Raw genomic sequence first — 142,606 nt, 5'->3', positions numbered from 1 at the left:
TTTCTGTGGATCATCTCTTGTAATGTGTAAATGTGTTGCCCTCTGCCCATCTTGGTAAATAAACTTCTGCAGAAATGGGCAACCCTTGAGAGCTGTTAACTTCCATGCTACAGAAAGCTGCTTGCCATCCTCTTCCGTTTGTGACAAGAATTGTTATCTGTCATTTTGCATTGTAAATTGCTGGCAAATGCTTTACAGTCAGTAGTGTTGCTTTAAATTGTGCCCCTCCCAACATGCTTGATGTTTGGCCTGATCTCCAGGCAAAAGGAGTGAGATGAATCAAAACCAGTGAACTTTTTTTTTTTTAATGTTTTTAATTCCCTTTTAACCCAGGTGTACTAGGTTAATCAGGAGGCATCTTGGGGAGAAAAAAAAAAAGCAAAAAACAAATTTTAAAAAAAATTGATTTCCATCTTCCATTGTTTTTCAAAACCCTAAAATATTAGATAAATCCTGCATATGCTTTCATGCTCAGTGAATTTCTGGGTAAAGAATCAATTATTTGAAGTTGCTTTTTTGACTCTTGCCTAATTCTAAGCAAAACTATTTGTGACTCACCCCAAATTGTTTGGGGAATCAAATCCTGCAGATGCCTCCTGATCAGACATAGCCCTAATTCCTTAACAGCTGTAGCAAGAGCTGCACAGTACAAACCCAAAATGAGCAAGCTCCTTTATTTGGCATCCAAGTCACATAATGTCCAGTCACATTGGTTATTAAATACAAACAGTATACTAAGAAAGTAACTTTTTTCCAAGGAGGGGTGGGGGAGGGAACTTTAAAGGTGTCATCTTTTGACCAACATATCTTGGCCTTGTACTGATGCAGCTCTCTTATACCCCTCACCCCTGCTCCCACCGCCTCTGGTGAGATAAGAGGGATCATTCATGTAGAACAGAAAGGAGTATAAATGCAATTTTGCATCTTGCCAGAGAGCCTGTGGGTAACTAAAACAAAAAGCAGTCTCCTTTGTCAATCTTAGACTGCTGCCTGGTGCCACATGCCTGTGGGTCCCTCTTAAAGCACAGACTTAAATTGAAAGTATTACTGAAGTACGGCCTCTGATGAGGAAGTGGCACTTAAACTATCTGGGACACCACAATTGGACACTGTCTTTTAGAGAGGCAGCTGTCCAGTTTTGGTGCTTGACTTGAATAGGAATTGTTAAATGGAAAGATGCTCTAAAGACTAGGTCAAAGCCTAGTCCTTTTTTTTTTTTTTTTTTAATCCCTTATAAGGAGCATTGTTACTATTGGAAATTGTCTTCAGATTCTTTCCAGTTTTTTGTTTTGTATTTTTATTTTTTTTTTAGTAATGGTTATTTTCCTTCCTAGTGGTTCATTTGGATGAGAACTAGACCCCGTTTTAATATTGAAACTACATCCAATTTGTGGTTTAGCTTTCTGGTCATGTAGTCGTGTAATGGGTTACGGATCACTTATTTACACACCTTGCTGCCTCCTGAGCCTGTTTTGTTTTTCTCTCTTGTGTTCTAAAGTGAAACTCTCTTGCCTTTCCCTTTGGTGTGGGATAAATTTATCCTAAAGTGATCTTTGATGAAAAGAAGTGGGAGAGGAAAAACCAAAATATTTTTCTAAATTATTTTCAAATTGGTCCCAAAGGGTTGGGGTGGGTGGATAGTTAATCATTATTTGTTTTCAGAATGAGATGGGAGCATCTTTCCTCTGCTTTGTGTTTGATACCATCGTGCTTGGTTAAAACAAGACACTTCAGCACAAAGCCTTGAGTATAAATTGTTGGAATCAAAACATCTCATTCTGATAACTTTTTTGTTTTGTTTTGTTTTGTTTTGTTTCGTTTTTGTTTAAATGTGGGTGGGAGGGGAGGGTACTGTGTCCCAAAGGGGAGGGTGTCTGCACTAAGGATTTAGAAACACTTTGGAAGCTCATAACCTCATCAGAAACTGCCTTTAGCCGCACTCCTGACCTTCTAGATGAGTAACAAAAAGATGAAATAAGTTCTTGGGAATTAAGCCATGTTATTTTAATTTGCTGCATCTTCCAGTGTTCTGTGTATCTTTACAGTTGTTATGGTGGAATCATTTTCTTGCCAAATATCTGTCAGGCAAAATTATTGGCCTTGTGGACGCTGAAGTTAAGTCAGCTTTTTGCTGAACTTAATGTGGACTTTGGTGAGCTTGTGTAGTTCTGCTTTATATTCATAAAGATAGGGTTTTTTTGTTTTTGTTTTTGTTTTTCTTAACTCCCAAAGAAAAGCTATTCTCTCTGATCTAAAAACTCATCTTTGGGGTAAAGAAGTGTCCAAAGGTTTTAACTGTTCATGAGGTCAGAGGGAGCTAGCCTGGCACCTGGACTCTGCCCCTCCACAGCTGACAGATTCCAACAGAAGTGTATTTAAATTCTCCAGTAGACAATGCTGGGCAGGGCAAGGGAGGGGGTAGGGCTGGGTTATTAAGATACAGGCTACTGTATTTTAACCAGTGATTGTTGGGGAGGGGTGCCTGGACAAAACAAAGTCACTTCCCCTTTTTTTTTGGAAACAAAACAAACTTGAAAAAATAATTTTTGTTTGGTAAAAACAGGAGAAAATTTCAATGTCCCTAGCCACAAGGGACCAGTTCCACTGAGAAGTAAACAGTGGAAACTCAAATTTGAAAACATTTGGGGAAAGGGAAAATTGGCTTTCTGTTAATTGGCAAGTGTGTTCCAGTGGGACTCTGTTTTTGATGGGATGTGTTATGTTGTATGTACACGTATATAGACCAGAGTCTTAATTGAGTTTATAAGGTTCAGAAAAGATGGTTGGTAAAATCTTGATTTTTGTTAATTTATCTCAATAAAAGCCCACTGGAACTCCAAATGTGTGTGTACTGTACATCCTTGGCAGCAGGCTGCATGTTTAGGAGTCTGAGAGCATTTACTAAATAATTCATACAGTGAAGCAGTCACATTTCCAACAGTATTTCTGTAAGCCCAGATAACTAAAATCTGAGTGTTCATCTAGCCTAAGTACTGTCACAGTGCATTCACAGTTTTCATAGCCTAAATAGAGAACCCAGTAATCAGTTGGGAAGGAGGGAGATGTCTACAAGTCAAGGATTTATACCATCACCTCCCAAAAACTGTTTTCAGATGAAAAGCTGAGCACACCCACAAAACTACAGAACACTGATTAAAAGAAATCAGGAGACCTAAATAAAGAATGCAGACACAAAGCTTCTCACACAGACCTTACCATCCCTCCCCTCAATAGATTCCTAGATATATAGGTATCTAAAACCATAAAATATGCCGATGAAAGAAACTAGAGTGGAGAGAGAGGTAATGTTCATGGATTGGGAAAATGCTAAGGTGAGGTTAAATATGATCTATTTAAACTGCATTTTCAATCAATTTCAGCAGGCTTTTTGTACATTTCCACAAGATGATTCTAAGCTTATATGGGGAGGCAAGCTGTGCCTTAACTTGTAAAAGCAGAAAATTGAAGAACTACCTGATTTGAAGTCTTGTCAAGAGTTTTAATGGTATTAGCAAAAGGATAGAGCTGTATGAGAATGGAACAAAATAGATGCAAACAATTGAAAAATATTTTCCCTGCTGTACTGGGGATTTTTTTTTTTTTTTTTTTTTTTGAGACAGGGTCCCTGCTGAATTGCTGGGACTGACCTTGAACATGGAATCCTGCCTTAATCTGAGTTGCTGGAATTACAAGTGTGTGCAACTACTACTGGCTAATGATTGATGATTAAACAATTACAATGGCAATTCAATGAAATCCTTCCACAAGTGGTGTTGGAAACAACTGGCTGTCCGTATTTTTAAAACCATCTTTCAGCTATTCTTTGCACCTTACACAAAGCTCTAAAGTGATCATAGCCAACCAAGCACAATGGCACATGCCTACAGGCCCAGCTACTCTAAAGGCTGAAGCAGGATGATCCCTTGGACCCAGAAGTTTGGGGATAACCTGGGTAACAGACCCCCATCTGTTAAAAAAAAAAAAAAAAAAAAAAAAAAATTACCTAAAGATAAAATAACTGACACTTAGAAAAACAATCTCTGTGACCTTGTTTGGGTTCTGCAGAAAGCTGAGCGTGCTCTTATATGGACAGATATGGAAAATATAGAAGAAACAGTGTCTTAGGATAACGAATTAAGAGTTCCAGTAAATTCAGTATTTAAGGAGATTGTCCAAGATGCACACTTGGACATGAGAAAGTCAAATTGGGTAACCTGCCATCAAATTGAGTTTAGACTTCATTTAGATTATGAAGTCATGTAGGGGGGACATGCCACCAACCTTTCTAAGGCATAAGGAGAATGGATGTGAAAATCACTTAGGATTATTGTACAACTGGTGTAGGGTCAGATTTCCTTGGAGACAGTTCTACATCTGTTTCTGATTTCCATTCTCTTATTACACTAATTACAAGATATATCTGTTTGCCTTCTCAGGTCAGTTTTCAGCTCAGTCTCTAGAATTAACCTGTATGAATTATGTTAACATTTCATCTGCTCCCTGGCTTCCATTTTTTGCTGGCTGGGGTTTCTCTGTAGAAATCAAAGGGAAGAGTAAGATCCTCTGATTCCCTAATGAGAGTTAGTTTCCTACCTGTAAAATTGCCTTTGCTTTGCCTCTCAAGAGCTCTGAAGGAAGCTCAATCAACATGACCCTTTACCTCATTTTCTGTTTACTATCTCCTCTTGCTAGGTTCTACTACACCTGATACATCCTAAATAGATCGTGTGTAATAATAAGCTTTGTTGCAAGTGTGTAATCTTTTTCTAATTGGAACCCAGATTGACAGAGTAATTGGTACCAGAAGTGGTACCAGAAGTGGCACCAGGAAACATTCCTTTAAAATGAGATTCTGGGGTGGACTTAGTAAAATCTGGTGAGCTCAATGATGTCCTCCTTATGAGGGTTGGTGGAAGAACGGGATGGAACATGACTAATTCATGGCAAACGATATCAGTTCAGATTTTGCTTGGGGGTATCACAGAAGGAAGTGCAGGTAGATGGAAGTTATGGGAAAATGGGGCTGTGGCGATTATTACAGCAACAGTAGGTCCTCAGGCATTTGCAGAATAAGAGAAACATGCAGGCATCGACAGTTTGAAGAAGACTTCCTTGGGAGGTTGAAGGGCCCTCATCTTGGGCTAATGTCCCTAGGACTGAAATAAAGAGCAGCCTAGGAAAGCTTTACTTGATCTATATAAACAGATCCAGACAGCATTAGGAAGAATCAAGAGCCTCAGCAACTGGCAGAATCCACAAATAAGTTCCCTGGCCAACAGAACAAGGAACATTGTGACAGAAAAGGCTAAATGGAAGCACCTCTATCAAAATAGCCAAAATATCACATTCTCTGAAAAGATTGAAGAGATGAGTGCTATCAACAAGGACCCAAAAGATGCAGGGTTGGTGATTCCCACCAGTCTCCACTCAATGCACACAATTGTTTTTGTGCAGAAGATAAGAGGCTAAGAGAATGACAGATTATCATAAATCAGGAGGTGACTCCCAACTGCTGTTCCAGATGTTCATTTTGCTGGAGCAAATCGTCATGTCCCCTACCACCTATATGCAGCTATTGCTGTAGTGAAGACCTTTATTCTTCAGATGTGACAGTAACTGTGAAAACAATTTTCTTTCAGCTGGCAGAACCCACTGTAACTTTATTGTCCTTTATGGGGGCTCTGTTCCCTTCTAATTTAATCACTTTAATCACCTCTGAATGCTACAAATTATCATGCTGGTAAACTTATTATGGAAATGCAGAGCAGGATGTACCATTTGCCCTGGCTACTTTTCTAAAACCCAAGCATATCATAGGATAGGAAATAAATTCCACAGAGAATCCTGGTCTAGCATCCTCGGTGAAATTTCCAGGGTTTCAATGGACTTGGGCATATTGCAAATATCCCATTGTATGTGAAAGACAAATTGCTGCATCTGGTGCCTCTTACTGTTAAGAACCCAGTGGGCTTCTTTAACTTTTGGTAGCAATAGATGGTAAGTGTGCTACTTGAACCCATTCGCTGGGAAATCTGACTTGTGCAAATTTTTGAGGTGGGTCCAGAACAAGAGAAGGCTTTACAACATATCTAGGCCATCATCACAGGTAGTTGTCACTTGGGGTCTTCTGATCTTAAAGCCCCTATGGCAGATAGGGATGCTTTGTGGAGGTTTTGCTATACCTCTTTAGGTGAATGACTGCATAGACCTTGAGGATTTTAAAGAAAAGTTATGCCATCCTCTGCAATACTGGTCCTCTTGAAAAACAGCTCTGGTTTGCCACCCAGACCTGGGTAGACAGAGCCTGACTGTGAAACCACCGAGCGTCACCAAGTTCATGTGTGACCCGAGTTGCCCATCATGAACCATGTGTTGCCTGACCCACCACACCATCAGGCAACTTTGGGCTCTTCTGGCCCAGAGGTGTTAGTTCCCAAGAGAGGAATGCCTCCACCAAGGAGCTCAGCAGTGGTTCCACTAACAGGAAATTGAGACTGTCACTTGCCTACTTCGAGCTTCTCCAGCTAATGAACCAATAGATAAAGAACCACTTCGCGGTGATTAATCCTGATTTGAATAGTGGACTCGGGTTGTGACTACATGAAGAGGATAAGGAAGATAATGTCTGTAATGCATATCTCTCGGGGCAACTGTATAATGTGATAAAAGTTATTGGAGCATAGCCGGGCCCGTTGGTGCACACCTGTGATCCCAGCAATCAGGAGGCTGAGGCGGGAGAGAGAAGGAAGTTGTAAATAACCATTTTAACTACATGATCAGCAGAGGTGAGAACCATTATAGTTTGGAGTATTTCTTCCTTATTTATTAACCATTTCTTCTCTTTCTCCCTTCTTGCATTGTCCTACCATCTAAGAACTATTAATAGAGATTAACCTTACTTCTTACACAAAGGGGGTTTTGAGCCAGTTAGAAAAGCCTTGAACATCACCTGAAGATAAAGTGACATACAGAAATTGGTATCCTCTTCTAGGGAGAGGTTTAGCATGTGTTTGATTTTTTTGATCGACATTGGAGAATATTATTCAGAAACATTTTGCTGTTGTCTTGTTTGGAAATTAAAAATGGCTTTGAAAGAGATGTGATTGGCCATATGGTGGTGCATACCGGCGATCCCAGGGACTAGGGAGGCTCAAGTGGGAAGATCACAAGTTTGAGGTCTGCCTGGGCAACTTAGTAAAGACCCAGTCTCAAAATTTAAAATGGGGGTGGGGCTGGGAATGTAGCTCAGTGCATTTGGTCCTGGGTTCAATCCCTAGTACTGCTAGAGAGAGAAGGGGAGAGAGGGAGAGAGATGTGGTTAAATGCCAGGTTAGCAAGTGGTAGAATATGACGGTTTTGTAACTTGCCCACGTAGCTCATATGGAACTGCATTTCCTAAAAATCTGCTGTCCTCTAAAGTTCTACTCTGATGGATTGGTAGTTTGCTAACTTTACTAAGCTAAAACTGCTTTCCCCAGAATCCCCTTCCCTGTTTGTTTCTGCATCAGAATTGACAACAAAATAAAATTTGCAAAAGCTTTGGGAGGTGGAACTTGTAGGAAATCAAATAAAAAGATGTCACCCCCAAAATATGTCACTTTGGCACAGCAACTCTTTTGGGCTATATAGGAATCAAGAGATGCAGAAAGCAGAATCTTCCCAGAGATTCCTTATCAAACTAAAAACAGAAATGTCTGCCTAGAGGACACACCCCTAGGAGAACTGACTCAAAAGGAGCCTTGAGGCATTCAGTGAGATTCCACACGGCTCCCCACACCCCAAGCCCAAAATATCAGCACTGTTTCAAAGACCTGATGGTGGCTAGGGTTGTAGCTCAGAGGTAGAGTGCTCACCTAAGCATGCGTGAGGCCCTGGGTTTGATCCTCAGCACCACATAAAGATAAATAAACAAAATAAAGGTATTGTGTCCATCTATTACTAAAAAAACCAACCAAACAAACAAACAAACAAAAAAACGGATGGGGGCTGGCGACATCCTGATGAGGAAGATGAAGACAATGGGTAGAACAGGTCTGTGCCAGTCACAAGAGGGCTCTCGATCTTCAGGAGTTACCACCAGCATGCTCCCCTGTGGCAGGTACCTATAAACGCCATATTCTCCTGTCTGTCTCTCAAGTCTTGGGAGTTTGTCCTGTGTGCTAATGCCAGGACACTTCCCTTATGGATCCAAATAACCATGAACTTAAATAGATAACCAAATTGTGGTATACCATATAATGGAACACCATTCAGCAATAAAAATGGATGAACTATTGACACATAATGAATGTGTCACATAATGATTTTGAATGAATCTCAAAATAATTGTGACGAGTGAAAGAAGAAGAAAAGAATACATCTGTGGGGGTCCTTTCTGCCATGTCCCACATGGATGAGAAAAGACTTAACCGCCAGAGGATGATGTTGGTTGTATATCACCCAATTACCCAAAAAAACTTTTCTACTCAATAAAGACACAAGAGCCAGTACTCTTTTTTAAAGGAGAGGGGGTATCATGGGTCTGGCCATGCCAGCTCTGGCCTCTTACAACGACAGCAACTCGCCCAACTCTCTTTTATTTATAACATACAGGTAAAGGGGGCCAGGACCAGGAGGAGCTTCTGTGATGGACAGGATAGGGTGGAGTTAGAGGAACCATTGTCTTAAGGGGGAATATTCCAGAAGGAGACAGGGAACCACTCCCATGCAGTACCACATGCTTCCCGACAGTTCCTAGAAGCCAGGCCTCTGCATCCCATGTCTCAACCTAGTCTGATTCTGCTAAATAAGGATGGCTGAACACATCTCCCCCTTTTTAATCTTTTAATGCAAATGATGGGCAGTTATGTTGCAGTTCTAGATCTTGGTTCTGAGAGCTGCTCCAAGGTCCCGGCTCTTGGTTCCGAGGGTATGGTGACCTATTATCAGGATACAAAAAGAATTAGTAGCAAACATATCATTTCAATACCATTCAATTTAGGAAATATCTGATTAACCAAAAATGCAGAGTCCATGAGATCAATTCTATCTTTTGAATGTCCTGGATGTGGTGATATGATTTTACAAAATCCAGGCTATTATTACTGCTATGTCAAATATTCATTAGATGATAATTATCTCTTAGTCCCATTGGGAAGTATGATATTTACTTGTAACAACATACATGCTTACAATCATTATGGCCTTTAGGCCTTTGTTTAATGGGAGAGCAAAAGTCTCATTACCAATATTTGAAATAGTAGTTGTTAAAGGATTTAATTTAATCTCAATCATTCTATTAATACTTAACTTTCAGGGGCCAAACCATCTTAACAGAAAAAATCATGACCTTAGATGTAATGAATATGGGAACAGATAGAAACCTAGAAGAATACATTAAAACATATAGGAACCAAATTATCATCAAAGAAATAACTATTAGAATATAAATGTGAATTATTCATCTTTCTAATGTAATATCAGTTTGTTAGATTCAAATTTGGTCTTAATTACATGGTTACCAGTAGTGCAGAGTAATATCCAAATAACAAGGAATAGTCCAAATTACATGGAGTTTTCAAAAATCAGAATGATTGTGTATCTGACTTTATTTTGTATTCTGAAAATAGTTTTAAACAACTCAATTATTTGCCTAGTTCCTTAAATCTTTCATAGCATTAAAGATTTAGATTACACATGGTTGCTTGTAAATTCTTTTCAAGAATTAAAAGCAAAATATATTTAGTGGCAATGTTGCCACATTAAGGCCTTTCTGATTTTGAATCTTCTAGTGGAAAATATCTTGATATAATGGTCTTTCATCAATTTTTTTAAGGTCAATCCAAAAGCATATCCTTCACCTTTAGAGAAAATACATAGCATTGGCAAGACATTTGTATATTTTATCCATTTAGGAAAAGGATCAGATTCTATTGCAGAACAATTAAGGCAGTAAGATATTGGTGGATAATTCATAGAAATGATTGGCTTTATATGAGAAAGTCCCATTCTAATAACTGTTTGAAGACTGGCCTAGGTATTCCTTATGCTGTGTTTTTCTCAAAGGTTATATTTAGACAGCCAGAGAGTCTATCATGGAACCAGCATATAGATAAATCTCCATTGCAGCCAGTAGAGTCAAATCCAGTCACATGAATGGGTGTAATGTGAGTATCTGCAAAACCTCCCATCATATGAATATCAGCAGTAAATACTGGGATTGAGTCTCCAGTCCACATCATTGGATGTATAAAAGGTGGATCTGGGAAATGGGTCTAATAGATTTCCCATATATTTCACTTACCTGAGAGCTCAATAGAGCTAACATATAAGTATTGTGGCTGGAGATTTAAGATCTTCTTATTGTAAAATCTGGGGCATTCTATTATGTCACTCAGCAGCAGTGAAACTCCTAATACAATTTTTAGACAATATTTTCTGAAATTAAGTAGGTTTTACATAGGGATCTATTTCTCCCCTTTTATTTTTATTTTTTTAAATTGTAGAAAAGATTGCTATAAACTGGAGCATTATTTTTTTTTGTTTTGTTTTTAAAATAGCATTTATTTTTTAAATGTTAATGTGTGAATTACAGGAAAAACAAAAACACAAGCAAAGAACAAAGTCATCCATAAACTGGAGCATTATTAACCTTAAATTGTAGACAATGGCCTAGCATTTTACAAATATTTAAATCATAAGAAGTGACTTAATAAATATTTCTATTTGGCCAGGAAGATTAATAAACGTTACCTATGGTTAAAGTCAATGTTGAGTTGAAAAGGGCATTACAATAAAAGAAGGCCCAGTTTCCACCAATTATAGGATCTGATTTTGTCTCTAGTAGTGGGCTAAGTTACAAAGCTATAAAATGCAGTAACTACAGACATTGAAAATTAGTCTCATGACCTATTTGTTTTATAGGTAATGACCTTGTTATTCTAAATTAACTTAAGCTATTATATTAGAATTGGTAGTATCTGTCAGGATAGCAATTTAATACATTATATAAAAATCTTAGAATTTATGTTATTGATCTAGCAATTGTATTTTAAGGGGTCTATGGAAAGACAATGTCTATGTATAAAGATATAGTTGTATGAATATCTTCAATAACCTTGTTTTTAAAGTAGTAAAAATAATCCAAATGTCCAACATAACATAGGATTTTGGATAAATGAACTATATGACAAAATTATGGTAATAAAAGAAATGTAAAAGAATACTAATTATGTGCAATCTAAAACAATGTTATAACTTTAAAATGAATAATATAATTGTGTATGTACAAAATATGTTTATCTCTGAGCTTATGTATGGAAAGCAGTTTAGAAGATTTAGTAAATGTTAGTAATAGGTGTTAGAACCTCAAAAAAAAGTTTGTTTGTTTTTTTTTTTTTATGTGTACTTAATTTTTCCTAAGTGGGTCTCTTGACAAAAATCTAGGGAAAGTACCTTAATCTTGAAACCATCTTTAGCCTCTTTATCCAAATATGTTATAAAGCTTCCATATGTAATTCTTTGGATTAATATAAATTAAGTAGCATAATCTAATCTCACATCTGAAACATGAAAATTTACAAGCCAAGAGCTTCCATCCCTCTTGGGAGAAGGTGTCAAAATACTTCTATATCCCATATTGATAGCCTTTAAATAAGCCAGTATCTCCTGAATGTCCTCTAAAAATATAGCTAAGTTTACTTCTTAGTGTAGAGAGTAACAAAAAGTGAATAACATATTTATTTAATTTTAAAATATTAAATGACAATTAATTTATTAACTAATTTGTTGTTATTATGTAAGTTTGTAACAGACCATTACTGAAAATGCTTTAATTTGGGGAGCATTAGCTTAATAAAATGTTTCTGTAAATCTAGTATTTTAAAGACTTCTTGGGAGATCCAAGATGGCGGACTAGAGGGAGGCTACGTTCCTTGTTGCTCTGTATGTAACTCAGGTTTCAAGCAGAGGATATCTGTTTCTCAATGAGGCAGTCTTTGCTGCTTATTGATCCCCTGCTGTTTACCCCATTTGTCCACTGTAATCACCTGCAGTCTGCCAGCATATCGACTACTTTTTGAGTGCAGATTGCTCACTGGTGCCTATCATCTGCATTTGCCTCCCTCTTGCCTGCCCATCACTTGCCTTTCACCTACTCATCACTCACCCCCCAAGGTCCACCTGCCAATCGTCCGCCAGTAGCCTGCAGACCAATCACAGATCACCAGTAGATCACCAGCTGCCTGCTGTTGTCTGGAAGTTCACTGTCACAGAACCTGCAGGTTGGGTTACATGTGGTTGCTGCCATTTTGAGACAACAGCCAGGACCTGTAGGAGCCCTGATCGAACTGACTGAGCCCCAACTTCCAGGACCCCTCAGCCCAACACACCACACCCCGCCTCCAGGAACCCCGGTGGACCACACCCTGACCCCAAGCTGCAGCTCCCCATTAGCCAACACATTTGGAAGCCAGAGAGGTCATCTTGGATTATCCTAGAAGTGGTAGCTCCCATCATTAGATGGGGCAAATCCCATCCTGAGACGCCTGCTGGAGACTTGAAGCTCATTGTCAGGTACCTCTCATGCATCAGGCTACTAAAGACTGGGAGGTTTGCATACTATATGATTGTTATAGTATAGATTTTTTTTCTCCTTTTTGAAAATTTTTAAGTTATTTCTTCTCTTGCTCTATTTTCCTTTTGTTTACCTATTCCCTCAGAGTCTCTTTCTCCCTTTTCTCATGCTAACAACCAACTTCTCTTGATTACACTCTCACTCTTTCTACGATCTAGCACTTCTATGTACTCTTTTCCTATCCCACTAACAGTTACATCCTACACCCCTCCACAGCCTTTTTGTCCTCCATTAGAAACTGCAGACCTTATTGCAAATCTATTTATTATAGTATAGATAATAATTGAATTCATTCTGTTTATTATGATAATATTGTTAACGTCCTCATAGGGGCTATTTGGTTTGGTGCTGCATATTTGTCTGGACTGGGTGGTGCTCATATTGATCTCCCCCTTAAAGAAGAGGTTTTGGAAACCTATAGGGTCACTATAAGTGCAGGCCATATAGCCCATCTGGCAGAGTGCCTGACTTGCATGCTCGTGGCCCGGGTTCGAGTCCCCAGCACTGTGGGATTGCGGAAATAGGGTCACTATAAGCCTATAGGGGAAACTGCAATACCCCAGATCTGCACTGCTAGAGGGGAAGATACATGAACAACATGAAAAAACAAGGGAAGAAAATGATCCAAACAAACCTAGATTCTATTAATAGAATTCAGTGACAGCATGGTAGTAGAAATGTCAGAAAAGGAGTTCAGAATATACATAATTAAAATTATTTGGAAGCAAAGAATGAGATAAGAGAGCAAATGCAGGCAATAAATAATCATACCAGTAAGCAGGTGAAAGAACAACTGCAGGAAGCAAAAGATCATTCCAACAAAGAGATAGAGATTCTAAAGAAGAAAAAAAAAAGGAAATCCTTGAAATGAAGGAAACAATAAACCAAATAAAAAACTCAATGGAAAGCAACAGAGAAGACCACTTGGAAGACAAACCTCAGACAATGAAGACAAAATATTTAATCTTGAAAACAATGTTTCCCAAACAGAAGATGGTAAGAAATCATGAACAGAATCTCCAAGAACTATGGGACATCATGAAAAGACCAAATTTAAGAATTATTGGCAGTCTGCCAGCATATTGACGCCTTTTTGAGTGCAGATTGCTCACTGTCAGGCGTCTTTCATCTGCCATTTGCCTGCCTCTCGCCTGTCCATCACCTGCATTACACCTATCCATCACCCAACCCACAAGGTTCCCCTCCCGATCATCCAACAACAGTCAGCAAACTGATCTCCGACCACCAGTGGAGCACTAGCTGTCTGCTGTTGCCTGGAAGTTCACTGTTACAGTACCTGCAGGTTTGATTACACGTGGCTGCCACCATTTTGAGACAACAGCCAGGTCCTATAGGACCCCTGGCCAGACTGACTGAGCCCCGTCTCCAGGATCCCTCAGCCCAACCGATCACTCCCTGCCTCTGGGGCCCTCACATCAACTGACTGCTCCCTGCCGTCAGGACCCCCAGACCAACTGACTGTGCCCTATCACCAGGACCCCAGACCGACTGATTGCACCCGGCCTCCAGGATCTCACAACCACACCAACCACACCGTAACTCCAGGACCCCTGCCTGACCAACCACATCCTGCCTCCAGGACCTCCAGTTGACCACGTCCACCCTTGAGCTGCAGCTCCCCATTTGCCAACACATTTCAAAGCCAGAGTGGCCATCTTGGATAATCCTGGAAGCCTTAGCTCTGATCTTTGGGTGGGGCAAATCCCATCCTGAGACGCCTGCTGGAGGCTTGAAGCTCATTGTCAGGTACTTCTCATGCATCAGGCTACTGAACACTGGGAGGTTTCATTACTATAAGACTGTTATACTGTAGATTTTCTTTTTTCTCTTTTTTAAAGAATTTAAGTTTTTATTTCTTTATTTTTCTTGCTCTCTTTTCCTTTTGTTTACCTGTTCCCTCAGAGTCTCTTTCTCCCTTTTTTGCATGCTAACATCCAATTTCTTTTGATTACACTCTCACCCTTTCTATTATCTAGAACTTCTGTGTATTCTTTTCTTATCCCATTAATAGCCACATTCAACATCCCTCTGCATCCTCTTTGTCCTCCATTAGAAACTGCAGACCTTATTGCAAACCTGTTTGTTTTACCGAAAATAATATCTGAACTCATTCTGTTTACTATGACAATTTTGTTATTGTCCCCATAGGGGCTATTTGGTCTAGGTTTGCATAGTGTCGGATTTGGGCACTGCTAATATTGATCTCCCCTTAAAGAAAGGGTTTTGGAAACCTATAGGGCCACTATAAGCCTATAGGAGGAAATCTGCAATACCCCAGATCTGCACTGCTAGAGGGAAAGATACATGAACAACATGAAAAAACAAGGGAAGAAAATGATCCAAACAAATCTAGATTCTATAGTAATAGAATCCAATGACAGTATGTTAGAAAAAATGTCAGAAAAGGACTTCAGATTATACATGATTAAGATGATTCACGAAGCAAAGGATGAGATAAGAGAGCAAACGCAGGCAATGAATGATAATACCAATAAGCTGAAAGAGTACCTGCAGGAAGCCAAAGATAATTTCAACAAAGAGATGGAGATTCTCAAAAAATAAAACAGAACAAAACAAAAAAAAAAAAACCGGAAATCCTTGAAATGAAGTAAACAAGATCTACAAGCAATCAACAAACATATTAAAAAATGTTACCATCTTTAGTAATAAGAGAAATGCAAATCAAAACTACACTAAGATTCCATCTCACCCCAATTAGAATGGGGATTATCAAGAATACAAGCAACAATAGGTGTTGGAGAGGATGTGGGGAAAAAGGTACACTCATACATTGCTGGTGGGGCTGCAAATTAGTGCAGCCACTCTGGAAAGCAGTGTGGAGATTCCTTAGAAAACTTGGAATGGACCTACCATTTGACCCAGCTATCCCACTCCTCGGCCTATACCCAAAGGACTTAAAATCAGCATACTACAGAGATACAGCCACATCAATGTTCATAACTGCTCAATTCAAAATAGCCAGACTGTGCAACCAACCTAGATGTCCTTCAATTGATGAATGGATAAAGAAACTGTGGTGTATGTGTATATATATATATATATATATATACATACACACAATGGAATATTACTCAGCTATAAAGAATAATAAAATTATGGCATTTGCAGGCAAATGGATGAAATTGGAGACTATCATGCTAAGTGAGATAAGCCAATCTCAAAAATCCAAAAGGCGAATGATCTCACTAATAAGCGGATGATGACACATAATAGGGGGTGGGAGGGGTACAAGAATGGAGGAAGGAGGGACTGTATAGAGGAAAAAGAGAGGTGGGAGGGGTTGGGGGAGAGGAAAAAATAACGGAATGAATCAAACATCATTACCCTATGTAAATGTATGATTTGCAAATGGTATGCTGTTACTCCATGAAACAGGAACAACATGTATCCCATTTGTTTACAATAAAAATAAATTTAAAAAAAAGAATTATTGGGATTGAGGAAGGCACTGAGATAGAAACCAAAGAATGAACAACCTATTCAATAAAATAATAGCAGAAAATTTCCCAAACCTGAAGAATGAAATGGAAACTCAAATACAAGAGGCTTACAGAACACCAAATGCACAAAATCACAACAGATCCACACCAAGGCACATTATAATGAAAATGCCTAACATTCAAAATAAAGATAGAATTTTGAAGTCTGTGAGAGAAAACATCAGATTACATGTAGGGGGAAACCAGAATATCAGCAGATTTCTCAGCCCAGACTCTAAAAGCTAGAAGGGCCTGGAACAATGTAGTTCAAGCTCTGAAAGAGCATGGTTGCCAAACAAGAATCCTATACCCAGCAAAACTAACCTTCAGATTTGAAGATGAAATAAAATCCTTCCATGATAAACAAAAGTTAAAGGAATTTACAAATAGAAATCCTGCACTACAGAATGTTCTCAACAAAATATTTCATGAGGAGGAAATGAAAAACAAGAATGGAGTTCAGCAAAGGGAGGAACTACCTTAGAGAAAAACCACTCAAAGGAGAAACCAAGTCAAGTTTAAAACCAAAAATAAGCCCAAATGACTGGGGATACAAATAAAATCTTAATAATATCCCTGAACATTAATGGCCTAAACTCCTCAATCAAAAGACATAGACTGGCAGAATGGGATTAAAAAGAAAGACCCAACAATATGCTGCCTGCAAGAGACTTACCTCATAGAAAAAGACATCCACAGACTAAAGGTGAAAGGATGGCAAAAAACCTACCATGCACACGGACTCAGTAAAAAAGCAGGAGTTTCCATCCTTATATCAGATAAAGTGGACTTCAAGCCAAAGTTGGTCACAAGAGATAAAGAAGGACATTTCATACTGCTTAAGGGAAACATAAATCAGGAAGACATAACGATAGTAAATATTTAGCCCCGAACAATGGTGCATCCCTGTACATCAAACAAATCCTTCTCAATTTCAGGACTCAAATAGACCATGACACAATAATTCTGGGTGACTTTAACACACTGCTGTCACCACTAAACAGATCTTCCAAAGAAAAACTAAACGAAGAAACCATAGAACTCAATAACACAATCAATAACCTAGACTTAACAGACATATATAGAACATTCCACCCATCACGAGCATATTCACTTTCATCTCAGCAGCACATGGAACCTTCTCGAAAATAGACCATCAGTTATGCCACAAAGCAGCCCTTAGGAAATGCAAAAAAATAGAGATACTGCCTTGTATTCTATCAGATCATAATGGAATGAAATTAGAAATTAATGACAAAATAAAAAACAGAAATTACTCCAACACATGGAGACTAAATAATATGCTATTGAATGAAACATGGATAACAGAAAACATCAGGGAGGAGATAAAAAATTTCTTAGAGGTCAATGAGAATGATGATACAACATATCAAAATCTCTGGGACACTATGAAAGCAGCACTAAGAGGAAAATTCACTGCATGGAGTGCATTCCAGAAAAGAATAAAAGTCAACAACTAAATGACCTAACATTACAGCTCAAAGCCCTAGAAAAACAAGAACAGTATAATAGCAAAAGTAGAAGACAGGAAATAATTAAAATCAGAGCTGAAATCAATGAAATTGAAACAAAAGAAACAATTCAAAGAATTGATAAAACAAAGAATTGGTTCTTTGAAAAAGTAAACAAAATAGACAAACCCTTAGCCACACTAACAAAGAGAAAAAACTCAAATTATGAGAATTTGTGATGAAAAACGAAATATCACGAAAGACACCAATGAAATACATAACATAATGAGAAGCTACTTTGAAAATCTATATTCCAACAAAATAGAAAATACCGAAGACATCGACAAATTTCTAGAGACATATGATCTTCCCAAACCGAACCAGGAGGACATACACAATTTAAACAGATCAATATCAAGCAATGAAATAGAAGTCATCAAAAGCCTACCATCCAAGAAAAGCCCAGGACCAGACGAATTCTCAGGTGAATTCTACAAAACCTTCAAAGAACTCATTCCAATACTTCTCAAAGTATTCCAGGAAATAGAAAAGGAGGGAACCCTACCGAACTCATTCTATGAAGCTAATATCACCCTCATATCCAAACCGGACAAAGACACATCAAGGATAGAAAATTTTAGACCAATATCCTTGATGAATATAGATGCTAAAATCCTTAACAAAATATTGGCAAACCGTATCCAAAAACATATTAAGAAAATTGTGCACCACGATCAAGTGGGGTTCATTCCTGGAATGCAAGGATGGTTCAACATTCGTAAATCAATAAACGTAATCCATCATGTCAATAGACTTAAGGATAAGAATCATGTGGTTATTTCAATTGATGCAGAAAAAGCGTTTGACAAAATACAACACCCCTTCATGCTCAAAACACTAGAACAAATAGGGATAGTAGGAACATACCTGAACATTGTAAAGGCTGTTTATGCTAAACCCCTGGCCAACATCATTCTTAATGGAGAAAAACTGAAACCATTCCCTTTAAAAATGGGAACAAGACAGGGATGCCCTCTTTCACCTTCTATTCAACACTGTCCTCCAAACTCCAGCCAGAGCAATTAGACAGACTAAAGAAATTAAAGGGATATGAATAGGAAAAGAGGAACTTAAGCTGTCACTATTTGCTGATGACATGATTCTATATTTAGAGGATCCAAAAAACTCCTCCAGAAAACTTCTAGACCTCATCAATGAATTCAGCAAAATAGCAGGCTATAAAATCAACACACATAAATCTAAAGCATTTTTATATGCAAGCAACGAAACAGCTGAAAGGGAGATGAGGAAAACAACTCCATTTGTGATAGCCTCAAAAAAATAAAATAAAATAAAATACTTGTGAATCAATCTAACCAAAGAGGTGAAAGATCTCTACAATGAAAACTACAAAACATTGAAGAAAGAAATTAAGGAAGACCTTAGAAGATGGAAAGATCTCCCTTGTTCTTGGATAGGCAGAATTAATATTGTCAAAATGGCCATACTACCAAAAGTGCTATACAGATTCAATGCAATTCCAATTAAAATCCCAATGACGTACCTTACAGAAATAGAGCAAGCAGTCATGAAATTCATCTGGAAGAATAAGAAACCCAGAATAGCTAAAGCAATCCTTAGCAGGAAGAATGAAACAGGGGGTATCGCAATACCAGAAATTCAACTATACTACAAAGCAATAATAATAAAAAAAAAAAAAACGGCATGGTATTGGTACCAAAATAGACAGGAAGAATAGAGGACATGGACACAAACCCAAATAAATACAATTTTCTCATACTAGACAAAGGTGCCACAAATATGCAATGGAGAAAAGATAGCCTCTTCAACAATGGTGCTGGGAAAACTGGAAATCCATATGCAAGAGAATGAAACTAAACCCCTGTCTCTTACCCTGCACAAAACTCAACTCAATATGGATCAAGGACCTTAGAATCAGATCAGAGACCCTGCATCTTATAAAAGAAAAAGTCGGTCCAAATCTTCAACTTGTTGGCTTAGGATGAGACTTCCTTAACAGGACTCCCATAGCACAAGAATAAAAGCAAGAATCAATAACTGGGATAGATTCAAACTAAAAAGCTTTCTCTCAGCAAAGGAAACTATCAGCAATGCGAAGAGAGAGCCTACAGAGTGGGAGAATATCTTTGCCACTCATACATCAGATAAAGCACTAATTTCTAGAATATACAAAGAACTCAAAAAACTCTACACCAAGAATACAAAATAACCCAATCAACAAATGGGCTAAGGAAATGAACAGACACTTCACAGAAGAAGATCTACAAGCAATCAACAGATATATGAAAACATATTCAACATCTCTAGCAATAAGAGAAATTCAAATCAAAACTACCCTAAGGAGTCAGTACTTGGATTCACTCTCACTTTCTGTAGTCCCAGGTTGCTCTACTGTGGGGGCGCTGAAGATCCCCAGGGAGCAGGCCTGGTTTTTGAGCACCAGGAAATGAAATTGAAATCACCATTTTTTATCCTGGATAAAGTTCCACAACAACAGCCCAATATCAGATGAAACAACTTGAATGGAAAAAAAAAAAAATAAAACTAACAGATACGTGGACTGCTGTGGATGAAATGGAAGAAGACATCATCAATTCTGTAACATCCTTTTTCTTGGACTGGCCCAAAGTGAACTACCTGGTCACTTTAAGAAAGAACTCAGATACAGCAGTGAAGTTGTCAACATGTCATTACCAGTGCTAAGGATAAATGCTTTACCAGCACTGGGAGATATCGTGCTTGCCATCAACCCTTCCAGGATCAACTACAGAATGTTCTTGCAGATGTTTTGATTCTTGTTACATCAATGAGAGACTTCGAGTTGGAAGAAATTCCCCATGGTATGCTGAGAAGTCTGTGGCTACACAGCTTTCCAGAAGGATCTATATGTCTGTCCAGCATATCAACTCTAACTACATTGAAGTTCATAGGGTTTGGATATTTCTGCATTTCAGCTATTATAACTGTTTCCTATGGGTGGTTGAAGACATGCTCCAAGGTCCAGAGCTTCCTGGTGCAGATAGCCCAATCCCTGTACCAGCTATGCTGGGGGACAGTGAGTGGCCCAGGCACTGTCCCACCCCACCTGCTCCCAGTGGGCCATATAGTGTTCAGGAGCCATCAGGTCCCAAGAGAGAGTATCCCAAAGTTAGATCCCTTAAATGTTTGTATTTTCCTAGTTAAAGGATTCCTAATATGTTGTCTTCATTTAAACATTTAGTACTTTATTAACTATAGTTTTATATTTCTGGATATAAACATTTTTAACATTGATCAGTACTGTACATGCTTGTAATAAAACTTGCAACAAAGTTTATTATAAAAGGAAAAGTACCAAATTATTCATTATTTATATCTAGAGAGTTTTAAGACTGAGTTCAGTAAGTTGTCTTTACAGAATAATTACAGAAGATACTCAACTTGTTTACCACTGAAAGACCTACCAACAAACTATGTATTAGGTAGGTTTATAGATCTATTATTTCTATTCTTACCATTCTTGCTGTAATGCACTACATTTAAAGCATTGGGGAACTCTGATGTTTCATTTACAGTTTTTCCCTCCATCCCTCCCCCTGCCCTGCAATATATTGTTATCTGGTTTTAATGCTGCACAAATGTGCATTTTCTCATGCCTGTTTGCTTTGGATGTTGTATGCTGAGCTGTAGCAAGTTGTTACTTTTGTTATCTGTATACAGTTGCTTGCTTTAAATTAGCAGATCCTGAAATAGCTTTATTGCATATCTAAAATAAAAGTATTTTATATAAAAAAAAAAACTACCCTAAGATTCCATCCCCCACCCAATTAGAATGGGGCAATTATGAAGAATACAAGCAACAGTATGTGTTGGAGAGGATGTGGGAAAAAGGTACACTCATACATTGCTGGTGGGGCTGCAAATTAGTGCAGCCACTCTGGAGAGCAGTGTGGAGATTCCTCGGAAAGCTTGGAATGGAACCACCATTTGACTCAGCTATCCCACTCCTCCGCCTATACCCAAAGGACTTAAAATCAGCATACTACAGAGATACAGCCACATCAATGTTTGTAGTTGCTCAATTCACAATAGCCAGGCTGTGGAACCAACCTAGATGCCCTTCAATTGATGAATGGATAAAGAAACTGTGGTATATATATATATATATATATATATATATATATATATACACACATACACACACAATGGAATATTACTCAGCTATAAAGAATAATAAAATTATGGCATTTGCAGGCAAATGGATGAAATTGGAGAATATCATGCTAAATGAGATAAGCCAATCTCATAAAACCAAAGGACGAATGATCTCACTGGTAAGCGGATGATGACACATAATGGGGGGTGGGAATGTGGCAAGAATGGAGAAAGGAGGGACTGTATAGAGGGAAAAGAGAGGTGGGAGGGGTGTGGGGAAGGAAAAAATAACAGAATGAATCAAACATCATTACCCTACGTAAATGTATGGTTACACAAATGGTATACCTTTACTCCATGCACAAACAGAAACAACATGTATCCCATTTGTTTACAATAAAAATAAATTAAAAAAAAAAGAACACAAGCAATAATAAGTGTTGGCGTGGATGTGGGGGAAAAGTCTCACTCATGCATTGCTGGTGGAGTTGCTAATTGGTGCAGACACTCTGGAAAGCAGTGTGTAGATTCCCCAGAAAGCTTGGAATGGACCCACCATTTGACCCAGCTATCCCAGACCTTGGTTTATACTCAAAGGACTTAAAATCAGCATACTACAGTGATGCAGCCACATCAATGTTCATAGCAGCTCGGTTTACAATAGCTAGATTATGGAACCAACCTAGATGCCCTTCAATTGATGAATGGATAAAGAAACTGTGGTATATGTACAGAATGGAATATTACTCAGCCATAAAGAAGAATAAAATTATGGCATTTACTAGTAAATGGATGAAGTTGGAAAATATTATACTAAGTGAAATAGGCCAAGCCCAAAAAACCAAAGGCGGAATGTTTTCTCTGATAAGTTCATGACAATATATAACAGGGGGGGGGGCTGTGATAGGGGAAGAAAAGAATGAAGGAACTTTGGATGGTGTAGAGGAAAATGGGGTGGGACTGGGTGGGGGACAGAAAGATAAGTAAAATGAAACAGACAGTATTACTATATGTATATGGATGATTACATGAATGGTGTGAATCTACATTGTGTACAATCAGAAATGAAAAGTCGTACCCCATTTGTGTACAATGAATCAAAATGCAGTCTGTAAAAATAAAAGATTTTAATAATTAAAAATATAGTCATTGTGTGCACACATTTATAGATCAGTCAAAAAAAGGAAATTTTTATAATCTATTATAAGTGAAGCTACATAGCAATGAACAAATATGCATTAAATATTGATTTAATTCATCTAAGAATTTAAGATATTAAAAGAAAAACTTCAGAACAATTCGGGTTGCTGGCTTTTATCCTGATGATTGTTATTCACCTCTAAAATCATCCCTAAAAAGCAAAAGATTAATCCACCGAAAAGCAAAATTTGAACATCTTTTATCAACTTCAGAAAATGTTTTCTTTCCCTTTTTTTATCCCCCCTCCACCTTGGGTTTGAATGGTAGTGAGCCTGCAGATTCCCCATTTACATTTCCATGTAAGCCTTCACTGAGACCTGTAAGGAGATAAAAGAAAAATTATTGGTTCCAGCAAAAACTTGATGCAGAGGGCATTGTAACCATTTCTTATTTTTAGGACAGGTTTGAATGTCAAAGAAAATTATGAGACCTTATTTTTCATTACTTTTTTTTTTTTTGAACAATAATTGGGGGTAGTTTTTATTTAACAGCAAAAACTTCAACTGTTTCTAATTGTCAAGTACTGTTTTCATTAAAGGTGTTTAATGAATTCCAAAATGCTCTTTTATTTGCTGTGTCTATATCTGTGGTATTATTTTTGACAATTTAAAATACTTATGACTCAAGTAAGTTTAAATTAAACTATGACTTATCCAATAAAGGAATTCCCTAAGTGGTCTTCATAGAATATTAACGTAGCTTTTTGTCACTTGTGTTATATCAGAAATTTTCTTTTTATTTCATTTTAATTGTATTGCTGCCAGTGTTATTGTTCCTTTAAAGTAATTTCATTCCCAGTATAGTCTAACAGAATGTATAAATATTCAAATAAAATATTTTGTTTAAAAAATAATGTAGAGGTTATTTTGCTTTTATAGTTTGCGATAAATAACAACCAGGTCAAGTGACTGATTCTTAATGTGTATCTACTGTATTCTTATATATTTTTATCCACATATTTATTTAATTATTTTGACAGGAGTAGATAACCCTACAAATATAATTTTTTGTCTATAAACTGTTTTTTCTATAAAATTTTGTATCTTATAATTTAAATCTCTGGTTTTTTTTTTTTTTTTTTTTTTTTTGGTGTTAAGTTTTTTAAGTTCTTTATATATCCTGGAGATTAATACTCTATCTGAGGGGCAGGTGGTAAAGATTTTCTCCCATTCTGTAGGCTCTCTCTTCACATTCTTGTTCCCTTTGCTGTGAAGAAGCATTTTAGTTTGATATCACCCCATTTATTGATTCTTTATTTCACTTGCTGTGCTTTAGGAGTCTTATTGAGGAAAGTGGTTCCTATGCCAACATGATGGAAAGTTGGGCCTGTATTTTTTTCTAGTAGGTGTTCATTACTTTTGAGAATGAAGCTACTATGCTAAGCTCCTTACTGACCTGATTTGTCCATGGCTGTCTGTTCAGCAGTTTGGGGTGAATACTTTTAGGGTTATTTTTCTCTCAGTGACAAACAGGTTAAATCTTGTTCCTCGGGTAAGTTGAGAACAGGGGTTTGAAGTAATGCCCCTTTTTGATATTTTAAAAACCTTTAGTATGTTTTGGTTCTCACATCAGCGCAGTTGTTCCTTGGTGTAGAGTTTTTTAAGGAGGTTGTAAAAAGGCTTAATTAATTCCCTATACCAGGAATCCAGGGCCTGCAGTATCCAGTTATCCCTAGAAAGCCTCTGAATTGCCTTGATATTTCTCCTGTGAGTAGCACATAAAGGATGTCATCTACATATTGGAGCACAATTCTAAATGTTTTATCTCTGAATTTTGTTAAGTCCTTAGCTAGGGTTTGTTCAAATAGTTGAGGGTTATCTCCAAATCGTTGAGGCAACACTGTCCAGGTTGTCTGAAAATTTTTCCTCTGGTCCCTGCCGAATTGGGCTGGGGTTTAAGGTTTTCTCTCCCTGGCAGGTAATTCTCTCCATGTTCTTTGTACATATGCACTTATTCCAGCACAAGTTTGCAAATCTTAAGTCAATTGTTGTTCCAAATCAGCAAATTGTCCTGTGCTGGTAAGCATATCCAAGGTAATCTGCACTCCATTCAATTTATCTTCCCTAAGAGAAAGAAGCAGCACTGGAGCAGGACCTTTCAAATGTAAGTTACAGAAGTCCCCCGCTAACTCATCTTCCGCTACATCTGAATGCCTTTCAGTCCTCTGCATAGAAATCCCACCCCCGCTATCAGGTGTCCCTCTTTCCATAGAGACATGCTTGGGGTTAGTTTTTGAATCCTTTTCTTTTTTAATTGAGGAACAATTTCCCAGAAGACCAAGAGGTCCTGGAAAAGCATTTCTGACTCTTAGATCTACAATTTTTTTTTTTTTTTTAATGCGGTGCTGCGAAATTGAACCCAGGGCCTTTTGCTTGCAAGGCAAGCCCTCTACCAACTGAGCTCTCTCCCCAGCCCCCAGATCTACAATTCTTCATAGCATTTCTAAGTCTGGTGATTGAATCTCCCAAAGTCCATAAAACATCTTGGTCCAAATAACAGCAAGTTTCTATTACAGTGCAAACTAAATTCCCATAGCCTGCCATTGTGCTTCCAATCCCCGTGCTAGCTCTCGTCTCAAGAGGCTTGGTCCTGAGGGGCTCTGCCTGAGCAGGAGCAGCCATGTTCTGTAGGCTTCCATCCTTTCACCAGGGAGCAGAAACCATGCTGTTTCTGGAGGACTGGAAGCTGTGGCGGCAACTAGGAAACCTGCGGAGTGAATTCCCTTCTTAAGTTAGAGATTTTCTCTGAATTCCTGATTAGGATGTTTTCTTCTCAGGATCCTAAACGTTTGTACCTTTCTAAGCCAGGTTAGTTCTCAGTCTCATACAGTCAGAGACCAGGCAGACCTGCCTGCGTGAGTCTGCGGTATTTAAAGCGACCAGGACTCCATTTACATTTCAAGGACTGTAGGAGTTACATTCATCCCACGGAATTTTCACTCTGGTTAAATACTGAATATAACTGAATAGATTTATTCTTATTTCTCTCTCTGTAGAGAGCGAGTTCCCTTTCCTTTCTTGCTACTAAACTTATCCACATTTACACACTTCCCACCAGAAAAGAGCCAACATTCTTATCTTTATTCTTCCTTCTAAAATCCTTCTGAACAGCCCCTGTTCAGGTACCAAATGTGGGGCTCCTTTCTGCCACATCCCACGTGGATGAGAAAAGGGTTAACTGCCAGAGGATGATGTTGGTTGTATATCACCCAATTACCCAAAAAAACTTATCTACTCAATAAACACACAAGAGCCAATACTCTTTTTAAATGAGAGGGGGTATCACGGGTCTGGCCATGCCAGCTCTGGCCTCTTACAACAACAGCAACTCGCCCAGCTCTCTTTTATTTATAACATACAGGTAAAGGGGGCCAGGACAGGAGGAGCTTCTTCTGTGATGGACAGGATAGGGTGGAGTTAGAGGAACCATTGTCTTAAGGGGGAATATTCCAGAAGGAGAGAGGGAACCACTCCCATGCAGTACCACATGCTTCCTGGCAGTTCCTAGAAGCCAGGTCTCTGCGTCCCATGGTTCAACCTAGTCTGACTTTTGCAAGGAATCTGGCTTCCCCCACCACCTGTCAATCTGTGTCCGCCCGCCTCTCCGGTTACAGGAATTTCCAGCCTCCCCATCACCTGTCAGTCTGCGTTCTTCCCGCCTCTCACGTTACAGGAATTTCCGGCTTACGCTGCCATAATTTTCCTGCCTCCCACGTTCCATTCTAATATGTCATTGGTCCATCCGTCAGTCTGTAAGAATTCTCCTCCGCGATTGGTTCCTCTCAGCCTGCAAAATTCCTATGTCTAAGAGGAACCTTGCGCCATGTTCTCTCTCTCTTCCCTTTCCCCCATGCAGATGTGAATTGTCTGCATAAAACAAAAGTTCCTTGTGTGAGACCTGTATCTGTGGAGCATTTCTGGGAGCTAGCGATGAACCATAACCACGCTTAACACCTAACAACTCTGATAAATAAAGATGGCTTCCCACAGACATCATTTCCTATAAAAGTCAAATTCTGGAAAATGTAAACTGACTTATAGTGACAGGAAGTGAATCACTGGTATCTTGAGGGGAGAAGGTGGAAGGAAGTAGAGAATTATTAATGTGCATGAGGAAGTTTCTGGGTGTGAGGGATGTTTATTAGTTTGGTTGTGATGATGGTTCTACAGGTATATACATACATTGAAACTTATCAAATTGCAACTTTAAATATGTGCAGTTTATTTTTTGTCAATTATACTTCAGTGAAGCTGTGAAGAAAAATACAAAGCAGGGTTTCTGGTTTGACATGTAAGGAGCCTGGATAGTTGCCACACTGTCCTAACAAGTGAAAAGCTGAACAGACTGAAAAAAATAACTCGTCTTAAAACCGTAAGAGATGAAATTGGAGAATATCATGCTAAGTGAGATAAGCCAATCTCAAAAAACCAAAAGATGAATGATATCGCTAATAAGTGGATGATGACACATAAAGGGGGGAGGAAGGGTTAGTGTTAGGGTTAGAGTTAGGGTTAGGGAGGGGGGCAAGAATGGAGGAAGGAAGGACTGTATAGAGGGAAAGAGGGGTGGGAGAGGTGGGGGGAAGGGAAAAAATAACAGAATGAATCAAACAACATTGCTCTATGTAAATTTATGATTACACAAATGGTATGCCTTTACGCCATGTACAAACAGAGAAACAACATGTATCCCATTTGTTTACAATTAAAAAAAAGAGAGAGAGAGAGAACAGGCAAAAAACAAACAAACAAACAAAAAAAATCCACAAGAGAAGTAAGGACACAGGATGAACTCCTGCCTCCAAACTGGAGAGATGGCAAATGCCAGGATCCCAGCTCACCTGGAAGATGCATGAGCAGGAACCACATTCTTGTTCATGTTCATGAATCAGTAGACTCAGTGTTGTCAAGAAGTCAGTTCTTCCCAAACTGAGCTTTAGATTCAGTGCAATCTCAGTCAAGATCCTAGGGAAAGTTTGTTTTGTGGATATGGACAATGTGATTCTAAAGTTTATGTGAAGAGGCTAAAGACCCAGAAGAGCCAACCCAATATTGAAGGACAAAGTTGGAGGACTGATACTTTCAGACTTCAAAATCTGACATCAAGCTTCAGTAACCAAGGCAGTGTGGTATTAGCTAAAGAATAGACCAAGAGAATGAAATAGTATCACCCAGGAGATCCAAGATGGCGGACTAGAGGGAGGCTGTGTTCCTTGTCGCTCTGTAACTCCGGTTTCAAGCAGAGGATATGTTTCTCGGTGAGGCAGTTTTTGCTGCTTATCGATCCCCTGCTGTTTACCCATTTGTCTGCTGTGATGACCTGCAGTCTGCCAGCATATTGACACCTTTTTTCAGTGCAGATTGCTCACTGTCAGGCGTCTATCATCCGCCATTTGCCTGCCTCTCGCCTGTCCATCACCTGCCTTACTCCTATCCATCATCCAAAGCTCAAGGTTCACCTCCCGATCATTGACAACAATAGGCAAACTGATCGCCAACTACCAATGGAGCATCAGCTGTCTGCTGTTGCCTGGAAGTTCACTGTTACAGTACCTGCAGGTTTGATTACACATGGCTGCTGCCATTTTGAGACAACAGCCAGGTCCTATAGTCAGTCTCTGGCCGGACTGACTGAGATCCATCTCCAGGATCCCTCAGCCCAACCGATCACTCCCTGCCTCTGGGGCCCTCACATCGACTGACTGCTCCCTGCTGCCAGGACCCCCAGACCAACTGACTGCGCCCTATCACCAGGACCCCAGACCGACTGATTGCACTCGGCCTCTAGGATCCCACAACCACACCAAACACACCGTAACTCCAGGACCCCTGCCTGACCAACTGCACCCCGTCTCCATGACCTCCAGCTGACCATGTCCACACCCCGAGCTGCAGCTGCCCATTTGCCAACACATTTCAAAGCCAGAGTGGCCATCTTGGATAATCCTGGAAGCCTTAGCTCTGATCTTTGGGTGGGGCAAATCCCATCCTGAGACACCTGCTGGAGGCTTGAAGCTCATTGTCAGGTACTTCTCATGCATCAGGCTACTGAACACTGGAAGGTTTCAAACTATATGACTGTTATACAGTAGATTTTCTTTTTTCTCCTTTTTAAAAAAATTTAAGTTTTTATTTCTTCACTTTTCTTGCTTTCTTTTCATTTTGTTTACCTGTTCCCTCAGAGTCTCTTTCTCCCTTTTTTGTAATGCTAACATCTGATTTCTTTTGATTACACTCTCACCCTTTCTGTTTTCTAGAACTTCTGTATATTCTTTTCTTATCCCATTAACAGCCACATTCTACATCCCTCTGCATCCTCTTTGTCCTCCATTTGAAACTGCACCTTATTGCAAACCTGTTTGTTTTACAGAATGTTGGGGGCTGTGCCATGTTGGCGGCGCCGGGATGGCGCCTGATCACATCGGCAGCGAGGAGGTTAATTGACATAAGCACACTCAGGTGATTTTTCTCGTCCACGCACACAATGTATGCACATGTGTTCTCGAGCACTAATTGCCTGCTCGGAGCGTCTGGCCTAATCTTTGTGTAAGAGGCGTGTTCCTGCTCTCTGCAACCTGGAGGTGATATAAGCGTAGGCGGAGCGAGACAGAGACACAGCAGCCATTAGAAGCAGCCAGAGGGAAAAACACGAACAGCAGCCAGAAGAAAGGAAACACACTCACAGCAGACATTAGCAGAAAAGCAGCAGAAGACACGCAGCGTGGCAGTAGCCAGAAAAGAAGACACGCCACAGCAGCCATTAGCAAAAAAGCAGCTAGATGCGTGGCAGCAGCCAGAGGGAAAAACACGCGGCAGTAGCTAGTAGGGACATACGCAACAGCAGCCATTAGCAGAAAAGCCAGAAGAAAGAACACAGCAGTGAGTAGGGGCAGCAGCGGAAGGCAGATCGCGGAAGCTCTAAGCAAAGCCTGTCCTTCTCTCAACGTCTCTCTTAAGCAAAGTCTCTCTCTGATAAGCAAAGTCTCTCTCTCTCTCTCTCTCCTCTCAAAGCAAGTAAACCTCATTTCCTCTATCCTCTATGAATAAGCAAGAAAGCAGCGCAATAAAGAGAAAGATAGAAGAGCCTCAGTTTCCACTCCAACACCCATAAAACCCGTGCAAGTTGTTGCTGCAGGCGGTGACAAATATCCATGGATTTTGGAACCACAAAGAGCCAACGACGACGGAAGATAATATTTGAACTCATTTTGTTTATTATGACAATTTTGTTATTGTCCCCATAGGGGCTACTTGGTCTAGGATTGCATAGTGTCTGAATTGGGCACTGCTAATATTGATCTCCCCTTAAAGAAAGGGTTTTGAAAACCTATAGGGCCACTATAAGCCTATAGTGGGAAATCTGCAATACCCCCGTTCTGCACTGCTAGAAGGGAAGATACATGAACAACATGAAAAAACAAGGGAAGAAAATGATTCAAACAAATCTAGACTGATTCTATAGTAATAGAATCCAATGACAGTATGTTAGAAGAAATGTCAGAAAAGGACTTCAGATTATACATGATTAAGATGATTCATGAAGCAAAGGATGAGATAAGAGAGCAAATGCAGGCAATGAATGATAATACCAATAAGCTGAAAGAGCACCTGCAGGAAGCAAAAGATCATTTCAACAAAGAGATAGAGATTCTCAAAAAAAAAAAAAAAATGGAAATCCTTGAATGAAGGATACAATACACCAAATAAAAAACTCAATAGAAAGCATCACCAACAGACTAGACCACTTGGAAGACAGAACCTCAGACAATGAAGACAAAATATTTAATCTTGAAAATAAAGTTGCCCAAACAGAGAAGATGGTAAGAAATCATGAACAGAATCTCCAAGAACTATGGGACATCATGAAAAGACCAAATTTAAGAATTATTGGGAGTGAGGAAGGCACAGAGATACAAACCAAAGCAATGAACAACCTATTCAATGAAATAATATCAGAAAATTTCCCAAGCCTGAAGAATGAAATGGAAAATCAAATACAAGAGGCTTACCGAACACCAGGTGCACAAAATCACAACAGATCCACACCAAGTCACATTATAATGAAAATGCCTAACATTCAAAATAAAGATAGGATTTTGAAGACTGCGAGAGAAAAGCATCAGATTACATATAGGGGGAGACCAATATGGATAGCAGCCAACTTCTCAACCCAGACTCTAAAAGCTAGAAGGGCCTGGAACAACACATTTCAAGCTCTGAAAGAACATGGTTGCCAACCAAGAATCCTATACCCAGCAAAACTAACCTTCATATTTGAAGATGAAATAAAATCCTTCCATGATAAACAAAAGTTAAAGGAATTTACAAATAGAAAGCCTGCACTACAGAATGTTCTCAACAAAATATTCCATGAGGAGGAAATGAAAAACAACAATGGAGGTCAGCAAAGGGAGGAACTACCTTAGAGAAAAACCACTCAAAGGAGAAACCAAGCCAACTTAAAAACCAAAAATAAGCCAAATGACTGGGAATACAAATCATTTCTCAATAATAACCCTGAACGTTAATGGCCTAAACTCATCAATCAAAAGACATAGACTGGCAGAATGGGATTAAAAAGAAAGACCCAACAATATGCTGCCTGCAAGAGACTCATCTCATAGAAAAAGACATCCACAGACTAAAGGTGAAAGGATGGCAAAAAAACCTACCACACACATGGACTTAGTAAAAAAGCGGGGGTTTCCATCCTTATATCAGATAAAGTGGACTTCAAGCCAAAGTTAGTCAGAAGGGATAAAGAAGGACATTTCATACTGCTTAAGGGAAGCATAAATCAGGAAGACATAACGATAGTAAATGTTTATGCCCCAAACAATGGTGCATCCCTGTACATCAAACAAATCCTTCTCAATTTCAGGAATCACATAGACCACAACACAATAATTCTGGGTGACTATAACACACTGCTGTCAACACTAGATAGATCTTCCAAACAAAATCCAACCAAAGAAACCATAGAACTCAATAACACAATCAATAACCTAGACTTAATAGACATATATAGAATATTCCATCCATCAACAAGCGGATTCACTTTCTTCTCAGCAGCACATGGAACCTTCTCGTAAACAGACCATGTGTTATGCCACAAAGCAGCCTTTAGGAAATGCAAAAAAATAGAGATACTGCCTTGTATTCTATCAGATCATAATAGACTGAGAGTAAAAATCAATGACAAAGTAAAAAAAGGAAATTACTCCAACACTTGGAGACTAAATAATATGCTATTGAATGAAACATGGATAACAGAAAACATCAGGGATGAGATTAAAAAATTCTTAGAGGTCAATGAGAACGACGATACAACATATCAAAATCTCTGGGACACTATGAAAACGGTACTAAGAGGAAAATTCATTGCATGGAGCGCATTCCAGAAAAGAATGAAAAGTCAACAACTAAATGACCTAACATTACAGCTCAAAGCCCTAGAAAAAGAAGAACAGAATAACAGCAAAAGTAGTAGAAGACAGGAAATAATTAAAATCAGAGCTGAAATCAATGAAATTGAAACAAAAGAAATTATTCAAAAAATTGAAAAAACATGAAGTTAGTTCTTTGAGAAAGTAAACAAAATAGATAAACCCTTAGCCACACTAACAAAGAGGAGAGAGAAAACTCAAATTACTAAAATACATGATGCAAAAGGAAATATCACGACAGACACCACTGAGATACAGAACATAATGAGAAGCTACTTTGAAAATCTGTATTCCAACAAAATAGAAAGTACCGAAGACATTGACAAATTTCTAGAGACATATGCTCCTCTCAAACCGAACCAGGAGGACATACACAATTTAAACAGATCAATATCAAGCAATGAAATAGAAGTCATCAAAAGCCTACCATCCAAGAAAAGCCCAGGACCAGACGAATTCTCAGGTGAATTCTACAAAACCTTCAAAGAACTCATTCCAATACTTCTCAAAGTATTCCAGGAAATAGAAAAGGAGGGAACCCTACCGAACTCATTCTATGAAGCTAATATCACCCTCATACCCAAACCGGACAAAGACACATCAAGGATAGAAAATTTTAGACCAATATCCTTGATGAATATAGATGCTAAGATCCTTAACAAAATATTGGCAAACCGTATCCAAAAACATATTAAGAAAATTGTGCACCACGATCAAGTGGGGTTCATTCCTGGAATGCAAGGATGGTTCAACATTCGTAAATCAATAAACGTAATCCATCATGTCAATAGACTTAAGGATAAGAATCATATGGTTATTTCAATTGATGCAGAAAAAGCGTTTGACAAAATACAACACCCCTTCATGCTCAAAACACTAGAACAAGTAGGGATAGTAGAAACATACCTGAACATTGTAAAGGCTATTTATGCTAAGCCCATGGCCAACATCATTCTTAATGGAGAAAAACTGAAACCATTCCCTTTAAAAATGGGAACAAGACAGGGATGTCCTCTTTCACCACTTCTATTCAACATTGTCCTCGAAACTCTAGCCAGAGCCATTAGGCAGACTAAAGAAATTAAAGGGATATGAATAGGAAAAGAGGAACTTAAGCTGTCACTATTTGCTGATGACATGATTCTATATTTAGAGGATCCAAAAACCTCCTCCAGAAAATTTCTAGACCTCATCAATGAATTCAGCAAAATAGCAGGCTATAAAATCAACACGCATAAGTCTAAAGCATTTTTATATGCAAGCAATGAAACAGCTGAAAGGGAAATGAGGAAAACAACTCCATTTGTGATAGCCTCAAAAAAAATAAAATACTTGGGCATCAATCTAACCAAAGAGGTAAAAGATCTCTACAATGAAAACTACAAAACATTGAAGAAAGAAATTAAGGAAGACCTTAGACGATGGAAAGATCTCCCTTGTTCTTGGATAGGCAGAATTAATATTGTCAAAATGGCCATACTACCAAAAGTGCTATACAGATTCAATGCAATTCCAATTAAAATCCCAATGACGTACCTTACAGAAATAGAGCAAGCAGTCATGAAATTCATCTGGAAGAATAAGAAACCCAGAATAGTTAAAGCAATCCTTAGCAGGAAGAATGAAACAGGGGGTATCGCAATACCAGAACTTCAACTGTACTACAAAGCAATAGTAACAAAAACAGCATGGTATTGGCACCAAAATAGACAGGTAGATCAATGGTACAGAATAGAGGACATGGACACAAACCCAAATAAATACAATTTTCTCATACTAGACAAAGGTGCCACAAATATGCAATGGAGAAAAGATAGCCTCTTCAACAATGGTGCTGGGAAAACTGGAAATCCATATGCAACAGAATGAAACTAAACCCCCTAACTCTCACCCTGCACAAGACTCAACTCACAATGGATCAAGGACCCTTGAAATCAGATCAGAGACCCTGCATCTTATTGAAGAAAAGTAGGTTCAAGTCTTCACCTTGTTGGCTTAGGATCAGACTTCCTTAACAGGACTCCCATAGCAAAAGAAATAAAGCAAGAATCAATAACTGGGATAGATTCAAACTAAAAAGTTTTCTCTCAGCAAAGGAAACTATCAGCAATGCGAAGAGAGAGTCTACAGAGTGGGAGAATATCTTTGCCACTCATACTTCAGATAGAGCACTAATTTCCAGAATATATAAAGAACTCAAAAAACTCTACACCAAGAATACAAATAACCCAATCAACAAATGGGCTAAGGATATGAACAGACACTTCACAGAAGAAGATCTACAAGCAATCAACAACATATGGAAAAATGTTCACCATCTTTAGTAATAAGAGAAATGCACATCAAACTACACTAAGATTCCATCTCACCCCAATTAGAATGGTGATTATCAAGAATACAAGCAACAATAGGGTTGGAGAGGATGTGGGGAAAAAGGTACACTCATACATTGCTGGTGGGGCTGCAAATTAGTGCAGCCACTCTAGAAAGCAGTGTGGAGATTCCTTAGAAAACTTGGAATTGACCTCATTTGACCCAGCTATCCCACTCCTTGGCCTATACCCAAAGGACTTAAAATCAGCATACTACAGAGATACAGCCACATCAATGTTCATAGCGGCTCAGTTCACAACAGCCAGATTGTGGAACCAACCTAGATGCCCTTCAATTGATGAATGGATAAAGAAACTGTGGTATATATTTACAATGGAATATTACTCAGCTATAAAGAATAATAAAATTATGGCATTTGCAGGCAAATGGATGAAATTGGAGAATATCATGCTAAGTGAGATAAGCCAATCTCAAAAATCCAAAAGACGAATGATCTCACTGATAAGCGGATGATGACATATAATGGGGGGTGGGAGGGGGGCAAGAATGGAGGAAGGAGGGATTGCATAGAGGGAAAAGAGGGGTGGGAGGTGTGGGGAGGAAGGAAAAAATAATGGAACGAATCAAACATCATTACTCTATGTAAATGTATGATTATGCAAATGGTTTGCTGTTACTCCATGTACAAACAGAAACAACATGTATCCATTTGTTTACAATAAAATAAATTAAAAAAAAAAGAATACACAACAAGGCTGGGGATGTAGCTCAATGGTAGAGTGCTGGGCTTGGTCCCCAGAACTAGAAAAAAAAATTAGACAAATATCTCAATTGAACAGAATAGAGAGCCCAGAAATAGACCCACATAAGTATAGTCATCTGATCTCTGACAAAGGAGCGAAGGCAAAATTCCACAGGTGAGAAAACAAATCTAGACACAGATCTTACAACCCTTCACAAACATTAAATTGAAATGGAGCATAGACCTCAATATAAAACAACAAAACTATAAAACTGCTAGAAGAAAGCAGAGGAGAAAACCAAGATGATCTTGGGTTTTTGTTTTTGTTTGTTTGTTTGTTTTTAGTGGTGCTGGGGAACTGAACCCTGGGCCTTGTGCATGCTAAGAAGCGCTCTACCAACACCTGATCTTGGGTTTCGTGATGACTTTTAGTTACACCAAGTCCCATCTGTGAAAGAAATCATTGCTAGCACTTCATTGAATAAAAACTGGCTCTGCAAAGCAAACATTAAGAGCATGAAAAGACAAGCCACGGGCTGAGAAAATATTTGTAAAAGACACATCTAGGGCTGGGGACATATCTCAGTTAGTAGAGGGCCTGCCTCGCAGCACAAGGCCCTGGGTTCAATCCCCAGCACTGCAAAAAAAAAAAAAGACACATCTAATAAAGATCTGTTTTCCAAAAATATGCAAAGATCTCTTAAAACTCAACAATAAGAACATGAACAATGTGGAAGGAATCAAGATGTCCTACAGCAGATGATGGATAAAGGAACTGATACATCCACACGGGACTGGATGTACAGAAAAGAGACAACATAGACAATAGACAGGTCAGCGCTAGAGAGAAATGAGCTAGCAATCCATTAAAGAACCAGAGGGAACTTAAGTGTATTTTACTGAGTGAAAGAAACCTACCTGAAAAGGCTACAAACTGAAAGATTCCAACTTCCAACTATATGACATTCTGGAAAAGGCAAAATTGGAGATATTAAAAAGATCAGTGGCCGCCAGGCATTAGCAGAGAAGAAAGGATGAATAAAGTGAAGACAGAATTTTTAGGACAAGGAAGCTCTTCTGTGTTACTATAAGTGTGAATGCATGTTATCATATACTTGTCATAGGATATATAATACCAAGGGTGAACCCTAATGTCACCTGTGAACTTGGAGTGATTATGGTGATACAGATTCATCAATTGTAACAATTTTATCCTTCCAGTGGAAGATGTCGTTTGGGTGTTTGTTTGGTTTTTGGTGCCGGGGATTGAACCCAGAGTCTTGCACATGCAAGGTGAGCGCCCTACCACTGAGCCACAGCCCAGTCCTCTAGAGTTTGTTCTGAACAAATAAAGACAGGGAGAGGTGTTCTCTCCAGCACTGTTTGTAATAGAAAAGGGAGAAGAAGGAATGAATTTATCTATATTTACTTAATGTTCAGTAATAAGTACTTTCATAAATTATGGTGCATCCGCACAGTGGAATGCAGTGAGGGCATTAATATTGTATCATCGTAAAATACACAGTGATGTGGGAAAAAAATGAACCTGTGGTAGACAGACCTTGGCCCCCACTGCCTGGCGTTTACACCTTTGCAATCCCCTCTTCGAGTTGGGACTCGCTTCCAGCCAACAGATGAGGATGCTTTACAGATGTGATTGAGGTCCCAGGTCAGCTGGTTCTGAAGTGATCCAAAAGGAGGGTTTCTGCGGGTGGGGGCCTCAGGAAGTCAGCTGGAAGGCTCTGAAAGAGGGGCCGGTCTTCTCAGAGGGTCAGCGATGCTCCTGCTATTCCGGGCTTTGGAGAAGTAGGCTTCTGTGGTGGAGGGCTTCAGGCAAGAACTGCGGCAGTGCCCAGTTGCTGAGTGCCATCTCTGGCTGACAGCCAGGAGGAGAGTGGGAACCCCAGCTCTGTCCTACAGCAGTAGGAGAGTGAACTCTGCCAACCACCTGAGGGAGCCTGGAGGTGAACATTTCTCTCCACTTGAGCCTCTGATGAGAACGCAGCCCAGCCAGCCCCTGAGAGCAGCCAGAGTGGCCCTGAAGCAGAGAAACCCAGCTAAGCTGTGCCCAAATTCTGACCCACAGAAAGAGGCAATGGCTGGGTGCCGTGGTACACACCTGATAATCCAAGCAGCTCAAGAGGCTGAAGTAGGAAACATCTCAAGTTAAAGGGCCAGCCTCAGCAACTTAGCAAGGCTGTTAGCAACTTAGCAAGACCCTGCTTTCAAAATAAAAAGTAAAAAAAGGGCTGGGGATGGGGCTCAGTGGTTGAGCACCCCTGGTACCAAAAAGAAAAAAAAAAAAAAGAGGCAATGTGTGTTGTGTGAAGCTGCTAACTTTGTAGTAATTTATTACAGAGCAATAGAAAATTAACAGGCAGTTTACTTGAGAAATAAGTTGGTTATGAAACAATACACATGGCAAGATCCCATTTTTTACTTAGAAAATGGAATCTTGATATACACTAAGAAAAATACCCAGAAAGAACGATGCCAAAGTATACAAGTTATATAAAGATACTATAAAATATCTTATTTATATAAAAATTATATTTATATCTTTAATATAAATAGGTGCATGTGAGCATTGAAGCATAAAAAAAAAAAAGAATAGGGACTGGGAATGTAGCTCAGTGGTGGGGGGCTGGCCTAGCATGTGGGGGGCCCTGGTTTCAAGTTTTAGTACCATAAAAAAGAAAAAGAGGCTGGGGTGGTAACTCGGTGGCAGAGTGTTGCCTCGCATGTGTGAGGCACTGGGTTCGATTCTCTGCACCACATATAAATAAATGGATAAAAGAAAAGCCCAGAGACAACCAAAACATATTTTAAAAAGGAAAGGAAGAGGGAGAAAAGAAAATAAAGAGGGAGGAGGAAAGAGGAAGGAAGGAAGGAAGGAAAGAAGGAAAATAGGAAGGAAAAAAGGAGAGAGAGGAACGAAAAAACAAAGAAAGGAAAAGAGTAGAACACAAAGGATAAGGACATGTGATCACGAGCTGTTGACGTTTTAGTCTCCCGTGAACTACGTATGTGATAGAGGTATCTGGTAATGGCTTGGTCTGTATAAGTACTCTCTATGATATTTACACAAATATCCTAAATTGCCTAATGATGTATTACTCAGAAAGTATCCTCAGTGCTAAGTGAAGCATGACTTAGAATCAAATAGAACTTCTAGAAGTGAAAGATAGAGTTGCTAAAATGTAAAATTCAATAAAATCCCCAATGCTTGGAATAATACTTAGCATGTAATAGACTCTCAAAACATACCTGTGGAAGGAAAAGGAGCAGAAGGTGGAAGTAGTAGTAGCAGCCCAATTCCTGAGCAGAATAAATAACAATAAGCCTGAACTAGATACATTTAGAACATGGATGAAAGAAACGATTTTAAAAAGTCACCTGACAGATCACCTGGCGGGGCGGGGGACGCCCAGAAGCAGAAATCTTCGATAGCAGCAAGAGAAAGTGTCACGAGCGGCAAGGAGTCAGTGAGAGTAAATTTGGTCCAAAATCAATTGGCTTTTATTTGATACTAATCACACAATTATTTATAGTTATTCTAACTTTTAGTCACGCCAATATCGCACATAACTTAATCTCTAAATTATTATAAGCCCCGAATAAACAAGACTCACTCCTTACTGAGACCCGTTCCTAAGGTCCACTCCTGTGTGATGTGCCTTGAGTCGAAGGGCAGCGACTCCCAGAGGTCAGTCAGGAGGACAGCGCAGGAGATCTCGCTGGGGAGCTCCCTCCGGCCGGAGTCCTGATCGGTGAGGATGGTTGGACAGCAAAGGAGGGCAGGCTGGGCAGAGACGTCTCAGGCAGGATGCACACGGGCAGCTCCGCTGTCACTTCCACAGGAATGTCTCGGTCACGGTCATTATGATGGACAGTCTATCAAGCAACGAGCAAGTCAGTGAGTCCCCTTCAGGCTTGGCGCAACACTGGGCGTCATTGGTGTAAAACCAGGGACTGGAGCTAGGCTCATCATGAGTCCTTTTTAAACTCTTTTTATCAGAGACCCTGCCAGCCGGTCTTGGTCCGAGGGAAGTTAGTTATCTTACTCGGGGTCAGATGCACGTGTCTCCAACTTGGGGGCAACGTCAATCTTATCTTGGGGCAATGCCACATCATTACCTCATTACAGCACAGAGCACTCAAGTTATTGTTTGCAAGTTACACAGCACAAGTTGTTTTTTATAAGTTACACAACACAGAGTAAACAAGTTGTTTTTTTTTTGCAATTTACACAGCACACAGAATGTTACACATTTAACTTTGTTCCTTACAGAAAGGCAGAGCCAGTGGGGTTCAAATGCAAAGCGCTGACAAAAAATAACTCATGCTGGAACTCAACCCCTCACAGTACCACTCCGGAAGGTTTTTGTTACCCATTGCTGTGTATGAACGCACTCCAAGATGCTACCGCCACCTCCTCACTCAGGGCACGATCACTTGTCTTGTCTGGGCTCGGCTGGCACGTCCTGGCTGTGCTCTGCGTGGCTTTGGCCGGTTTGGCCCAACCTGGACCACAGATCCAAGACAGCCTCACTCACAAGCATGATCCTCAGCAGAAAGGGCTGGAGCAGCTGGTGGTTGGCTGGCATCTCTCTCCCCTTGTTGCCTTTTATCCTTCAGGTCCCCTAACTTTCTCTCACTAGGACAGCTGGACTTGGTTTCATGTTGGTTGGATTCCAAGAGTGGAAATGGAAGCTGCCAGGCCTCCAAGGCCAAGCCTGGACCTGCCGTGGTGTCACGTCCACCTCCTATTGGTCAAAGCAAGTCACAAGGCCAGCCCAGACACTAGGAGAGGGGAAATCAATCCCGCCTCTCCTTGGGAGGAGTGGGGGCGTGCACAGTGCTGGTTTGGGCAAAACTGTGGGCATCATAACCTTGACAGGTCACCACATCGAGTGCAAGTCAAAAAGAACCTTTTCAGGTGAAGACCGGAAGAGTTTCTTCCCAGCATCTCCAGCAGCAGAACGCTGGCATATTTATGGCAAGAGAAAGGAAATGGAACTCAGAAGTGAGACATAGAAACAAATTGAACCTGTGGATAAATCAATGTGAGCACCACGGTGGAGAACCACATGACCGTGATTGGGGGACAGAAGAAGTGAGGAGAAACAGGGCCAAGCCCCTCCCCCGCCCCCTCAGGACTTCTTCCCCCCAGGACAAGAGTTTCTGATTAATTTTAGTCATGTCAATAGACGAAATCACTTAGAAAAGGAATGAAATCCAGCACTTTGAAGTCAAGGATGCAAACAGATGCATGAAGAATGAATGAAACTAAGTGGTAAGAGTCTCAGCAAGAGAAGGCAAACTCAGAACAAGGGAAAATGAAACTCAGATAATAATAGCATCAAAATAACCTTGAATCATTTAAACTCATACGTTAGAAGGCATTATCTCAGATTGAATCTGTGTATTACTATAGCTAAATCTCAAAAACATACCAGCATTTAAAAAAGGCAGCAAACTGCCAAATGATACAAATACCCTGTGCTTTTTTTTTTCTTTTGTACCAGAGATTGAACCTAGATGCGCTTTACCACTGAGTTACATCCCAGCCCTTTTATTTTTGATTGTGTTATTGAGTTCTGGTGGTTTCTTTGTTTGGTTTTTGTTTGGAAGATCTATACAGCAGTGTGCTAAAGTCACCCAGAATTATTGTGTTGTGGTCTCTTTGAGTCCTGAAATTGAGAATGATTTGTTTGATGTACAGGGATGCACCATTGTTTGGGGCATAAATATTTACTATTGTTATGTCTTCCTGATTTATGGTTCCCTTAAGCAGTATGAAATGTCCTTTTTTATCCCTTCTGACTGACTTTGGCTTGAGGTCCACTTTATGTGATATAACGATGGAAACCCCCGCTTTTTTACCGGGTCCAAGTGTGTGGTAGGTTTTCACCCATCCTTTCACCTTTAGTGTGTGGATGTCTTTTTCTATGAGATGAGTCTCTTGCAGGCAGCATATTGTTGGGTCTTTCTTGTTAATCCATTCTGCCAGTATGTCTTTTGATTGATGAGTTCATTCCATTAATGTTCAGGGTTATTATTGAGAAATGATTTGTATTCCCAGTCATTGGGCTTATTTTTGGTTTTTAAGTTGGCTTGGTTTCTATTTGAGTGGTTTTTCTCTAAGGTAGTTCCTCCCTTTGCTGACCTCCATTGTTGTTTTTCATTTCCTCCTCATGGAATATTTTGTTGAGAACATTCTGTAGTGCAGGCTTTCTATTTGTAAATTCTTTTAACTTTGTTTATCATGGAAGGATTTTATTTCATCTTCAAATATGAAGGTTAGTTTTGCTGGGTATAGGATTCTTGTTTGGCAACCATGTTCTTTCAGAGCTTGAATTGTGTTTGTTCCAGGCCCTTCAAGCTTTTAGACTCTGTGTTGAGAAGTTGGCTGCTATCCGTATTGGTCTCCCCCTATATGTAATCTGATCCTTTTCTCTCGCGGTCTTCAAAATCCTATCTTTATTTTGAATGTTAGGCATTTTCATTATAATGTGCCTTGGTGTGGATCTGTTGTGATTTTGTGCACCTGTATTCGATAAGCCTCTTGTATTTGATTTTCCATTTCATTCTTCAGGCTTGGGAAATTTTCTGATATTATTTCATTGAATAGGTTGTTCATTGCTTTGGTTTGTATCTCTGTGCCTTCCTCAATCCCAATATTTCTTAAATTTGGTCTTTCATGATGTCCCATAGTTCTTGGAGATTCTGTTCATGATTTCTTACCATCTTCTCTGTTTGGGCAACTTTATTTTCAAGATTAAATATTTTGTCTTCATTGTCTGAGGTTCTGTCTTTCAAGTGGTCTAGTCTATTGGTGATGCTTTCCATTGAGTCTTTTATTTGGTTTATTGTTTCCTTCATTTCAAGGATTTCCGTTTTTGTTGTGTTGTTGTTGTTGTTGTTGTTGTTTTGAGAATCTCTATCTCTTTGTTGAAAATGAAATGATCTTTTGCTTCCTGTAGGTGCTCTTTCAGCTATTGTTATTATCATTCATTGCCTGCATTTGTTCTCTTATCTCATCCTTTGCTTTGTGATCATCTTAATCATGTAATCTGAAGTCCTTTTCTGACATTTCTTCTAACATACTGTCATTGGATTCTATTACTATAGAATCTAGATTTGTTTGGATCATTTTCTTCCCTTGTTTTTTCATGTTGTTCATGTATCTTCCCCTCTAGCAGTGCAGATCTGGGGTATTGCAGACTTCCCACTGTAGGCTTATAGTGGCCCTATAGGTTTCCAAAACGTTTTCTTTAAGGGGAGATCAATATTAGCAGTGCCCAATTCAGACACTATGCAATCCTAGACCAAATAGCCCCTATGAGGACAATAACAAAATTGTCATAATAAACAAAATGAGTTCAAATATTATCTTCAGTAAAACAAACAGATTTGCAATAAGGTCTGCTGTTTCTAATGGAGGACAAAGGATGCAGAGGGATGTAGAATGTGGCTGTTAATGGGAAAAGAAAAGAATACACAGAAGTTCTAGAAAATAGAAAGGGTGAGAGTGTAATCAAAAGAAATTGGATGTTAGCATGCAAAAAAGGGAGAAAGAGACTCTGAGGGAACAGGTAAACAAAAGGAAAAGAGAGCAAGAAAAGTAAAGAAATAAAAACTTAATTTTTTTATAAGGAGAAAAAAGAAAATCTACAGTATAACAGTCATATAGTAATGAAACCTCCAGTGTTCAGTAGCCTGATGGCATGAGAAGTACCTGACAATGAGCTTCAAGCCTCCAGCAGGTGTCTCAGGATGGATTTGCCCCACCCAAAGATCAGAGCTAAGGCTTCAGGATTATCCAAGATGGCCGCTCTGGCTTTGAAATGTGTTGGCAAATGGGGAGCTGCAGCTTGGGGTGTGGACGTGGTCAGCTGGAGGTCATGGAGACGGGGTGCAGTTGGTCAGGCAGGGGTCCTGGAGTTCGGGGTGTTTGGTGTGGTTGTGGGATCCTAGAGGCCGGGTGCAATCAGTCGGTCTGGGGTCCTGGTGATAGGGCGCAGTCAGTTGGTCTGGGGGTCCTGGCAGCAGGGAGCAGTCAGTCGATGTGAGGGCCCCAGAGGCAGAGAGTGATCGGTCGGGCTGAGGGATCCTGGAGATGGATCTCAGTCAGTCCGGCCAGAGACTGACTATAGGACCTGGCTGTTGTCTCAAAATGGCAGCAGGCCACGTGTAATCAAACCTGCAGGTACTGTAACAGTGAACTTCCAGGCAGCAGCAGGGAACTGTGCTGTTGTGGCCAGATCGCGAATCCCCAAAGATCACCAGGAGCCGTCTCCGATGCAAGCAAAGGGTCTTTATTGCAAGCTCAAGCTTGGACTCACAGCGTTCACCCACACAGCAGGGTACTGGCTGAGAGTCCAAGTCTCCATTCAGTGGGATTTTTATGAGCTCCACAGTAGAGCGGGAAATTTGAACAAAGCAAAGTACACAGTTGGCTGATCTTCCAACATGTGAGGGTTTGGCATGTTTCCATTGGCTTAGGGTACCCAGGTCTTAACATATTGACATATATGGTTTGGAATGTTAGGCATTGGCTTGTTAGCTCCCGATTGGTTGTTTGCCAAAGGGCCAGAGCACGTATCCCAAGTTCAAGGAATGGAAATTCAAATATTTTACTCCAAAAACTTGTCCTGGAAAACAGCCCCTCCTTGCCACCCCTCCCTCCTCCAGGCTGGTATCCGCAGGATTTACACTGGCTGATGGCTCCTCCTGTAGATGGTCCCCTTCTGAAAATGGCAACCGGACACCCTCAGTGGCAGGTCAACACAACCTTGGTTGTGTTGCTTCAGTGCGTTCCGGACACTGATACTTTCATATTTGGAAATTGAAACCTGTACCGGGCTCTGGTGGCCTTTTCATCAAGAGCACACAAATCTGTCACAACTTCTGCCTTGTAAAGACCCCATCCTATGTCCTCTCAAGCGATTCAATTCCTCCTCCTTCCAACTCAGACTGACTGGTACCAACCGTGTGGTGGCACTTCGCTCACATCACCACACTGGAACAAAATGCTCTGATCCCCGAGCACGTTCCTAACATCTGGGGCTGAGAGGAAGGGCACCTCCGTCATCACTCCCTCACAAGGTCCCACCTACCACATTGCTCACCAGAACCCTGCCTGAACCCAGAAGGCAGTGGGTTCGTATTTTCAAAGTGATGAAGGGTGCATTTGTCAACCAAGCACCCTATGGCTAGCAAGTGTCCTTCCCAGAGTGCAAAGCAATGGAGGCATCCCAGATGCCTCAGTCCCTTCAAGCTGCTCTATCCAAATAGCCTGGGCTGGATCATTTGGAACCTCAGAAATTGACTGCTTTCACCTCTGGGATCCGGGGAGTCCATGGTCAAGGTGCCAGGAGACTGGGTATCTAGAGAGGTCTCTTTCTCCTTCTAACGTGGTACCTTGTTGCCATGTCCCCATGCCACTGAAAGGGCAGAGGATTGAACTCACTCCTTCGAGCCCTTGCTATTCTCTTTCGTTCTTTCTTCCTTGGTAATAGACAGACTCCTGCCTCCTTCTGGAGCCTGTAGCAGCCCACACTACTTTGGGGATCTTGTTGACCAGTCTGGGGCAAAGCCTCCTGTCTGTTGCTGTCTCCTGGAAGTTTTCATGTCAAAAGACCTCACCTGACCACCCCTCTTGAAGTGGGCCAGTCGCATCAGCACTGGCAAACCCCAGGAATGGAGGGTGGAGAAACTGCCAGAGGAACTGAGCTGCCAGACAAGCCATGGCAGGTGGGCGGGGCAAGGAAGGCTGCCTAGTTCCGGTGGAAAACCTGGAAGTGTGTTTTTCAGCCAGCAGGCAATGCCGTGGAAAGGTGTCCATGCTCCAGGTCAGTGTCTACTGCCTGAGCTTCCTCCTTCCCCATCAAAACCCTGCTATGTTTGGGAAAGTCCCACCTAACCTCATGCTGAAATCTAATCCCCTTGAGAGGTACTGAGAGATATGACCAGGTGGGACCTTTAAGAAGTAATTAGGTTGTGTGGGCTGTGCACACGATTTGCCTGCATTCGTGAGACCAGATGTGGCAAGACCAGATGTGGCAGGAGCCCGGGCACGTGTCCCCAAGACCTCCACTGAGGCAACCTCAGCCTGGCGGTCGAGGGTGAGCAGTCCAGGGGTGGGCAGACAGTTTCACTGCAGGTGGCTTTAGCCAAGTTCCGCTGCTGTCACCAGGGCACTGATTGAGCATAGTGCGTGGGAGGTGTTAGACCGTAGTAGTTTCACAGCAGCAAAGAACTGTCTGTGAGGATGAGCTTGTCCTTTTCTGCTTTTTTATTTAGTTTTTTCACTATTTCTCACCACAGCAGAAACTGCTTACCTGCAGGTGTGCAGCTATTCTAAGAGGCCAGCAGCATGCAGCTTCCCATCAGGGTTCCAGGGTCAGTGAGAGCCCAACCCCAGAGGCCAATCAGACAGGAGGCGGCGGCACACCACCCCTCCGGCCAGGCACGGCTGTCCACATCCCAAGGCCAGCTGTTGGCCATCCAGGCCTTTTCCCCTCTGTCCAAATGGGATCAAACCATGTAATCTGATGGACTTGTCAGCTATACATAGCATGACACAGGAAGATGCATAAGGCTGTGGCAGTGAGACAGATCATTGTATGCAGACACCTCTTTGAAGGATCGTGACATTGAGCATCACCAGCACCCAGAGCTGGAAATGTGTGGCCAGACAGTCCTGGCCTCACTGCCCCTCCGTATACCCAGGAGCTGTTTGCACAGGAGTGCTGATGAAAAATTCAGGTGTCTGGAACTGCTTCCGCATGTTGGGGCAAACTAGGGAGGCAGCCAATGCCCATGCTCAGCAGTACCTGCTACATGGATATTTGAATCCATGTGAATAGGGATATTAGGCTTTTGTTGGTTGTGTGGTACAAAGTATCCTCTCCCTCCTTTTACCTTCTCCTTGTACCCCTAGAGCTGGGCTGGGGTTAGGACAGGCAGGCAGGAGCACTACAATAGTACTGGGACATTGGAATCTGGCTGAAAGTGTCTTGGGGATAAAGGAACATGGCCAGAAGCCACCTGGGGAAGAGAACATTAGCTGCCTCCAAGAAGGCTCTGTTAGAGACTTCCTTCAGCCACAACATCAGAGCAATCTGAAAACAACCAAGGGGTTTTTCTTTTTCATGTAGCAGGATCCCAGGGCTATGGTGACTCAAAGAGACCATCAAGGGCCCAGTCAGTCTCTTTTCACTTTTCTGCTCTGCCATCTGAAGCTTGCAGCTGCCCACTGCCTCCTGGTTGCAAGGTGGCTTCTGCAGCTCCAGAACATTTCGTCTGTCCTTCAGGCTGCCAGAAGGGGGAGGGGCAAACGGTGGAAAACAGTGAAGTCAGATGAAGCTCTCTCTCCCTCTTTTAATTTCAGACAGGGTCTCACTAAGTTGCTGAGACTGTCCTTAAACTTGTGATTCTCTTGCCTCAATCTCCCAAGTCACTGGGATCATGGGTGTGTGCACTGCGCCTGTGTAATAAGACAAGGAAATAATAGGAATTGCTGTAGTTGTGTGTTATGTAGTAATAATAAGCTGTATTTGGTATTTGCCAGAACTTGTAAAACTAAAATAAAGGTGACTGGTGACAAACTTGCTGTGTGGCAGGATGACACTCCTGAACAATGCCGATATGAACCTTTATCTATGATTTGAGTGGTGGGTCCTAGTCCAGTCGTGTTCTGGTCTTTTCAATGAAGACCAGAGCGTGACTGGGCTGAAAATCACTACTTAAACCCCTGGACTGTTGGAGCAAACTGTCAGCAGCACTGTGACCAGAGAACTCCACGTCACTCTGTCTCTTGACTGCCCCGGCTGCTGTCCACACTATCACTGATTGCTGATCGACCATTGTCACTGAGGCCAGACAACTAACCACCTGTCCCGCGATGATGACTGCCATCCAGCCTCCAGCTTATCAGACACCCAAGGACATCCAAAGACATCCGAGGAGCTGAGAGAAGCTGCGGCTGAAAAGAATCCCCTCGGTCTTGCTGACTGACTTCTTGGCTAAGAGATGTTGCATTGAGTAAGTCCATGGGGACTGGACTCTAGGTGAGCAAGGGAATGAATCTTCAATGAATTTGTGACTTGTTATTATTAGGAATGTTAAGTTGAGCGTGCATTGCGTGAATAAATTCCACTTGTTGGAACCAAACTTGATTCCTCTCTTACTCACTGCTCGCGACAGCCTGGAACAGATAAATCTCTTTAAGGATCTTTCTCTGGACCCTCTTCAGGGAAAGCAAAAGGGACGTCCTCTTGCTCATCCTATGGAAAAACCAATGTCTGAGGGACAAGTGTTGGGGAGAAAGAAAGGCTCCGTTCAGTAGCCAAAGAATGAAGAAGAGGAATCTCGACTCACAACTCAGCTCCACTGCAGGGCTTGCAGGATAGGAACAAGGTAGGAGAGAGAAGCTAAGGATGGGGAGGGATATTCATGCCTTTTCTGGGAATAGGTGGAGATCTTCCCGGAACTCAGGTGCCTCCTCTTTTCATTCTTTTCATGGTAGCTAGGAGGTGTCTTTAACCTTAAGGAGTGGTGGGGGTAGGGAGACTCGGTAAGCCTAAGTCAACCCTGTATTATAATTTTGGACAAAACATTTCTCAAATGTTCCAGATGTCCATATGCAGAGCTGAATAGGATCTTACTGGAAGGTTAAGGCAGCAAAGGAGACAGACACAATATGAAGGCAGAGATGCCAAGCGTCTCATCCTGCTCCGGCTTCCCAAGCAACAAACACCTCAGGCCAAGTGAAGAGTATGTTTTCGGCAAAAGTGGCCTTCAGGCCGAGTGCAGTAGTGCATGCCTGTGACCACAGCAGCTTGGGAGGCTGAGGCAGGAGGATCATCACAGGTTCAAAGCCAGCCTCAGCAACTTAGTGAGGCCCTAAGCAACTCAGTGAGACCCTGTCTATAAATAAAATATAAAAAAGGGCTGGTTTATGGCTCAGTGGTTAAGTGCCCCTGGATTTAATTCACGGTACCAAAAAAAAAAAAAAAAAAAAAAAAAAGTGGCTGTCAGGTCCCTAGAGAGTAACCTAGGCAACCGTTACTATCGTTACCCACATATCAGAGTTGTTACCAATAGCAAAACTAGTAGGAGACTAATAATGTATTGCCAAGTTGTGTAACCTTCAAAATTAGTGATTTTTAAGTGAAGTTAGAGGGTTTACTTAGGTTTTCCCTTGGTTATAAATAGAGGTAGCAGACAATGAGACACACCCCAAGATGCTGTCAAAGGATGCTGGGCCCAGTAAGTCCCAAAGCCATTGCTGATGGCTCATATATGCCAGGTAATTTGGGATCAGATTCTGTTACTGAGGATGAAGGGAAAGCTAACCACTTAGGCCTCATTAACAAAGCCCTGAACCCCAGCTTGGGGTGGGTGGTGGTGGCATCTCAGTCCCTCTCCACCCAGCCTGCAATGTCATCTCAATATCAAAGTTCGGGGCTGGGGCTTGGCTCAGAGGTAGAGTGCTTGCCTGGCACATGTGAGGCACTGGGTTTCATCCTCAGCACCACATAAAATAAATTAATCAAATAAAGGTGTTGTATCCGTCTACAAGTTTAAAAAAAATCAAAGCTCAATGAATAGTTTAAAGTGCTGTTTTTCCCATCAGTGATGTATCTGCTTATAAATATGTAAAATGCAGGGAAGAAAAGGGGTGAGCCTTGGAGGATCAGGGCACAGACAACCCAAAGGGTGGCCAGGAGCTGGGTCCTTGGCCAAAGCCTAGTCCATATCTAGAGAAGAATAAACACAACTTTTGTTTATTGACCATTCAAATGTTTTCTGTGCACTTTTTATATGTGTGAAAGCACTGTTTTCTCCCTTTTAAATTTGTAAAAGATCTCTACCTATTAAGTATAATAGATTTAAGGGGGCACCAATGATCCAGTCAACATTCCAGGCTAAGGGCTGGGGTTGTGGGTCAGTGGTAGAGTGTGTGCCTAGCACGTGTGAGGCACTTGGTTCAATCTTCAGCACCACATAAAAATAAATGCCTTAGAGGGCTGGGGAGATAGCTCAGTTGGCAGAGTGCTTGCCTTGCAAGCACAAGGCCCTGGGTTCAATCCCCAGCACCGCAATAATATAAAATAAAATAAATGCCTTTGTACATGTATGATTGCACGGATGGTACACAACCAGAGAAATGAAAAATTGTGCTCCATTTGTGTACAATGAATCAAAAGGCACTCTGCTGTCATGTATAACTAATTTGAACAAATGAAAAAAATAAATAAAACAAAGGTATTGTGTCTATATACAACTAAAAAAATAAAAATTAAATTAAAAAAAAATTCCAGGCTCAGGATGGGTTCCAGGGCAGAGCCCTGAGCACTGTGGGAGGAGAGGATCCCACATGTAGAACCCTCTCCTCATGCCCCCTCTTAAACACGTACCCCCCACCACACACAGTAATTGCTGTCAGATTTACAGTTAGAATTTGAGACATTGAGACATTGAAAATTGGGACGATAACACTTAGAAATATGCATTTTCGCCTTCCCCTAACAAATCAGAAACTTCTTTAAACAAGGAATCCACATGCCCTACAGCAACCATCCTCTGTGGCTGAACCGCCCCCCCCCACACACAGGAACGTATGTCCAGGTCAACCAGTCTCCGTCACTTTCAGCATACCCTACCATTCATCGCCTCCCAGCTCCTGGCTTCCTTACACCCATCCTGTTTCACAGACAAATTGGAATTTGAGTTTTAACCACAGATAATGAGCAAAGCCTTCATTCAGTTCATAATAAGTGACCTAAGAAGGAAGAGGGACTTGCCCGAGGGCACACAGCCTGTGATGTGATAGCTGAGTCAGTTGGGTCTCCTGGGATGCAGTTCTGATCTAAAACATCTCTTGTGGACCTTTGGGAACACCGTGACCCCAGGGATTGCAGGGCAAGTGCAGAACATGTGACTTGAGTTGGGGTCACCAGCGACATCTGACTTTGCTGATACAAGCAGGGTCGGCAGGGAGAAGCCCAGTAGCTTGAGCACAGTGGGTGTCCCTGACTCCCGGCCCCGTTCCCACGGGGAGAGAGGAAGCCACAGTGGTTGAGGTGAGAACAAGAGGTCGGCCCTGTCGGTGGGTAGAGGCAGCTGCAGCAGCTGCAGCCCGCCAGCGGCTGGCCCAGAGGCACGCTTCACAAATTGCTGCCATGTGCTGAAATGCAGAAGCACGCAGCTGCTGAGAGTGAGCACGCTGAGTCCTCTGCATGTGCAGGCGCATGACTCCACCCCAGCCCCGGGCATGCATATCGCTCAGGCAATTTGGGGGTTAAATTTTTAAAAGAGGGAGGTTTTGTTGATCCACAGGTGGCTGTGGTTTGACTGTAGATGAGGTTTTTTTTTGTTTTGTTTTGTGGTCCTGATTGAACCCAGGCCCTCACACATGCTAGGCAAGCACCCTGCCTCTGAGCTCCACCCCAGCCTTGGTGGTTGTGGTTTGAGTGGAGGAGTAGGGGGAGGGGAGCTGAGCCTTCCTTGTCTTGTACCAGATCTTGGCCAAGTGGGGGGCTCTGCCCTGGGAGGAGAGGGCAGCACCACAGTACACAGGGCAGTGGTCAAGCTGCAGAGGAGCAAGCCCCATGTATCTGCCCTTGTCCCTGTCCCTCTCCCTGGCCCACTCCTCTCCTCTGGTCCAGACAGCTCTGCTACATCCCCCCCACTACAGACCCATGACTCTTTGCCCTCTGGTCTCTCTTGGTTCAGGGACAGCTCAGAGCAGAGACTAGAATTCTAGGAGGGTCTACCAATAGGCATCCCGGCCTGCTTCTGTCGCCAAGTCACCATCTTTGGGCACGTCTCCCCTGCAGCCCTGTGAGGTTCTCTGTAAGATGCAGTCGTAGCCTGAAAGAGAAAGTGGCCCTGTTTCCTCGCATAGTTGGCACAGTATTCGGCATCGAGGCTTCAGACCTGGGACAAGGTGAAGCTGTCTGAGAATGGCCTGTGCGTAGTCCAGGAGCTGGTTGACCAGAGCCTGCCCTCCAAGCTGCTCCTTAAACCACAGGACTGTTCTCAGGATTGTTCTAGCAAACATCATACCTAATGTTCCCAGCCTTGGTGTGAGATGGGGCCCTGGGCCCATCCAGAGCACCTGGGTGATACTCTCTCTGCCCCAGGGCTAGTCAAACCTCCTTCCTAAGCCTTGACTTCCATAGCCAAATACAGAGCCAAGTAAGCCGTCCTGCCTCCGGCACGCAGACCACCAACCACTCTTCATTCCACTTGGATTTGCGGAGCTCTCGCCCGCCCTGACCGCTTCACCAGCTCTTGCCAAAAGAGCACAAATGGAAGCTAAATAGGGAGAGCACAAGTCACAGGAAAGTGCAGCTGGGGAGTTGCTCAGGAGTGAGCAGAGGCTGTTGGACAAGAGGAAGGGCGTGTCTCTGAGGAGCAGAATAGTGGAAGGAACTGTTCCTGAGTGGATCAGGAGGGGACAGTCCAGGCAAGGAAAATGCATGCCAAGGCCCTGAGGCACCTTTCAAGGATCAGGAAGAAGGCCCACGTGGCCAGGACAGAAGTGAGAACAGGCTGGGGGGAGGGGGAGGATGGCACACACGGGAAGAGGGAACCTGGGCTTGTCTCCAGTGGTAAGGCTGGGATGATGCCGAGTGCTTCCAAAAGGGGATTTATTTTTGAGGACTGAACTATTAAGCCTTGTTGGTGATCAGTGGTGGAGCCTGAAGGGAAGGTATTTGGGACAATCAGGCTTTGTCTTGAGCAATCGTAATGAGGACTTAAGAGAGCGAGCGTTTCCATTGAGCTAATTGGCATGTCTGGAAAGAGGACCCTCCTTCTCTCAGCCATGTTTGTCACTAGACTCCTAAGGCCCCCCAACAAACACATACAAATGTTCACACACGCACACCAACACACCAGACCGTCCAGTCCCTGGGAACATCACATTGGCACTCCTGGCCCTGCCAGGACACTCCATACTTGGCAGCATCCAAGCACATCACTGCCCTGGCAGCAGCAGGCTGTGGAGCCAGGCTCCAGGTCAGCAGCTGCTTGTCCCTGTGGTCAGGCCTGGTCACACCAAGCCTTGGTGTCCTCAGCCCCCTGCCTACTGGTCTTTGAGGACCTGACTTAACTTGGTACTGAGTAGAAGGTCTAACCTCTCAAATTGGCATCAGGCAAGTGACCACCCGGCAGTGGCTAGGAGGCGACTGACTTGTCCCCCATCTCCCTTTAGCCTCACATCCACCAAGCCAGATCCTGAGGCCCAGCCTCCACCCCAGTGTCTGGCCCAGGTGGGGAAGAAACCCCAAACACTTTCCTCAGGTGTGGTGGATATGGAGGAATGTGGCCGAGAGACAGCAAGGGCAGGAGCGGTGTGGGGCTTGCATATTGGGTCCCTTCTCTGCCTGGTTCTGCTAGTTCTAGTGTGCATCAGTAGGAGCTCAGCCATTTTGAGGAACCAGCAGAAGAGGGTACAGGTGTTCTCAGGTCAGGGAGGGAGGTGGCTCTACTGGCAAGGACATGCTGAGCAGCTCTCAGTGCCAGGGAGTGCCAGGTCCTCAGTGAACTTGAACAAACCATTGGCCTCTCTTAGCCCCAGAGAAAGGGGAGAAAGTTCCCTGCACACAGCAGCAGCAGTTACTGTCCCCAGGCAGAGTCCTGGCCCAGGAGCCCAGGAAGGGGAGAGCAGGTGGGAAGCGAGTGTAGGCCATGTGGCACTGGAAGCAGCACTGGGCAGCCTGGAGATAGCCGGACAGTCTAGGTTCACCTGAGGAGGCTGGGAAGGCTCCATGGCTGAGATGAGGGGTCAGCAGTAGATGTGCCACTTCTGACCTCAGAAGCTCTTTCTGAGGACCCACAGGCAGGGCCCTGCTTGTTCAGTAAGGCAATGCCACCGCCAGGGAACGACGCCCAGGCTGAAAGGTACAGAAGCTTGAGGACCCAGCGCATGGCTGCCCTGAATGCCCTCCTGTGGGACGAGCAGAAAGGTGCCTGGTTCGACTACGACGTGGAGAACGGGAAGAACCTGGAGTTTTACCCATCCAACCTCACCCCGCTCTGGGCCAGCTGCTTCTCTGATCCTAGCTTTGTGGACAAGGCTCTCAAATACCTGGAGGTGAGGGAGAGCTGGCCCGTCTGACCCCCCTGGAGACAGGAATGAGCAGGGACCTGGCAGGCCAGCCACCCTCTGCTGTCCTTGCCTGTCTTTGCTTGCAGATCCCACTCGGGCCACCAGGGGACAGCTGTGAGCCAAGGGGAGAAGGGACAGGAAGGGCTCCTCTGCTCCCTGAGGGCCCAGCATCCTGGCTCCCTGCCCAGGCTCCACCCACAGTCCCAGCAATGTCTGGAACCTTCTAGGACAGCAAGATCCTGACCTACCAGCACAGGATTCCAGCCTCTCTCCGGAACACAGGCCAGCAGTGGGATTTCCCCAATGCCTGGGCCCCCCTGCAGGATCTGGTCATCAGAGGTAGGGAGGCAGGCAGGGCACCTGTGCCAGGGTTGACCCCAGCTGCCCTGGTACTGGGGAGTGTGAATAAAGGATGCAGGGCCCCTGGTCCCTTCTCTGGCTCCTCTGCTTTCTCTGTCCCCCTCAGCTAACACATCCTCCCTCCTGTCCAGTATAACCAGCCCTCCTCTCTCCCTCCAAACCTGGGCCCTGGGTTAAGGGCAGGTTGGCCTGTGGTTCCCAAAGGAGGTCTCAGGTCCCAGCCAGGCCTCGTTCCCTCCATGGGGACAGTAAGGCCCAGGCTTCTGATCTGCAAGGGAAGGGGGCTCTGGAGATTCAGTTCCTGCTTGGGGTGGGGTCTAGGCTTGGCCAAGTCCTCTTTGCCTCGGACCCAGGAAGTGGCTTTCCAGCTGGCCCAGAATTGGATCCAAACCAACTTTGACGTCTACTCCCAAAAGTCAGCCATGTATGAGAAGGTGAGCTGGAGAGGACTTCCTCTATCCCAGCAGGGCCTTCTCCCAGAGGTGAGGTGGGGAAGAGTCAGGCTTGGCCAAGCCCTGGACTGCACAGTCAGGACAGTGGCAGTGCCCAGTGGCCACTCCCAGGCACTCAGGGGCCCGAGCAGCAGGCCAGGGCACCTCCCAAGAGCTCCCTTGCTGGTTGCCTGGGTCTGGAGTGGTGGCTTGGGGACAGCTCCTGACCTAGAGCTGGCCCTCTTTTCCCAGTATGACATCAGCAACGGTGGACAGCCAGGTGGTGGAGGGGAGTATGAAGTTCAGATGAGCAGGCCCCCTGGGGCTGGGCGGGGCCAGAGCTCCTGGGATAGGAAACCCCACACCCCCAAAACAGGGGCTTGCGCTCCCCCAGACATCTGGCCCCACAGGCCTTGCCTCTTCCAGGAGGGCTTTGGCTGGACCAATGGAATGGCCCTGATGCTCCTGGACCGCTATGGTGACCGGCTGACCTCAGGGACCCAGCTGACTCTTCAGGTGCCCCACTGCCTGGTGGTTGCCCTTCCGTTCCAGCTCCTGCTCAGCTTCCTGCCATGGTGACCAGGGACCAGCAGAGTGGCCGCACTGCCTGCTGCACTTCCTCATCTGGCTCCAGCTCCTGCCCCATTGAACCCCTGCACCGACCTCCTTCCCCCTCCTCTGCCCATCTCCCAGCATGCTCTCTGTTCACAGTGCAGTGGGGCAGGGCAGTGGCCTGGAGGCCAGGGGATGGGGCCTGGGCCCCTCTGAAACCTTTAATGGGTGTAATCCTGCTTCAGAGAAGAGGCCGCCCTACCACCCATGTCCCCCAGCCCCGTGCCCCACATCCTGGTCCTCCACACACTTACATAGTCCAAATGCTTTATTGTTCTGCTTATTTGTAAATGCTTACAAATACTGAAAAACACCCAGCCAGGCCCAGGCGACCAGGGGCCCGTGCCGGGGAGGCGGGTAGGGGAGGTGCTGTCAGAATAAACATGACTCTACCCTAGTAACTCTTCCTTCAGAGAACTCCAGACTTGAATGGACAGCTCTCCCAAATCAGTCTATGCCTCTAAGTACTGTTGAAGACCTCTGAGCAATCAGCTGGCAATTAGTGGAGTCCAGCTGCTGGGAGTGCTCAGGGACAGGGGGAAGGAAGCCTGTCAAGACCTTGGAGTGAGAGGCACGCCCAAAGCTCTGGCCCCCCTGAGGCCTCACGCCATGGCCTTAACCTCAGGAAGCTGCCTGTACGACATCAGTGACTGTTATAATCCACACATAAGGAAGCGAATTAGAATGAACTCGAGGGAGAAGAAATACACAGAATGGCTGTAATATGTTACCTAAAATGCCAATTTTCTTCCCCCTTGGTACTGGGGATTGAACCCAGAGGCGCTTTACCACTGAACAACATCCCCAGCCCTTTTTATTTTTTACTTTGAGAAAGGGTCTCTCTAAGTTGCTTAGGGTCTTGCTAAATTGCTGAGGCTGACCTCTAACTTGTGATCCTCCTTGCCTTAGCCTCCAAAGTTGCTAGGATTATAGGCATGCACCACCATGCAAGGCCTAAAAATGTCTATTTTCTAACAAAAACAAAAACCTGTGATATACGCCAAGAAAAAGGAAAGAATGACACACACACACACACACATAGCAACACACACTCATTCAAGCAATAGAAACTGGGATGTTGATCAAATGTTGGATACTAAAGGAAACTGTGCTTAAAGAAATAAAAGATAGTGAAAGAATTTCACACAGAGACACGGGGCAAAGCTAAGCGCAGGAGCAGTTCCGCTGTATTCAGAAAGGAGTGTGTTTGTATAGAGCCGGGTGTGGGCTGATTGGTTGGGGCATGAAAGCGGGGAGCATTGATAGGACAAGTCCCGTTGCCCCGGGTTTCAAGTGGAGGTGTTGAATACTGATTGGGTGAGGCGTGGCGCCGGAGGGACAGTGATGGGAGGTAGAATCCAGAAGAGAAGGCTGACCAGTGCCATGTTGGGAAAAGTAAGAAAGGTGACCTTATAGATAAAATGATGGCAATGTTACATCAAATAAGTATTAATGAGAAGATAAAGTATGAGGAAGAAGCTAGTTGGGGTGCTTTATTTCTGATCTGGCACCTAAGGGGCATGGAAGTCGTCAGCCCATCAAAACAAATAAGCATCTGAACAATTCAAAACCAACCATTCTTAGATCTGCCAGAGAATCAAAGTCACAGGGCAAAGCACTGCCTCCAATGCTGGCGGGACAGACTGGCAGGTACAGAGATCCACAGCTCAGCAGACCATAAACCTCGCAGGAAACAGTACTGGGTTACTTTTACCAAGATGATCATGTCTATCTTTTAACCAAAACTTCCAAGGCAGGGCAGAGGGAGGAGGGGAGGAAAGGAGAGGGCTAACAGGGATCAAAATCAAATTCCTTGTATGTATAATTGTGTCAGAAGGAACCCAGACACTTTATATAAATATAATGCTCTAAATTAAAAAAAAAAAAAGGGAGGGAGATCCAAGATGGCAGACTAGAGGAGCTCACGATCCTGGCTGCTCCGTGGGTGAAACCAAGAAAGCAGACAGGCAGCTTCTCTGCAAGGTGGGTGAACCCCCCCAGAAAGTGTGTGTGTTGGGGGGGACTTTACTGGAACCTAAAACTGGACGTTCAAAACAGACCGGGGACACAGGACGTTGGATATAATAAAATAAGGAAAAAATCTCCAGAGGGACAGCTGCTGCCACAGCCCAGCAGGAAGCTCCAGCCAGAGCGGTCCCTGTCCCTTGTGAGCACAGTGGAGGGATAAGGGAATTAAAGGAACCCGCATTTTGGGGAGGCCCAAGGCATGTCTGGGTACAGAGTGTGTAGACACCAAGGACGTTGCCTAACGAACAACCTGGGATTTCTATCCTCCTATCAGATAAAGTGGACCTGAAGGCAAAGTTAATCAGAAGGGACAAAGAAGGACATTTCATGTTGCTTAAGGGAATTATACATCAACAAGACATAACAGTCATAAATATTTATGCCCAAACAATGGAGCATCTACATACATCAAACAAACCCTTGTCGACTTCAAGAACCAAATAGAGCACAACACAATAATACTGGGTTTGAACATTTTTGTCCATATATATGAATATGAATATGAATATATATGTAAAAATATACATGAAAATATTTAAATGGATATGGATTTGTATATAGTTATTTTTCTTTTAAAATGGATGCTTACAATTTTGGTAAGATATAGGATATGATTATGTAACTGAATATGTGTGAAAATTTATGGGTGGGATTTTGGTTGTCATTGGGGTACATACAAAGTAATATTTATATTTATAATTTCAAAGTAATATTTATAATACTCAAAGTAATATAATTTTTGTTTAAAAGGCTAACAATTATGGGTAGGGTTAAGTTTAGTTTTGAGTTACAGCTTTGGTTTAGGGGATAAGTTAGCTTTGGAACATATATATCTATATATGAATATAAATATCAAGACAGAGGTGATATTATATATCAAAATTTATATATATACTTTTATCTATGGATTTTTAAATATTTTTAGATGTTGATAGACCTTTATTTTACTAATTTATTTACATGTGGTGCCCAGAATCAAACCCTGTGCCTCACACATGCTAGGCAAGCGCTCCACCACTGAGCCACAACCCCAGCCCCTTATCTGTGGATATTTTTTTTTTTTGTGGTGCTGGGGATTGAACCCAGGGCCTTGTGCTTGCGAGGCAAGCACTCTACCAACTGAGCTATCTCCCTGCCCTGTGGATATTTTTAAGGTAAGCAATATTATTATGTGTGAAATCTGGGTTATATCTATGGAAATTAGTATATACATAAACTATCTATGGGTTTGTACTTGGATTTATGAATTTATATCCCCAAATACATAGGTACATTCATGTAAAATGTTACAGTTTTATACATATAGGGGTTTCTCTGAGGTATATTGGTAGGTATAGGACTAATGTAGAAAAATGTAGTTAGTTTAGGGATTGAACTTTATTTTTTTTTTTTTTTTGCGGTGCTGGGGATTGAACTCAGGGCCTTAGTGCTTGCAAGGCAAGCCCTCTACCAACTGAGCTATCTCCCCAGCCCAGGATTGAACTTTTTATTCATATATAGGAATACAAATATGAGTATATATGTAAAAATGTACATGAAAATATTTAAATGGATATAAATTTGTATATAGTTATTTTTCTTCTGAGATGGATATTTACAATTTGTTTTAGTTATAGTTTATGATTATGTAACTGGATAGATATGAAAATGTATCAATAATTTTCTTGTATTTGTTAGGCTTTATTACTTGGGGAAACTAAGTTTTAAAGGAATTAGGGTTTACACCTGCTTTAAAGTATTTTTTTGTTTAATTTTTGCTTTAGTTGTAGGTGGACACAATACCTTTATTATTTTTTTTACGTGGTGCTGGGGCTCGAACCCAGAGCCTCACACATGCTAGGTGAGCGCTCTACCACTGAGCCACAACCCCAGCCCCTGTTTTAAAGTCTTAATGATTACTTTGAAACTAGTTAAACAAACAACTGTTACTTAGGTTATAAGGATATTGTTGACACCCAAAATATATGTGATTAGGTAAATGTACTCATCTGAGAATTGTGCAAGCCTTGTCTAAGTGTTATGTAAAAGTTTATAAAATGAAAGTTTATATAAGTTTCCTGGCAAGACAACCACTAAGTGCTCTCTTCCACATTGTGTCTGACATGGAAGGGCCACACTGTCCTAGATCTGTTTGCTTTGACTACATCAATTCCCGATGATTAAAACTGTTTGCTAAACGTGTAAGAGGTTTAAGGCTATCCTTTGATTTTTGTCAACCCATGCAGACCTGTGATTATTGTTACTGTACACTCTGGGTTCTAAAAAAATAGGGCTGGGGCTCAGTGGTGCCTGCCAAGCACATGGAGCCACTGGATTTGATCCTCAGCACCACATAAAAATAAACAAATAAAATAAAGGTATTGTGTCTATCTACAATTAAAAAAATGTTTTTAAAAAAAAGTTTAAAAAATAAAAATAAATAAATGTTGAAAAAATCTGGCAATAAAATTCCTTTTAAGTTAAAGTGGAAGGAAGGAAGGAAGGAAGGAAGGAAGGAAGGAAGGAAGGAAGGAAGGAAGGAAGGGAGGGAGGGAGGGAGGGAGGGAGGGAGGGGAAGGGAGGGAAGGAAGGGGGGAGGTTCCACCAAAAAAGAAAAGAAAAAGGAAGAAACAAAAAAATGCCAAGGCAGGGCTGGGGATGTGCATCAGAGACAGAGCACTTGCATAAGGACAAGGTCTTATGTTCAATCCCCAGCACCTAAATAAATAAGTAAATAAATAACAAGGCATAATTAAAAGCAAAAACAGTTGAAGAGACAGATGAGGATCCGAACCAGACTCAGATATAGCAGGTGTTGGAATTATTGAACTGGCAATTTAAAACAATATATGCTAAGGGTTCTAGTGGAGAAAGGAGGTAACATAAAAAGCACTTAGGTAACATGAACACAGAGGAGAAAATTCAAAGAAAGAATAAGAAGATGCTGTGATGGCATGCTTTGTCCCTCCAGGGGCCCATGTGTTGAAGGCTTGATTTTCTTTTTTTTTTTTTTCTTTTTTTTTTTGCCTATGCACATGTTTTTATTCCAGAAAGGAAAATATTTTCAGGGAAAGCAGTGAAATCTGCATCTCACAGCCAGGCAAACTGTCAGGGATCAGGACCATGATGCTCCAGAAGGCGGCAGCTGGATCAGAAGATTCAGGCAGGGGCATTCGGCCCCCTCAGTCACAGATGGACGGCTTACTGACATTGTAACTGGGGTGGAAGTTGAGCCAGTCACAGTGGGTGACGTAGTTGTCAGGGCCTGTCACCAGGCTCTTCTCCATGCAGACATTGAAAGAACTGTCCTGGAACACTCCACAAGCTAAGATCTGTCTGGAAAATTTAGTCGAACATGGATAAAATACCTTCTCGGATCAGCACGCTTTTCTTTATTCAGTAGTCAGCAAGGGAGTCAATTGGTGGAAACCTGGTGTGGCTCATTTTCAGGGCACAAAATAGCCGAAGGCTTGATTTTCAGTGTGGCGTTGTTGAAGGTAGAACCCAGGGTGAGGTCCTCAGGGTAACTGAAGGGTGTACCCTTAGAAGGGATTGTGAGGCCCCAGTTTCTCTCTGGCTTCCTGTTTGATGATATGATCTCTTCCTCCCACATGTACTCTGCCACCTGGGAGCCCTTGCCAGAACCTGCACCATGCTGTTTGGACTTTCCACCTCCAAAGTTGTGAGCTAAAGCTCTTTTCTTTATAATGTTGGCCTGCCTCAGGTATTTCACTATAGTAACAAAAAGCTAATACAGAAGAAACACAATAAATTAAAAAACACTATAACAGATGAAAAATGCCTTTGATGAGCTTATTAGACTGGACGTGGCTAAGAATCAGTGAACTTGAAGATATGTTAACAGAAACTTCCAAAACCCACCTTCCCATTTATTTGCTGCTATAGTCTCTCAGTGACATGAGCAGTTAACCACAAGGGAGATGAAGTAACTTTCATCTCTTTTGCATGGTCTAAACAATTTTCTTTTTTGGAAGAAAAGAAACTTCCAAAACTCAAAAACAAAGAAAAAAGCCTGAAACAGAACAAAATACTCACAAACTGCAGGATGACTACAAAAAGTAGTCATTTTGGAAGAAGAAAGAGAGAAGAAGCTGGAAGAAATATTTCAAACAATAATGAGTTTCTCAAAATTAATGTTAGACACCAAACAACAGATTCAGGAAGCTCAGAGAACACCAAGTAAGATAAATGCCCCCCAAAATCTACACCTGGGACTATAGATTCACACTCACAAATCCAAGGTTAAAGAGAAAAATCCTAAAAGAAGCAGAGGAAGGAAACACCCCACCTAGCCAGGATAAGAATTCAATCAGAATTCTTAGAAACCCGGACAGGGAAATAGCTCAGCTGGTAAAGTGCTTGCCTCACACGCACTAAGGCCCTGGCTTCGATCCCCAGTACTGCAAAAAAAAAGGAACTCTTAGAAACCCCATCAACCAAGAGAGAGGAGTGAAATATTTAAAGTGTAAAGAAAAAATAAACCCCATCAACTAGAATTCTGTATCTTGTGAGCACCTCCTTCAGAGGTGAAGACAAAATGAGAACTTTCACAGACAAAATATTGAGCTTGGGGCAGGAGAGCTACTTTCCATGAAGTGTTAAAAGAACTTCAGGGGAAGGAATGGCATATAGGCCAGAGGCCTGGGACAAATATTAACAAGGTGAGAGCATTAGAGAAGGAGTAAGTGACCGCAAAATCAAAACTTTAATATTGTGTGTGGTTCTGGGGATCAAACCCAGGGCTTCACACATGCTGAGCACACGCTGTATCATGGAGCTACGACCCCAAGCCCTATTTTTCTTATTCTGACCTGAGAACACTTTTTTCAAAATAACAATTGCAACATTGTATTTAATGATTCTAGTCAGTGTATAAGTGAAATGGAAGGCAGCAATGACGGGAGGGAGGAATTAAGACCACTTTGTTATTATAAAGTGTTTGCCCTGCCCATGAAAAGGGACAGTGTTATTTGAGGCGACTATAATTAATTGTAGATGTATAAAGCTAAAAAAGAGGATGAAAAGACCAATATGACCATGACAAAAATTTAAAAGTAAGAAATATAACTGATGTGCTAAGAAAAGAATGAAAAATGGAATTATGTAAAATAGTCAACTAAAACTGTAAAAGGCAGAAAAGAGTTGAATAAAAAAACAGGAACAGAGAAAAAGAGCAATGAGAAGAAAACAGTAATAAACATGGCAGACAGTCAACCAACTGCATCAATAATCACTTTTAATGTCAGTGCCTAAATACAACAATTAAAAAGATGGAGACCTGACTGGGCATGATGAGGCACACCTATAATCCCAGCTACTCAGGAGGCTGAGGCAGGAGGATCAAGTTTGAGGCCAGCTTCAGAAACTTAGTGAGACCCTGTATCAAAACATATAAAAGGACTGGGGATGTAGCCCAATGATAGAACACCAGGGTTCAATCCCTAGTTCACAAACAATAAGAAGAAGAAGAATAACAATAACAGTGACAATAAATAAAAATAAACAATGGTTCTTCAGGGGAAGTAAACAAATTCATATGATGGTTGAAAATTTCAACACATCTTTATCAGTAATGGATAGATCCAATAGGTAAGAACCTAGCTGATACTCAAAATGCCATCAAATAACTGGATGTAACTCTCTTACTTCACCCAACAACAGCATAACATACATTACTCTCAAGTTCACACAGAACACAAGTCCACATGAAACGTTCACCAGGATAGACCATATTCCAGGCCACAACACGTCTTCACAAACGCAAACCATACAAGTTATGCACTCGGACTGCAGTAGAATAAAACTAGGTATCAATAAAATAAAGAACCAGAAAATCCCTCAATACAAGAAGACCAATTAACACACAGTAAATAACATGGGTAAAGTAAGATATCTCAAGGGAAATTTTAAAATATTTTTTACTAAGTGAAAATGAAAATACAACTTGTCAAATTTTGTCATATACAGTGAAATCAGTGATTGAGGGAAATTTGTAGTGCTGAATGCATTTATTAGAGAAGAAGAAAGATCTAAAATCAATAATCTAAGCTTTCACCTTAGAAAACTAGAAAGAACAAAATAAGCAGAAGAAAAGAAATAATGAAAATTAGAGCAGAAATCAGTGAAATGAAAAACAGAAGAGCAACAGGGAAAATCAATATAACCAGAAGCTGTTTCTTTGAAGGCATTAATAAAATTGATAATGTAGCCCAAGTCAGGCACGATGGCACACATCTGGAATCCCAGCATCTTGGGAGGCTGAGGCAGGGAATGGAAAGTTCAAAGCCAGCCTCAGCAAAAACAAGGCACTAAGCAACTCAGTGAGACCCTGTCTCTAAATAAAATACAAAATAGGGCTGAGGATGTGGCTTAGTGATTAAGCACCCCTGAGTTCAATCCTTTATTACAAAAAAAAAAAAAAAAAAAAAAAGCATCCCGGTATGAAAAAGGAAGGCATGAATTACTAATATCAGAAATGCAATAGGAAGCATCACTACAGATCCCACAGACATTAAAAATATAATAAAGAACATTGTGAGCAACACTATGCTCACAAATTTGATGACATAGATAAAATGGAATTCTCTGAAAGACAAAATTTGCCAACACAAGCAAAAAGAAACTATTTGAATAGACTATAGCTATTAAAGAAATTGAATCAATAATTTAAAAAAGGAAGCACCAGGCCCAGATGGGTCCACTGATAAATTCTACAAAACATTTTAGGAAGAAATACAAATTCTCTACAATCTCATCCAGAAGACAGAGACAGAAACTATTTCCTGACTCATTGTGAAGCCAGCATTACACTAATACCAAAACCAGACAAAATATCGCAGAAGAAGAAAACAGCAGACCAATATCTCTCAAAATTATAGAAGCAAAATTCCTCATGAAAACTACCAGTTAATTGAGTCCAACAATTCATAAAAGGAATTATACACCATTACCTTGCGGGATTTAACCTTGCTACGCAAGGCTGGTTCAACATTTGAAAGTCAACTCACATAATACAACACATGCACAGGCTAGAGGGGAAAGTCACATGATTACATCAACAGATGTAGAAAAAGTATTTGGCAAAATACTTTGTAATCCCAGCAACTCGGGAGGCTGAAATAGGAGGAACGCAAGTTTGAAGCCAGCCTCAGCAACTTGGTGAGAACCAGTCTCAAAATAAAAAGTAAAAAAGGGTTTGGGGGGTGCTGAACCAGGTACAGTGGCACAGGCCTGTAAAGCCAGTGACTCAGGAGGCTAAGGCAGGAGGAGCACCCAGGATCAGCAACTAAGCCAGGCCCTAAAGAACTTAGCGAGACCTGTCTCTAAATAAAATATATTTTAAAAAGGGTGGGGATGTGGCTCAGGAGTTAAGTGGCCCTGAGTTCAATCCCCACCAAAAGAAAAAAGATGAGTGGTTGGCAGGAGTCAGAGGCGGAGAGGATGATTAGGCAGAGCACAGAGGATTTTTAGGACCTTGGAACTATCCTGTGTGACACCATAGTCGTGGATACACACCACTTTACATTTTTCAAAACCTATAGAACGTGCAACACCAAGAGTGAACTCCAATGTGTGCTTTGGCCTGTGCATGACGATCATGTGGCACTGGGATTCTACTGTTGGTAACAAAGGTGCTCTTATGGGCCCAGTGCCGACTCGGGGGAAGATGGTGCCTGTGCAGAATCCTAGGAGTCTGGGGATTCTTCTTACGTCCTGTTCAAAATTTGATGTGAATATAAAACCAACAAAATAATTCAGACCGCGATGGATCACATATACTACTATGGCTCCATGAGATTTTTGCTCAGTGCAGCTTTAACTTTTTTGGACTTAAGATTCTTGGTTGGCACTTTGGGAAGCAGTATAGAGATTCCTCAGAAAACTCGGATTGGGGCTGGAGTTATGGCTCAGTGGTAGAGCGCTTGCCTTGCATGCATGGGGCACTGGGTTCAATCCATATCACTGGGTTCAATCTGCTGGGTTCGATCCACATCAGCAAATAAAGTAATGGTATTGTGTTCATCTACAACTAAAAAACTTAAAAAAAAAAAAAAACTTGGAGTGGAACCACCATTCGACCCAATTATCCCACTCCTTGGCATATACCCAAAGGACTTAAAATCAGCATACTATTGTGATATGACCTCATTGATGTTTACAGCAGCTCAATTCACAATAGTTAAGCTATGGAACCAACCTAGTTGTCCTTCAACAGATGAATGGATAAAGAAAATGTGGTATAAGCTGGGTGTGGTAGTGCACACCAGTAATCCCAGCAGTTTGGGAGGCTGAGGCAGAAGGACTGTGAGTTCAAAGCCAGCCTCAGCAACAGCAAAGCCTTAAGCAACTCAGTAGACCCTGTCTCTAAATAAAATACAAATTAGGGCTGGGGATGTAGCCCAGTGGTTGAGTGCCCCTGAGTTCAATCCCCAGTACCAAAAAAAAAAAAAAAGAAGAAGAAGAAAGAAAGAAAGAAACTGTGGTATATATACACAATGGAATATTACTCAGCCATAAAGAAGAATGAAATTATGGCATTTGCTGGTAAATGATGGAACTGGGGACGATCATTCTAAGTAAAATAAGTCAATCCCCCAAAAAACAAAGATTGAATGTTTTCTGAGATGTAGGTGCTTAACACACAATAGGCAGTGGGGCGGGAGAAGTGGGGGTTCACCAAACTGGACAGGGGACAGTGGAGGGAGGGAGGAGGGACGGGAACGGGAAGGAGAGAAGAAGGAATCGTACATGACTTTCCTATGTTCATATACGAGTAAACGCCCAGTATGATTCCACATCATGTACAACCACAAGAATGGGGAGTTAGGCGGGCTGGGGTTGTGGCTCAGGGGTAGAGCACTTGCCCAGCACGTGTGAGGCACTGGTTTGATTCTCAGCATCGCATATAAATAAATGAATAAAATAAAGGTCTATCAACATCCAAAAAATATTTTTAAAAAAGAATGGGAAGCTATACTCCATGTATGTATGATGTGTCAAAACACATTCTATTGTCATGTACGACTCACAAGAACAAAATTTTAAAAAAGATTCTTGGTTGGCAGGTTTTTCCTTGAGTACTTTGAATATGCCACTGACCTCCTTGTTACTGATGAAAAGACAGATATTACTTTTGTTGAGGTTTTTTTGTGATGAGTCATTTTTCTTTTGCTTAAAGCCAGAGAGTTTAAAATACAAATTTGTGGAGTCTAAGAGAGAACTCACCCATGAACTCAGGTGTTGCAAGAGACTGAAGGGCACCACGGGCCCTGGTGGTGACTTTGCTGGGGCGCTTGGTGCTCCTGGGGGATCTCTGGAGGTCGACTTCCGATTCCACCTCTGATACCAATCTGCCAGAAGAAAATTCTTAAACAGATTAAAGTTTAGCAGCATTTATTTGAGCAAAGAAGTGATTCATGAGTCAGGCAGCACATTGAACCAGTAGAGTCAGTATTCATAGGGAGAAAGAGGAAGTGCCACGCAGAAATCGCCTGACTACAGAGCTGGGAAGGGCAGCACACGGCCTGCAACCTACCGAGACCTGTGAGACCTGTCTCACGATGAAGGATGAAAGGGGATGGGGAGAAGGCCCAGCGAAGGGAAAGGAAAGGGAGGGAGGGAGGGAGGGGAGGGGAGGGGAGGGGGGAAGGAAGGAAGGAAGGAAGGAAGGAGGGAGGGATGAAGGGAGGGAGGGAGGGAGGAAGGAAGGGAGGGAGGGAGGGAGGGAGGGAGGAAGAAAGGAAGGAAGGAAGGAAGGAAGGAAGGAAGGAAGGGAGGGAGGAAGGAAGGGAGGGAGGGAGGGAGGAAGGAAGGAAGGAAGGAAGGAAGGAAGGAAGGAAGGAAGGAAGGAGGGAGGGAGGGAGGGAGGAAGGGACAAGGAGAAGAGAGGAGCCTGCTGGGTCTCCATCCAGTGTTTGCTGCTTCTGATTCGAATGCGTCGGAGCAGTTTGCGGCCTGTGGTGATTGGAAAGCTCAGCTCCATGGCTTGTTGAGACTCGCTGCTTGTTTCAAGTTTTTTTCTCAAGTCAGGCTGCAGATTGTTTAATAACATATTAAGTTAGTTTGCCACTTAAGGCTCGGTTTAATTTCTCAACACAGGCAAGGTGACCTGGTCCTGAGCTGCCCCTTGACAGGGCTCCTGCACCCACCCACTGCACTGTCACCTTCCTGCCACCCCTGATGTCCAGATGTCATACACCTTCTTCCTTCCTTAAAAAAAGTTTTTAATGGTCAAATATACATAAAATGTGGCATTTTAACCATTTGAGGCATACAGTTCAGTTATTTATATTACATTCACAATGCAACAACTGTGAGTTCCTTGAATAGAGCTCACTGGCTCCTAGTGTATCTCTTCCTAATAAACCGTTGGATTTGGTTTGTTAGTATTTCTTGAGGATTTTCACATCATATACAAAGAGGACATTGGACTGTGATCCTCTTTTCTTGTTATGTCTTTGGTACCGGGGTAATGCTAGCCTCATAGGACAAATTAGGAAGTGTTTAATTTTTTTTTGGAGAGGCGGGTACTCGAGATTAAACCCAGGGGTGCTTAACCACTGAGTCACACCCCAGCCCTTTTTGTATTGTATTAGAGACAGGGTCTCCCTAAGTTGCTAAGGCTGGCTTTGAACTATCCCTCCTCCTGCCTCAGCCTCCAAGTCACTGGGATTACAGGCGTGTGCCACGGCATCTGGCTCTTCATTTTGTCTTTTTTGATCAATTACAAAAGTGGAGTTAAATGAGTTAAGGTTTTTCTACAATTATGTAACTTTCCGTATTTGTCTTTGATGTCTTAATTATCCCTTTGTCTAAAGGAATGACTAGTGTTCACACTGACCTGTGACCCTCCTTTGATCAAGTGTTTTAAACCAGTGTTAACTTTTTACACACTTCCCCAAATCAAATTCTAAATTAGTCTCTTTCTTGACCTCAAATTAGTTTTAGGATTTTTTAGATGAGCCTCTGGGATACCTCAAAAGAATACCACTTTCTATAATAAGAGAAATATTAAACTAACTGGACTTATTTGGTGTATGAAATTATATGGGAAGCACTGTCAATAAGCAATGCTAAGCTGGGTGCAGTGGTGCATACTTGTAATCCAAGCAGCTCAGGAGGCTGAGGCAAGAGAATTGCAAGTTCAAAGCCAGCCTCAGCCTCAGCCTCAGGCTTAGTAAAACCCTGTCTTGAAATTTAAAAAAAAAATCATGAAAAAGGGCTGGGGATGTGGCTCAGTGGTTAAGTACCCCTGGGTTCATCCCCAGTACCAAAAAAAAAAAAGCAATGCTAAGCCTTCTTCGAATTATATATGTATGGATAGGTTATTAACAACTTTCAGAAGTTATATGAAACTCATAGAAATCTGCTTGTCCTGATATGCCACTATCTACTCATAATCGTAGTTATTATCTTAAAATATTGTATGCAACAGAAATAATCAAATGTCTTTTTCAGTCATATCACTGTAATGATCTCTCATCAGATATTTAACCATGGTTGTTTTGGGCCTTGTCACAGATGGTTAATTGTTTACTCTGATATATTCCTGCACAAGCATCAGCCTAAAGTATTTCATCTTCAAGGAGAGTCACAGCAAGGACTCTGACACATGTTTCCGATCACTTTAAGATCACATTATTGGGCTGGGGAGATAGCTCATTCGGTAGAGTGCTTCCCTTGCAAGCACAAGGCCCTGGGTTCGATCCCCAGCACCGCCAAAAAACAAACAAAAAAAAAGATCCCACTATTGGGCGGGTGCATTAGCACAGGCCTGTAATCCCAGAGGTTTGGGAGGTTGAGGCAGAAGGATGGCAAGTTCAAAGTTGAACTAAGTGACTCAGATAGACCCTGTCTCTAAATAAAATGTAAAACAGGCCAGGGATGTAGCTCAGTAGTTAGGTGCCCCTAGGTTCAATCTCCAGTACCGAAAAAAAAAAAAAAAAAAAAAAGTCACACCATTGGATGAACTGGTTCATTAAATGGCTAACTCAACATCAAGTAAAACAAGAATCAATTAAATAATAAGGAAATGATTTGGCAGATTTTCATGCCAAGTCAGGCAGTACTGAAATTAAGATAGGCAATGTGAGTGACAGCCAAGTCAAATTGCCTATGACAACCTATTTATTAAATGGTGCTATGCACCTGAGTTGGAGGAAAAAAAAAACTGGTATTTAATTGAATGTAAATACAATGGTAAACATGAACCCGTGGAGGGCTGGATGGTTGCCTGGTCTTCCGTGAACACTCAAAATTTCCATTATTAAAAGTTCTCTGTGAAACAGTTCCTCATGGGAAAGGCAAAATGACCCGAATTATGAAAAAACATAGCTGGGGTGACTGTTCTAAAATTACTAAAATGGTTTATAACCAATGTTTGGTGTGTCAAACCCTTAATTCAGGTAAGACATTAAAAACCTCAGGTAAGCCAGACGTGGTGGTACACACCTGTAATCCCAGGTTGTCATGAGACTGAGGCAGGAGGATTGCAAGTTTGAGGTCAGCCTGCACAACTTAGTGAGACCCTGTCTCAAAGAAAGTAAAAGGGCTGGGGATGTGACTCAGTGATAATTTGCCTAGCATGTGCGAGGCCCGGGGTTCAATACCCAGAACTGCAAAACAAGCTTTAGAGGACACATATCTAGCACCTGCTGGGTCATTTGAACACATACAGATGGCTTTTATTCAACTGTTACCTTGTTTTCTGGCTGAATAGAAGCTTTCCTGTGAAGGAAGTTTGGTGCGAATAGTAGTGACAGGTAATTAGTAATATATTTCCCTTCTGGGGCGCTAATGGCAAAGTCCTCACTGATAGAGATATGAAACTGTAAAGCAATTAAGTAAAATATCACAAACATTAGCATGAGGCAAAGATAACCGAATGGATTGGATTGCCTCGGTCAAAGGTATTACCCATTGATAACCTTCAGATTCCCTCCTGCTGGAAAAACTTTGACACCTTATGAAATAGTTATCTCCCACTCATAACCCCTTACGACTCTGTAGTGCAAAGTTCTAATGCGTTATGACAAAGCAGATCTTCACCAGGGCAAAGAAGTGACCCACCAACTGATGACCAGCAGACCTTTCATGATCTAGAAGGTGAAGATTGAGGCTTTTAGGAATAAAACCAGAGAAAGACTGCCCTTGAACCCCACTGGAAAGGACCATACCAAATGCTTCTCCGCATCAGAACTTCAGGGCCTCGAGTCCTGGATCCGTGTCTCTTAACTCAGAGAACCCCTCCAGATCCCTGAGCTGCACACTGTTAGAGGCCTTACTATAAAGCTCGCCAGGGAAGTTTACTTTCCTGGGAGCAGGAACATCCTAGATATAGCAGCTTTCCCAAGATTGTGGATCAAGACTTCTCTGACATCATGAAAGTCTAAAATATTTCCCCTTTTTCCTAGTTTCTGCTGTTCCATTCCCTTCCCTTTCCTTACAGGAAAATCCGAGGGACCACAGCTTGTGGATGGTGATAGCATTTGATATGGTTGCTTCTAATGGAGTTCAAGAGCAGTCTTTCTCTGGTGTTATTCCCAAAAGCCTCGGTCTCTCTGGGGTCTAGATCATGACAGGTCTGGTTGTCATCAGTTGGTGGGTCGCCAAGGGCTTCTTTTTATTTTTTTATTTGTTCTTTTTAGATACACATGATAATAAAGTGTATTTTGACATACACATTCATGGAGTATAACTAATTCTAATTAGGGTTCTATTCGTGTGATGGAACATGATGTGGAATTATACTGGTCCTGTATTCATACATGAGCATAGGAAAGTTAAATCAGATTCATTCTACTTTCTTTCCTATTCCTATCCCCGTTCCCTTCTCTTCATTGCCCTTTGTTTAATCCAGTGAACTTCTATTTTTCCTTCCCCGACCCTCCCTTGTTGTGGGTTAGCATCCATATATCAGACAGAACATTCCACCTTTGGTTTTTTTGGGACTAGCTTCTTTCACTTAACATGATATATTCTCCTGTTCCACCCATTTACCAGCAAATGCCAGAATCTCATTCTTCTTTATGACTGAATAATACTCCATTGTGTATATATACCACATTTTCTTCATCCATTCGTCTGTTGAAGGGCACCTAGTTTGGTTCCATAGCTTGGCTATTGTGAATTGAGCAGTGATAAACATTGATGTGGCTGCATCACTGTAGTGTGATGATTTTAAGTCCTTTGGGTATAACCTGAGGAGTGGGATAACTGGGTCAAATGGTAGTTTCATTCTAAGTGTTCTGAGGACTCTCCATACTGCTTTCCAGAATGGTTGTACCAATTTGCATTCCCACCAGCAACATATGAGTGAACTTTTCCCCACATCCTCACCAACATTTATTGTTACTTGTATTCTTGATAATTGCCATTCTGACTCAAGTGAGATGGACTTTCATTGCAGTTTTAATTTGCATTTCTCTAATTGCTAGAGATGCTGAACATTTTTTCATATTTTTTTCATAACCAGTAATTAGTTTTATTTTTTTCTCATGAAATAGGTCTGGAAGTAACAAACCCAGGAAACCCAGAGCTAGTACAGACACAAAAGGCCACCGGGAAGCCCTGCTCACTGTGACTTTGCTGCTGTGTTCTCCTTAGACTGGCTTTTGTCCTCATAGCCACAAGATCTTTCAACACTAGGTGCTGGATCTCCTTGCAAGATGAGATGTAGGGAAAAAAGAACCATGTTGGAGGGAAGAATCTAGGTAAGAAGGACCATTTTTCAAGAGCTTTTTCCTTGGGCTGGGGGGATAGCTCAGTTGGTAGAGTGCTTGCGTTGTAAGCACAAGTCCCTGGGTTCAATCCCCAGCACTGCCAAAAAAAAAAAGAGCTTTTTCTCAGAAACTCACACAGTGGCCTCTGCTTATTTGTCAATGGCCAGGGTTGTGGGATGTCTGTTGGAGAGGTTTTAAAAAATAGCACACCTAACTGAGATTTGGATTCTTTTAATATGGAAGTGGATATTGGGGAAGCAACTAGAAGTCTATGCCATTCTTAGCTGGACAGCAGGCCACAATCATACCAAAGAATCTATGTGATAAAGACTTCATGCTTTGGTCACAATGCATTGGAATCAGATACCAGTAACGGGTACTATAAAATACTCACGTTATCCAGTATGTAACACAATTCTAAATATGCCATTGGTCAAGTAAATTAACCAAAAGAAAATTAGACATATCAAGAATGAAGGTACAGTAAAAATACTATATACAAACCTTTTGTGATGAGACTTACTGGTTATTTAAAGGAGCATCATCTTAAAAATAAAAATTAGAAATTCATGAGCTTGACCTCTTCATGAAGAGGGACAGATAAGTGCAGTCCTGCATTCACTGGACAACACCATCAGGTGAGAATTCTCAGGCGCACAAGTGAGGGGATTGCCTGACATCATTAACACACAGGGACTATCGGCAATGTTAAGTTCTCACACATTTCTTCAAAGAACAATGGTAATTTTTAAAAAATTTAAAGAAATATCTGCTAGTTTGAGTGCTCACAATAAGTGCAATGATTCTCAACCTCAGCAATACTGGCTTGTTGGGCACATGATTCTTTGAAGTGGGGGCAGGGGCTCCTGTGCCCCGCAGGGCCTTTGGCACCATCCCTAATGTCTTCCCACTACATGCCAGTAGCTCCTCCCCCAGTAACAACCAAAAATGGCTCCGGACACTGCCAAATGTCCCCTGGAAAAGAAAACCGCTCCCTGTCAAGGACCACTGCTGTGGACCAAGGCTTGGCAAAGCTTTTCTGTAAATAGCAAGTATTTCAGGCTTTGAGGGCCACAGAGAGTCTCTGCACAAACTCATCCTCCTTAAAACTGAAACAACTATTCTCAGCTTGTGAGTTGTACAAAAACAGACAGCTGGTCAGTTTGCTCACCCCTTTTATGGACTTCACACATTCCTCGCTTCATAGATTTTTCTCTTCAGTGTGATTTCTCGCATGAGGAATAGAGCGCAAGAACAAAAAGATTTCCCCCATCACTGCACTGACAAAAATTCTCCCTAGTGTGTCCAGAAAGTTGAGAAAGTGTTGCTGAAATTGTTTTCTGTTTGCTTGTTTTGTGGGGTGGACCCCAGGGCCTCAGGCGTGCTAGGCAAGCACTCGACCACAGGCTGCAGTCCGGCCTGCTGAAGTTATTTTGACAGTCAATGCCAAGTTTAAAATCTAGATGGATGCTGAAGGCTCTTCCACACCAGATCCATCCCTGCGGCATGTGTTCTCCCCCATCTCCAAAGCGACAAGAAACCTGTCTTCTTACAGGCTTCACACACACTGGCTTCCTCCTGCGTTCCATGAACTCTTGTGTCTGTGTGAGAGCTTGTGAAAGATTCCTCCTCCCTCACGTCCAAAGGTTGCTTTCTGATCTGAGTGTTCCCATCTCCTAACAGAGTGCTCACTGGAGCCTTTTCCACACTGAGGCCGGGAAGAGCTTCTCTGCCGGGTGAGTCTTTGCGTAGCTCCCGAGGCATGAGTGTTGCTGAAGGCCTTCCCACAATGGTCACACTCCCAGGGCCTCTCTCCCGAGTGACTTCTCACGTGGGTCTTCAGGGTGGACTGGTTCCTGAAGGCTTTCCCACACTGCCGACACTCCACACGCGTCTTTGCGAGATGGATGCTCGTGGGTCTCCTCCGTGACAGATAATCACCAAAGATTTCCCCACAGGCTGCACATTCATAGCGTCTTTCTTGAGCGTGCGTCTTCCTGTGTGCAGTGAGGTTTGAGCTGGCGCCGAAGGCTTTCCCACAGAGATCGCACGCACCTACAGGGTTTCTCTCCTGTGTGAAAATTCATGTGTCTTCAGGATGGACTGGTTTCGGAAGGCCTTCCCACACTGGTGACATTCCACAGGCTACTTCACATTGTGGATGCTCACGTGTTTCCTCCGTGACAAGAGGTCACCAAAGGATTTCCCACATTCATTTGCATTCACAGGTTTTCCCCACCATTGTGCAAATGAAAGTTAGACTTCCAGCAGAAGGCTTTGCCGACTGTGTGCACTCATAGGGCTTCTCCCCGTGTGGTTCCTGACGTGTTCCTTCAGGTGTGAGGGGTGCTGGAGGGCCTTCCCACAGCCCTGACACTCACAGGGCTGCTCCCCGGTGTGTGTTCGCTTGTGTGCAATGAGGTGGCAGCTCCTGCTATAGGCCTTGCCCCACTCGTCACACTTGTAGGGTCTCTCGCCAGTGTGGACCCTCGGGGTCAAGAGGGTGCGGAAGGTGTGCCCACACTGACTACAGTCGAAGGGCTTCTCTTTGCGGTGTGTCCGCACATGGCTCCTGAGTGCGCAAGCGTTGTTGAAGGCCGTCCCGCAGTCGCTGCAGCCGTAGGGCCTCTCCCGGTGTGTATCCTCCTGTGCCGGGTGAGGGAGGCGCCCCTGCTGAAGGCCTCCTGGCACTGCTGACACTCGTGCCTCTTCCTCCCTCCATACGCACATGCTGGGTGAGAGGCATCCTGCTCTCCAAAGCTGCTGGTGGTAGGGCCTCTTGCCAGGGTGCCTCCCCGTGTGCTGCGTAAGTGAGCAGCCATGTTGATGACGACTTCAGACAAGTGGGTGCTTGAAGTGGATCTCTCCCCAAGGAGCTCTGTCCAGTGTCACACCACTGGATGTTTCATTCCCCAAAATACCTTCCATGAGAATTGACCACTTGGTCTTAGGTGGAGTCTCCCAGTCTGGACAGGTGCCTTGCTGAATGCCCCCTCCTCTGTCCTCAGCTCTTCTTCTTGCTCCAAGTGTGAGACGGGGCTGGGTTTCCAACCTGATACCCCAGTGAAGTGAGGTTGCTCTAGTTCTCCAGCATCACAGCCTTGTACAGTTTTCTCTGAGAGGAACCCAGCAGCGGCCACTCCTTCTCAGCGAAGGCCACAGCTGCATCCTGGAAAGTCACGGATTCCGGAGAAGAAACATGGGTTGGTGTATCAGGCTCCAAACCATGGCAAGCAAACAGGTCTAAATTCTGGGGACAAGAACGGTGTTTTGAAGAAAGTGGAAATTCTGACTCTTGGAGACACGCAGGGTCCTGGGTGGGCACAGCAAATGTGGAAGACAAACCAAGAGCTGCCATCCTGTGCCAATGAGTCAGTTTCCTAAGCAGCAGGGCACTGGGGAAGCAGGAAGCTATCTCCCGATTTCACAGCACTCTGCAAGCTGGCATCTTAATGACTGCCACTTTCACAGCTCATCAAGTGCTGAATGAGAGTCATCAAAAGCCGGACACAGAGACACAGTGGGAAGACTGGGGCTGGGTGGGGAGCACAGGTACAGGGCTGGGGTACAATCGAGGGAGCAGAGGTCTCGGAAGCTGCTGCCAGAGGGATAAGAAGTTCATAGGACAGGCCCCATATGCTGCGGGGAAGCCGAGGGTCCCCAGCAGATGGAAGGGAGAAGCCGTAGACCTCTCCTTTGCCCATATGTCTTACTGTAATTGCCTCTCGAGAGTAATGGCTTCTGCTTCATTTCTTCATATATTTTTGACCATTCGTATTTCTGCTGTAAAGTGCCTGTTTGGTTCCTTTGCCCATTTATTCATTGGGTTCTTTGGTTTTGTGGTGTTAGTTTTTTGAATTCACAAAGGGCTTCTTTTACCTGGTGAAATATGCTTGGCATAACGCTTTGCGCTAAAGAGTCATCTCAGCGGTTATGAGCAGGAGAGAGATGAGGTTTAATTACAGAACAGGCCTCCTATACTTATGCTCTAGCAAGAAACCAGAGCAGTTGCTGGGTTTGTAGGGTAACGCCTCCAAGTCAAACAATCTCACTAATGCCAGGGCCTCTCCATGATCCAATGAGAGCCACCCTGAAGCCCCAAAGGAAGAGTGGAAAGCTACCTTTAAATTCTAAACATCACTGCTTCTTGATTTCCTGCACTTGCTGGGAATGGATCCTGTTATGGTTTGGACGAGTGTTTCCCAAAGATCCATGTGTTTAAGGCTTCACCCCAGGAGGGTGCTATTGGGAGGTGGTGGAATCTTTGAAAGATGGTGCCTGGAAGGATGTCCTTTAGGTCAGGTTTAGTTGTACCTTAGAAGGAGATTGTGAGTTCCCAACCTCTCAGTGTCACTGCTTTCTGGCACATGACGTAAATGGTTTGCTGCACCACATGCTCCCACCACGATGTGCCACCCTCCCTCAATCAGAGGCCCCAAGCTGGAACCTTCAGAACCTTAAGCCACAATACACCTTTTTTCTTTATAAGTTAATTGCCTCAAGTATTTCATTATAGTAATGCAAACACAACTAATACAATACCCTGACATTTTCCATTATAACCTAATTACTATCAAATGTACAAAACCTGAGTGATGCAGAAGATATTTTGTGCTTCCAGGAATGACCTGGGGACTATCTACATGGGTCCGAGTAATTGCTTTATGATTTCACTGTATTAAATCCAATAAGATCCCTTTCCACTAACTGTGGTTAGGTATCCCTATAGCATGATATTAAGAAACCACCATAAAGTAAGTTTTCTACTGAACCCTGTTCAAGATCAGCGCAGAATCACAGGCAAACAAATTTAACTGAACCTTGCTCTAGTGCCACCAGGTGGCGCTGTTTTCCAGCCTCTGAGGGCCTCTATTGGGCATAGGGAGAATTTGCTTACTGTATGTATTCTGTCTCCTGTCTGGTTGGAGAATCTTGCCATTTGACCTGGCTCTCTCTTGCCTTCCAAATAGCTTTCCCTAAAAGCTCCCAAGATACCTCCTACAATCAGAGGTCTAAGTGGTCGATAATCAGAATTAGTACTAATCTCAAAGTAGATAAAGATAAGTGAGTTCCACCAAGAAAAGTTCCCAAGAGTGTTCCTGGGGGCTCACTCTTGGTAGTAGGGTGCCATTGGTACAGAAGTTAAAGCTATTCCATAAATTGGAGAAAATCTTGGGTTTTGTAACCATTCAGACCTCCCAGGCATTCAGATGGGTAGAAGATGTGGAAGAGAACATTTGTGACCAACAAAAGCACTTAATGGCTCATCATGAAGCTCTAGGTCTCTCTGCCCACATTGGAGACCTACAAACAGTGCTGAACAAAACTGAACACTGTCTTGTCTTTCCCCTGACTTTACTACTACAAACACTACATTTAAAAAGTGACTACTTTTTCTATAGATCCTGCTCCTGGATACACTAAGGAAGTTTCTCAGGAGGAAAGAACACAGGAGGTATTTCTGGGAGCAGCTAACAGTTGGTTTGTAGCCAATCTGGTGGCTTTTAAAAATTTTTTTTAATTTTTTGGTACAGAGGATTGAACCCTGAGCTGCATCCCCTGCCCTTTGTGTTTTTTTACTTTGAAACAGGGTTTCACTAAATTGGTCATGGTCTTGCTAAGTTGCTGAGGCTGGCCTCAAACTTGTGATCCTCCTGTTCCAACCTCCCGAGTCCTGGGATTGTAGGTGCATGCCATCACTCCTGGTCGTTTTCCAATCTTCATGATTCTTTTGGTGGGCTATCCAGGTAACCATGACTTATGTTACCACGCTAACGACAAAAATGGATGCCCCTTTAAATCAAACCATTTTATAGTGACCCATGGTCCTTAATTGCAGTCATGCCTGGAACAAAGACTATGACCAATTGAACTAGAATAGTATTCAACTATCTTTATTGTCTGAACTTTGGTTTGATTTTGTCAGTTAAGTTCATGGAGATGCATGTCAAGAAGCATACTTCCAAAAAAAAAAAAATACACTTTTACAAATAACCTTTCGAAACTCACCCTTTCCGTGTACGGTAATGAATACGTGCTTGAAACAGGGTCACGTGGCTACATATACTGAAACTAGAAAAAAAATCTCAAAACCTTTTGGGATGTTTCTTACTTTTGAAAAGACTTATATTTTCCTCAGGGAAATAATTAATTCTTACAATGAAAATGGGAAATAAGTCAATGAAAAGTTATTCCTATAATAATTAAATAGTTGTTTTAAAGGAAATAACAGAGACAATCCCCGCCTAACATGGTTCCACTTACGGTTTTTTGACTTTACAGTGGCGCAAAAGTGATAAACATTCAACACCACATTCAAAAAGCAGCAGCAGCAGACTTCAGTTTGGTTGGGGTTCTCTTGCAAATTGCCACTGTAATCATCTCCCTGGTGTCACATCCCTTCAAGAGTCCTAACCGCTCCTCCTTTGTATGCACAGAACGACAAACACATGAAGAAAGCATAAAGCACTACCCAACAAATTTGATTTTGTGAATTGTGAATTCCATACTGAGACAAAACAAGTCCATTGTGATGGTGGCAGAAAGTGGTGTCAGTGTCCAAGGTTTTAGCCAATCTCTTAAAACTGAGAAGCTGACCAAAACAGGAGAACAATTAAATGTGTCCGGAAGCTCCCTCCATACCATTGCAAACCACGACCAAACTTAATACCCAAGTAAACTGCAGCCCCACTGGAGAGTAGTTTCCTAACAGGTGGCCGAGTCTCAGCCAATCATTGCAGCTGAGCTTTCAGCCAATCACAGGCTGCAGACCTCTCCGACAGGTCCAAATAAAGCAAATCCCCAGCGGCAACCAATCAGGTTCTTTCCGTATGGCACTTCCTTTTTCCCTAAGCACCGCCTGCCCTTTGCTAGGTGGAGCTCTGCGAGCCTGCGCTGATTCCGTGTGCTGCCTGATTCATGAATCGCTGCTTTGCGCAAATACTGACAAATGCAGCTGAAGTTTTTAATGGTGGCTAACGCTGCTCAGGCGCTGGGACTGACATCCTCCGACCACCAGCCTGCGTCCTGCAGGAGAGGTCACGCCAATCACTAACTCAGAGCTGACAGCCCACAGTAAGCTCCTCCCCGTGGGCGCCTCTCCCCACCCCGGGTTGCTCCGAGCCTGGTCATCGTCATGGCTGCGCTGCCTCCTTGCGCCAGCCTCCTCGCTGCTTGCCCACCCTCCACCACTCACCTTCCAAGCAAATCTAAGCCTTCCGCTTCAGCCAGCTGCCTCCTCGGCTTGGCAAAGGCCTCTCACAGACGAGCCAACGCGACCCGCAGCTTGTCTCACTACCTCCCCTGCAAGGCCAAGTCCCCAGAGCTGGCCAGCTTCTCACTGTTCCCTGAACAGCGCACCGAAATGGCCTCCAGACCATTCCGTTGGCAAACTCCTATGCCATCTTCAAGACCCACCGCACATGTGACCACCACGCTGGGTCCTTCCGGAGCCCTCCCTGCCAGAATGGTTAGGCTGACCTGTGTTCCCACAGTACTCCTGTAGATAACCAGGGTCCCTGTGTTTAATGCGGCACTGAGGGTAGATTCTTCAGCCATTCTATTTACACTGATGAAGAAAGGGTCACCCTCTGAGGCTGGTGGTTTGGGGGCTACACAAGGAACTGGTGTCAAGCTCATGGACGTGTGGCCTTAACCAACTCCCCAGCCCTCAGGTGCTGATCCCCTAGACTCAACCACATGACTCTGAGGGACAGGCCTCGCTGGTGGCACTGCTTGAGACAGAAACAGAAGAGGCAAAGAAGTACAAGGAAGCGGTGAGCACTGTGGCCAGAGAGCAGTGGGGGCAGGCAGGCCACAGGAGACCAGGCCACATCCGCTCAGGTGGCCACACCTCAGGGCCTGGACTTTGGCTAGCTTGGATAGGTAGAGAAGCCAGTCTGTGCCCAGGGAGCTGGAGGTGCCAGGGCTTGCTCCCTCCATCACAGTCAGCGCTGCCATGGCCAGGGGGACCTGGGAGCTGCACCTGCTGCTTTTGCTGGGGCTGGGATTAAGGTCCCAGGGGGCCCTACCGCCACCCTGTGAGAGGTAGGCTTGTGGGAGAGGCATCTGGGGGTGGGGAGGCCAGCTGGGCTGGAATGCTGGAGTGAGGCCTCCAGCTCTGAGGGTCAGCTCTTCAGAGGGAGGGAAGAAATTAGGTTTCCTTGTGCAGCAGGCTCTGTGCCAGGCGCCAAGCCTCCAGCCCCAGGACAAGGTGAAGCTGCCGTAGAATCGCCTGAATATAGTCCGGGAGTCTGCTGACCAGAGCCTGCCCTCCAAGCTGCCCCTTGAACCACAGGCCTGTTCTCAGGACTTTATTATTCTAGAAGACAGTGTTAAGTGCCTCTGGGTTCAGTCCCGCGTACCAAAAAAAGCAAATGAACCATGCAGAGGTGGGCGGAATGTAAACATAGGTCTTTACTTCCATCTGAGGCATCAAATGCCAATTGGAGCTGTTTGTCTGTCAACATAGACCCCTGGCTATAGGGCAGAGTCCCTTGGGGGAAGGCCCTTCACACAGGGGCAAGTTGGACTGAGGTCATTCTGGAAGGCTGCAGGTGTGTCCTAACAGGAACAGACAGGGCTTCTCTTAGTCAGCGGGATGGAAATGCTCAAAGTACTGTAAGAGGACCAGGACAGAAGACACAGAGTAAGAGACACACTCTCATCTTTGGAGTGGTAGTTTCATTGGACAGGAAGTTGAAACATTTCTTGTCTGCAACACGGAGAGATAAAGGTGTGAAAGGCTGGCTAACACACCTTCACACGGATGTGCTCACACTCAACCTGGGGAGCGCCACAGGAGGGTCCCTGAGGGCTCAGCTCTTCTGGGGACTTAAGAGGGGTGGGGTGCTGGTGTGACTATCCAGTTCTTCCCATGGTGGGAGACGACAGTGTGACTGTACTTTTTCCCTTCTTACCCACATCACCTAAATGTTCTCTTTCCTGCCTGATACAACAGTCCCAGTACCAAGTGCAAGAAGCAGTCATAATTCCTAAGCAAGAAAATGTAACTAAATCTTTAAACCTGCATGTGAGAATTTCTAAGGGCCGGCGGGGTGGGCTGGGCCTTCACTCCATCTGGTGATAGGGGCTGGCAGTGGAGGCTGCTGCAGCACCGATGGCCAGGTTAGCCTGCCTGTTCTGGATGGATGTAGCCTCCCTATATGGAGGGGCTGAGGGAGGGGCCCTTGCTAGACCAGAACTGCAAACTGCACTCTGCACAGGCACAATGGCAGAACCTAATGTCCTTTCCAAAGGAAGAAACGTTTGGGTGTAAATGGAGAGAATGAGGAATTGTAGCTGAGAGAGTAAAGGAATGAATGGCTGGCTCCACTGAAAAGTGCATTGGGGGAATTCCCCTGTTCCATTAGCGTCCTGAAGGAGGCTCAGAGGAGATGGCATCGCCTCTTAGTCACTTAACACCAGGGGGTTGCATTGGCTCCTGATGAGAGCAGATGGAACCCTGCACACCTGAGTGGACTTATCCTGGAGGATGTTTTGTCCTGTGATAGGATGACAGGCTGGACTAGTCATTTAGGACAACAGGGCTCTAGTGTAATGTCAACATATTTTCACTTTTATTGTTCTGGGTTTATCTGCCAGTACAGTGACACTGTGGAACATTGGCATTGTTGATAAGATTATAATGCTAATATGAAAGGTCACACATATTAGGAAATGGAGTAAAAAACCTCCCATCTCTACCTCCTTGCTACTTCCTCTAAATTTTAGTTGGAGCACATTGATACTATTTCTTTATGTGTTAAAAAAAAAAAATGCTACACCAAATGTAAATGCTGAGAGAAGTATGACCCTTTTGCTGCAGGGGATGGGTGGCCAAGGACGAGGGGGTGGACTGTTGTATAATTAACAATTTGTTCTTTGACCTCAGTTCCTGGGAGGTGCCCTCTAAACCCCTGGAATTTCCCAAATGATAGGACTGTCTTTGGTATTCATGGCCATCTTATGCTAAATAGTTTTTGCTAAGGAAATGACTCAGCAGGGGGTCAGGCCATGGGGTCGGGAGGGGAGTCTGACCATGTGGCTGGAAAGCCAGGGCTCTGAGCCTTGTGGTACCAAGGCTGCCACTTCTGGGTTGTGGGTAAGGGCTGGAGATTGATTCCAGTTACGGCCAATGACGCAGTCAGTCGTGCCTACACAACAAAACCCCAAACTCTGGATACTGAAGATTGGTGGAGCTTCCTGGGAAGTCGCCGCATCAGTGTGTGGGGAGGGTCATGTGTCTTGATTTCATGAGGAAAAGACGTGGAAGCTCTGCACTGAGGACCTTCCCACACCTTCCTGTGTGTTACTGTTACTGTCGAGGCGTCTGGGGTTCAGTGTTTCTGCTCAGCAACCAATTGAAGAACAGGACACAGAGATAGCAGGTGAACAGAGATTTTATTCCACGCAATAGCAACAGATTCAAGAAGGGACTGGAGTCCGTTAGAGAAGTTTGGATAGTTATTTTTATGGTGTCTGGAATTCCTCCTTTGCTTATCTTCTCCCCTGCCCATGCTCTCCTCTCTGTTGTTTGTTGGTGTTCCTTGTCCACAGGTCTGTTTTAGTTTGTCTGTTGGATCCTCTGCTTAGGAGCACAAGCACACAAGCGTCTATCTGACTGGGTCCCCGGCCTGTGTCCTGAGCGCTTTTGTCAAGCTGACCTCATTGGAGGACCATCTGGGCACGCCTTTGGCCTGGACCCGCCCTGACTTCCTCATCCATCACCCTGCCCACTGCCTAGCCCTTCTTCCTCTCCATGAGTTTCATCCTTTCATTATTATGGTAAAGCAGTTCCGGAGCCTGGGCCTTTGCAGTAACTGGGGCCGGGCAAAGACCCGGCTTCACACCCTGACTCTTGTGATCAAGTCAGAAAGATTTCAGACATGTCGCTCAGAGTCACAGTAATGAGTTTTATAGAAGGTATAAGAAAAATGTGGCTCAGTTCAGGTCCCAAGGCAGCTCGGATCCTTGAATCCAGGGGAGCAAGCACTCTGGGGTGCCCGGTCTGAGTCGTGGTCCAGCGACAGACCCAGAAAGCCATCCGGACGTGGGAACTCACACCAGAGATTTTATTAGGCGGGTGACCAGAGCGTCCGCTCGAGACTGGGAAAGTGAGAGAGAGAGAAAGAGAGAGAGAGAGAGCGCAGGAGCTTCTCCTAAGTAGTGGAATTTTGCGGGCTAACAACGGACCAGTGACTGAGAAGGGGACTGATTAGTGGACCAATAACTAGCTAGGATGTTCACAGACTGACAATCTAGGATGTAAGGTGGGAGGGGGAGAAACAGCTGCAGTGTAATGGACTGGGGAGCAGCTTTATATTATAGAAGGGACACTTGCAGGGGAGAAAATGGGTCCCTTCAGAGAGGAGAACTTTGTGCTACACTCCAGTTTTGGGAATCCCAAAGAGTTTCACCCAGATCTACCTCTTGACTTTTGACTGACAGCAGGGTGATACTTTCAAGTCCCTATACCATGACAACTCTACGTCACCTTGGCCCATGGTGACTGGTTCTATTGGATTCTGAATCATTTTACAGGTTTTATGGTTGGGAGGAATTATTCTCATCTTCCAGGATCTGTTCTGTGAAAAGATCACAAATGTCTCTCCCGTCAGTCACTTGGGTTCCTCTTATCAATGTTATTTCCTGCCTACATTTCTTTGCAGATAACAGGTAGTTTGCTGAGGAATGTGACATATCCTGTCCACTTAGACCAGATAGGGCTGCAGGTAAATTGCTCTTTGGCAAAGAACGCACAGTGGGCCCATTTTATAGAATTCTTATCTTATTGTTCCCACCATCCTCATCTCTCTGTCCCCTAACAAAACTACAATTTTAAGTATAGTTTGTATACTGTAATGAGTTTTATACATCTAGAATTGTAAGGATAGCCCTCCCAGAGTTCCATGAGCCATATTAGCAAATTACCAAATTTAAGGGATTGTGGGAAACCCCAGATCTGAAAGAGCTGGTCTGAAGTGCAAGCAACCTGGGGACCCCCAAACATACAACTGACATCCAAAATGAGTGTGGTTTTATTAGGCTGTGCCCTTAAACCTGTGTGGTTCACTTAACATCAGAATTGAATTGCATACACCAGCACTGCTCTGGCCCTTGGTCTGTGCTCTCTTACAACAAAACCATTGTATTTGCCGCGTCCTCTACATTTAGAATAGAATTAAATGACAGATACAGCAATAGCATCAGTCTGACCAGGCCTAATATTTGAAGGAATCAACAATGGCTAGGGATAGATTTAAAGAAACAACTAATGTGATCTATTTGTTCTTATGATAAACTTGGGCAGAACTAGTTGGACATGGTGGTGCACAATTGTAATCCCAGCAGCTTGGGAGGCTGAGACAGAAGGATGACAAGTTCAAAGTCAGCCTTAGCAACAGCCAGGAGTGAGACCCTGTCTCTAAATAAAATACAAAAAAAAAAAAAAAAAATTGTGGCTCAGTGGTTGAGTGTCCCTGAGTTCAATCCCCAGTACCACCGCCCCAGAAGAAAACCAACTTGTGCAGAACTGATGCAGGACAGATGAGTCTGGACACCCAAGGGATTTTCGAAGCAGTTTTATTAAAGCTGCAGCAGTTCAGAGGGGCTAATGCCTACAAATCTCTGGACCCCAAGTCGGGAAATTCTCTTAGATTTATACTTAGTGGGGTGGGTACAGGACAGTTACCCTTTGTCCCATGTTTTAGACTAGACAGAGGTTTTACAAGTTTTTATCAGGGAAAACAGGGATAGTATCTTTAGCAGAGCAGCAAGCTTGACTGCAGTCCTAACTTTTACAAGAAAGAGAAACCTGGCCTTTACAAGAAAGAGGAAGCTTCAACTCACACTGAGCTCTCTGCAGAAATCCTGCTGAGATCCTTTGTAAAGATCTTGTTGACTAGGAGAGAAACTTATATGTCACAAATACAGTGGAGGTTCTGGAGTAGCTTAATTATGGTGTGGGTACCTGGTCTGCATCAGAACAGTACAGAAATTAGCAGCAGGTGTGGTGGCACATCCAGAGGCAGGAGGATGGCAAGTTCGAGGCCAGCCTCAGCAATTTAGCAATTTTTAAAATTTAAAAGGGCTTGGATGTGGCTCAGTGAATAAGCACCCCTGTGTTCAATCCTCAGTACCAAAAAAAAAAAAAAAAGGAATAAACAAAAATTCCTCCTCAGGCCAGTCATTTTCCATGGGTAGTCCATCCTCAGGAAGCTTTAACTCAGTCATACTATTGGTATTATCATATGACTTGTTTATGTAAGGTAGTTAAATCTTACCAACAATGCCAGCATTATGCCAGATCATAGCATGCTCATGGAACAATTCAGCTTCATTATAGACGAGTCTGTGAAAATTACAGAGGCATTTTCTATAAAGCCTTTCCAGTAGAAAGGGATCTTGCCTATATATCAAATATTATTATAAACAGGCATCTTTGCAGGTGGCACAACTTGGAAATTTTCTGGGTTCCTAGTTGGTTGGGGACAAGGCCAGTTACCCTCTTAGTTTGCAGGCTTGTACTGAGACTGGTTCTACTGTGTGCCACAAAATTTCAGGACCCATCCTACAGGGAGGACGTGGGTGGTATTCAGAATAGTCCTATCCTTGCTAACTGTCCTGCAGGGTAGGTCTTCTTCTGGTGTTCCGGGAACAAGACAGACATAGTGCATCAGTGCACGTTGCAGGTGCCCCAGAGAATGTCCCCAAGTATGAAGGCCCATAGATGCCCAGAGCTGTGCCCCTTGAGCCCCGGCAGCTGAATGGAGGATGCTGCCCCACGGCTTCTTTGCTCTTGAATCTGTGTTCACTAAAGAGACCCTGCTGGGGCAGTGCGTGGGCCCTTTCCCATGCTGGATCCAGGCATAATCCAGCATGATTGGAGGCCTTGGCCCGACTCTTCCCTAGAGCTTCCTCATCGTCTTTCCAGGCTGACTCCCACCGCTTGATCCCCTCCTGGAAGACGACTCCCCATCCTGCTTGATGTAGTTAACAAACCCTTTTCTGAGTGCTCCTCCTCATTAAAAGTATATTCAGCTTGTTCCACAATAGGGGAACCTGTCTCCCTCAAATCCCCCTTCTGTCTCCTGGGCCAGTGTTGTTTAATCCATCACGTGTGGTATTGCCTTTGAGTGTTAAAGGCCCGAGTGCAGCTAGAATACGTGTTTTGTAACAATAGCAGTGGGTTCCCCACCCTAGCATTAGAGGCATGGTCGTCACAGAGATGTAACTGACTACTCTGCCGGGTGTCCCACAGCCTTCCTTGTCTCAGGACGGGGCTGTTCCTCAGGAGCAGTTGGACAGTCCACCTGCTATCACACTTCAACCTCCCTAGAAACCCATCTTCCTCTATTCTGTTGAGTAACTATCTGTCCACAAAAACAAAGGTGGTCTTTGCGCATACTGCATGCAGTGGTGGCTCGACCATGCTGCTGCTGACGCTGCTGCTCTATTTTGTTCCCTTTAACCAGGGACTCTCTGAGCATTTGATCATCAAGGTTTACAGTTACACAGTGATTTGTCTGCCACCCGGTAAACCACCCAGTTCAAAGGACCAGTAGGCAGCAGTTTCCGGAAATTCCTTCCCAAATGCTCTGCTTTCTGTGTAGTAAATGTAACTTGAACCTAACAGTCAAAAGACTGGCACATTCCTCAAGTTACATTCAGTCCTCAGCAATTGGTCCAGCTCATCAGCTTATCGTATGACCAAAATGTCTCAGAGCAGTGCCACTCAGCTTCCAAAAGCAGGAGTCCTCCTGGCAAATGCTCGGCTCCCCGCCCACGGGCATCTGCTATGATTGTGCTAAGAGCTGGTATTGGTATTAGTCTCTGGTTCCAAGTTCCTCTCCAGGCACCAACATGATGTTAGGTTTCCCCCTGCACAACTCCTTTACTTATTTCTTTACCCACAGCTACATTTCTCCTCTCCATTTCCCATTGATTTTTTTTTTTTTTTTTTTCTTTTTTGGACTGGGTATTGAACCCAGGGACACTTTACCACTGAGCTACATCCTCAGGCTTTTTTATTTTTTATTTTGAAACAAGTTCTCAAAGTTGCTTAGGGCCTCACTAAATTGCTGAGGCTGACCTTGAACTTGCATTCCCCTACCTCAGCCTCTGGAGCTGCTGGGATTCCAGGCATGCACCACCGTGCCAGCTTTACCCTGTCTTTCTTGATCTGAAGGAAAATCACCCAGCAGTGCAGGATCTTCTGTTCCAAGATAGCATTTTATAGAATTCTGAGCTTTGCATCTACACACAGGTGTGCACTGCCACTTTAGTACCCCCTCTTAAATGTCTATAGTGATTTCCCTTGGGTTATGCCCCATAGGGACATCTCTGATAGTTCAGTTTTTCACTGTCCATCTGCCAGGCCATTGGCCACTGCCTGTGAGTCAGCAAAAACCCAAGCACAGGGGGTTTAATCATCCAACTTGGCCTTCACTGCAGGACAACAGCATGCAGGTCAGTTAGTCCACTGGGCTGATCTGTTCTTACTTTCTTCAAAGGTAAGAGTCAGAGTGAGTGGCCTTTTAAACAAACCCAGAAACCCAGCAGCTTCTTATTGGTCAAGTGAGAGTTCCCAGGTGGCCTTGGGATCCATCAATCCCCAGGGGCCTTCCAAAGTTGGCCATGGGGGAAAAGAAGCTGCCTGCTCATAGATCCAGGGGCCCCTCCTGGCATCCCCTCGGCAGTAGCTGGTTCCTGAGCGAGCCATAGCCATTGCATGAGAAGCTCTTCTGGGCTCTGCCTTCTCCATCAGAATGCTCCTTTGACATCAAGAGATCATGAGCATTTCAGACTTCAGAATCACTTTGTATCCTGCAATCATGGCGCGGGTTCAATGAGCACCCAAGATCAAACTAGTAATTCTCTCAAATGCCATCCATTGTACACCACGTCTGGAAATTTTCTGGTCTGAAATCTCAAGTTTCCACTGGGTGCAACCCACAGGCTTTTGTGATAACACTTCCCGGTCCTGGTTGGGTCCACACCGGCCCTCCAGCTTCTAATACATCGCTGATAGAAGTGCTCGCCTCCGTCTTCACCAGCTGTCCTGTACTGTGCCCAACTAACAACCAGCCTGGGCCCAGGCCACTGAGCAGTTCCCTCACTACACAAAGACTCTGCTTGTTCTCCCAGCCCCGTACATCACCACCACCCACAAACTGCCACCACCACAAACACACGCACGCACGCACGCACGCATGGTCTTTGTCCAGGCCCAGGGAACACGCCCTGAGCCTGTTCAGGCTCTAGCCCTCTCTCTGACCATTTTCACCTGCAAATGTGGCTACAGCCAGATCTACTGCTACGGGGAGCTCCTGCACCAGGTTCAGATGGCCAAGCTCTATCCGGACGACAAGCAGTTTGTAGACATGTCGCTCTCCACAGCTCCAGGTGAGGCCACTTCACCTTCTTCTGATCCTCCTACCCAAAGAAGGCAGGGGAGAGCAGGGCACAGTGGCCCAGGCCTGCGATCCCAGCGACTTGGGAGACTGAGGAGGATCACAAGTTCAAAGCCAGCCTCAGCTAATTAGTGAGGTCCTAAGAAACTCAGCAAGACCCTGTCTCTAAATAAAATATAAAAAAGGACTGGGATGTGGCTTAGAGGCTAAGAGCCCCTGGGTTCAATCCCTGGTACCAAAAAAAAAAAAAAAAAAAAAAAAAAAAAAAAAAGGCAGGGGAGAAGGGGAGAGGGGAGAGGGCAGGCGGAGCGGCAGCCTGCTGAGCCCTCCCTGCTGGTGCCTCCAGACCAAGTCCTGCAGAGGTTCAGCGAGCTGGCTGAGGCCCACAACCACAGCATCCCCAGACAGCAGCTGCAGGAGTTCGTACAGCAACACTTCCGGGCTGTGGGGCAGGAGCTGCAGCCTTGGACGCCCGGGGACTGGAAAGAGAGGTATGACTCTGCACAGGGGATGGGAGAGGACCTTTCGACAGGACTGTCTCCTTGAACCCTGTGGGGCCGGCACTCTTCCAGCCCCCAGCTCCTGCAGAAGATTGCGGATGCCAGGCTGCGTGTCTGGGCAGGGCAGCTGAACCAGATCTGGAAGAAGCTGGGGAAGCAGGTAGCAGTGTCCTGGGGCTGCCCAAGGGCCTGGCCCACAGCACTGGGAATGGGAGACGGGCTCCTGGGCTAAGCCTCTGCCTGGGGGCAGTAACTGCTCTGCAGTGTGTGGGGAGCCCTCAGCACAATCCCAGTGAACTTTCTCCCCTTTCTCTGAGGCTCGGAGAGGCTCGCAGTTTGTCCATCCAGGACCACCTGAGCTCTCTCCTCCCACTGGGCCCCTGGTGGCCTGGTGCTCACTGGCACTGAGCTGCTCAGGGCACCCGTGACAGTTTGGCCGCCTTCCTCCCGACAAACACACCGGTGCCCTGGTCTGCTAGTCCCTCAACATGACTGAGGCGACCTGAACTTCCTACTGATACCATGCACACGGGAACTGGCAGAAATAGGCGGAGGAAGGAGCTGATGGCCCTGTGCGAGCCCCACACTGCTCCTGCCTTGCTGTCCCTCAGCCTCGTTCCTGGGGAAAGGCATTCGCCACAGCTGGGGAAGCATTTGGGATTTCGCTCCCACCTGCCAGATCTGGGGGTGGCAGGCTAGCCCACTGCAGGGCCTGACTTGAATTAGTGGTAACACCAGAGATGAGGGAGTGGAAGGGAGATGAGGGCCAGCACCCTTCTCCCGCTCAGGCCCTGGGGTCACACTAAGTGTTGCTGCCTGGTGGTCACCTGAGGGTGCCAAGCTGAGTGGCTGGAGCTTCTACACACTACTAAGTTGAGCCAGGACCCCGAAGGCCGTGGGAGAGTGACAACCTCCTAGAGGTTAGACCTTGACCCCAGGGCCAAGCAGCCACAGAGGCAGATCCTGGCTCCTCAGCTATGGCTGCCAGGGCCTCTGCCCCAGCCACCACAGCCTCACCCTCATGTGGCAGGTAGGCTCCCCTGTTTCCTCTCTCCCGACTCCAGATAAAGCCAGAGGTTCTCAGCCAGCCTGAGCGATTCTCTTTGATCTACTCGAAGAACCCCTTCATTGTGCCTGGCGGGCGCTTTGTGGAGTTCTATTACTGGTGAGAACCCCCTGGGCCGGCAGTGGTGGAGAGCACAGGGACAGCGCCCAGTCGCACGGCTGTGCAGAGCGGAGGGTCCAAGGTCTGATGCCTGATTATTCCCTTTCCCAGGGACTCCTACTGGGTAATGGAGGGTCTGCTCCTCTCTGAGATGGCTGAGACTGTAAAAGGCATGCTGCAGAACTTCCTGGACCTGGTGAAAACGTAAGAAGTCTCCAGATGGGCTTGGGGGAAGTTGCTTTGCAGCTGCATCTGCCTTGGCTCCAGCTTCAGGGAAGAGGCCATCTCACCAGGCCCTTTTTGGCAGCTATGGGCACATCCCCAATGGAGGACGCGTGTACTACTTACAGCGGAGTCAACCCCCACTCCTGACCCTCATGATGGATCGATACGTGGCTCATACCAACGACATCACTTTCTTACGGTGGGTATGCCCACCCCCTACCTGAGACCTCCCAGGGCCAGGGGCCAGCCCTGTGCTTGGGCTGAGGATCTGCCGGCTCCACTGCAGGGAGAACATCGAGACCCTGGCTTTGGAATTGAACTTCTGGACTGTGAATAGGACCATCTCTGTGTACTTAGGGGGAAAGAGCTATAACCTGAATCGCTATCATGTCCCTTATGGGGGACCCAGGTAAGGAGCTGAACCCCACTTTTGTCCATTCACTCTGGTTTGAGCATCCCAGAGCCAGGACTGGAGGAGCTACCATTTAGCCTGGCCTCTCAGGTGACGTTGAGAGCCCTGGGTCACCCAGGGCTGTGGGGCCCAAGGGCGGTTTAGTCAAAATAGCTCAGTCTCCTGCTTGAGCAGAGGGGCCAGCGCCTCCTAGTGCCAGTCTGCCTACCTCTCCTCTTTGCCAGGCCCGAGTCCTACAGCAAAGACGCAGACCTGGCAGACACCCTGCCCGAAGGTGAGCAGAAGCAGGGTGAGGGAGGGCTGGGGGAGGGCAGCTGGGCCTCTGCAGAGTGTGTCAGGCCTTGGTCTGCCGCTGCCTCGTTCTGCTCTGTCCACACAGAGGACCGAGATGTTCTGTGGGCCGAGCTCAAGGCTGGGGCTGAATCTGGCTGGGACTTCTCTTCACGCTGGCTGGTTGGAGGCCCAAACCCCAACTCACTCAGCAGCATTCGAACCAGCAAACTGATACCTGTTGATCTGAATGCTTTCCTGTGCCAGGCAGAGGAGCTGATGAGCAACTTCTACTCCAGACTGGGTGAGCACAGCGCCCAGGCAGGGAGGGGATGACCAGCTTGGGTTCCTGCCTTGGCTCGTGGCCTGGAGGTAGGGTAGCCCTGCCTGCTCAGACCCTCCTGATGGCAGAGGTCAGAGTGCCATTTGGGCACTAGCACAGAGTACTGGGCCCCCTTCATCTACCTACTCCCCTTTCTATGAGGGTCTCTAGGGCCTGTGAGGGGAACTCTAGTTCACAAATCGAAATTCCCTACACTCCCTTTGCCCAAAGCTGCCTTTGGCCCCCTCAGAGCCAGGGGAACACACAGAGACTGGGGCAGGCCCAAGGAGCCATGCAGAGCCTTTTGCTCAGAGACTTTAGGACTAAGAGGCTTAAAAAGCGGTGGGCTCTGGGAGGCATGACCCCTGACCAGGACTGCTTAGCCCTTGGGAGGACACGATAACGGAAATCAAAGTAGAGTCATCTAAGGTACAGGGACCCACGGGCAGGGCCCTGCTTGTTCAGTAAGGCAATGCCACCCCCAGGGAACGACGCCCAGGCTGAAAGGTACAGAAGCTTGAGGACCCAGCGCATGGCCGCCCTGAATGCCCTCCTGTGGGACGAGCAGAAAGGTGCCTGGTTCGACTACGACATGGAGAACGGGAAGAACCTGGAGTTTTACCCATCCAACCTCACCCCGCTCTGGGCCGGCTGCTTCTCTGACCCTAGCTTTGTGGACAAGGCTCTCAAATACCTGGAGGTGAGGGAGAGCTGGCCCGTCTGACCCCCTGGAGACAGGACTGCCCTCTACTCACTGAGCAGGGACCTGGCAGGCCAGCCATCCTCTGCTGTCCTTGCCTGTCTTTGCTTGCGGATCCCACTCGGGCCACCAGGGGACAGCTGTGAGCCAAGGGGAGAAGGGACAGGAAGGGCCCCTCTGCTCCCTGAGGGCCCAGCATCCTGGCTCCCTGCCCAGGCTCCACCCACAGTCCCAGCAATGTCTGGAACCTTCTAGGACAGCAAGATCCTGACCTACCAGCACGGGATTCCAGCCTCTCTCCGGAACACAGGCCAGCAGTGGGATTTCCCCAATGCCTGGGCCCCCCTGCAGGATCTGGTCATCAGAGGTAGGGAGGCAGGCAGGGCACCTGTGCCAGGGTTGACCCCAGCTGCCCTGGTACTGGGGAGGTGTGAGTAAAGGATGCAGGGCCCTTGGTCCCTTCTCTGGCTCCTCTGCTTTCTCTGTCCCCCTCAGCTAACACATCCTCCCTCCTGTCCAGTATAACCAGCCCTCCTCTCTCCCTCCAAACCTGGGGCTTATGTTAAGGGCAGGTTGGCCTGTGGTTCCAAAACTCCTTTTGGGGCCCAGCCAGGCCTCATTCCCTCCATGGGGACAGTAAGGCCCAGGCTTCTGATCTGTAGGGGAAGGGGGCTCTGGAGATTCAGGTCCTGCTTGGGGTGGGGTCTAGGCTTGGCCAAGTCCTCTTCGCCTCGGACCCAGGAAGTGGCTTTCCAGCTGGCCCAGAATTGGATCCAAACCAACTTTGACGTCTACTCCCAAAAGTCAGCCATGTATGAGAAGGTGAGCTGGAGAGGACTTCCTCTATCCCAGCAGGGCCTTCTCCCAGAGGTGAGGTGGGGAAGAGTCAGGCTTGGCCAGGCCCTGGACTGCACAGTCAGGACAGTGGCAGTGCCCAGTGGCCATTCCCAGGCACTGCAGGGGCCCGAGCAGCAGGCCAGGGCACCTCCCAAGAGCTCCCTTGCTGGTTGCCTGGGTCTGGAGTGGTGGCTTGGGGACAGCTCCTGACCTAGGGCTGGCCCTCTTTTCCCCAGTATGACATCAGCAACGGTGGACAGCCAGGTGGTGGAGGGGAGTATGAAGTTCAGGTGAGCAGGCCCCCTGGGGCTGGGCTGGGCCAGAGCTCCTGGGATATGAAACCCCACACCCCCAAAACAGGGGCTTGCGCTCCCCAGACATCTGGCCCCACAGACCTTGCCTCTTCCAGGAGGGCTTTGGCTGGACCAATGGAATGGCCCTGATGCTCCTGGACCGCTATGGTGACCGGTTGACCTCGGGGACCCAGCTGACTCTTCAGGTGCCCCACTGCCTGGTGGTTGCCCTTCCACTCCAGCTCCTGCTCAGCTTCCTGCCATGGTGACCAGGGACCAGCAGAGTGGCCGCACTGCCTGCTGCACTTCCTCATCTGGCTCCAGCTCCTGCCCCATTGAACCCCTGCACCGACCTCCTTCCCCCTCCTCTGCCCATCTCCCAGCATGCTCTCTGTTCACAGTGCAGTGGGGCAGGGCAGTGGCCTGGAGGCCAGGGGATGGGGCCTGGGCCCTTCTGAAACCTTTAATGGGTGTAATCCTGCTTCAGAGAAGAGGCCGCCCTACCACCCATGTCCCCCCAGCCCCGTGCCCCACATCCTGGTCCTCCACACACTTACATAGTCCAAATGCTTTATTGTTCTGCTTATTTGTAAATGCTTACAAATACTGAAAAACACCCAGCCAGGCCCCAGGCGACCAGGGGCCCGTGCCGGGGAGGCGGGTAGGGGAGGTGGGCTTAGTGTTAAGGCGGCGAAGGGCTGAGGCCAGACAGCTGGAGGCTGGTCCTCCACTCTCCTTTTCCATCACCTTCGGAGGCTGAAGGGAGGGCAGTAGAGCTCAGGCCCCTCCCTCTGTGGCTCCCTCCTGCCCAGTCTTTCCCTCTGGGAGCTCTGGGCCACCCTCCTTCCTGTCCGGAACTCAACCCTGTCAGGACCCAGAGGACGTCCTTTTGCTTCCTCTCCCATGTGCGTCGCTGTTCCTCCGGTCACGGATCCCCGGCATCATCCCTTCTGGCTCTAAGCAAGGCACGAGTGGAAGGGAGAGGGCTGGAGTGGGGGCCGCAGGCTGTGCATCTGGGGACCAGAGACACAGGCAGGGGGCAGGGAAGTGTTCAGTCCTATCCCCTGCATGAGACGACCCCAGGCCTGGGCTGGAGAGATGATGGCACGTACCCTCAGATGGCCCACAGCTGAGCTGTGGGCTGAGCCATGGAGCCGCTGCAATTAGTATGTAACCATGGCAATGAAGCGATCACCAAGGAGACCATGGTGATGGTTCTCCAACAAAGGAATGGGGCTGGGACCTCAAGGATGACACTTGAGGTGTCTGTCCCTCAAGCAAATTAAAAACGTAGAAATGCGGGAGAACGGTGAGGCAGAGGGCGCTTGAGCAGTGCGCTGCCTGCACTGCTGCCCCTCTGGATGTGGCTCTGCTTGGCCCCCAAGGCCCCTGCAGAGGGGGCGAGGCAAGAGAGGATCTTTGGCAGAATCTGGTACCATAAATTTGTCCTTTACCAAGAGACAACAGACTGGGGAGAGCAGGTCAAAGTTGAGGTTCTCTCTGTGACAGTTCCTCCAGCTGTGCAGGCCTAGCACCCAGCAGCATCCTGAACAGATCCTGCAAGTTCTGGGCTCCCAGGAAGCAGCAAATCCCCTCCCCACCTTTCCTCTTCTGCGCCCAGAAACTCACAGGACTGAACTTACAGAATATTACAAAGTCTTCTTGCACAAAGGCGCTGGCCGCTCTGCTTCATCTGCCCCTGTGAGGGTTGGCGCCTGCTGTGCACCTACCTACAGGGACCAGCAGAGCAGCAAGGGGCTGTGCAACGTGTCCTGGGGCCAGCCTAAGGGTCCAGGAGGCCACAGCGGTCAGTTCATAAACTGAGTGTAGCCCTCAGCCCCTGTGACGATGACATCCATCCAGATGCGCATGGCCTCTGCAGATGGGGCCACCATGTAGTATAGTCGGTCATGGGTCTTCACGCAGAAGGTGAGGGCTGGGTTGGGGCTCTGCCGAGGGAAGAGAGGAAGGGCTGAGACAGTGCTCACCAGCCTGGAATATTATTCTCACCTAACTCCTGTCTGCCTTTCCCTGGGCCCCAGGGAAACCCCGGAGCTTAGGGTTATGTCCTAAAGGGGCACAGTGCCTAGTCCCCAGGTGCACTCAGCCCCAGGCTGCAATGCTCCTTCTCACATCATGGCAGTCCTGGGCTCTCCGTGCCCTCTGACCCCTGGCAGGGGACCATCCCCCTGGAGACACTGTTCCTTGGCCCCCCAGGTTCTAAAGGGAGTATGAAAGAATCAATCACAAATAGCTCTTTCAGTGAGGAACAGAGTTTCTCAGCAAAAAAGCGACAGGAAAAAGCCGTCAGCAGGACGCTGGGAGGGAGCCCAACTAGCAGAGGTCAGGCTGGAGCTGGCGGGAGGGGCTGGTGGGAGGAAGGTGGCGTGCAGTAGGGCCACTGGCCCCTGCCTCAGACAACGCCTGTTTGTGGGTTCCCTCTCAGACCTAGTCTCTGAGGCCCCTCAGCCCCCTTCAGCTCTCCCCTCTGCACTGCCCGCCCCACAACGCAACATCCTGCTGCCACGGCGTTCAAGGCCACGGGCTTCTGGCTCCCGCTCCTCCCTCAGGCCTGGGCAAGTTAGAGCGATGGAGGGGAGAGTCAGGGTGGGATGGGTGGACCCGAGGTGTTAATGTGCGTAGCTGGGGTTACAGGCACATGGGGAGGGGTACCTCAGTCACCATAGTGAAGTGGAAAAACCTCTTCTGGGAAGGGGAGAGGGAGAAAGGAAGAGAAAGGTGACAAAGAGAACAGGGACTGGGCCGGAGCCTCCGCAGAGGGCAGGCTGGAGGCCTTTGCTCCCAGAGTCCCGCTGGGCCCCCTTCCCTGTGGCGGTCCCCGCTTCCCCCCTCTAGTGCCCTCCACCTCTGACCTTGGCTGCACTGCGCAGGTGGTCATAGTACACTTCCTCGATGGCCTGGAAGTAGATGACCCCCTTCAGCTTCGTCTCATGCTTGTCTGCAAAAGGAATAAGGGCCAGGCTGAGGAGGCCTCATGCTTCAGGACGTGGGCCTGAACTTCCCCATCTGGGAAATGGGGTGATGGTCCTAGCCTCCTGGACTCCACAACAGTGCCCAAAATGGAGCCCTGAAGACATGGAAAACGCTCAGCAAATAATTGGAGAAATGCAAATTACAATTCTAGAGAGATGCCACTGCTCACCTATCAGAATGGCAAAGTATACAAAAAAATATATACCACACTTTTGGCGAGGCTATGGAGAAAGAAGCAGCCTAATAAGTGACAGTGGGAATATAAACTAGTAAAATACTTAATGGACAACTCGCTCATGTCGATCAAAATTAGAAAGTCAAGCCAGGTGTAGTGGTACATGCCAGTAATTCCAATTACTTAGGAGGCTGAGGCAAAAGGATCATAAAAGTTCAAGGCCAGCCTCAACAACACAGTGAGACCCTAAATGACTTAGCATGACCCTGTCTCAAAATAAAAAATAAAAAGGGCTGGAATGTGGCTCAGTGGTTAAGTGTTCCTGGATTCAATCCAGGAGCACTCTACCACTAAAAAAAGAAAAAATTTAAGATGAGAAATATGCCCCCACCCACGACAGGGAGCCACTTGGGTTGACCCAGGGGTTCTCGACTACTGAGCTACATCCTCAGCCCTTTTTATTTTTACTTTTTTAATAAATGATACAGGGCTTCACTAAATTGCCCAGGTTGGCCTGGAACTTGTGATCCTCCTTCCTCAGCCTCCCAAGTCACTGGAATTATAAATTATAAGTATGCAACACCATACTAGGTTTCAATCTAAACTTTTTCATGGTTTATTTTTCTCTTTTCTTTTTTTGAGTGCTAGGGTTAGAACCCAGGCCTTGGGCATACTAAGCAAGCACTCCACCATGAGTTACACCCCAGTCCTATATTTTGATTTTTCTTTTTTTGGGGGGTCCTGGGGATTGAACCTAGGGATGCTGCTTAAGCACTGAACTATATCCCCCATTCGTTTTTATTTTTTATTGAGAAAAGTTTTCACTAAGTTGCCTAGGGCACTGCTAAGCTGCTGAGGCTGGCCTCAGACTTGCAATCCTCCTGCCTCAGCCTCCTGAGTGGCTGGGATCACAGGTATGCCCCATTGCACCTGGCCTATATTTTGATTCTTGAACCACATAGATATATTTACTTCATGTTAAAAAAGAAAGAAGGCACAACACAGAGCCCTGATGTGCTCCATAGCACACAGCATCCAGAGGTCAGGGGTGGCAGGAAGGAGGGTAGCCATTGGATGCAGAGGGGCAGGAGTGCTGTGAAGCAAAAACTCAGGGCCTGGGCTGTCCTTTGTATTTGACAAACGCTGCTCAGGCGCTGGGACTGACATCCTCCGACCACCAGCCTGCGTCCTGCAGGAGAGGTCACGCCAATCACTAACTCAGAGCTGACAGTAAGCTCCTCCCTGTGGGCGCCTCTCCCCACCCCGGGGTTGCTCTGAGCCTGGTCATCATCATGGCTGCGCTGCCTCCTTGCGCCAGCCTCCTCGCTGCCTGCCCACCCTCCACCACTCACCTTCCAAGCAAATCTAAGCCTTCCGCTTCAGCCAGCTGCCTCCTCGGCTTGGCAAAGGCCTCTCACAGACGAGCCAACGCGACCCGCCAGCACTACCTCCCCTGCAAGGTCAAGTCCCCAGAGCTGGCCAGCTTCTCACTGTTCCCTGAACAGCGCACCAAAATGGCCTCCAGGCCATTCCGTTGGCAAACTCCTATGCCATCTTCAAGACCCACTGCACGTGTGACCACCACGCTGCATCCTCCATATGGAACTCACCCTGCTGAGTCGGAGGACCTTTATCCATTCACAAATCCACCTCCCAACACCAACACTAGGTTCCAGGCCCACAGCAGGCACTCAGTCAGCATGGAGTGAATGAGCCCGGGGCCTGGTACCCAGAGCAAAGTCAGAAATTGCCCTCCTAGGAAACTACAGCGCAGTGGGGAAGAAGGCTCAGCCAGCCTAGGAAGTCCACCCGCACCTCCGCGTCCCAGGTGGCCAGGAGCATTAAATGTGAGAACACACAAAGTAGCAGTGTGGTGTCTGGCACATAACGCAGCATCTGTCACGGCATCATTATGCCATGAGCTGATGTCACATGGCAGACAGACCCTGGATAATGACAGGAGCTCAGAGGAGGGTGGGAACCACCGTGGTAAGGTGAAGCCACGAAGGCTTTGCAGAGGTCTCGTCTGATCTGGCCTGTGCAGGGGCTTTGCAGCAGGAGGCGGGGGGGGCCGGGTGCAGGCTGAACAGGCCAGGCCCATCTGGGTCCTGGTCCAGCCTCACACCCATCTCCATCTCTTCCTCAGGACAAGGACCCTGGCTCCAGGCCTGGCCAGTCCTCCTGTTCCTTCCTTCACTGGAAATAGTAACACGTTCCGCCTCCACTTCCTTACCACCCACCTATCCTCGATCTTGTGCAATCTGGCTCCTGCCCCAAGCACGGCAGAAAGCTTTCTCTCCACAAGCGCTAGTCCCAGAATCTAATGGCCTTTTGGCCACATCATTCTTGGCCTCTTGTGCCGCATCCAGTATTGCTGGTGACACCTCCGACTTCCAAATGCCTGCCCCTTTGGTTGGCTTTCTTCCCTGTATCCTCCGCCTGCCTGAACTTGGTCCCCTTTTATTCATAGACAGTAAGTAAGGTCACATATGCCAAGGGCCAGCCCCACAGCACCTGACGTGGGCTAGTAACGACTTCCTGCTGCCTGCCTCTCCTGCCTTTGCTGGTCTCTCCCCCTTTCCACAAGGGGAGGCCTGCCTTGGATACGGCTCGCTCTCTCCTCTTCTCTACCTCTTAGCAGCTGTGAGACCCTGGAAATTTACCCAATGTCTCTGGGCCTCATTTTTCTTATTTGTAAAATGGGTGTAAACTTAGTGCTTTTCTCATATGTTTATTACAAAAATAACTGGGGCTGGGGTTGTGGCTCAGTGGTGGAGCACTTGCCTAGCATGTGTGAGGTTCAATTCTCAGCACTGCATATAAACAAATGAGTAAAAATAAAGGTCCATCAACAAAAATTAAATAACTGAGTCGATGCATATAGAGTGCTTAGCCTAGCACCTGGCTCATACAGGTGCCTGATGAATAGGATCTGCTATACTGTGACTTACTACTATTAGTCCAACAGATTTGGCTGTCACTCTGCCAACACTTTTTTCTAAACCTAGATGTCCCAGAGGACCTCAACATCAAATGCCTAAAATGGGGCTCATCTCCCCAGGCGTTTCTGTCTCTCCAGACAAAGTCCCTCCTCCTTCCCAGCCTGGGAAGAAAGTGGGGACACTGCCTCTGCCTCTCTACACTCAGGGCCCAGGGAGGTCAGGGAAAGCTTCTTGGAGGGAGTGATACTTGTTAAGGGACCAGGTTAGAGGGGAAGTGGGGTGCTCCAGGTCTGGGCCTCTCTGATACCAAATCCTGCATTCCTTTCCCCCCTTCCAGGTTTCTAGTAGGATTGCTCTTCCTGGATTTGTGGCAGTGGGACTGTGTGACTTATTGGAAGGCCCCACCTATGACTTGTGGACAGTTATGATGTATGTCACTTCCCAGCTGGGGCATTTAATGCCAATGCAAGGCCCACTTAAGCCTCTCTTCTCCCTCCACCACTGTGGCCAGAAATGGTCCAGAAAGACATATTCTAAAGCAAAGACAACAATAATACAGAGCCTCTACCAACCCACAATGACAACACTGATACAGAGCCCTTATCAACCCACAATGTACACCAGATACATACTGGGAATAAAAGAAAAACTGCAGTTTTGAGCTACCAGGATTTGAGGGCTGGTTCTTACTGCAGCATATTCTTGCCTAACCTGACTAGGATGCACTCCAAGAGATAAAAGTCCAAAAGGAGTTCCAGGGTGGAAACTACACGAGACAAGAGTGAGGGAACTGAGGGAGCAATTGGGGCCAGTTGCCTGTCCTTGAACTGAGTATCCCTTGGTCTATGGCCATACCACCTTGAACATGCCCAATCTCCTGTAAGTGCCCCTTGGTGCTGTTTAACTGATCATTAAGGGGGAGTCCTCCGTCCAACATGTGCACCTGCAGTGTGTGGGTATCTCCTATCAGCAAACTCACTGTGCTTTGTTTTAATCTTTGTTCAGTATTTGTCTTCATGACAGTGAGTTCCAAGGGAGAGAGCTGTGGCCATCTTGCTTATCACCAGAACCTACAATAGAGCCTGGAATTTATTAGGTGCTCAATAACACTGAGCGAACGAATGAATGAATGAGTAACTAAATGGAGGCAAACCACGTAGATTCTATACTCTTTCAGAGAGGGGAGGCCAGCTGTTAGACCCCAGGGGGCCCAGTTCTAGGGGGCCCTGGGCAGTACTCACCCACATAATAGGAAAGGGTGCGCTTGAGCCGGTCAAAGACAAACCAGCGCTTCTTCCAAGATTTAATCTTGCCACCCATCTTGACCAAGTAGCCGCGGCAGACCTGGTGGGAGGCAGAAGTAAGAAAGGACCCAAAGCACAGCCCCTAAGCCCTTCTTCCTGAGCAGCCTCCATAAGTGTGTGCTGTCCCCTGTGCCTGTATCCCCAAGGGCTGTCCCCAACATCTCTTCAGCCCCCAAAACCTGTTTAGGCCAGCACAGCAGGTCCTGGGACACAGACATGGTCAGGTTGGGGCAGGAACGGAGGCCACTATTCCAAGGCTCTAGGGAGTACCTCTGACCACAGGACCCTCTCCCGAGGAGTGTGGGGCCACACCAGCTCAGTACCTTGCTGCTGAGTACCACATGCAGGCAGGTGTCCACGCCATGGCCTGATGACTCGATGTGGGTCTTTAGATCAAAGTCCTCCTTCCGGATAGGCAGGTAGCGAGTGAGGGGCCGTGCCTAGGAGCAGGGGACAGGGTCAGCAGTCGCCTCTCTTTTCCCATCATTCCTTTGTCCTGGCCCTGAGGCTTCATCCTGTATCCCCTACAATCTGACATTCTCTCACAACCCCCACTCTGTCCCTCTGTTTTCACAGGCTGGTAGATAAAGTGGAGACCTAGCATGCTAACTCTACTTAATAATAAATGGGTCCTAGCCTCAGTTTCCCCACCTATGTGCAGATAGTCATCCTCACCTTGCTCCTGCCCCTCCTCCCTCCTGGGATGAACAAGAGACCAGATGTGGGCTGGGGTTGTGGCTCAGTGGTAGAGTGCTTGCCCAGCACACGTGAGGTGCTGGGTTTGATCCTCAGCACCACATAAAAACAAATAAATCAAATAAAGGTCTTGTGTCTATCTTCAACTAAAAATATATTAAAGAAAAAAAAAAAAAAAAAAAAAAAAAAAAAGAGAGAGAGAGAGAGAGAGAGACCAGACGTGAATATCCTCTAAGAAGTCCAATAAGCAATCTGCAGTCCAATAAGCAATCTGCTCTTGGGGCTGGGGTTGTGGCTCAGTGGCAGAGCGCTTGTCTAGCATGTGTGAGGCACTGGGTTCAATACTTAGCACCACATAAAAATAAACAAAATAAATGCATGCTGTACATCTACAATCACAATTTTTTTTTTTTTTTAATCTGCTCTCTAGAGCTTAGTGGGGATGTAACTTGGTGGTATGTGAAAGGCCATGGGTTTAATCCCAAGCAATGCAAAAAACAATAAAGTTGGGCATGTGGCACACACCTGTAATCCCAGCAGCTCAAGAAGCTGAGACAGGAGGATTACAAGTTCAAAGCCAGCCTCAGTAATTTACCAAGGCCCTAAGCAACTTAACAAGACCCTGTCTCAAAATAAAAAGTGAAAAGGGTTGGGAATGTGATAAAGTCCCTGGGTTCAATTCCTAGAACCCCTCAAAATAAATAAATCTGCTCTCTGACTTCACGTCATGGGACCTTGTTTGGGTCATATCCTATCTGGGCCTCAGTTTCCTTACGTGTAAAAGCACTAGATACTCACTAAGGTCTCCTCTACTTCCCATACTAACTAGAATTCTCAGTCAACTGGAATTTTTTTTTATTCTTCGTTTCCTCAAAGAATCTTAAAATGGCAGGAAAAGGAAACATCACAAATTATTTAAAGAAACACAAAACACACAACTTCTAGGAGGAACCCCAAAGATAGGCTGATTCCAGTCCCCTCTACAACCAGACGCTGGCAGCCCCTGCAGCGTGCCTAAGCCTCAACACAGGGAATGGAAGAGGGAGTCACCAACTGTGGCAGGAAAAGAGAATTAGGCATTTGACAAAGATTCCGAGCTGGGCGCAGTGGCGCACTCCTGGAATTCCAGCGACTTGGGAGGCTGAGACAGAAGGATCACAAGTTCAAGGCCAGCCTCAGCAATTTAGCAAGACCCTGTCTCAAGATAAAAAATAAAATAAAAAAGAAGCTGGGGGATGTGGCTCAGTGGTGAAGCATCCCTGGGTTTAATACCCAGTACCAAAAGAAGAAGAAAGAAAGAAAAAAAGAAAAAAAAAAAGAAAAAAAAAGAAAGAAAGAAAGAAAGAAAGAAAGAAAGAAAGAAAGAAAGAAAGAAAGAAAGAAAGAAAGAAAGAGAAAGAAAGAAAGAAAGAAAGAAAGAAAGATTGATTCTGACCATAGAGGTAAACTCATCAAGTTCCTGATTGTTTCTTAATTCCCAAACCACCCAGGTGATTTGTCCTTTAGAAATCATGTTGTTGCATTGCAGGAAATGGGAGCTGTGACTACTTGTCACTGCTGCAGAGAGATCCCAGAGGACCCCCATCTGGGGAGGCCTGCAGAGAACCAATCAGAAGGGACAGCTCATTTGAGTCCCACAGGTCCTCACAGGGCCAGGGGCTGGGACTAGGGACACAGGTAGATGTCCTTTCTCAGTCGCATTTCTCCTATGTGCTCACGTTCCCTGTGTAAGGGCTGGCTTTGGGCAAGGAGGGGTCTCTGTCCAAGGAGAAGCTACTGCAAGCCTCCTGGAGTTGTGAAGCAAAAGTCAGAGTGAGCTCATCCACCAACGAGGGGGCCTGGAGCTGAAGGGTCCCATGGGAGGAGGGTCAGGACGCTGTGGAGTGCCACATGCAAGAGGAGCAGCAGGGGAAGTGGGCGAGAAAGGGCAGCACAAACTCACAAAGTGGCTAGGAGGGCCTGGAGAGAGGCCAAGGACAGCCACACTGACTCTCAGCTCCCACATCTGAGAGGGCTTCCAGACCCTCTTCCCTGACCTCAGAGGTCTGGAGATGGCCTGCCAACTCACTCGCCTCCACCACACACACACACAGACTTGAACAAGCCCAGCGGGTCTGTTTGGGGGGCCAACAGCAATCTTTTCGGGTTTGCCAGCCCATCAGAGGACATTCACCCTCCTCCACGGCCTTCGCCATCCAGCCAACCACCACCACCACATCCCCTGGCACCCACTCACCTGGGAAAACTGCTTCTCCCGCATCTTGACCTCCTTCTCCACCAGCTGCTGCCTCCGAGCACTCTCACTCTGCAGCCTCCGCTCCACCTGCTCCCGCCTCCGCCGCTCCTCCTCCAGGGCCTGCCGACGCAACTCCATCTCCCGCTCCTGTCCCAGAATCGGGTCAGTTCTCAAGGAAGCCCTCTGAGCTCCCTACTGGCCCTCCTCAGGCCTGCACAGGACTGCAGGAGGCCTGGAACAACAGTGGCCAGGACAGAGGAGGCACTGTCTTCAAAGCCCACCTCTGAAAGCCCTGCTGGCTAAGGATAAATGCCTTTAAAGCATGGCTATCCTGGCTTCCAGTGCTGGCTCTGCCACCACTATGACCCTAATGCAGTCATTAAACTCTTTAAGTCTCACTTGCCTATCTGGAAAATGGGTTTAAGAATGCCTACACCTTGGGCTGAAGACATAGCTCAGTTGGTAAAGTGCTTGCCTCACATGCACAAGGCCCTAGGTTCAATCCCAGCACCGCAAAAAGAATATCTACATGTGCCAGGCGCGGTGGCCACACCTCTAATCCCAATGGTTCAGGAGGCTGAAGCAGGTGGATCCCAAGTTCAAAGCCAGCCTCAGCAATTTAGAAAGGCCCTGAGCAACTTAGCGAGACCCTGTCTCAAATAAAAAATAAAAAGGGCTGAGGATGTGACTGAGTGGTTAAGTGGCCCTGGGTTCAATCCCTGCTACAAAAAATAAAAATAAAAATAAAAAAATAAAGACTGCCTACTCCTGGAATTGTAGTAAAAATTAAATGAGATCATGTATATAAATGCCCATCACTGATCCTGGCAGTAAAGTAGCACTCAATAAATAAATGGGGCTCTTAAAATTTTACCTTAATTCCTAGAACATGGATTATTTAACAACTTTTTTGGAAAACTAGTATATTCAGTAATCCTTCCCCAATCACTGATTTAAGTCCCCTGAAAACTTCAAATTAGTAATATTTGTTGTTGAACTTTAAACTTTATGGGGAAAAAAAACCACGATAGGACACAAAGGCCACAATGAACTTATAAAAGTCATTCCAAAAGGTATTAGGGTCATTAAAACAATTCATAAGTACACAGCATGTCTGCAATACTTTGCATGTCTTAATCAATGCTAAAGACTATGCCATTTGCAATTTCCTTCCCAGCTTAAAACTTAGCAGAACATTCTTCCCTTCCATTCACCAAGAGATGATTGTAAATTTGTTCTACTTTGATATAAGACTGAGAGGCACTCTATTCTAGCCAGCCATCTAAATGTTTAGTGCCTTTAAAAAAAAAAAAAAAAATCTCTACTTGCTGACTCTCACTTGCATCTCAAGAGATGCAGAGTAAAAGAAAAAAAAATATTTTTTTAAAGTAAGCCAAGAGTCGTGGCACACATCTGTAGTCCGAGCTTGAGTCCACAAATTCAAGATCAGCCTGGGCAACACAGCATGATCCATTAAAAAAAAAGCGGGGGGGGGGGGGGGTGCTGGAGCTATAGCTCAACGGGTAGAGTGCTTGCCTCATAAGCACGAGGCCCTGGGTTCAAATCCCCAGCACCACACAAAAAAAAAAAAAAAAAAAAAAAAACAAAGATGCAGAGCACCTAGGCAGGGTCTGCAGATGTTCTGAACTTCTCTCCCAGGCACAGCCTTCCTCTGCCTATTTATGCCCAGGATAAACCACTAGTCCCTCTTTTCTGAGTCCCAGAAAAGGGGATGTGACTTTCTCAGAGCTCCCCTGCCAACACCTCTGCTCTGGCTTGGACAACTGCCTCCTCTCCCACCCCCAGCCTCAACCCCCAGTTCCTGATTTTCCTAACCATCCCCAAGAGGAACTTCCCATGGTCCCCAAAAAGTCCAGAAGGAAGCTGAAGTTCCCATACAAGAAATGCACAGCTGGGCAGGGTGACTGTGCTGCCTTCCCTGTTCTGAAGAGCTGGGACGACGAAGCCTGGACAAACCTGCCGTGCCCACTGGAGGAAACAGACTTTGAAAACACTCTACCCCAATGGAACACTGGGCAGTTAATGGGGTGGAAGGGCTTGGGACAGAACACAGGTCCTTGGTAGCGGGAGGGCAGCTCTGGGCCCCACTGCCTTTGGCCTCTTGGCCCAAGTGAGCCTCACCCTGGACTCCATGAGCCGGCTCTTCTCTGCGTGAGCTTCTTTCAGCATCTTCTCCATCTCCTCAATCTTGCCCACGTCCAGACCGCTGGCGCTGGGGAGGGAAAGGGAAGAGGGGCTGCACCAATGAGCCCAGGCGGCATGGCGGAGGCAAGGGCCCAGCGCAGAGGTACCTGGACATGTTGTCGGGAGAGCAAGCCGAGTTTCCCCCTGTGGAGATGCTGGTCTCCATGCTGTCTGAGCTCTCCAGACTCAGCGTGTCGTAGGCGTGCTCGCCCTCCTCCCCACGCTCCCGCCCGGCTGGCAGGTGGTGCAGGATGGAGTGGTGCACGAGTGGCGGGTAGCCGGAGGGGCCTGCCTGGAAGGGCGCTGCCCCGTGCAGGGCATCCCACTGGCACTGCGCCTCAGCCGCCGCTTTCTGCTTCAGCTCAGCCAGCCGCCGCCGCTGCTCCTCTATTACCTGCTGCCCTGCAGGAGGGACAGGTGGGAGTCACGGTGGGTTCCCCACCCACCCAGGAGAAGAGACACTGGTATCATCACAAATCATCAAGACAGAGGGAGGAGGCGAGCAGGGACAGGTTGACCCGGGGCAGCCCTTTCCCTGCACCAGCTTCCCTGAGGCCCCCACAGCTCCAGGCCAGCAACCCCGCCAAGGCTTCAGTCGCCTGCACAACTGGCCACAGCGCAGTCTGGCTTCAGCGTTCTTTCTGCATCCTGAGCCCACACAGGCACAAAACCTGTCCAGGTGGTGCCCTGGCAGCACGATGGCCAGCTGGCTCTAGCTCACAACCAAGGCCTGAACGGGTGAGCAGGACACATGCACCCACCCTGCCTGCTGAGGGAGGAAGGAAACGCAGAAGCCTAGGAGCGTCGGGTTGCCAGTGCAGGCCCCTGCCACGCGGAAGCAAGAGCAACGAGAGCAGGACAAAAGGTGCCAGAGACAAGGAGCAGAGCTGAGGGCAGCCCAGGGTGAGCTGGAGGGGCAAGGCCAGCGGGCACCCAGACCAGCTCGGCCTGGGAGCCTGCCTGCAGGCAGCAGGGGCCTGGGCAGGACACATCATGCTGATGCCGGGACAGGGGCTGCCTGGCCAAAGCAATGCCCTCAGTGACCAACGCTCTACCTTTTGGGTCGTCAGTTGGGAGGGGCTCGGCAGGAAGCAACTCGACTGGCGTGGGGAACCCCAGGCAGAGGGTACGGAAGAGAGACACAGGGGATGAGAGGAGAGAGAGGCACAGACATGGCTTTTCAAAACAACCAAAATGCACATAAGCAACGGGGACTCCTGGGTCCCCAGAACCAATGTCTCAGGAATCCATTTCTGGAGTTCATCCAATCCATCCCCCTGCCTCCAGACAGGGCAATGTAGAGACCTACTCAGGTCAACAAACACTTCCCTTATTGGCTGGGCTCTCTGGGAAGAACATGTCACAACCCCCAGACCCTTTGTTCCCTGTTCTGGAATCTTCTTAATATTCAGGAAGCTCTTCTTTAGGTATCTAATCAAATTCCATTCTGCTCTCGCCCAGAACCCAGCGAAGGAAAAACATCCTGTGAAAGGTGGGCATGGGGGGTCCCCCAGGGAGCAGTGGGGCTGGCACTGCAGCCACTCACCCTTCTGCTGCAGAGCCAGTTGGCGCTTGGTCTCAATGTCCTGCAAAGTGGCCGCCAGGTTGCGAGGAAGGCTGCCAGTGCCATTCTGGGTGAGTAGAGCACTCTGCAGAGGGAATGGAGTGCTGTCATCTGGGGCTCAGCACCCCAACCTCACCCCCAAGGCCTGCATGGGTGGTCCTGGCCTCTCCCCAACGCAGCAGTCTCCATTTTCCCACCACCCTGTCCTCAGACCTTTGGAGAAGGGCTACGGCCCAGAGTAGCCACGCTGAGCTGTGAGGATGAGGAGGAAGAGCCAGAAGAGGAGGGGAGGGGGCCACTGCGAGTCCGGGGCAGAGGACTGGTGGCCTCGCCATCCATCTTAGAACGGTAAACCTGGAGGGAAAAGACACTGCTCTGTGACCTCAGGCTCCCCAGCTGGTCATATCCCTTGTAACCTAGGCAGGCTGTGGTCCAAGGTATTGCCTGGCACCAGGTCTGAGACCTTCTGGTTCCAGCTGACAAGAGACTGAGCTTCCTCAGCCAGGCCAGTGGGCAGAGGCTCTCTGCAGCTGCCAAGCCTCCTTCGCAGGCTATTTCTCCCTAGGCCAATCCCTGGCCTCAACCCTGGGTCTGAGAAAGGACCTGTCAATTGACCCATCCAGGAGTTCATGTCAGGCAGGCAGATCTGCACAGGAGACCAACAAGAGGTTTTCTCTAGTCCCAGCTCTGCACTAACAGTCTGTGTGACCTCAAGCCATGACCTCTCGACTTTGGACCTTGGCTTCCTTACCTGCAAAAGGAAGGGGCAGCTCTAGACTAAATAACTGCCAAGCTCCCTTGCAACACTAACACAGAGAATATGATCTTTGGAGTCCAAAGACCTGACTCTCTGTGACTTCCTAGCTATGTGGCCTTGGTGAGAACACTCATCTTTTCCATGCCCCAGTGTTTGATCTGTAAAATGAGAGTTAACATCATCTCAAAGGTGAGAGGTTGGAGTTAACAACACCCCAAAGGCCTGTAGTGATGGTTAAATGAGAATATGGCAAAGTCTCAAGGCAGCTGGGCACAGGACAGGTGCCACAAATGTTCCATGAATCAAACTTCTCCAAAGGAACATGGAGCCAGATGGGTGGCATACGCCTGTAGTCCCAGTGACTCAGGAGACGGAGGCAGGAGGATCACAAGTTCCAGGCCAGCCTCAGCAACTCAGCAAGTCCCTAAGGAGTTAGCAAGACCCTGTCTTAAAATAAAACATAAAAAACGGCGGGGATGTGGCTCAGTGGCTAAGCATCCCTGAGTTCAATCCCCAGGACACAGCTTTAGAGGTGCAGTGCCTTCACTCAAGAATGAATGCTGGCCAGGCATGTGGCACACACCTGTAATCCCAGCAGCTCAGGAGACCGAGGCAGGAGGATGGTGAGTTCAAAGCCACCCTCAGCCATGGGGAGGTGCTAAGCACCTCAGTGAGACCCTGTCTCTAAATAAAATACAAAATACGGCTGGGGATGTGGCTCAGTGGTTGAGTGCCCCGGTACCCCAAAAAAAAAAAAAAAAAAAAAAAAAAAAAAGAGAGAGAGAGAGAGAGAAGGAATGCTGAATGTATGGTAGAATCTCAAGCACTCAGGCAGGGCAGCAAGTGGTGGGGCAGAGCTTAGAGAGGAAACTGCCAAGCACCCCTGCCCCCATGGTCACCAGCTTGCTGTAAATTCAGGAAGGCCCTGCCCTCCCTGGCAACTCCAAGGAAGCTTGGGCATGTGTCTGGGGATGCAACTTCAGAAGGGGATGTCCCCTTCTTTTCTGCCTCCTAGAGTCACCCCTGAGAAACCACGAGAACAAATACTGACTGTTCTCCAAGGACACACTGGTTCTAGTTGCAACAGCTCCAAGAGTGTGTCAGGCCTTCAGACTGGAAGAAAAGCTCTGGGGAGCTTTCCATCCTACCATCCTGTCACCCTAGAACTTAGGAGGCTGATCCTCTAGCTGTCCTAAATGCCAAGATAGCTACCTACAGAGAGACCCTCACTCCTGTCTTGGGGCCCAGAGGCCCTCCTTGCTGTCCTGGGATCACCCACTACCCAGAATGTACTGTATGGCTGAGGGATTATCAGGAGGCACTTGGTGTGGACAAGAGCAAGACTTGGGAGGCTGGATGGCGAAGGGGTTACCTGCAGTTGACGGGAAGCTTTGGCGGGCAGAGGCGGGGGGGAGGAGCGAGGGGAGGCTGCAGTGGGACCAGTCCCCAACCCGGCCATCAGCTCCTGGTACCACTGCTCTAAGTCTACAGCAGGGAGCAGCAGCTTCTCCATCTGAAGGGCAAGGGGAGGGTGGGGACGGAGAGGAAGGGCCAGGAGGAGGGGAAGGACGATGGGAGGAAGAGGGCGAAGGGAGGGGAGGGTTGGCGGGAGGATGAAGGAAGGCCACAATGGAGAGAAATGGACAGGAAGGTGAGGGAAGAAAGGAAGGAAGGTAGGGAGAACGGAGAGCATAAAGAGAAGGAAGAGAAAAACAGTGAGATGACAGTTTGCCCTTAAAGGGGAAAAGAGAAACAGACACAGCTCCCAGAGCACAGAGCCGAGCCTGCCAGCCAGCCAGTCAGCCAGCCTCAGGCCCCGTGCGAGCACTCCCCTCCGGCCAGCCCAGGGCCGGGCTGGCAAACAAGGGTGGCACACACTCAGACAGCCAGACAGCCACGAGGGGGCGGCAAGAACATACAGACCACCGACCTTGGGTGAAGGCGTGATGGAAGCGAAGGAGGAGGGCAGCGCGGGAGGAAGGCAGGAGGCGGGAACCAGGTCCCGGGAGGCAGAGGCCCAGGGAGGCAGGCCCGGCGTGGGGGCTGGGGGTGTGGGTGAGGTGCCCCATAGCACCTTTAGCTGCTCAAGCGTCACGTACTTGGGGAAAGCCAGACGCAGGAGGGAATATAAGAGGTTAATGGGACTGGAACTCTAAAGATGCCCTTCCCACAGGGGAGGGAAAGGGAGGAAGCGCCGAGCAGAGTCCAGCCCAGGACAACTAGAGTCCCTTGGGCATGATGCCTCCCACAGCAGAAGGCCAGCTCCTCTCAGGGCAATCAGGAGCTGAGGACAGTTACCTAGGCTCCGGGGAAGAAGGGGAACCAGTTTTGACCCCACTATGCCAAATGTCCTTCTCCCTCACTGCTGAAGGCAGACCCTGCTGTTCCTCCTCCACCCAGATCCAAGGGGAAATGGAGGGCATCCACAAGGAGGCCCTTGGGCATAGCTGGGCACACTCAGTGGCTGGTACCTCACTGTCAGGCAGGGGCTGTGTGAGCACGCTGGGGGAGGTGGCAGAAGCATAAGAGTCCAAGCGGAAGCACAGCTGGAAAACCTCTGCCAGGCTCACATACTCCTAGGATGCCCGTAGGGGCAGGAGGGAGTGCAGAGAAAAGGTTAACAGGGTTGAACCAGGTCTCCAACACCCATGTTCCATGCCAGGCACAGAGCCATCACTCCATGTCAAAACAAAGCCCAGCGCAGGAGTGGCGTGCTCACTGTGGCCACCAAGGGCGATGAGGGTGAGGAGGCTTGGAAAGGGCTGACTGCTGAGGCTCCTCCTGACCTCCACTGAGGGACCACTCTGGCACTTAGCTGCTGCCCCCAGAAGACCCAAAGCCCATCCCTGAGTTGGCCCTGGGCTTAGGCAGGTGAAGAAGCCCAGGGAAGGCCTTATAAGAGCCCCACTGAGGAGCAGGACCCAGTTCCTAGAAACCCCACTCGTCTCACCACCGGGGCATCCCCAGTGGGACACACACATGCAGCATGGAACACTGGTCACACTACTCCCCAGGGCTCCTCACCCCCACTCACCAGGGCAGAAGTGGAAAAGAGTGAGTTGGGTAAGTGGAGACCCCACTAGGGCCTCAGCAAGGCAACCTCTGAGAAAGAGGCCTTAAGAGCAATTAAAAGTCCTGGCAGGAATATGGGCCACTGCCCAGGGTCAACACTTGCAAAGATGCCAGCACACTTGACTATGAGTTTGGGGACAAAGACTGTCATACTCATCATATAACTTAGAATCTGAGCTTATCTAGGTCCTGAGGGCACAGCAGGCACCCACAATGTATGCTGGATCAAAGCACAGAATCCTCGGCCTGCCCTCTGCAGGGCGCCCACCCAGGATGAGCTCCACAGCCAGACTGTCTGTCCTTTGGGGGTCACAGAAAGGGAAAATGAGCCAGAGGGTCCAGTGTATTGTGAAACCTGATGAGTGGCATGCAGAATACATGCAAATTAATGTGCAGATCAATGTTTTCATTTCGCAAGGGCTGATCAGGCGCTCTGTGATGGAAGGATGGCACACTCACACAAACTCCCACACTCTGCCCAGCCAAAGGATTGTCATCCCACACCCTTCAGCTGGGCCCTGGGGAGGAGCTGTAGGCAGGAGCTCAGTAGGCAGGCAGACAGGCAGCGGGCAAAGCAGAGCAGGCAGTTGGCTGTGATTACCTCTTGTGCTTTGGGGCAGAGTGGAGTGGAAGCAGATGGGGTGAAGGGGACAGAGGAGACCCCGGCCTGAGAAGACCCTGAGAATGGACCCAGAGCCTTGGTCCCCAGCCCCATCTCTGAGGATTCGGAGATGAGCAGCTGAGCCTACAGGGAGGGTACACGGTGAGGGGCTCAGCCGGGTCAGCCCAGCCAGGCCTAAACTGCTTGGAATGAGAAAGGGAGGGAGGGAGAGAGGTCGGGAAACCAGGCCTAGCCTACGTGTGCTTCACACACAGCACGTGCAGACTGGGGAGAGAACTGCTTGAGGGGCTTCAATGCCCACTTCTGAGCTGAGCATCTGTCTCCAGACTGGAGCCCAGGGAGCCCGAGGATCAGTACCTCTCTATCCCTACACTGCCCCCCGAGATAAGTCCACACAGCCTGCACCATTCCAAACCTCTGAGTTGTCCACCTATCCCCTCACACACATTCAGCCCCCAAAATGATGAGATTGGTGGTTCCTGAAAGTAACTGAAAGGCAGCAAGTTGGTGGCCATGGAGGGCCCAATCTCAGACCTCAGGGCACTCCATTCAGGAAGATGCCACTGGGATGAAGGTGGTACATGTTGTTCCTGGCCTCCCAGGACCCCCGTTGGCCAGAAACTGGGGACTGACCCAAAGTTACCTCTTTGAGGGTTGAGGTGGTCTTCGGGAAAGGCCTGCCCCCTGTGAGTGAATGATACCTTCTTTCCAGCACAGTCAGTTTCTCCTTTTCCTGTGAGCCCAAAGTGGCAGAGTTAGAGGAAAGAGGGAGCAAAGGTGATGGAGGGGAACCTGTGACCACGGCTCCATGCTGGCAAAGGTTCAACCCCAGCCCTCTGTGCTCCCTGCACTCACCCTACTCCCATGCCCCACCCAACCCAAGGAGCTACCTTCTGCAGCAGCTGCAGGGACGCATTCTTGTCCCGGGCCAGGCGCTCCGACTCCTGCACGGCCTGGGCCCGAATCTGCCCAGCCTGACTGTCCAGGATGGCCAGGCGCTCCTAAGGAGATGGGGTGGTCAGTCCAGTCCTCAGGAGATGAGGCTATGCCCAAGGTGAGGCATGGCTGTCTCTCTCCTGCCCAGAGACCGCAAGCTCCAGCGAAGGGACTCAACCACCTCTTCCACTTAGCCTTGACTCAACCCAGGAAGACCTGGCTGCGTGGTCAGCTCCTTCCCTCACTCCTGCCTCCCTCAACCAGTGACCCTGTGCCACCAGGCACAATCACTAAAACCCACATTCCCAAATCTCCCATCCCTTACTGCACAGCCAATGGCTCCCAAAGCCTGAGGACACTGAATAGTTCATGGTCCCAGGGTCACTACGCAGCCAGGCCCTCTTACCTCTCAAACTTCTGATCTACTCTTCATTGCCACAAAATGTCTTCCATAAAATGGTCTCTGGCTTTATCTGAGTTTTCTAATCTTTTTTAAAAGAATACATATTACTTAAACAATTTTTTAATTTTTAATCCACAACTTGAGGTCAGACTACTTCTCCTCAAAATCTTAAGAGTATTTCCTCATTACCCACAGGTTAAAACACAAACTTCTTATCTGGCAACGGGTCCCACCCTTTGCAGTTCCCTGCCTGCTTGACCCTCTGTACCCCCAACCTGGCATGCTGTACACTCAGCTGTGCACCTCTGAACTCAGGCCTTCTTTAGTCTAGAGGACTGTCCCAGGTTTGTCCACCCATCCTGAGCCTCCTCATCCTACCAGAACAAATGCTGCCCTCCTCCAGCCTTCCTTGATCATCAATTTCTTTGTTCCCTTCTCTGTGCTCATATGATTCCACATCACTGTCCTTGTCATATTGCTATTTGTGAATATATTTGTCTCTGCCATCACCCATGCTGACTGTAAGATCCAAGGGCAGGACCCATGTCTTTTCCATCTTTTCCACCCCAACAGGGCTTAGCACCATGCCTCACTCAACAATCATGTGCTGAAAGGAAACAAAAAGACACTAGTGAGGGGGAAGCATGAAGGTCAGGGACAATGGGCTGGCTTATTCCCAAGAGGGTTTTCTGGATGAGGTGATCTTAAAGCACTACCTTGGAGAGGAAGGCATGAAGAAGGGAGTTGTCCTTAACCTGGATTCAGCCCAAGACAGCACTGAAGCAAGCCAAGCAGTCCCTCAGAGCAGAACTGCCATTTACCAGGAATGTAGAAGGAGCCCGGAACTCTGCTAAATGTTTTACATTTGTTACCTCATTTTAATCTTATGAGGCAAGTGCTCTTATGCCCATTTCATAAGTGAAAACAGACATACTGGGGAGCTAACATCTTTCAGCTAGTAAGTGCTACGGCTAGAACCAGATCTGTTGGATTCCAAGGCCAGTACTTTCAACCACTCTGAACCAGAGTGGACAGAGGAGCGCAGAGCTCCAGGGCAGACAGAGCCTGGGGTGGGACACCAAGGATGAAGGTTAGGCAAGGCTCACCAGGAGGAGCATGGGGAAGAATGTGACCCCTCAGGGCCTCACCGGTTGAGGGCACCCAGGAGCCACGGTGGGTGTGGAGAGGAGTGAAGCAGAGTTCACTACTGCTGACCCCTCTCAGACTCCCTGAAGCTCAAATTCAACAGGGCTTCAAAGGTACAAGATCAGTTGATCTAAGGCTCTTTCCTCTAGGAGGAAAGAAAAAGAGGCTGAAGAAGTGACAGGGTCTAGGGACCCTGTGGAACACCATAGAAGAAACATGAGCTGTGGGACCAGGTAGGCCTGGGTTCCAACTCTGACTCTGAAGTTCATAGACTGGAGGCTTAGGGCAAACATGGCTTCTGCAGGTCCTAGTTTCCTTGTCTATAAAATGAGATAAGAGCACCTGTGAGACCTAAGGACAACATGAGAGAACCCCAGGAGGCCTCCTGGCAATGCACCTGACACACACCCGTAAGCTTGGAAAACGCCAGTTTTCTTCTTTCCTTGCATCAGTCTTACATTAGAAAGTGGATGCATTTGTAAGGCAGAGCAGCTCAGGGAGGGAAACATGGGCTCTCTGGACTTGTGTGGTCCAACAGCTCCCCTCTTGCCATAAACCAGCAAGCTCCTCAACTTGCCATATGCATGTATGTGGACGCAGGAGCTCAAGGCTCAGCCATGGGTATGTGAACCACTTGGGCCATCTTCCCCATTCCCTCCCCTGACACCGCCTAACACACACCTGCCCCATCATCCTGTCACCATTCGTGCCTGATCTGGCTGAGATCAGGAGCAGATTATCACAGCACTAGTACAGCAGAACCCACCAGAACACAATACTCAATCCCTTGTTTTACAGCTCAGCCATGCAAGAGCTGAACCAGGGATGGAATCCAGAAGATGCCTACCCTAGGGCCCCCAGCTAGCTCTAATATTCAGATCATAGGTCTCTGTATGTGTCCCAGCCTTTCTTGGGCAGGGGCAGGGCTGGGGATGCAGCTCAGTGGTAGAGCGTGTGCTTAGCAATCGCGCACCAGGTGCCCCGGTTCAATGCCCCAAACCAGAATAAACAATAAGGACAGGAGCAAGCTTCTTCCACTTCCATCTGTCTTTGCTTCTTTTTCTTTTCTTTCCTTTTCTTTTTTTTTTTTTTTTTTTGGTGGGGGGGCGGTAGGGTGGGTGAGTACTAGGGATTGAGCCCAGGGGCACTCTGCCACTAAGCTACATTCCCAGCCCTTTCCATTTTTCAATTTTAAGACAGGGTCTCACCAAGTTTCCAAGGCAGGTCTTGAACTTATGATCCTCTTGCCTTGGCTGGATCACAGGCTCATTCCACCATGCCCAGCTCTCCACCTCCATCTTTCAATTCTCTGACCCATCAGTGCCCAGCTCTCAGTGTGAGCCCACTCCACTTTCTACAGGCAGACTGAGGGGAGTCAGTCTTAATTTTAGACGTCCTTTGTTGAGCATTTTCTACCATCATGTACTATTCTGCATCTACAAACTAACTCTCATCGAATCTCGTTATAGTTCTGAAACTACAGACAGGAAACGGAGGCACAAAAATTAAGTCACCAACGACGATTTAAATCCAGGTTACTGGTCTCCAACCGCCCTCCCCGACCGCTGCCGGCAGCAGGAGTGGATGGGGCACACCTTCCTCTTGGCGACACTACGCAGCAGCTCGGCCTTGCTCCGCAGCAGCCCCTGGCCCGCCAACTCGCGCTCCTCCTCCACGCGGCTCTCACGCTCCAGCTGCTGGAACTCCAAGTCTTCAAAGAGCTTTGTCTCGGTCTCCAGGGCTTCAGCCTCCTTCAAAGACAGGTACATTGGGAGTTGGGTTGTGCTCCTAACGCCACTCTGGGCCAAGAAGGCCAGGCCACAGAGGTTTAAGTTTGGGGGGCTGCACCCGGGGAAAATAGGGAAGGCACCTGCCCCCACCCGACTCCCTCTGCTCTGCTTGGCTGTGCGCCTTTCGCGGGCATCACGGCCTGGAGCGCTGATCCCCCCAACCTTGCCGGTCCCCTCCAAGCCACAGCACCGACCCTGGTGTCCGGCAGGTACTGCAGGGGCCAGGCGGTCCCGTCCCACCGCTCTCCTCTCTTCTGTCTGGGCGGTGGCCCGCGGGGGCCGGGGGAGGGGGCTGGTGGAACTGACCCTTCTCAGCTGCTCCTGTAACTGTTCCCGCACTGACTCGGGGCAGTTATCGAGCTGCGTCTGGAGCTCGGCGTAGAGCGCCTGGCGGGCCTCCAGGTGCCTCCGTCCCGCGGCCAGCTCCGCCCTCTCCTGGTCGGCGGGAGGGGAGGGAGGCGGGGCACAGGGGAGAGAGAACACACACTCCTCAACTCCGGCCCGGCGCGGGGAGGGGCGCGGGCGCAGCGCGAGACCGAGCGGGCGAGAAGTCACAGTGAAGGAAGAAGAGGGCAGAAAGGGAAAGTGAACAGGGTGGAGGGAGAGGGAGAGAGGCCAGAAGCAGAGGTGTAAGACAGGGCTCAGTGGCGCGGGGATGGTGTAAGATAGGCAGGGTAGAAATTTTGGTCTCTCGGAGTCCCTTGAACTAGGAATGTCTGAGTAGGTACTAACACAAGGCCTTGTTTCCTCTCCAAACCAGTCAAGGTCAAAGCTGATGCCACCAGGCAAAAGCAGAGTCCCAAGCTCCACCATTGCCAGAAGACCAAAATTTAACCCAGGGAAAAAGAGGAGTGATAAGAGTTAAATCCAGGGGCTGAGGGTCAATGGGGAGGATGTTATAGCCACAGCAATGCAGCAAGGGGACCCCAGCCCAACACCCTGGCTGCCCTCCCCTCCTGCTCCGGGTGGGGGTGGGGTGCCAGCTCTGCAGCCTGAACTTCAGCAGAGATGAGGGTTACAATTAGTTCGGCCTGTTGCCATGGTAACAGGAGCCCCAGGAGTGGGTACAGAGGAGGTGGATGGCTCTGTCTGGGGCGAGATGACACCTCTGAGGGCGGCAAGGGGCGAGGGGAGGAGTTGGTGAGTCACCCCTCAGGAAGGACAGACGCAGGAGAAACTGTGATTACTGATACCAAAGTCAGAGTGGGGCCATGGGCTGAGAGCTGTGAAGGGAAGCCAAATGAACCTTCTCTGCCACCACCATCACGACCACCATCACCACCAGCACCTTCACCGCCACAACCTCAAACAGCTGGGCCCAGAGGGAAGGCAAAGCCCAGGCTCCAAGTTATCTCAAATCAATGAGAAGTGAGGTCAGGCAAGTTCCTTATGAAATGCTGAGCTTCATCACTGGGAATAAGCCCCTCCACTGCACCCCACCGCTCACCCACCCTCACCCCTGCACACCACCTGCCTACCCATCCCCAGAGAGAAGGCCGTGATCAGAACAGCTCCTGCGGTCCAGGCACATCCCCATTTTTGGATGCTGACTTTAAAAGAACCTGGGTTCGAGATGGCCTCCAGGGGCTGGGGGAGGGATGGGAGAGGCTACTCCTTCTTCCCTGATTGGGGTATCTTGATTTGGGAAAACTAGATGGGGAGCCATTGAGTTGGCAGAGAGGCCCTGTCCAACCCCTCCAAGGTCGTGCCCACAACTGGACCTCTTTTACATCTTGGCTCCAGGGGCCAGGTGGTTGAAGGAGCACAGTCTGCCTCCCCCTGCTCTGCAGGAAGCTGCTAACCATCCAGGCCTGTCCAATGCGGGAGGCCATTCAGGCTGAGCAGTTCTTGAGCCAAGCATTCCTGCCCGCCCACCTTTATAGCCCTCCTGCCAATGCCCGTAGAGAAAAGTTTAGCTACTATACCCTCCTGCCACTTCCTCTCTGATCAAAACCTTGGGATCCCACACCAAGAAAAGAAGGAGGCAATATTAGAAGGGAGAGGTCAGGGCACGAAGGCACCCACGGAGTTAGTGCAAAAGCAGGCATGGCTCAGCCCTGCCTGGGTGGCCCAGCAGTTAGGGACATGCGGAGAGCCCAGGACAGTGATTAGATAGGGCGTTAGTGCAGGCCTGGTTGGCAAGCATGGAGTTAACTTGGCACAGAATTTGGGAGTGTGGTTTTGGGGGCCAGAGCCAAAGCTCCAAAAAAAAAAGGTCAAAGAATGTTTAGGATTTTCAAAATTGAGGGCAAGAGGAAGATACTCTCAAAAAATCCAAAGGGGAAATTAAATTCTTGGAAAAATACTGTCAAATCCAGAAATAGATGACCCCTCTCCACTTCAGAGCTTTTGGCACGTTGTTGGGCATCTTGGACATGGCTGGCATGGCCCCTGTGGGATGAAGCGGCCCCTGCAGGCTGGCACGAAATCTGAAAGGGGCAGGGGCAAGAGCTGGGACCATCTGGGATAGGAGGCTGCAAATTCTGAAGACTTGGGAAGCAGAGGCCTGTGGGCCATCTCCCAAAGACCACAACCTAAGCACCTGATGCATGCTCGAAGGAAGTGTCTTCCAGGCGGCGGGACCCAAACTTGAATCACCCCCAGCACCGGTCCCTACAGCTGTACTCACTGCCCAAGAAGGGGCCTTGGCACTTCCTAAAAAGGCCATGAAAGGCCCAGAATGGCAGGAACCCAGACACCCAGAGGTAGCACAGAGACCCAGACAGATGAGATCACAGACACCAGCCCAGGCCCAGGCAGCACCCTTCAAGCTGGTACCTTCCAGAGAGGACAAGGCCCCTGGCCCTGGAGAGCCACAGAAACCGCCTGCTATGCAGGGTGGATGATGAAGTGAGGGGTTCAGGGCCCCAGGGAAGGCAATGCTCCTTCTCTCCTGGGCTACTGGTACCCAGCACCAAGCTGGGCCAGGTGTGGATTACCTTGTCTCTCTCCTTCTGGATGCCAGTCTCCAAGGCCACCAGCTTCTCCTGCAGCTGGTCCACCGCCTTTTGCTCCTTCTGCAGCAGTGCCCGCTCTGCTTCCCTCTCCCCCTGCAGCAGTGCCCTCTCCATTTCAGCCTGGAGGCAGACACCAATGTCCCCATTAAGACAGTGAGCTCAGGCCCCTGTAAGGCACCTGCCCCTTCCCAGCCAGCTCACCTCTCTGGCTGCTTCTTGTAGCTGCTGCTCCAGCTCCTTCACACGGACCTTGAGCTGCTCCACGCGCCCCAACACCTGAGACCGCTCCTCTTCCAGGGCGAGCAACTCTCCCTGGAGCTTGGTGCTAGGTGCATCTTCATGCTGGAGGGGAGAGCAGCCATCAGCCAAAGACGCCTAGCACCTTCCAAGATCAGACTAAGAGACCAAACCGCATATTCTTCAGGGCACTTAGAAGGAGCAGCTGGACTGAGACGGGAGGCTACCCGCCTCCCTGCCAGGGGAGCCATAAAGGCTCAGCTACAGAGAATAAAGATTTACCAGAGTGCCAGGCCTGGGTGGGGCCCCAAGGAAAGGCAGGTGATAAAGCATATTAATGGCCTGAGGAAGTCAATGCCACCTCCCTGCTTTTCCTTGCCTCCTCATTTCTACACCTCTGGTCTCTGGTCTCTTCTCCAGCACAAGCCTTTCATTCTTCCCTTCCCACTCACCACACCAGTCTCCCTCCAGTGCCTGGCCCTGCCCCTCACCAGCCCAGTCCCTCAGCCCACCCCACCTCCTGCTGGGTGCTCTCTGTGCTGCTGCACTCCTCCTTGAGATTTTCTTCATCTGAGCGCTCCACACTCTCCCACAGGCGTTGGGCAGCACCTCCAGGCTCCTCGCTGCTCCGTCCAGAGGCCACAATGGCCCCTGCAAAGCCTCTCGAGGGCCTCCGACCTGCCAATGCCAAAGCTGCAGTGGCTTCCCCAATGCTGGGCAGCTCCCCAGCCTCTGGTCCCCCATCAGCCCGGCTGTACTCAGCACACAGGTTCAGGATGGTCTCCAAGCGCTGGCGCTCCTGGGGAGAATAGAAAGAACAGGGCATGATGGGGACAGGCTGAGCTCTGCAGGGGAGGGAGAGCTGGAACACTAGGGGCTTGGGACTCAGCGTCAAGTCAGGAGAGCACCAACCCCAGAGCTGTGGGAGACCAAGGCAAGATGAGTACCCCAGAAGTGGGCATAAGAAACCAGCCTGTGTGTCACCTGTCCATGTGGCCAGCCCCTCCCATCTTCCTGTTTCCTCTCCCTTCTCATTCTGTCCCAGGATGGGGCTTCTATATGGTCACAAGGACACACCTGAACATACACAGAGACACATGGATAGGCAGACAGAAGATCATGATGAGACACATGTCAATTCAGGTGCTCATGCTGACACAGGTACACATACATATATAGGCACAGGGCACAATGACACACAGGGACTCCCATATAGGCAGGTGCAGACACAACGTGTAAACTGGCCCTGCATTAACAGGCAGGTACACACAAAGACACCAGCCCCAACATGCACAAATGCATACTCAGGCAGATAAACACAGTCCACATATAGCTGGGTGGGCACCGAGGCAGGCAGACAGGCTGGGGAGCAGACCCATGGGCCCATGGGGACTTAAGGCTCAGTCCAGACACACATGGAAAAGAGGCGGACCTGAGACACAGGCCTCCTTATCCCCATCTCAGTTCTAAGCCACCCTCAGGAAGCCCTTGACTCCTTACCAGCGGGGTGGGCTGCTGCCAGTCCTTGAATGTCCAGACCCAGATGAGTGCTCTGTAGCCCTGGCACTTAATCCACCCCTCCCTACACACATCCAGAAGTAGTCACCTCTCAGGAGATGGGGAGGTGAGGACAAACAGTGCAACCATGTTCCTGATCGGTGTCCCAGTCCCCATTCATAACACTCCAGCCCTGACTCCCATCCCCTGAGCCTCCCATGGTCCTCTGGGGTCTGTCAATCTCTTCAAGGGCCTCTCATTACCTACAGTTCAGCCATGACTCCTCACCTCTCAACACTCACCCAGTTTCCCTCCTGCTGCTTGCCCAGTTCCATGGCAAAAAATGCAGGAACAGAATCCCAGCACCCAGAAGGCTGGGCCGATGCCCTGCCCCCGCCCCAGGACCCAGATAAGCAGCCTGGTTGAGGTGGGAGGGGCAGGGCAGGCAGCCTCCAAGACTTAAAGTGGCAGGTGGGGCAGGTCAGGGCTGGTGGTGAGGTGTGTGCCTGTGTGTGGGGATGGGGGAGGGGAGGCTGAGTGGGAGAGTTGGGGAAGGCTGGGCCCAGGCTCACTGCCCCGGAAGGAAGAGACCCCAGGTGGCCAAGCACTATGCTGGAGGCCAAGGCAAAACAGTGACTTTAGATGTAGCAATGGGAAAGACTGGAGATCCCACTTCCCACCCAGCACAAGCACACTGTCCCATGCCCTTACCCCAAACTGTCCAGTTTCTTCCCAAAGGGTCTCCAGTTCCAGTTCCCCTCCTCAAATCAATCCCAGAGTTCCTGGGCCCTCAGAAACCCCATGCTTCTACCCTCAAGGGAAAGTGAGCAGAATCCATTTTCCTGTATGTGGGTTCAAGTATGTATACACTGGCCAGAGCCCCTTGAGCTCCTTGCACTATCTGGATAATCCCTGGCCCCCAACCAGCTCAGATGCCAACTCCAGGACAGCTGCCCAGAGCCACACCCAGCCCTGCATGCACCCACATGCACACATGCAGACACATAGGTCACCAGCACACAGGCCAGCCAGGAGCTGCCCACCCTGTTCTTTCCCTATTCCCTGCCACCCATACTCCAGTTTATCCTGCTGGGGCTGAGATGAGCAGCTGCCTTCCATTTGTAGAGGTCAGAGAGAAGCAAAAAAGAAGGATGTGGGTGGAGCTATCCTAAAGAACGAGCCTCAATGCTGGGCCCAAGACACACGCCTGGAATCTCAGCAGCTCAGAGGATGAGGCGGGAGGATCACAAGTTCAAAGCCAGCCTCAGCAATTTAGCAAGGCCTAAGCAACTCAGCAAGACCCTGTCTCAAAATAAAAATAAAAAGGGCTGAGGATGTGGCTCAGTGGTTAAGTGCCCCTGGGTTCAATCCCCAGTACCAAAACGCGGGGTGGGGAAAAGCCCAAGACAGATGGAAAGACAGTAGATTTGAATTCCAATCCAGCTCTGCCAAAACTTGCTGCATTACTTCAGAAAATCCATTTCCCTCTCTGAGCCTCAGCCTTTTCATCCTCACAACCTGCTTCTCAAACTGAGAGAAAAAAATAAAAGTAGTATGTTCTCCCAGAGATTCATTGTGCTCAGGTAAATAATACAAAACTTAAGTTATACATTAAAACAAACACTCTTTTGTAGAATACATGCATAATTAGCCAGAATTATGAGGTTTCAAAGTTCTTCTTCAGGGTACCAGGACCATGAGATATTGGCCATTAACCTGTATCCTGAAGTTGGGGATGCATAAGCCCAGGCCCTATCCACGGCCCCTCCTGCTCTGCCAGCTGGCCTGCCCAGGCCCTGGCAAAGACCCTGCCTTGGATGGTGGTAGTCTCCCTGGCATCTGCTCACCAGCCTCTCCATCTCCTGCTCCCGGAGCCGCTCTTGGCGCTGCCGCCGGTGGTACTCCAGGAGGTCATCTTCATTGTCACTGATCTCCGTGATGCTATTTTTCCTTTCCCGAGTGACAGGCACCCGCAAGTCCCCACTGGAGAGCTTCCTCTGGGCGCGGGGGCTCTGGCGTGGTGAAGCCCCAGTAAGAGAACCCAAACTGTAGGCTGGACTCAGCCTGCCACTGAAGCTGCCCTTGCGGGGTGCCAAGGACTCCCCCAGGGTGGGTGAGGGACTCCGTGTCCTGCGGCCTCGCGCTCCCAAAGTCAGAGAGAAGTCCTCTGGTGAAGCTCCGTGGGCTGCCCACCGCCGGGGCCGAGGACTCTCTGCTACCTCCCTGGTGAGCTTGGGATCTGGGGCGGTCCGGGCAGGCAGTGGGGAGAGAGCTCGTCGGGACAGAGATGGGCTCAAGGGAGGGAGTTCTCGCATACTGTCCAGGCCCCGCCGGCCCAGGCGGGGACTCTCAGGAGGCTGCAGGGTGCGGGTGGCCGACCCATCTGAAAATGTTCGGCCCACCACTTGGCGAGAGGGGCTCGTTGTCAACACACGCTCAGTGCCTGGAGGGTCACGGAAAGGGCTTGGAGGGCGGTCTTGGAGTGTGCCGATCTTGTTGCGAGGAGCAGGGACAGGAGACTGGAACTTGGGGCTGCCAGGAATGCTGGTGGGTTGGCTGCGGGCACCGGCAGCTGGGTATTCACTCAGGCTGATAGCCACCACAGGCAGCTGCCCACCCAGCCGGGGGCTCTCAGTGGCTTTGCGGGCCTCTGCCAAGACTGTGGCTGAAGGGCTGTCAGTCAACAGACCCCGGAGGCCAGGGCTGGGAGGCCTCTCATGACCCCCTTTCCTACCCAGCCGGGGGCTCTCAGAGGAACGGGCACCGCTTGGACGAGGCTGTGGGGGCTGCAGGGCCAAATGGTAGCTGGAGGAACGGGCAGGTACCAGTGGGGGTACGGAAAGTCCTGGCTCCTGCCCACTGGGTGAATGGCTGGCACAGCTCCCACTGCTGGCTGGTGAAGAGAGTGGAGAGAAGGCTGGAGATGTGTTCTCATAGCTGGAGCCCACAGACATGGCCCCAGGGCTGGTTGGAGGGGACAGCAGGTAGCGGCCACCATTAGCCATTGGTGACAGTGGGGAGGTTGCAGCAGGCTTCTTGCCAGCAGCTCCAGGTTCCTCTAGCACCAGTGAGTCCATGATCTCCTGCAGGTCCTTCTCAATAGAGCTCACCAGGGAACTGTGGCTGGCACAAGCTGGGGGTCCCCGGGTTGCAGGCTGTGGGGTGTGGTTCCCATTCACCAGACTTTCTGATTCAGCTGAAGGAAAATGCAAAAAGGCCTCAGGCTCTGGCCTTCAGCTTTTTTTGTATGCACAGGAGCGAGGGCACACCCCACCTCTTCCTAGCACAGATCTGAAGAAGCCAGGAGATATGGGTTCTTTATCAGGTTCTGACATCAGCCAGTCTGCCACTGATGGGCTCTGCGACCTTAGCCAAGTCACCTGCCTCAGTTTCTCCTTCTGTAAAGGAAGAGGATGGGTAGGGCCCTCCTGGCTCTAACATTTTATGACTTAGGACAGAGTTAGCAAAAATGCCAGGACACATCTAAGCCCAGTTTTTGCCAACTCACCCCAAGACTAGACTCCTTCCTGCCTTGGTTTTCTCAACATCCTACACCTCTGTTCAGGAAGGGTAAGGGGGCATTCTGCAAAGGAGACAGGCCCTACTGTGGAGTGAGCCAGAAGTTCCAGGGCCTCCGACTCTGACTCTAACAGAACATCATTTCCTCCCAACACAGCAGCCAGAGACTCAGGGAAGAAAACAAAGCCTCAGGGCTGGGCGAGGGTGTGTGCTGTAGCACTTTGTCCAATCAGAGGCAGGGGAGGGATCCAGTGTTAATGGCTGGTTCCTGGAAGCCCCGCTGGCCAGCCACGAGGTGCAGCTCAATGCCTCCAATTATCCCATTAAGCCACGCCGGCAAGAGCCTGCCTTTGCTTGGCCCCTTGTCAACCAACCAGGGGACTGGAGTCCCTGGAACCACTGCCCCAAACAGCTAAAGTGGCATGACAAGGCTGGGTGGAGCCAGGGTAAAATTAACCAGGGAGTGGACTGGGAATTTAGGCTTATGGGCCCCCAGGGGACTAAAAGAGACTGGGGATGAGAAAGGACAAGGGTACACCTATGCAAGACCGAATGTGGGTCCAAAATTCTGGGACTGTATGCAATACTGTCAGAGGGGTTGCCATGCATAGTGGTGATCCCAATGACCACCCAATTTTCTTTGGGTCCCCAGATTGCACACTAATAACTACTCCACCAGATGTACCACACATGTATCCATCTGCCACAGTGCTACATTGATACCCGAAGCCCTGCAGCCATCGGAATGCCACTACAAAGTCCACAGTGGTAGACCCATTGCTAGACTCCTGATCTGCACCCTACCCCCAGGCAGCTGGCTGAGGAGGGCCGTGTTGGTTCTTAGAACAATCACCGATTCTCTTCTGGGGATCAATAATTCACACACAAACTGCAGCTGCTCCTCTGAGTCATCCACGAGTATGGCATGGCCTGAGGGTTGGGCAGCGCCCAAGGACATGATCACCAGCAGGTGGGACCTACCAGGGTTTACTGGGGGTCCAGTCTAATGCTCAGGCCATTCTTGTGGGTGAGGTTCCTGGTGGTAACACAAGAAGGCAGGGTCCCAGACACTGAATGGCACCTTCTAGGGCAGTAGGGTGAGACTGGCAGACCCCTCTATCCCTCAAGGAACATGATTTCCCAATTTCAGCCAAGCAGCACTGTCTTGGATCTCTCCCAGCAGGCCCTCTGCCTGTCCTTCTCCAGCAGACCATGGTAGTGGGCAGCGAGCCCAGACCATGTGTACTGTCCACTCTAACACTACAAGAGTGGTTGGAGTGGGCAAGAAGGAGTCAGAGGGGTACCATCAACCCAGCCCCTCTCCCTGCCCAGGTTGGACACCTACCAGAGCCAGGGTTGTAGGGGGGCCCGGGGGCCCGGCCCCCTGCTGGAATCATGCTCTTCATCCACTTGGCTTCAGCCGGGTGGTTAAAGCGGAGGAAGGTGGACTGACCAAGGCACAACATGCAGCCTGCAGAGAAAGCACATGCTCACAAGAGACATGCAGGGCCGAAGCCACCGCAGCCCACAGCACTAGTCAGTTCTCACCCAGCTCCAAAGAGCAGTTCCCACCTACACTTACAGTGTCCACACAATGCACACCTGACCCTGCAGGTCCCTGAGCTGGGCCCTTCCAGGACTCCACAGCACAGGGCAGAGTAGAAAGAACACTGGTGGGTGAGTCCCCAAAACCATATCCTCCTAATTCCTCTTCTTACTACCTGTGAGTTCTTTTTTTTTTTTTTTTTTTAAACAGACTGCACTTTGATTCATTGTACACAAATGGGGTGTAACTTTTCTTTTCTGTGGTTGTACACAATGTAGATTCACACCATTCACGTAATTATACATATACATGGGGTAGTACTGTCTATCTCAGTCTACTATCTTTCCCCACTCCCTCCCACTCTGTAAGATCTTCGAGTGAAGTCACTTAACCTCCAACTGTAGTTCTCTCCTTAGAAAAATGGGTCCATCCTGCTGAGGTTGCCAGGCTAATAAGACCATGTGTGCAAAATATCATCAGTGGAAAATGTTCTTCAGAGAACATGAACACCACATCCTCCTACCCCCAACCTACTTTCATATATATCTAATTGCCTTTTGAACAGAAGGGTTAGTCTGTTTTTTGTTGTTTTTCCAGTACTGGGGATGAACCCACATCTCCACATCCCCAGCCTTTTTATTTTATTTTTTTTTTGCACTGGTGGGGATTGAAGCTAGGGCCTCATGCATGCTAAGCAAGAACTCTATCCCTGAGCCACATCCCCAGCCCTCCAGCCTTCCAGCCCTTCCTCCAGCCTCAGCCTCCCAAATCACTGGGATTACAGGTATGAGCCATTGAGCCCAGCTAGAAGAATGAGTATGTAAGGCAGCAACTTCCAGAGTCACAAATAAAGCTCTGAGGTAGTGGACAACAGAAAAGCCATGGTTTGGTCAGATACCTTGGTGGGCCTAGAATTTACTCTGACCCCTTTTTGTTGTGGCCTCAGGAGAGCTACCATTCTCTCTGAGAATCTCAGGAGTGACTATCACCCGGTTTCCTTTCTTTCTTTTTTTTTTTTTTTTTTTTTTTTTTTGTACTGAGAATTGAACCCAGGGGTACTTTACCACTGAGTCACATTCCCAGCCCTTTTTTTTATTTTGAGACAGGGTCTCACTAAGTTGCTTGGGGTCTTGCCAAATTGCTGAGGCTGGCCTCAAATTTGTGATCCTCCATCCTCATCCTTCTGAGTCACTGGGATTACAGGTGTGTACCACTGTGTCTGCCACCCTGTTTCTTTTTGACAAGGCACCCTATCGCTATTCCTGTAGTCTCCCCTAAAATCTAGTCAGGCGTAGGCCACTGGGTCCAGCTCAGTAAAGCCCATTCCCAGGTGGTAGACACAAGCCTAGTCCTGCCCAGGAAGTGTGAGTACATGGAAGGGGGAGGATATGTGGGAGCCAGAAAATGTAGCCAAGGGCTCAGGAGCGTGCACAGTGGCAGGTGTGCCCACAGGCACATAAGCCTGACTGGCAGAATTCCACCTCCTTGCCACACCAGGTGCTAGAGGGCTCCAGCAGAAGACACTATGTTAGGAGAAGTCAGAGACCCCTGCTCTTTACCACTCACCATTCCAATTTGTCCACACTCCTGGTCTCAGCCTCCTGTCTACCCAATCCAGTGCCACTTGGCACCCCGAACTTCATGCCAGTCTGAGCTAAGACTGGCAGGGAAGTCTACATTCCTCGACGCTGAGACAGTTCAGCTCAGGGAGGCAGCAAGGGTAAAGGACACCCCAGGCCACGTGGGTACTTTGGCAGGCCCCCTACTGAGAAGCTCAGGAGTCCATTCTTAAGACCCCTGGCATTGCCATGGGGCAGAAGACTAGCTGAGAAGCCCATAGCAGACAAAGCCGCTCACTACCCTGGCACACCCACAGGCCCGCCCAGGGTGATGGGTGGTTAGGAAAGGGGATAGCCTTCCCTGCCAAGCCACCAATCACAGAAGCTGATCCCAGAGTAATCATAACTGAAATAAATGCTAGTCAACCACACCATCCACCTAATTACAACCACAGCTGTTTCAGAAACAGCCCTGCCTGGCCCCTCTCCTTCCTTTCAGCCATTTAACAAACTAATTAATGATGAGTTTGCAGGGTCTAGACAGACCCACTGAACACTAGGTTGATGGAGGGAGGGGGATAGAGGTTAGGGAGAGCCTGACCACACAGTCCAAACTAGCAAGGAGGTGGGGAATCTAGGTGGAGCCCATCCCTGCAGTGTCAGGCCCACCCAAGGAGGCTGTGGGTATCTATGGACCCTCTTACCCTGGCCCCTATAGGACTGGAGGCACCTGCCCCTCCCCCTCCCCCACACGGGGGTGTGGCCACGCTCCCTCCGGGCTATAAATAGTGATGCCAGGCAGCAGAGCTGGAGCTGTATTAATAGAGCCAGCAGGAGGGCAGCAGGACTGAGAGTAGCCCAGCTCCTGCCCAAATTAACTTTCTATTTGCACACAGGGGCCTCAGGCATAGCCCCAACTCTGGCACCTACTGCCTCCAGGGACCTGGTCAGGGGGCTTCTGGGAAGTGGCCTCTCAGTTCACCCCTGCTCCACACCCACAAGGCTAGCCTTCTCTGGAAGCCCAGAAACCCCTACCTATCCAACTAAAGTCATGGTCCCTGACCCCCAGGCACAGAGCACCTAACTAAGGTTAAGCTGTATGCAGGTGGATAGAAAATCTGCACATCTGGAGGGAAAACACTGGGCAAAAGAGAGGGTGGATCCTGCCTCTGAGAGATGCACTGGGAAAACACCACACACAGACACACTCACAGGAACACATGCAGAATCCTAGGCAGCCATGCTCACTCACACACACAGAGCGACAGTCACTGCCCTGCTGGTCACACACAGAATGGACTGGCCAAAGGGAGAATGGATGAAGGGAGGATAGGAACAAGAGCCCTGGTCTTTCCCACCAGAGACCCCCCTTGGCCATAACAAGGCTCCCCTCATCCTAACCAGGACCCCTCAACCCCTTGGGCGGCGGATCCCAGGAGGGAACTGCCCAGGGCTAGGGGAGACGAGGTCTGCACAGCCGAGAAGTGCCCCCAAACCCCGAACCCCACTCAGACATGGTCAGGGTCCCACCACCAAGGAGTCTCACAGCCTCAAGCTCCCAAAGAGAGGTGGAGCACCCCATCCCCCTCCTTGCGCCCACCCTCCCCAGGACGCCCCAGGCAGCTGGGGCTGTGGCTGACCGGGTGGAGCACTCACCGCTGAACCGGGACCTCCGGACCGCTTGCCCCGGCTAGCGCGGGCCCCGCAGGTCCCCGGCCCGCCCGGGGCCTTTGAGGGGGCGGGCCGACCTCCCGCGCCGCCGGCTCCAGGCTCCGAGCGAGCAGCCAGGCAGCGAGCAGCCGCCAATGCCCGGGGAGGGGCGGGCCGGCCACCAGCGGCGGGGGAAGGGAGCCAGGAGGGAGGGACAAAGGCGAGGAGGAGGGGAAGAGGAAGTGATGGAGGAGGCGAGTGTGGAGCTGGATGGGGAGGGCGGGGCGGGAAGGGAGGATGCAGACAGGCAGCAGGCTGGGGATCCCGCGCCGGGGGCAGGAGGAAAAGTGGGGCGGAGAGGCAGGAGAGGTTGAGGGAGGTGACGCCGGAAGGAAAAGTGAGAGGTAAATATAGAGGCCAGAGGTTGAAGAGCCAGGAGGCTGGAGTGATGCCAAGTGCAGTTTTCGCCCAGAACCCTCTGGGGCAGGTCTGTGGCAGAGGCCTCTCGGGTTCAGACCAGTGTCACCTTGGGCCAGTCACACCCTCTGGTCTGGGATTACTTATCCATAGAATGAGGAGGATGCCCTCAGTGACCACAAGAGGACATTGCATGGCTCCACTGAGGAGAAGAAGAGTGAGGACCCAATGGGATCCAGGTAGGTCACTAGGTCCACCAACTCTGGACCTCAGTCCCTACTGAACAAGGTCACCCAAGCTGGGAACTCAGATCAAGGCAGTACTCCTTGAAATGCAGGCAGCACAGTCCAGATCTTGTCACTATCCTAAATACCTCCTCTTCCAGTCCCTACTCCCCAGAACTCACCCCCATTGACCCAGGCTGAACCAAAGCATTGCCCCTTCCAAGCCAGCCCATTTCCTGGGTCTCCCAAGTGCCCTCTCCCAGTAAGGTACCCTTCCTTTCTGGAAAACAGTGCCACCTGTCTCTGGTGCCTCCAGAGCCAAACTGAAGATTCTGAGCCATGCTGGTACCTACCACACAGCTGAAGCCCCAGAGAGTTGCTCTTGCCCCAACGACCTCACCCTGGACACTAGACCCTTAGGAGACACACCACATTCACCCTGAGACACAAAACGTGTTAGGCAGCTTACACAAACCCACACCATCTCTAGAGACATACCAACACTGTTCAGTCACACTGACACCACGTCAGCTGGGCACAGGGTCTCACAAACACCTCATTCCACACAGACCACTCTGTCTCTAGCACATTTATTCTCATGCACACATCCTCCCAGGCCCTACTCCCTGTCTTAGTTTCACTCTCACTCAGGCACAGCTATTCTTTGGCTTAGACCCTGGAGAGACTCTGAAATAAAGTCAGTATCCAGTGGTGCTTACCTGTGATCCCACCTACTTGGGAAGCTGAGCAAGAGGATCTCAAATTCAAGGCCAATGTGGGTAACATAGTGAGACCCCCACTTCAAAACAAGAAATAAATAAATACAGCCAGTCATGGTGGTGCACACCTGTAATCCCAGCAACTCAGGAGGCTGAGGCAGAAGGATCACAAGTTCGAGGCCAGCCTCAGCAACTTAGAGAGACCCAGTCCCAAAAAATAAATCAAAATACCACTATAGCTCACTGGTATAGTGCCCCTAGGTTCAATCCTTAGTATTTAAAAAATGTGTGTGTATACACACACACACACATACACACACACACACACATACTAGACTCCTTAGAAAAATAATGAGGGAAATTTTCCACCCTTGCTGAATAGCCCCTCTACCACACCCAGTCACTGCCATGTGCCCCCCCCACCACACACACACACAAGTTCACTCACATGTGCATATGAAATTTATTCCCCTTCTGAAGGAAAAAGGAAGACCCATATAGGGTCAAGTGCAAACTGAGGGGAGGTTTTAGAAAACAAAACCTCCTCAGGAAGAGTGATTCATCAGTCTGGAAACTGTGATGGCCGGCTGGACAGACCCAGGCAGGCAGAGGATGCCCGCCAGTGAGAACCAGAGCCGGAGGCAGACACAAGGAGTGGGACACCTCGGAGGCTTCGCCTGTGCTCTCCTTCCTGTGAGCCTTATTAGTCAAGAGCTTCATCAGTCTTTTATCAGAAAGCCTGTCTTCCCTCCCAATAATTGATAACTGTGTGGGAGAAGAAGAGGCCCAATATCCTGGATCCCAGGCAGCACACTCCTCTGCTGGCCCCACACAAGCCCCTACCCACCAATGAGGGGTTTAGGAAGTAAAGGACACTTGGAGGCCAAGATTGGCAGTGCACAGCAGGAGCGGATGGGGACCTACTGTCTAGACAGCCAGGGCCCTGAGCTGTGTGGCTTTCTGGATCCTCCCCTTCTTAGTCCCCTCCCTGATCTTTCATGTGGTCTGGCTCTGTGATCCCAGGGTGGGGCAGCCTAGACCCAGATTGAGATCCTGCCTTATTTCCTTGGTCCTAGTCCCAGCTCCACCTCTTGCTCTGTAGAGGAAAGGGCAGCACGGGATGTGCCAAGATGCTCGGGTACAGGGGAGGAATCAAGGTCCCCCTGGCTCTCTCACTTCATGCTCCCATGTTCCTAGCTGTAGGATAAAGGTTGGCATCCGCTCTCTGCCTGCCCTCCCCCTCCCCTGGCCCAAGCATACTCCTGCTGGAAGAGCCTGTCACTGCCATCTCTGCCTGTCATGAAGTGTGTCTCTCCAAGTTGCCCATGGTTGGGCACAGTGCCCAGAATGATGTTTCAAAGGCCCGGCCCAGCCAGAGCAGACTCCTTGTTATTCCCAAGATACCCTCTGTTTTTCAAACAGGAGGTTCCACTCCACAAGGCCAAATAAGAGAAATAAGACAGGGAATATAGTCCTTTTTCCTTTTCTTTCTTTCTTTCTTTCTTTTTTTTTTTTTTTTTTTTTTTTGCTGAGGATGGAATCCAGGGTCTCACACATGCTAAGCAAAGGCTCTACCACTGAGCCACAACCCCCAGCCCTAAACAGTCCTCTTGTGCATCTGCCCACCCAAAGGCATATGGCCCATGAGTTCTCATACACACAGAAGTACACTCGCAGGCATTTCGGTACCATCAGTCCTGGGCTCACCCCCACGCCCACTTGAACACACTGATCCATAAACACCAGGAAAGACACAAACAAATGCAGAAATACACAAGCCTACAGTCACAAACATATCCGGAGATTCATAAACACACTCCTGTTACACAGACACACAGATAGCACATGCACCCCCGAGCCACCCAGTTCCCAAGGAAACGCACTCCCAAGAATGTCCGGAGTGGGGCCAGGCAAGGCTGGGCTTGGTGCCTTGCTCCAGAGATGAGACAAGGAAACCCTCAGCTCCTGGAGCCCAGGGAGGGGGAGGGCTGCAGAGAAGAACACCCATTCCTTTGTGCCTCCGCCTACCCCTCCGCAGGCTGCCAAGCTTCTGAGACAGGCGAGCCCAGACAAGAAGGCTACTGGGGGGCGGGGGGCCAAGGGAGTTTAGGGTCAGAAGAGAGTGGGAGGGTACATACTTGGCAGGGTGGGCTTCTGGCTGAGGAAGGGGGGTCACTGAGGCCACAGGAAATGCTTAAGAATTCCATCATGGCCTCAGGCCCTCCCTCTTCTCAGAAGTGAAGATGCTGGGAAGATCCAACAGGGGCGCGCAGTAGCGCCCGGCATCCTCCGCCCTGCTCAGCACACAGGGCAAACTTGCTCTTAACCATGGAAGCAATGGGATTTGGGGCTGGGGAGTAAGAGCTGGGTCACTTTGAACTTTGCCCTGCTTCTCTCTGTTGCTTTGCTGTATCACCTGCATGCACCCAAATCCCGGAGCAGATGCTCCCTCTGAGACTGAATGGGACCATCAGGTACATGGCATCATGACCAAAGCCCTGAAGAAGGCAAGGACTTGCCTCCTGCAGCTGAGGACCTGTCTCCCTAAGGTCTGTCTTCCTACCCTGTGCTCACCCCAAGGGCAGGAGGAAGGAGTGGGGTACGGTCATTCCTAGGTCAACTTTGAAGAGAGTGACTTTAAAGGCCCCAGGGTGTGAACAGAAGGAGCTTAGGAAACAAGGGAATGAGTGGGATTTCCCCTGCCAAGGGACTGCCAACCAGTGAGAGTCCCCAGAAAAGGATGCCACTGTCAGCCCTTCTGTGCAGAGCCAGGCTCAGCCAAAGCTCTCATCCTCATTATAACCTCACCTCTGACCCCGCCCAAATCTGCTTTTCTCATCCCTCTAATCAAACAACTCACTGTATGAAGTGGGGCCCAGAACCTTGTTTCCAGAGTGAACACACCTGGCCTGTCAAAGCGCCACTGGCCAGCGCTTTAGCTGCCTGGTAACCATGGTAATTGGGGGTCCTTACACAACAGGGTCTCCCTTGCATAAGAGAACTGCCGGTGCTTTGGGAAACAGAGTGGTAACCATATTCATGACAGTCTTGTAGCAAGAGCAGGCATGTCCTCAGATTTTGCATCAGATTCAGCCCTTACCCCATCTCCACGGGGATTTTCATCCTCCTCAGCGTCTTCTCAGAACAACTCCCGCATGGCATCAAGGAACACCGCTACTGATCCCTTCAATACTGCTGTTCCACTTGCTCTCTCCCAACGACCACTAACAGCCACCCCGCTCCCAGGCCCCCTGACGGCAGGAATTAGAGCCTCTTTCTCTCCCCATGGTATGGAGAGGCAAGGTAAGGATGCCCAGAAAGGAAAAGCAGGCGGAAGACAATTCTGGATGCTGGAGGGGTTTGAGATTCTGTAAGTCCAGGTGCACCTGACTATGACCACTCAGGCAGTTACCATGGTAACCTCCACATGAGGCTTCCCCTGCTCCCAACATGCACAAGCTGTGACAAAGAGGCCCCCTCCTCAGTTTAGGGGCATCAAACCTTACCCTGAGTAAGCCGGGTAGGCTGCCGGATGGGGAGCCCATCAATAGTGCAGGCATTGCCACAAGGGTAGAGGGTGAGGGTTCCCCGCAGGTTCTCAATGTAGCAGTGCTCTGGAGCCAAGCCTGGGCCCTGAAGTGAGATGTCCCTGGCTGCGGAGCCAATCACTGTCCTCCCTGGAGAGAGGAGGCAAACTAAGTCAGGGGGCTGCCCAGGCTGAGGAGGCAGGCACAGAGGGCAAGGAGGGTCACCGTGGAAATATATTTCACCTGCTACTCCAGGGACACTCTGCCCACCACTGCTCATCCCTACTGGGTCCCTGAGCCTGGTTGAGACTGTAAGTGACAGAAGCTCTTCTCAAGCAGAAAAACTCTGCCTTGGAATGGGAAGACCCAAAGGGCACAGGAGCCAGACTCCACTGAGTAGAAAAGGAGGGTCTCTCTTCTGTAGACCTCCAGTCCCCTACCACCCGCTCCCTAAGTTCCCTTTCACTTTTCCCTTCCTGCTGTCCCCCTTTTCTTCTAAATCTTGATCTCCCCTTTCCTTCTGCCACCTGCAACCCATCCTCACCCTTCCTCCCTCTCCTTCTAGAGCAGCCTCCCCCCCTGGCCCCTCCTTGGCAGAGCCCCTGGGACTGGTATTTGGAGAATGTGGGGAATGTACTATCACCCAGGCAACAGGTGCAGCCAGGAGAGAAGAGGGAGGGCAGAAGCTGAGAGTGGAAGGGAGCCATGCCAGGGCGTCCTCTTGGGAGATCAAGCCCCCCTTCCATCTCTCCATTCTCTACCATCCTGCCCCTCATGCAGGCATCATCCTGGGTGGGACCCCTTTTTTGCCCCGGGACATACTAGTTGCTAAGAGTAATGTGCTCTCCTGTTTTTCTCAGCGTTCTCCTTCTTGTTTCTAAACTGATCTTTAATCCCAGAATGGAGCCAGATTATCTACCAAAGAAGACAGGCGGTCTGGGGAAGCATTGCTGAGACCAGGCCAGCATTGCTGGCAGAAGCAGAAGGGCCCCCAACACATGCAAGGGAATGGCCTCCACAACAGAATGCCAGTAACAATGGGGTTGGGGGGCTCCCTGTCCTTGCTTACCTTCCTCCAGTGGCAGAAGGGTGATCGCTGTGCTGAGCCGCCCGCTGCCCAAGCTCACCAGATGCGGTTTATCCGTTTGTACTTTCAGCCCTTTGCCCGTCTCTATGAGGTCCAAAGGTCCTTTCTGCAGGTGGTGGGGGTGGGAGATGAGCATCATTAGGGACATTGGGCCAGCACCTTACTGCCCTAGTCCCAGTCACACCAGCATTCTCTCCAGCCCTTGTCCCTCTCTTTCCAAAGGTTCCGAGGTGCTGAAAGGCTTAGCACAGAATCTTACACAAAGCATTATTCCACTAAATTGTAATTAGATCTGAATCTAGGCCACTAACTCGCCCCACTGGATTTATCTCAAGTCTTGGCTCAACTGCCCCTTTTGTCTATTAAAACAGAAACAAGGAGAGAGGGTGGGGACAGGCACTGGGTAAGGAAGGGGGCACTGCAGAGGAGGGCCAGCCCAGCTCCTTTCAGTTTTGTCCACGGCTCTCCACCTGGCTGTTGCTTGCCCTTGCTAAACTAAGCTACAAGGAAGGGTGGAGGCATGGATCCAGGATCCAGCCCAGTGAACCAGCCCAGGGACAACCTGTAAACCGCTTTCTGACTTTCAAAGGGGAGTTTCTAGGTGAACCAATTAACCTGATTCAGATAAAGACTGAGCTGTTAATAGGCTTGGGACCTGGGGAAGGACAGAGAGGAACAGAACTGCTGCTCTCATCCTTGGGCTAGAGCCACAGAACCCATCCCCATCAACAACCCTCTTGCCCCAAGCCCCAAACCCACTCACCTGCACTACGGCCTGGGTCTTGCATCCAGGGCCTACCTGGCTTCTATTGAGAGCATCCATGGTCCTAGGACTCCAGAGCTCCTGGGGACACAGGATAAGGGTGAGATGGGGAGCTTAGGCTCTGTGACAGGGTTCTTAGGCAGGGGCAACAGCAGCCACCCACTCCTCGTGAGCCACAACATAGCTCACACACCGCACCAGTCCCAGCTCTTGCCAGGGCAAGCACAAATAGCCCAATAGGGTCTGGCCTGTATTTCTGTGCATTCTTGCTCTATGCTACCCAGAATCCCAGGTCTTAGCAGCTGAAGACCCCCAACCATCTGGAGTCTTAAGTAGGGTGGAGGAAATTCTACTAAGGGATGGGAGGAGGAGCAAAATCCAGGGACACCGGTAGCCAGAGGGTCTCCAGGTGGGTAGCAGAGCTGAAAAGGGCTCCATTCCCCACCTTTCCTTCTCCTTTTCTCTCTCTGTCTCTTTCTCAGAGGTCTCAGTAGGATGTTTTTTCTTTCTTCCTTTTATTAGGGGAGGAGGTACTGGGGGTTGAACCCAGGGGCACTTTACCACTGAGCTCTGTTCCCAGCCCTTTTTATTTTTTGAGACATGGTCTTGCTAAATTGCCCAGGCTAGCCTTGAAACTTGTGATCTTCCACAGAGACAAACCCACATAAATACAGTTATCCCCATACTAGACAAAGTAGCAAAAATATACATTGCCTATTCAACAAGTGGTGCTGGGAAAACTGGAAATCCATATGTAACAAAATGAAATTAAACCCCTATCTCTCACCCTGCACAAAAATCAACTCAAAGTTGATCAAAGAGCTAGGCACTAGAACAGAGACCTGTGCCTAATACAAGAAAAAGTAGGCCCAAATCTTCACCATGTCGGCTTAGGTCCTGACTTCCTCAACAAGACTCCTAAAGTGCAAGAAGTAAAATCAAGGATCAATAAATAGGATGGATTCAAACCAAAAAGCTTTCTAGCAAAGGAAACAATAACATGAAGAGAAAGCCTACAAAATGGGAAAAAAATCTTTACCACATGCACCTCAGATAGACCACTAATCTCCAGCATAGAAAAAGAACTCAAAAAACTTAACACCAAAAAAAAAAAAAGAAAGAAAGAAAGAAAGAAAACAAATAACCCAACCCAATCAATAAGTGGGCTAAGGAATTGAGTGAGCAGATACTTCACAGAAGAAGAAATATAATCGATCAACAAATTGAAAAAATGTTCAACATCTCTAGTAATTAGGGAAATGCAAATCAAAACTACCCTAAGATTTCATCTCACTCCAATCAGAATAGCAATTATCAAGAATACAAGCAATTAAGTGATCACTTAACTAAAAAAAAAAAAAAGAATACAAGCAACAATAAATGTTGGTGTGGATGTGGGGGAAAAGGCACACTCATACATTGCTGGTGGGACTGCAGATTGGTGCAGCCATTCTGGAAAGCAGTATGGAGATTCCTAAGAAAACTTGGAATAGAACCACCATTTGACCCAGCTATCCCTCTCCTCGGTTTATACCCAAAGGACTTAAAATTAGCATACCACAGTGACACAGCCACATCAATGTTTATAGCAGGTCAGTTCACAACAGCTAAACTATGGAACCAACCTAGGTGTCCTTCAACAGATAAATGGATAAAGAAAATGTGGTATATATACATGATGGAATATTACTCAGTAATAAAGAAGAATGAAATTCTGGTATTTGCTGGTAAATGGGTGGAACAGGAAAATATCATGTTAAGTGAAATAAGCCAATCCCAAAAAAACAAAGGCCAAATATTTCTTCTGATAAGCAGATGCTGATCCACAGTGTGAGGTATATAGGGAAGAATAAAGGAATGCAGAGGAGAGTGAGGGGAAGGGTGGGGTGGTGGGGATGGGAAGGATGATAGAATGAGACAGACATTATTACCCTATATACATGTATGAAAAAAATTAAAAAAAATACTTATCACTGTCAAAAAAAGATAATGAAAACATTTCAATACCACATATTACTTTAGGAAGATTACTCTGAAATGGTCACATTTTTCCTGTTCCCAAATGAAATTGATGTGTACTTACTAAGAATAAATAAATAATTAAAAAAAAAAAACTTTTGATCTTCCTGCCTCAATCTCCCCTCCCAAGTCGCTGAGATTATAGGCATGAGCCCCTGGCCCCGCTAGCAGGATGTATTCTTAAAAAAGACACAGGAAAAACAGCCATTCTTGCCACCTCCATATGTCTCAATTCCTGCACCTTCCCTTCCCCAGAAAGCAACCTCACCTCAATCTAATCAGCTAAGTCTCAACGCTGAATATTACTGAGAATATAGGAGTGTTTCGTTCTTACCTGGCTTGGTGCTTTAGGAAGCTTAGATTCCAGAACCAGAACTTGAATCCTCACCTACCTATCACCACCACCCATCCCTGCTTTATGTTTCTGATACCCAAGAAATGTGAGGAATAACCTTGTTTGTTACTGTGTGTCTACATGTCCATCCTTTGACCAAAATGTCAAAGTGAGAAACATTCATTGGCTGCTGACATTTTGCCGGGGAAAGCTAAGGACTTAGGGAGATAGGCTAGGACTTCAGGGTTTCCCTTCGCTCTTTCTTGCTACCATCTACCGGGTGACTTGCAGAGGAAGTAGGGGCAGGAGCCAGCATTCCAAGGAATGTCTTACCCTGGCAGAGGGTCTCAAGGGCCTCAGTCACAGAGTTACTAAATTTACCCTCCTAGCTTCCACCCTTCCGGGCCAGGACTACATCATCTCCGTCACCATTTCCAACCAAGCTGGCGGAAGAGAGGCCGGAACAGTGCCTGGGGCCCACCCTAAGCCTGCCTGGGAAGAGGGAAAGCAAAGGCCATTAACCCACACCAAGCCCCAAGCTGGCCTGGCACCTGCCCAGGCATCCTGGCCACGGGGAAGTTTCCAGGGACAGATTGCTGTCCTGCTTCCTTAGACTTGGGAAAATCCCTCAGCATTTTTTGAGGGAGCCAAGACAAGAGAGTGGACTGGGAATAGGAAGTTTATGTTAAAGAATGGGTATGAAAAAAATAAAAGTAAATAATGATGAAGAAAAGGCATCATCCTTCAGTGAAAAGGATGTGGTATTGAAGACTGAACCTAGGTGCATTCTGTCACTGAGGTATACCCCCAGTCCATTTTATTTTTTTGTTTTGAGAGCGGTCTCATTAAATTGATGAGGTTGGCCTTGAATTTGTAATCCCTCTGCCTCAGTCTCCTGAGTTGCTGGGATTATAGGCATGTGCCACCACACTGAGTTGGAAAAAATTTTATACTGGAATACAAAAGCCTTAAATTCTATGCTGACTTTATTAGTTATTACCTATAAAATCTTGGACAAGTTATTTAACTTCTCTGATTGCCAAGTCAATCTTCTATAAAACTAGAATAATAATAATTTTAAAAGATTGGATTTGTGGTTGCCTGAGGCTAAAGGTAGAATAGAGAGTGACTAAATGGGCACAAAGATTTTTTAGAAGGGCAATAGAAATGTTTTAAAATTAAATTGTGATGATGTTGCACTGCTCTGTAAATATACAAAGAAACATTGCACACTTAAATTGGGCAGATTTTATGGTATATAAATCACACATCAAATAAAACTGATGGTTTAAAAAAAAAGATTGGAGATTCAGGTATTATACTAAATGACACTCTACAAAGTGCAAAGCACTATAAAAATTCCAGTTCTTATGAGTTATGTGACCCTGAGCAAGGCACGTCACCTGTCTGGGCCTCAGTTTCTTCATCTGTCACCCTGGAGTGTTTGTCGGTGTCACTCTGAAGCCTTTGGGAGTGCTCATTTATTTACACCATAGAAATTCAAGTGGAGATAAAAGAATAATGTTGATGGGGAATAAGAGTGATTAGAAGAGAGGAGAGACGGGAATAAGGAGGTGAAAGGAGAGGGAGAGATAAGGAGAGAGTTGTAGGGAGAAGATAAGAAAAGATGTAGAGATTGGGAGGTGCTAGGCTGTGGCCCCAGCTCAGAAACCTAATCCCAGTCAAGCGCAAGACACCAAACCAACCCGTTCCAGCACTAGAGCTGCATTGACATAGGGGCCTCGCAGCGCCGGGGAGAGCTGCCACCTGGGGGCGCCCCTCCTCGGACCCCAACCCCGGCGGGGGAGGTGAAGCGGCTCTGCGCCCAGGCGCCCCCAGTTGGCTGGCCAGCTTCCGTCCCGCCCGGCCGCTACCCACTACCCTCGGCTGTAATTACCCACCCGCGCCGCCCGCCCGGGCCTCCGCGGCCCTTCTGGGAAACCCTGTCCCGCCCCGCTGCCAAAAAAAGGCCCCTGCGGTGTGAGTCCGGCTCTGGGGCATGGAGCCGGCTCCCCACCCTCGCACCGATGCCCAAACGCCTCCTCCGGAGCAAGGTGGTAGGGGCCCGACTGGCCGGATTTGGCGACCTGTAGAGAAGGTCCCCGAGTGAGGCGAGGCAGTTGACTCCGGCCTGACCCCTCTGGCCTCCTCGCCCAGCGGGAACGCGGGAGCAGCTGGGCAACACGGGACACCGGTCCCCAGCAAACACTGAAGGGACCTCCCCGGGCTCCCAGTGACGCCCAAGATGGGAGATCTAAAGCCAGTCCCCGAAGGAAAGGCGGCACCCCCGTGGCGCCACTGCTTGCGTGCTCCCCAAGCCTTTGCGGGTCGCTTCGGCGCTCACCTGGGTCCCGGGGGGCCAGCCGAGGCCTCGCCCCCAATGTCGCATGGCTCTGGCGCCGAGCTGGGGTCCTTTCGGCCCGCTGCGACTTTCGTTCGCCTTCCCGGCGCACATCCGCCCTCGGGGAAGGGCCACCGTCAGAGGAAGGAGTCAGGACGGGAAGGAAACTGAGGCTAGGAGCCCAGAGGGCGGGACGCCCGAGCGGGGCGGGGCGGGGGTGTCCAAGATGCCACCGCAAGAAGAAAACTTGAAGAAAGGCGTCTGCGTAGGGACTGGGAGGGGAAAGTGACACGAGGGGATTTGGAGGGGGACATTTAAACGGGAGACCGGGGGATGAGGGAAAAATGAAATCAGGGAAGAAGACAGTGCAGAGGATGCGGGGAGAGCCTGAGGACAGACGGTGGCAAGATCGCGGAGGCCGGAGGAGGCAGAGGATCGTGGAGGGAGTGACCCGACAGCGGTAGGTAGGCGAGGTGGAGGAAAAGAGGGAGACTAGGGGCAGACCAGCGGCCCCACAAGTGGGGGAGAGGAGATACAGCCAGATGACAGAGGAGATAGCCGCCGGAGGAGATGCGAGTGTAGTTTCGTGGTGTGCTTTTTAGTTGGGGGGCGGTGCGGGAAAGGTTCAGCTCGTTCACCTCTCCGAAACCGGCTTGTCGCGTGGCATTTCCGCACGCTAGAGGCCCCTGTCACCCTCTTGCCTGCCCTTCCCTGGGCCGCCGGGTGGGACAAGGCCGCAGTGTTGGGCCGACGGCCGCGGCTGCCCCGCCCGCCCTGACTGTGGGACAAGAGGCCTTTCTTTGGTAGGACCGGGAGAAGGAGTCGCTTGTTTGCGCGGTGGGGAAAGGGAATGGCCCCCACACACCGCAGCTTGCAGCTGGGCAGCTGCAGGAAGGGGACTGGCATGTGTAGGGACTGCGCGTGTGAGTGGGGCTGCTTGTGTGGGTGGGGACTAGGTGTGTCAGCGGGGCTGCGTGTGAATGGGGCTGCGTGAGCGCGTGGAGCGTGCAGTATGAAGTGAGTGGTGAGGTCTAGGCATCTGCGTGTGTCCTGGTGGCCCTAGCACAGGGATTGTGTGTGTGTGCAACGCGTGGGAGTGGAGGGTGGGGAGCGTGTGTGCTGTGTGGATGCCCGACGTGGTGGGAGCTTGTGCTTGTGTGACCGCCGTGGGACCAGCCCGCAGTCGGATGAGTCAGCCCCCGGGAGCCTTCGGGACCGCTGAGCTAACGGACCCAGAATGCAGCCCCGCCCCGGCGCCCGGGGTCCCCCGCCGGGCGGTGCGGTAGCCGGCCAACTCCCCGCTAGCGTCCGCCTTGGCGGAAGCGTCCGCAGCGCCTCGGCAACCCTGCGCCGGGCTGCCCCACCCAGTCGCCCGTCGGCACTTCCCCATCCCGGGGGAGCCCGATGACTTGGCTCAGCCTCGACTCGGGGGAACTCCGCTAGGCATTCGAATCCAGACCGCGAAGGCGTGGCGAGAACCTGCGACTTACTCTTCCAAAGTGCCCCATGTGGACTCGGGGACCCCAAAAGACATGGGGTCTTGAAGAGTGCCTGGAAAACCTCAAACGCGCTTCCCATCTCTTGGACAGCCCCAAGGATCCCTCCTGGACTCCCGTTCCTCCGAGCAGGACTCCTCATCCCTTCCTTATCCATCAAGGCGGCTAACTCCGGGACAGGAATGGATACGCCCCTGGGGATCCCCCTTCCTGTGTTCCTGCTGTTGTTGGAGAGGGCGGTGTGGGGCGCTGGAGACTAGGGCAAGCGCGCACACACGCCACCGCGAGTGTCCGCCTAGCCATAAGGTGCCCAAAGGAGAGTCTGGATCCCCAAGTCTCAGAGTCCTTCCCCGGGGTAGTCCACAAGGGTCCCCTCTGGCGGTAGCGTTGGCAGCGGCTCCGGAGGACAAAATCAATCTGCTCACGGAAAGCCGGAGAGCGGACTCCCACAAAGCCCTTTTCATCCCCACGCACTTACCTGAGATGCCCTTCCTCCCGTTCGGGTTTCTTCCGAGCTTCCTACCCTAGAGCTGATCTCGCCACGACCCGGGACTTTCCCTTATGCAGTCCCAGCCGTGCAGTAGTAGTAGCCAGCTGGAGTAGTGGAGGAGGAGCGCTTACCTCGAGGGGTGAGGGGGACACCGGTCTCTTGGCCCGGCTCCGCCGCGGCGGCCTCAAGCTGGGGAGGACACTGCTACTTTTCCTTGGGAGTCCTCTGAGTAGGAGGAGAGCGAGCTTGTCCCGCCCCCCCCCCGTTAGTCCCCGCCCCCACCCCGTCCTGTCAGCCTGACCAGCCAGAGAAGACGCCCTTGTGGGGCTGAAGCCCAAGGTCCCCCACCCACCCTCTCCCACAGCAGCACCTCCCCCCGCCTGCACAGCGCCCGCTTTGTTCATCTGTACAGCTGGGCTCACCACCACCACCGCCACCGCCACCACAGCGCACGCACAGCCT

The 142,606-nt window shown here is 47.3% G+C and overlaps 3 protein-coding genes across 41 annotated transcripts; 2 read left to right on the top strand and 1 right to left on the bottom strand.

The window, feature by feature from the left end:
• Positions 1-53,406: 53,406 nt before the first annotated feature.
• LOC306639398 (trehalase-like) lies at positions 53,407-56,803 on the top strand. Of its 2 annotated transcripts, XM_079102874.1 has the most exons (4): positions 53,407-53,618; positions 53,861-53,972; positions 54,315-54,427; positions 54,851-56,803. In XM_079102874.1, exons 1-4 carry the CDS (start codon positions 53,451-53,453, stop codon positions 55,001-55,003), a joined length of 546 nt encoding a protein of 181 aa, XP_078959000.1. In that variant the 5' UTR covers positions 53,407-53,450; the 3' UTR covers positions 55,004-56,803. The 2 variants fall into 2 exon arrangements, 1 of the variants encoding a protein (XP_078959000.1); XR_013757637.1 differs by lacking the exons at positions 53,407-53,618; positions 54,851-56,803 and adding an exon at positions 54,677-54,702 and having other exon boundaries at positions 53,667-54,427.
• A 22,873-nt stretch (positions 56,804-79,676) lies between these two features.
• TREH (trehalase) lies at positions 79,677-93,338 on the top strand. Its single transcript, XM_079105269.1, has 15 exons — positions 79,677-79,830; positions 88,088-88,188; positions 88,543-88,687; positions 88,769-88,856; positions 89,761-89,861; positions 89,973-90,065; positions 90,169-90,285; positions 90,373-90,495; positions 90,723-90,772; positions 90,878-91,072; positions 91,576-91,790; positions 92,046-92,157; positions 92,500-92,612; positions 92,864-92,917; positions 93,037-93,338. The coding sequence occupies exons 1-15, from the start codon at positions 79,742-79,744 to the stop codon at positions 93,187-93,189; spliced, it is 1,749 nt and encodes a 582-aa protein (XP_078961395.1). The 5' UTR covers positions 79,677-79,741; the 3' UTR covers positions 93,190-93,338.
• Positions 93,339-93,473: 135 nt separating this feature from the next.
• On the bottom strand, positions 93,474-142,391 carry PHLDB1 (pleckstrin homology like domain family B member 1). Of its 38 annotated transcripts, none has more exons than XM_079105225.1 (27): positions 142,276-142,391; positions 135,465-135,545; positions 134,684-134,807; positions 133,594-133,764; positions 125,318-125,443; positions 122,301-123,649; positions 119,474-119,755; positions 118,921-119,061; positions 118,702-118,839; positions 116,069-116,197; positions 115,568-115,723; positions 112,378-112,488; positions 112,131-112,220; positions 111,467-111,610; positions 109,724-109,891; positions 109,166-109,306; positions 107,250-107,390; positions 107,019-107,121; positions 106,528-106,572; positions 105,580-105,874; positions 105,410-105,500; positions 103,268-103,414; positions 100,659-100,775; positions 100,273-100,375; positions 95,794-95,879; positions 95,594-95,626; positions 93,474-94,869 (listed from the first exon to the last, which is right to left on the bottom strand). In XM_079105225.1, the coding sequence occupies exons 2-27, from the start codon at positions 135,522-135,524 to the stop codon at positions 94,729-94,731; spliced, it is 4,632 nt and encodes a 1,543-aa protein (XP_078961351.1). In that variant the 5' UTR covers positions 135,525-135,545; positions 142,276-142,391; the 3' UTR covers positions 93,474-94,728. The 38 variants fall into 38 exon arrangements, with proteins under 38 accessions (XP_078961351.1, XP_078961358.1, XP_078961387.1 ...); XM_079105232.1 differs by lacking the exon at positions 142,276-142,391 and adding an exon at positions 142,129-142,263 and having other exon boundaries at positions 135,465-135,542; XM_079105261.1 differs by lacking the exon at positions 142,276-142,391 and adding an exon at positions 140,162-140,300.
• Between the last annotated feature and the right edge of the window lie 215 nt (positions 142,392-142,606).

The sequence above is a fragment of the Sciurus vulgaris genome, assembly GCF_902686455.1.
Source record: "Sciurus vulgaris genome assembly, chromosome: 11".
NCBI lineage: Eukaryota > Metazoa > Chordata > Mammalia > Rodentia > Sciuridae > Sciurus > Sciurus vulgaris.
Note: the sequence above shows the minus strand (reverse complement) of the source record. Positions and strands in the feature narration are given on the sequence as shown.

Excerpts from the sequence above, each read along its gene's own strand:
- LOC306639398 (XM_079102874.1), top strand. The coding sequence starts at position 53,451 with ATGGCTGCCCTGAATGCCCTCCTGTGGGACGAGCAGAAAGGTGCCTGG. Across the intron at positions 53,619-53,860 it reads AGGCTCTCAAATACCTGGAG|GACAGCAAGATCCTGACCTA; the intron begins GTGAGGGAGAGC and ends GGAACCTTCTAG. Across the intron at positions 53,973-54,314 it reads GCAGGATCTGGTCATCAGAG|GCTTGGCCAAGTCCTCTTTG; the intron begins GTAGGGAGGCAG and ends GGTGGGGTCTAG.
- TREH (XM_079105269.1), top strand. The coding sequence starts at position 79,742 with ATGGCCAGGGGGACCTGGGAGCTGCACCTGCTGCTTTTGCTGGGGCTG. Across the intron at positions 88,857-89,760 it reads GGAAGAAGCTGGGGAAGCAG|ATAAAGCCAGAGGTTCTCAG; the intron begins GTAGCAGTGTCC and ends TCCCGACTCCAG. Across the intron at positions 92,918-93,036 it reads GAGGGGAGTATGAAGTTCAG|GAGGGCTTTGGCTGGACCAA; the intron begins GTGAGCAGGCCC and ends TGCCTCTTCCAG.
- PHLDB1 (XM_079105261.1), bottom strand. The coding sequence starts at position 140,272 with ATGTGCGCCGGGAAGGCGAACGAAAGTCGCAGCGGGCCGAAAGGACCC. Across the intron at positions 112,221-112,377 it reads CCCTGCAGCTGCTGCAGAAG|GAAAAGGAGAAACTGACTGT; the intron begins GTAGCTCCTTGG and ends TTGGGCTCACAG. Across the intron at positions 95,627-95,793 it reads ACCTGCGCAGTGCAGCCAAG|AAGAGGTTTTTCCACTTCAC; the intron begins GTCAGAGGTGGA and ends TCCCCTTCCCAG.